The sequence below is a fragment of the Ictalurus furcatus genome, chromosome 23 (genome assembly GCF_023375685.1).
Source record: "Ictalurus furcatus strain D&B chromosome 23, Billie_1.0, whole genome shotgun sequence".
Classification (NCBI taxonomy): domain Eukaryota; kingdom Metazoa; phylum Chordata; class Actinopteri; order Siluriformes; family Ictaluridae; genus Ictalurus; species Ictalurus furcatus.
Window position 1 is genome coordinate 1094300 of NC_071277.1, and position 144179 is coordinate 1238478.

Consider the following 144179-nt stretch of genomic DNA (forward strand, 5'->3'; position numbering starts at 1 on the left):
TAAAAACAGCACCGTCTTTCAGATGAGACGTTAAACCGAGGTCCTGACTCTCTGTAGTCATTAAAAATCCCAGGACACTTATCGTAAAAGAGTAGGGGTATAACCCGGGTGTCCTGGCGAAATTTCCCCATTGGCCCTTCTCAGTCATGGCTCCTTAATAATCCCCATCTCTGAATTGGCTACATCACTCTCTCCTCTCCACTAATAATGATAATGAGTCTTTATTGATCACGTATACATTACAGCACAGTGAAATTCTTTTCTTCACATACCCCAGCATGTCAGGAATGACATGGCGATCTCCTCCACAGAGCGCAGAGTCAGCCAAGATACAGCACCCCTGGAGCAGAGAGGGTCAAGGGCCTTGCTTAAGGGCCCCAAAGTGGCAGCTTGGCAATGCTGGGGCTTGAACCCCCGACCTTCTGATCAGTAACTCATTTCTCCTTTTGTGCCATCTATTTCTGTCTTTTTCTAAATGTCCTACTTTCTTTACAGGGTCGGCATCTCCGCCATGCCAGGTGGACCATGGTGTAAGAAGGTGCTTTCCTTCCTTTACAACGGCTGTGATAATTTCACAAACCCCCAACAAGACACCATTAATGGTAAAACAGAGTTGTTTTATATTATTGGCATTAGTTAAAGAATATGAAAAATAAAGACAGCAAGCCAACACAACCCCACAAATTAAGACAAATAAAACTAGTCATTCGGTTATGACAAATGCCGCAGTATAAGTGGAGGACAGGCTAGTCTGCACAGTAAACACCGTCTGCACAGTAGTCTGCACATAGTCGTAAACCATAAACAAATGGCTTAGCTGATGGAAGATTTAGCGCACGGAAAGATCAAGGATGTTTAAAGGCCAGTATGATTTTATGTCATGAAAGCTGGCTTATAAATTGGTTCCATTTGTCACACCATCTTCATTTAATTCTGCGCAACACTTTCATTCCAGCACATTGGTCGAGACACTTAATAACGTAATAACAGTTTCCCTGTGTGATGTGTTTCGTGTCCATGATCACCTGGGCACAGTGCAGATCTTTGGTCTCCTCCATTTTTAATGTCAAAATATTTCCTTTTTTTTTTTCTTTTTTTTTTACCTCACTTAATTTACACCTAATTTACCCTTTCTGCAATTTGATTAAAATAAATCTTAACCTATTATACTGTTTGCTATTTTTATTGGCGTAGAAATAACTTCCACTTCCATTAACCTTTTCTTTCACCATATTGTAGTCATTTCATGTTCAAGCCCTTTTGCTTACATAAACATTTATGCAGAACTTTGCTAAAAGATTGATAAATGGGGTCCAATGAGTTCATTTGGCATCAGCAAAGAGGTCCAACTTTGTCTTGTCAGACACGCCACTTCTGGATACGGACGCCACTCTCCTGGGTATACACTGCCTCGACTGTGTGTCTGCTGCAGCAATGTGCCAACCCAACAAGTGAGTTTCTCTCACTCAGGCTAACCATGGGTGAATCCTCCTGAGATACTTTTGTGCAAAGTAGAGGGTGCCTTCTGACCTCGTGCTGCCTTGGTGATCGATGTATCTGAGCATAACAACTATGACTATGTTTACATGCACATCAAATTCCTTTTAAGGTCTATATCCGGGTTGCAGCCATATTCCGAATATGATGTTTATATGTGTACAGGCATCAGAATATTCATGTATTCATGTTGTTGTAAGTATGCCTGTGTTGCCATTCCTTAATACCTAGCCTACAGATAAGCACCCGCAATTCCTTGCGGACTGAGCATGCACATATATATCTACTTTCAGTGAATAAGGTGTTTACATGCAACAAATTTATAATACAATACAATACAATACAACTTTATTGTCAACCGAGGTTGAAATTTCTCTTTGACCATACCAGGAATATAAAAAATATATACAATACAGCACAACTGTTAAAACCAACAACATTACATGAAAAAAAAAAAAACATATGGAAATTATTGCCAGTATTAAAACAACCACAAGTGTTCTCCTTTTGCTTAGAGAAAGAAAAACAAATCATTTAACCTTATTATTCTTCTTCTTCTTCTTCTTCTTATTATTATTATTGCACAACAATTATTTTAATACCCTTTTAGTCAGTACTTTGTGCTACCTTCCTTTGCCAAGATAACAGCTCTGAGTCTTCTCCTATTATACCTGAGAAGGTTGGAGAATACATGGCAAGGAATCTTCCTCCATACAGAAACTCTCCAGATCCTTCAAATTTCGAGGTCCACACTGGTGGACTCTCCTCTTCAGTTCACCCCGCAGGTTTTCTATGGGGTTCAGGTCAGGGGACTGCAATGGCCATGGCAGGACCTTGATTTTGTGGTCAGTAAACTGTTATTGATATTAATCAGTAAAATTCTGATTAATATCAGAATATTGATGTGCATGTAAACTTAAATACTGTCCGACTAGACCAGTATGTGGTGTCTCAGAGTTGGTAAGAAGAATTTGAGGGCCAGAAAACCCATCCTCAGTTCCAGACAGTTGGTGCAATCTTTCTTGCAAAAAAAAAAAAGTATATAGGCTATAATTTATACAATAATTATTAGTCATTTTTTCTTTATTGATATTTATTAAAGTGCTAAGGTCAGTAGTATGAAAGTACTATAAATCCCAGAAGGTGGCCAACATAAGAATTAAGAGGAGGACCAAATAACTGGAAACTGGCAGATTCGAAAATATCACTAGCATAAAGGGTGCTGTAAGGCTTCGTCCACTAGATGGCGCCCAATTCCCGTTGAATTCATATAGTAGGTGACTGCTGTCCTACACGGCACTTTTAGATTTTCAGCATCCTCGCCTTTCGGAGGACTTGGTGAGATTAAAACAAACAAACAAACAAACAAAAAAAAACCCCACAGTAACATAAATCACTGCAGCTCTTTCAGGTATGATTAGCATGCTAATATTAGTCAGTCAGTTATATGATTAATTTAGGCCATTTAATTTACAAGCTCATCTAATGTGTCACACTTTGGTTCAGTCTGTAGATGAGGGGGCACTCAAACAGATCGGTGACCTTTGTAATGAAATTAATGAATACGCCTCATTAATCTTCGTTGTCCTGATGGGGAAAATATTTTGCAGGTGTGCACTTTTTAAACAAGCCACCTGGCTCATTTCAATGCCATTATTCATCTCAGGGTACAGTACACTGTCCAGCTCTCACTGGATAAATAAAAGCCCACTGAGGAGGTGATGCAGGAAATGCAGAAGCAGACCTTTTTAAAATCTCTCAACTTATTTTCAGAGCTGCCGGTGACTCATTATAATAATACTTAGGCTTAGACCACACTAACATAGGTCATTTTAAAAACATTGTTTTTGTTTTGTTCACACTAACATTTTCAGTCTATTTCCCCCAAAAGTGTCCTATTAAAAATGAAACATAAAAATGATAGGAAATGATCACACTGTCTTTGTGACCCATGACCACAATGTCGTTTCTGCCATTTTTGTTTGCTTTGACATCCTGAACGTTAAACATGTTTTCTTGCACATCCCAGCATTGCATATAATATATAATATATACTAAACAGACAAACATGGAAATTAAAATACCTAACGCAGCACACCGCATTGCAATAAGTTGTTTGTTTGTTTGTTTGTTTGTTTTTAACCGTGGAGATCACATAACAATTATGGGTCAACATTTCCCTTTTTCAGATTTATCCACATTGGAGAGCAGATTCAAACAGATCTGTTTTTGTTGGTCAGAAATGCAGTTTAAGTGTGTATGGAAATGCAAAACGGAGACGGAAAGACATGTCTGAACAGGAAAATACTTGTTTAGAAATTATTCAAGTAAAAAATGCACTTAATACTGGTAATGTATAGTTAATTTCATAAGACATCAGTAACGTCAGTAAAATATATATATATTTTTTATGTACTCAAGCTGTCATTAGTTATTATTTTGTAGCCCTGATACATTGTGCAACCCCAGTTAACATATCATGAGCTTAATTCACACAACTAACACGTAAATACTTCAGTTTTAATCAAACACACAGCCTGTCTGGCAGAAAGTGTAGTAAACTTTTCAGTGTGATGAACTATTGCTAGAATTAGAATTTTATGAAGTGTACACAGGCAAGCAGAGTGACACACACAGTGAAATGTATCAGTGCTGCTATACTAAATATCAGCACTCTGCTTGTCCAGTCAAAGTGGACCAGAGCTAAAGAAATACTGAACAAAACGATCACAGATCAATGCTCTCAGTGACTCACTGTTAAAAGTTTAATGGATTACTCCGTTAGGCCAGGATTCTCACACTCATCCAGGTCACCCCATACGCCCACAACAAATTTTTGAAACCACTGACAACCTTATTTTTTTCTTTCCTAAATTCAATTTATCGCACACAGTACGGTCATCCCATAAAAACATAAACAAGAAACCTAGAGGTAGTGAAGCAGTCCAATTTATATCAGCGTACATGGGTATGCCAAGCATTTAACAAACACCAGAAGGGCAAAGCTGCCAGTAACTCTCTACTTTTCACTCAAAAAAAGTACATTAGATGCAGAAGAGAGGTTAAAAAAAAAGACTTTTTCTTTCTTTTCTTTTCCATTTTTCATGTATGCTGTGAACAGAACTGTCTCCACATTGTTGGAAAATTAAAACTGTTTAACCTCACTGTAATTTCTGAGCACAGAATCTAAATTTCCTTGAGTTAAAATGAATGCGTTACATTAGGGCAGTGACTTAAAAAATACTTAAAATACCTGAGGTTTAACCATACTATATTTCATACAAATATATTAAAGCATTTTTAATTTCTCTTCATTTACCTCTACCTGTCATGTCAGGTTGACCCTGACATGTGACCACCGCAGCAGAGTTAGTGCCAGGTTGACTCTCTCCACCTTGCTGTGGAAAAAAAAGAGGAAAAAAGGTTTTTTTTTGTTTTTTTGTTTGTTTGGTTTTTTTCAACCTCACATATGGGAAGACATAATTTTCTAAACTGCCTAAATATCTGTTTGTAATACATCATGACAATTTCAATTTAGAAAAATCATACTATTGAACATATGACCTTTTATGACTCATAGCCTGAAAAAATTGTTTGTTGTTGTTGTTGTTTGGCCTAGCTGTGTTTATCATTTCAACATTTAAAATAATAAATCTGTCTGATATTTGTCTGCTAAGTTACTTAGTATTATAACTATATGATGGATAATGCTGTCCTTTAGCATATTTTAAGTGACAGTAATAATAGTGCTGAGGTTTGCTAGTAGTGAAACTGTAGTTAATGCTTGTTTAGCTAAGTTAGCGAACACAAAGCTACAGTATTTACAGATGAGACTGACCTGCACTTGAAGCCCTCAACTGGTCGGTAATTTTGTTACATTTTTGCAGCTTCTTTTTAGAGGGCTTTCTTTTTTGCATGCCCTTTCCCTCTCTGCTCCACCTGGCCGCTTCCTGTCCATCCTCGCTCTGTGCAGGGGTGAATCTGTTCCAAACCGCTCGCCAGAGCTGAGGAGAGTGGTAGAGTTGCAAGTCAAATCTAACAGATTCACGATTCGTTGTCGATTTATTATCAAAAGTCGGACAGGATCATTTTAGTACATAGGACACATAATAATATAAAATAATAAATACATTTTAAAAAATGTTTTTAAAAAAACAGCAGGGCAGCGGGCCAAATCAGTTGTCAGGCCAGCGGGAATCCTCCCGCTGCTAACGATGGCCAGTCTGGGTCTGGTATTACTTGATAGTAATGCTTAATGAAGAGTCAGTGAATTATTAATTAATTAATAGATCAATTATTAACAGCACAATAAATTACTAACATGTAATCCTTAATGTAAAGAGTTACTATTAACAGGGCACCTGAAGTATATTGATCTCAGTCATTTGTGTTGTTTAAGAATAATGTAGGTCTATTACATCTATCAAAATGAAAAAAAAAAAAAGTAATTCTAATATGCAGACTTGTTTTTTAGTTGATGCACAAAACTGATGGAACTTTCTCAGGAATGTCTGATAAAAAAAAACAACCCAAAAACATTATTTCTCTTATCAATATTGCATCTCCCCTTTCTTTCCACTACACCTTGGAGACAAACAAAAGAGGTCCCTGCTTTGTTTTAGGATAGGCTATTCTTCATCGCACGCTTCAAGGGAGCACACAGGAGACACAGACGACGGACAAATGCATTCTGGCTGAGCTGTAGTGCATTTGCACAAACCGGACAACAATAGCATGGAGGGTACTCAGGAGGGCTGAGGTGGAGATGCTAGAGGCTCTGAGGCTTTTGCTTCACTCCAGTGGCACACTCTCCCCCCATCACACACTGCCTCTCAGTGGGAAGAGCAAAAAAACAAGGAGCCAGGGCCAATCACCTGACACATTTCCATCCAATTTCCACTGCAGAATGTGTTCATTTTGGGCCGTAATGGCATGTCATTTTACCAGAGCCTTTGGTCAAGAATTAAACCTGGTATCAAAACAGATTTTCCGGGGAGCAATCTTCCATCAAGTATTGATTTTTTTACACTCACGGAGCCTGTACTCCCTAATTTAACCTGACAGCACACCGCACAATGGACTAGAGAGCACCTTGGCGACTAGCAGAAGGAACTCTCTCCCTCTCTGTCTCTCCATCCCTTTTTGCTATCCACCTTTTAAAAAATGTAAGGGTAAAGAGAAAGTTTGGAGGGAAGAGGAGCTTGGCTACTGAAATAGAGGTTGAAGTGTGTGTGTGTGTGTGTGTGTGTGTTTACAGATGGCACATCTTGTCCTCTGTTTTAGCTTACCCCTTATTAACTTTTCAAGTGCAACTCACGCAGGTTAGACTGAGAGGGGGCCAGAAAGAAAAGAAATAGAGAGTATGAAAAAAGAGAGACAATGCGAAAGAGAAGAATGTCTTTCAGGGCACATCAGCTATCATTATAGGCCTGTTGACACCTCTCCTTGTGATTCGTCTCTATACTTGCACACCCTTCTCGGTAGCCATTTTCTTTCACTTCTCGGAGTGTTTCAGCCTGGCCTGCAGGGGGTCCTGAAAAAGCCAGACCTCCGTATGTTTACAGCCTGCAGGATAAGTTTAATTGTAATAATTTAAAACTTGTTAAGCTGCATTTTGTATAAAACATCTACGTTCAGGTTATTAAAATGTTATTACTGGGTAAATGGGGTGCAAGGAAACGAACAAATGTTGCGTTTCAAAGTATGTTGTGGATGTGTGACACGAATCCAGTACAAAAATTGACCCAGCAGATCCAGATGCTCTATTTTTATGCAGGTGTAAGCATAATTTAAGCATGGGTGTAGATTTGGGGGGGTTGAAGAGTGAATGGGTATGCTTAGCAATATTTTAAATTAAATAATAATTAAAAAAAGACATTGAAAAAAATGTTGCTTTGTTATATCTGCAGTGTCGTTACATAATTATCCACTGCTTATCTATCTATCTATCTATCTATCTATCTATCTATTGTCCACATGCATTTAATTAAAACAAATTACACAGGGCATCATAACAGTCCGAGTGAATGTACACTATAACTGATTAAAATCATTTAGTGTGAACAACCTTGTTGTTGATGATAATAATGGGAACTATTCAAATAAAATGTAGCTAACATAACACGAGGCTGTTTTTCGCTAACTTGTTATATTGATAGTTTTGATAATAGCTAAATTGCAGTGAATTAGCTAGCTAGATATCGAGCTACAATATAAGTGGAGCTAGATTACACCATATTATCCTACCTCCAGAGGATTTTTTTACTGTCCCTGTCTGACCAGCAATGCAAAATAGTCTGCTGGGCAGCGGCCCTCTTCACATTCAAAGCTAGGTGTGCTCTCCCAGTCAAACAGTATTAATAGTTGGGCGTTACCGGTAACGGAGGGGGGATCTTAGTATTTTCCTTTATTATAACAAACTAACAATCGATTCGGAACACCGATAATGTTACAAAATAAATTACTTCTACATATGTTTCAGTTGATCATGGTACAAATATTGGGAGAGGTTGTAATTGCCCCCCCCCCCCCCCCCAAAAAAAAAAAAAACTAGTGGGTGCTAGTTTGATTGGGAGTAAGGCAATATTTCCCCTCTTCTCTTGATTAGGATTTTTTTGTGGGAATAAACTAATGTTCCTGCACTTGGACATGGATTAAGCAGCACAACATGGAGTGTGACATTTGAAATTTGTAGCTTCAGTGGGATTTGGGAATTTTGGTCCTATAATTTCACTACATCATTCTTTACTGCGACACCTTCTTTCACCTTCACATATTTTTCTGACTTGAAATGAAGCGCACAGTAGCTTAGTGTTTAGCATGTTTCCAGGGTTGGGGGTTCGAATCCCACCTCCTCCCAGTGTGTGTGGAATTTGCATGTTCTCTTTATGCTTCGGGGGTTTCCTCTGGGTACTGTACTCCGGTTCCCCAATCTAAAGACGTGTTGTACCCCATTCAGGGTGTCCCCCGCCTTGTTCCCCGAGTCCCCTGGGATAGGCTCCAGGCTCCCCTCGACCCTATGTAGGATAAGCGATGGTTTTGTCCTGTTTCTTGTCCTCTTACTCAGCAGTAACAGTCTAATGTTTTGGTTCAGGTTTATGACCAAAGTTCTTAATGTTTGGTTTCTGACAAGAAACATTTATATCAACTTTAAAACCTGACGAAAATTGCCTTAGATAGGAATTAGATACAAAAGTGTACATTAAGGCAGAAAACACATTGTGTTGTAAGTTATATCAGCCAGTTCATTATTTCTACCACTAAAATATTGATGTAAAATCTGCAAGAGTAAGTGAATCATGTTGTTAGGGAAATGCTAGTATCCTAAGCCAGGGAATGAGAGGAGCTAAGCTGGATCCTTACTCCAAGCTAAAGATGCTTGATTCACTTGGGATAAAAGCCAAATGAATAAATATAACTACATGAAATTTCTAAAAGTCTCTAAAGAACTAATTCTTTTAAGTTGTAACCTGTTTTGGCACCTTTTGAGATATGTGCAGCCCCTCTTGATGTCCTGCCCCCACACTATAGCTGTAAAAGCTCAATGGAGTGAAGAACAATGGCCTCTCTCGTCTCGGTCATCAATGTCAGACATTTTCACCTCTAATGATGGGGACGGGAGATGGACAGGGCCGGAGAGATGAGTGTATGCAGACACCTTGGACAGCCTATGAGCATCGATAATTGCCCCTCCGGAGGCAACAAGGTGTGTGCAAACACCACATCTAACGCTATATATTTGTGTCTGTGTCTGTGACAGAATGGGAATGTGTCTGAATTTGATGGCAAAAGAGAGAGAAAGAGGCAGAGTTGTAAGTGTGAAATTAGAGTGTTTATGTGAAGGTGTGTATTTGAGGGTGCACGTTTGAGCGATGCCGCGACAGTTCATTTTCCGAGAACATCAGCCCTGCTGCACGTCCACCGCGGCAGAGATAAGGCACGAGAGCAGCTCTGTTCAGATGGAAAAACAAAGAGTGCAATTTAAAACCGTCGGCATTTTGCACGCACGCACTTACACACACACACACACACACACACACACATATGTGTGTGTATATATATATATATATATATATATATATATATATATATATATATATATATATACACACACACACACACACACACACACACACACACACACAATCTCATTTTTCTTTGCTAGTGTCCTGACTGATATTGAAACATAATCCATTTGAGCTGCTGACATGTCCTGATGTTTCTCCTGGAGTCTTTTTTCTTCTCTTACTTTCAGATTTGAAAGTTGTGTTTTATTATGATGAGATAGAAAGAAAAATAAAGACTTTTGTGTGGAATCTGGTGTTTGATTATTATTTGTTTTACAGTTCAATATAGAGCGGTGCAGGAATGAGTCCTAAAACCTGGAAATAAATGAGCATTTTAGCACTTCCGGTTCCATCGTCCTGAAGTCAATGGGTTTTTTTGAATGGGTTTTTGGTTAAATGCCTGAAATAAAGTTTGTGGTTAACACAAGCTCAAGATATTTTTATGCTTTATCCTACTATATAAAATACATCATTAATACCCCACTTGTGATTTTTAAAGCTTTTACATGTCTTGAAAAAGGCAGTTACTAAGGAGTGGCTAAATGGAACTACAGAGGTTGTCGGGGACATTAAACATCATCAAGCCGAACAGGAAAACTCATCTACTACAGCCTCACTGTGTTCATACTTGCAAACTATTCCAACTCAAACTGTCCAACTTGTAGATTTATCTATAATACATGTTTAAACAAACAGACATTATTGTCTCCAAAAACAATGCAACATGGTCACATTCCCGAAAAAAGATGGAGGGCCAATTCAACCACAAAAAGAGTACAGTGGAACCTTAGGAACATGTTTTTCAATAAAGATTTAAAAGTTGGAAACTTAGTGGCGGTGATGTTGAAGTCATGCAACCATGGTGTAATTCGTTTGTAGTTTATAGCTAAAGTGTCATGTAATGGTGGGTTGAGACGTATGCAAGTGCAGATAAGAGCTTTATTAGACAAACCCAAATCGTGAAAAACAGGGGTGGTGAGAACAGGCAAAGGGTCAGGCGATCGGCAAATGGGCATGAAACAGGCAAGGCAAAGCACAAAACGAGAAACTGGAAGCGAGATCAAAACTAGACACGAGAACAAATCACCGGCTTGGTATATTTAATACACTCAATACTTTACGAAGTGCATAGACACACGAGGAGTTTAAATCACAAACGTCATCAAGGGTGAAAAACAAGACAGCTGAGAACAATGATGACACATAAGGAAAACAGCTAATGACAATACAGGGACAGAGACAGGACAGAAATCATAACAAACACATGTGTTAACAGTAAACAAGTCAATGTCACTGAAAAACCCAGAAGACGCGCTAGCGCTTCGAGCTTCGGAGCCTGCTACATGCTCCAGCACTAGTGCAAGGGGAAATAGTGGCAGAGACCACCCCTCCCCAAAGTGCGCTACTCCCGGAGCACCAGACAGAAATCGCTCCCTCCCCTGGTGGTCCTGGTCCTCTGGTCAAAATATTTTCACAGCCCCTCAGGTCCCGAGGCAGGCATATAGCACAGATAGCACAGATATATACCACATATACCACAGATAGCGGGCTCCTTGAGCCGAGGAACAGGCATTAGGCTGGAGCAGGTTCCTAGGCAGCACCCGGGCGGGATCGTTGGCTTCGGAAGAACAGGAAGGCAGAACAACGTCCTCAGCAGAACAGGAAGGCAGAACTTGGCTGGCCATGTCAGCAGCCTCTGGCATTTTCAGAACTTGGCTGGCTGTGTCAGCAGACTCAGGTGTGAGCAGAACTTAGTTGGCCGTGTCAGCAGACTCAGGTGTGAGCAGAACTTGGTTGGCTATCTCATCAACCTTGGACAGGAACATGGCTTGAGAGGCCATCTCGTCGACCTCAGATAGGAACTTGGCATGCTCTCTGAGGTTCAGGTGGGTGGCGGTCTCTTCCGCACCGCAAAGAGATGACGTGATATCCCCAGCCTGGCTTGAATATGTAGCGATGGTTACTGTGCAGCCAACAGGAGGAACGTAGGTCAAGGCAGAGCCCAATGGGGAAGTGACGTTGGCAGAGCCCAAGGGGGAAGCGACGTTCCCCATGAAGCTAGAGGGGGGAGTGACGCTCTCCGCGAGGTCTGAGGGGGGAGCGAAGTTCTCCATGAGGCCAGAGTCAGGAACGAAGTTCTCCACGAGGCTAGAGGGGGAGCGAGATTCTCCGTGAGGCCAGCGGGGGAGCGAGATTCTCTGTAAGGCCAGAGGGAGGAGCAATGCTCTCCATGAAGAATGGGGGGGGGGGCGATGTCCTCCATGGAGCAGGAAGGGGGAGCGATTTACGGCGCGAAGAAAAGAAAAGGTGCATAGATGCAGAGTGACGTCCTCAGCGGAGCAGGATGGCAGAGAAACTTCCTTAGCCGAGCAGGATGGCAGAGCGACGTCCTCACACAAGCAGGAAGGCGGAGCGACGTCCTCAGTGGAGTAGGAAGGTGGAGCGATACCCAAAGCGGAGCCTGACATAGTGACGTCAGGCGGAGCAGGGAAGAAAAGCGGAGCTCTTGGCCGCACCAGAAGGCAGAGCAACGTCTTCAGCTGAACAGGGATGCTGAGCAGCGTCCTCAGATGAGCAGTGAGGCTGAACAACGTTCTCCGTGGACTTGGCAGGCTGGATGAGATCCACAGTGGGGGAGGGAGGGTGGGGGATGGTTCCAGCCTGGTTGGAAGGTTCCTCCTTGCCCCCTGATAGCATACATCATGTCGAGCCATTCCTGGTTGGCTTGAATTATGAAGAACTTCCCCTCCTTCTCCCACCTTGGCTTTTCCCTTTTATAGGGCCTCTTGAAAATTCTGCTGCATCCAAGTTATGGAAAGTATTCCATCACGAAATGGAAGCACCTCAAGCCTGCGTGCTCCAGCACTAGCACGAGGGGAAATCATGACATAAAGTCTATATAACTTTAGCTTTTTAACTCTGGCGACTGTATTTAAGCTTCAAAATTCATAAAGTCTGTGTTCATTTGTGAAGATTATCTTGCTGAAAAAAACATGTAAGAATCATAAACTTTAGTTGGTCACAGATGTTGTTTTCTGCAGTAATCTAAAAGCCAATGGAAAAATCCTATTGGATTTTTGTTGAGGGAACCAGGGTGATGCTAACTTCTGGACTGGCCTACAAAAAATACGTCATCCATGCAGCACTCTATTAAGGAAAATATGCTGTTATGCCACATGATACAATTACAATGAGCTCACTGTGTATACACAATTGTCAGATCAACTCACATCACAGATTCCAGTTCCCAACATGCACCATAGCCTACAGACATCGTCGCCACGGACTCCACTCCCCATAACACACACATCAGGGGGCCGGACTGAGACATAATTTCAGGTCAGGAGTCTCACATTCATCCAGACCACCCCATACACCCACAACAAATTTTGAAACCAGTGACAACCCTAGAGGTAGTGAAGCAGTCCAAATTTATGAGGAGAATGGTAGCGTTGCAAGTCAAAACTAACAGGTTCATGATTTATTATCAATTTATTATCAATTTATTATCAAATACTGAAGTCGGAAAGGATCACTTGAGCACATAGGACACGCAGTAATACAAAATAGTAAACAAATAAACAAACAGCAGGGCAGTGGGCCACATCAGTTGTCAGGCCACCGTGAATTCTCCCGGTGCTACCGATGGCCAGTCCAGGCCTGCACATCAGTCACGGGACTTCTGATTGTGCACACCTGATCCCTTTCACACACACACACACACACACACACACACACACACACACACACACACACACACACCCTTTATATAGAGACTTTCTACCACCAGAACTCTGTGAAGTATGCGATCAGTTGCCTTTTGTCTCGGTTGTTACCAACCTTACATGGTGTCTGATCTTTGCTGGTTTTGACCCTTATATTGTTTTTGTATTTGCTTAAACTCTGATATCCTGTTTGTAGAACGTAGCCTGTGCCTGTTTTTGAGTACTGTTTTTTAATTTGCATTATTTGCCTGGACTTTTATTAAACTGCCTTACCAGCAGCTGTCTCCTCTTACATTATGTGACAACAATATAAAGAATACTGCGTCTCCTGTTTATTAGGTTAATGAATATAATAAGTAATTAACTCATAAATTGTCTGAGATTCGTGGAAATTTTGCTTTAAGGTTGATTTTCAATCTGTGAAAACTTTATCTTCATATTACTTTGTAAGACTCAAGAAATGATACCAAGCTTTACTGTAGTTAGGGTGTAATGGTGGTCTTGGCATTTGTACATTTACAATCATAAGAAAGGTAAAAAAAAAAAAATCCAACCACACCATGTTTCTTTTTTCAAATTGTTTAAATTTCTCACGAGACCTGATTTTTTCTTCTATCTAATGCCATAAATATTAATATAACATAAATTAACATAAATATTAGTGCACTGGTGTAAAAAGCTTCTCATATATGTGTAGCTTTCAAAATCATGAGGTTTGTATGTCATTTTGCTTATTCAAGAAATACTAGAATACAACACAGTCTGAACTGAAGCGGATCAATGTCTAACCGTCTCTCTTGTGCTTCTATCAGAGCCTCGAATAATCCCGGCCATGGATGTGTGATACAGTATAGGTTATGTCACGCACACAGCCACAATACGGCAGTGAATTACTGTATTACCTTGAACAGATGAATCCAAACTAATACATGCTGTTTGCCATTGTATCGACAATAACATTGAAACAGAGATGGAAAAGTTCCATTTGCTTTCCATCTTTGCTTCTAGGCCAAAACAGATTGACAGATGATAAACAATAGCAGAAGAAATAGCACAATTACAGAACTAAAAGAGAAATGGGTGTGAAAAAAGGGGGATGTGAAACAACTTCTACTGCCACACTTAAAAAGAACTCTAGGGGGAACGGAGAAAAAGGATGATGCGAACATCTTCGACATCGCTTCTCAGCCTAATGTTAATAATTTATGTTGTGTGTGCTTTTTTTATGATGATTATTTATTTATTTACTGCTCTTCCACTTGGCAGCTAGTCAGCTTTGAAAGGCTTTGTGGATGAAAAACTTTGGAGTTGAAGTTTTTAGAGGTTTTCAGCTGAGAATGAGCTTCCCTCTTTGTCTAAGGCATGTCTCATTACTGTTATCTGCTATGACGAAGCGCTGAAATATTGATGCAGATACCTTTCAGTTGACCTTAAGGTTGTCTGTAATAAATTGCTGTAGTAACCATGTATTGTCAGTTTGCTTTTAGATGTGAACTTCATAATGAAATCTGAGTTGTGTGTGTGAAAAGCAGTGGGGGGCCATGTATTTTTCAACTAGGCCTTTAGAGCTATCTCGTGCAATTAAACCACCTTCAAATAACCTCACCATGACACTAGGGCTATATGCTATTCAATAGCCGCTATTTTGATTTTAATTGCGTGAGGATACCATCAAACCATCAAGGATGTACAACTAATAGGCCATATGACAAGATGCTGCATCAAAAATAGACATCACATCAAATTAGTGTCATTACCAGAGAAAAAAGTCCAAACTCAGAACAACCAGTCACATTTACTCATACGACAACCAAACGAGCAAAAATGCTACAAAACGTCTGGGTTACGCACGTAACCCTGTTCCCTGAGAAGGGAACGAGACGTTGCGTTTAGCATAATACTATGGGAGCGCCCCTCGCGTGCGACCGGCATCTCAACCTTGTGTAAAATCAACCCAGATGTTCCCTTTCAAAAGGAACTCCATGTTGCATTTAGCATAACACTATGGGAACGAGAATACCCACTCCGTCATACCGAGGGTACAGCCTGTTCAAAAAGGCCCGAGGGTCACTGCAAGACACTCGAGCCCGGGGCAGAATGGATATCCAGGCTGTTATATCGAATGAATGTGTGTGGCCTAGACCAGGGGTTCTCAAACTTTTCCAGGGCAAGGCCCCCACAAATTTCATTAACATTTGACCGAGGCCCCCTTTTGCAAGATGTCTTTAAAACACATTAAAAATACAGACTTCTGAATATATCCCCCTTTTTTATCAATAATTACACCTTAAATCTTTACATTACATTACATTAGGAATTGATTGTGTGTGTGTGTGATTGTCTGAGAGTGAGAAAGAGAAAACATACTAGTGGGAGGGATGGGCACACCAAATTGTTGAGGCCCCCTGGGCACCTCCTGGTGGCGCCCACTTTGAAAACCACTGGCCTAGACCACCCTGCAACAGCACACACATCCTGTAAGGATACCCTGTTGGACGAAGCCTTCGAAGAGGTGACCCCCCTAGTGGAATGAGCCCTTCTGCCCAGTGAGAGTAGTGAGACCACGCGCCTCATAAGCGATAGAGATTGCTACCACTATCCAATTAGAGATGCTCTGCTTTGACACAGCATCACCTCTACTGTCGCCGCCAAGCAGACCAGCAGCTGCTCCGGCTTACGTCCACTGCTCCGGCCAGTGGCGTAAGTACAGAGAAGAACCCTTACTGGAAACAGCATGTGCATCCTCTCTTGTTCTGGCTGTTTTTTTGTGAGGAACAGAAGAGGGCAGAAAGCCTGCAACACCACAGGCTGGGCAGCAGATGTAGGCACTTTAGGAATATAATCTGGCCTAGTATACAGGAAGGCCTCGGCTAATCCAGGGGTAAAGGCAAGGCAGGAAGGGGCAACAGAGAGAGCTTGTAGATCTCCTACTCGCTTGAGAGATGTCAGGGCCAGCAGAAGAGCTACCTTTAGAGGCAGAAGCTTCTCAGAGGCTGACTCTAAGGGCTCAAATGGGGCACCTGACAGACCTTCCAGGACCACAGAAGGTCCCAGGAAGGTATGCGCGGCCTGCAGATGGGCCTCAGCCACCTGACACCACGCACTCCAGGACTGTAGCTATTGCGCAGTTCACTGGGTCTAGCTGGCGTTCCTCACACCACAAGACAAAAAGCCGCCACTTGAGCGCATACAATTTCCTCGTGCATGGTGTTCTAGGGTTCAACATGGTCTCTACAACCTCAGTTGTGAGACCAGAATCTATGAGCTGGTGCCCCTCAGGGGCCAGACCCTAAGTTTTCGTAGTTATGGCCGAGGTTGATAAATCAGCCCTCCGGATTGAGACAGTAGATCCACTCTAAGGGCTCAAATGGGGCACCTGACAGACCTTCCAGGACCACAGAAAGGTCCCAGCTGACCCAATAATAATAATAATAATAATAATAATTATTATTATTATTATTATTATTATTATTATCATCAGTGCATCTCTAATAATAATAATAAATAGCTAGTCACAGGTCTGTCTATCTTCTCTGATGTGTTTCAGTACTGTGGACACCTAACACAGCCGTGCGGCACCTACAACACTAAAACTTTACAGCGCGGCTCGTAAAGTTACATAATAAATCCATCATACTTACCAAAGCTGCTCATAATTTGAAGACAAAGTCTATCCACCTTTCCTTCTTTATAAAGAGTTCAATGACACGGTTGTACAGTACATCGGTGCATTTCAGTTCCATCAAAAGGTCATTCTCAATTGCCATTGAGGCCAATGTTGACAGTCGAGCCTGCATAGTCGTATTTATTGAATATGTTTTAATACGTTTTAGGGCTGAAAATGTCCGCTCGACAGAGAAAGTAGAAACTGGGGATGGTCACCGCAAAACATGCCAATGTTAAAGTTGACGCATGATCCCATATAGATCTTTCCATTGAAGGAAAGTGACAAGGTCAGCAGGGCTTTTAACTTCAAAATCAGTCATGGCATACATTACAGTCAGCTCAGTGTTAAGCTGGGGCAGGTTGAAGAGAAGTCTGTGGCTCTGCGTTAAGATGGAGAAGGCCACATCCGGGAATTTTCTCTGGTATGAGTGAAACTGCTGAGGGTCAAGGAGGGAGAGAAACATTATTTTCCTATGGTCTTTAAACTGGTTCCATATCTGGACAAGGATGTTGTCCAAAATATCGCTGTGGAGTTTCTGGTACCTCGCACGAATGTCCCCCTGTGATTGGCCTCTCCGTGTGCATGGCGCATATGTTTCACGCACAGCAGATTTGTAAATCTCACCAAATCGCCCCCTCACCCTCTCAATGGTGTCATAAAACTCATCCACTCTTGCCAGACAGAACTGTACATCAAGTGTTTTGCTCTGCAGTATTCCAAAAAGTAAAAAATGTGGAACGCAAAAAACAAAATTCAAAATCATCCAGATGTGCACTGTATCAATCAACACAGCGAACATAAATCCAGTCATACTCATCATGGTGTTCTAATATGTACTCAAATAGCTCCTTTAGGGCAAATCTCTTCTCAAAGACTGTGCTGACCAATCTAGAACCCTATTGCCACCTTGTTGGTGCCATATGAGGAAGACGACACTGGCAGATACCATCAAGCAGCTGCGTGCGCTTAGGGAATCTGGAAAAAAATGCAGCTAGGCCTTTGAAATATGCTAAAAAGATCCTGCATTCTCTATGCTTTAATGCCCCTTGAGTTAAATTGATGGGCATAGCAATGTATAAATAAAGTCATAGGAGTCCTCATCTTAACTTTAGCCTATACCCCATTATGTCCAGATGCCATGACGGCAGAGCCATCAAAGCACTGTGCCTCAACTTTATCCAGGCATTCGTATTCCTTCAGGAATCAGATAATGTGAGCAGCAATGTCATCAGCCCACTTGCCACTCGAAACAACGTCAAATCTGACAAACCTCTCCTTGACATCAGTGTCTGTCACATAACGGAGCACCAGTGAAGGCTGGGATGCAGTACTTACATCTGTAGTTTCATCCACCATATCTGCAACAAAAGTTGCTTTTTTGATCTCCCTTTTTATCTTCTCTCCCATCACTTCAGCTATAGCACTAATCAGGTTGTTTTTTATTTTGCTCGAAGTCACTCTAAACAGTTTGTCAGTGGAAAGGTGGTAATGCAAGTCTTTGTCGTGCTTGGCCAGAAAGGAAATAAGTTTGACATAGTTTCCCCTATTTGTGGACTCCTTGCTTTCATCGGGTCCCCTAAATGAAAGCTCCTGTTTACCCAGAAAGATGACACAATCAATCAATCTTTTCAGTATTTCCCTATTTTTCTTGACTTTATCGTTGTGGAGCACTGTTTTCCTCAGATTTGTTCATTGAGATCAGGTGTCTCTGAGTGTTTTCAAAAGCTCCATTGCTTGCAAGTGTCCTGCCATGTTTTGGAGTCTCGTTGCAGCCTTGGTTAGGTAATTCAGGTTTGCAAATCCAGTGTGGCTCCGAACACCATATCGGTCAGTTGCAAATAGCAAGCATTCCCAGCAATACAATTTGCAATGTTCCTTTGACACTGTAAGGCAGGTGTACCTTTCATAATTGGTCGATTGAAAGTACCACACAAATCCTTTGCCTGGCTGGGACAGGCCCGCTAGCTGAGGGGTTGATCAACCCTTCTGCACAATTTCCTGCTTTTCTTGAATGGTCCTTCTGGAAAAAGGCTTTGCCAGTAAATCTGCCACCAAATCAATTTCTTCTCCTCCTTCAGCCATAGTGAGTTAAAACAACAATAACAACAACAACAACAAAAACAACAGAGCTAAGTAAAAATCTAAACAAAAAAATCTAAAGCACTTGAAAATCTTAATGTCACATGAAAGAAAGTTTGTGAGCTAGTTGGTTATACGTCAGTTAACTGTTACGTGCTGATGTAGGAGGCTGTGGTGTGTCAAAAAATATGCCCAATATGCCAAACTCACAATCTGTCTGGTTAAACAATATGAATCAACAACATCATCTCCATTTGCTTCAACAACAGAGGGGATTCACTTGAAATTCTGAAGGCCTCAGGGTAGACTTTTCACCCAGAGACAGCACAGATATGCCGTGTCCTTTCTATGCCAGATGTAGTGCTGTGTGGTTTTTCCAAATAGTTCAATCTTAGTTTCATCAGTCCACAAAACATTTTGCCCATACCGCTGTGGAGTGTCACTGTGCTCTTTTGCAAACTTCAGGCGTGCAGCAGTGTTCTTTTCAGTAAGCAGTGGCTCCTTCGTGGTGTCCTGCCGTAGATACCCTGCTTGTTCAGTGTTTGACGTATTGTAGACTCATGAACAGAGATGTTCGCCAGTTCCAATGATGCCTTCAAATCTTCGGCTGTCATTGGGGGTTGTTTCTTTACCTCATTGATGAGTCTTCGTTGTGCTCTTGGTGTCATGTTGACTGGGCGCCCACTTCTTGGTAGAGTAGCAACAGTCCCAAAGTGTCTCCATTTGTAGAACGTTTGCCTAACTGTAGACTGGTGAATTTCTAAAGTCTTTGAAATCACTTTGTAACCCTTGCCAGCTTTATGTAAATCAACATTTCTTGATCGCAGATCCTCTGAAAGGCGAGGCACGGCTCACATAAGCGTGTGCTTCTTGTGCAGAGCAAACTCCAAAAGTTTGAGGGGTTTTTATCAGTCAAAGTAGCTGTAGTCCACACCTCCAAACTCATTTTCTTAACGAGACTCCAGGTGTGCTAAAACCTGACTCCAATTAGCTTTTTTTTGAGGTCATTAACTCAAGGGTTCACATACTTTTTCCACAAGCACTATGAGGTTTTTTTGGTTGTTCTCAATAAAGACATGAGGGATCAGATTTTTTTTGTTATTATTTTATACACAGTATATACACAGTTATACTATACGGTTATACAGTTAAAAGTTTAATTAAACAAACACATTTTATTAAACCCATATGCATATAATATATGTTCTATATATCCTTCACTATCCCTGCAGGTTTATGGAAGGTCTAAAAAAACACAGATGGGAGCAAAAATGTTAAAATGCCACATACACCACCACAGGATTGCAGCAATAATTAAGAAAAAAAAGTATCGCTAGGCACTAAACAAATAACAGTATCTTCAATCTTCTATCTGTCTGTTTAACGTCAGTGATTATAGACCTTGTTTATTTATATAAAATCCCTTGTTTCTGCTTTTTTCTGCTGGTCTATACACATACACCAAAATAGTAACCTAATCCTTAAACAAAACTGAAAGCTTCTGTCAACTAATTAATAATTACTGTATGCATCATAATGATGATATGCTTAAGAAATGATTAAAATTGTTATAGGCCTATACAGTAAACAGTATAAATACTGTCCAAGTCAAACACATTAATACTACAATATATTTATTTAGTATTGTCGGCTACTTTACGACCTTTCTAGTCTCATCTGCTTTCCAATGGTTGTAGACCTTGTCCAGATATATAAGACCCTCTGCTTGTGTAGACTGGATTCTCATTAGCTGATCCAAGTGGTTGGTCTCAAGATAGTTTCGTGATTTTGCCTTGATACGATTCATCAGAATGAAACCGCGTTCACAGTCTGCACTAGACGCTTGGAACGTACCACAAATGTCAATCAGCTGAACTCAGTGAACTCCTCACTTTTTAGTGTCCAGGTTACCATCTTAGCAAATGTCCGCAGTGCTCCCATCTTCCATTTTTCTTTAATAGTGAACTTGAAATCCTTGTACTGCTGACAGATACACCTTGTGGCAGACTTGTCTGTTTGTTTTAAAATACCTTGGAACGTCTCTGTTAGTCTGGTTACTTCACTTGCACCATGCTCAAAATCAAGTGTTAAATCCAGTGTTTCTAGGTTAAAGCAGACCATTCGTTAAGTTCACCTTCAGATAATCGAGCATCAAGATGGTCACAAACCTTAATTGCGCAGAGAGGGGCAAACAAGGTACTGAAATTCTTCACGAAACGATGGAAGAAGTTTGTGAAGCCTAAGAACCGCTGGACTGCCCAGACCGACGTTGGCTGAGGCCACTCCTTGACCACTTGGGTCTTTGCCGGATCCAGTCTCAGCTCCACACAAGACACAATAAAGCCCAAGAATGAGATGTTGGTAATGTGAAACTGACTTTTCAAGCTTTACGTATAGGTGGTTCTCTAGGAGGAGCTGGAGAATCCGGCAGACATGAACCACATGGTCCTTTAGTGAATTGCTAAAGATTAGAATGTCATCGAAATAGACAAATGCATAGTGGTTCAGGGTCTTGCGAAGGACCACATGAAGCACTGGAAGACCGCTGGTGCGTTCATCTGACCAAAAGGCATTACGAGATACTCGTAATCAACTGATGGTGTGATAGAAGCGCTTTTCTGTTCATCCCCTGCCCTCAAGATTTCGTTTTCGTTTGTTTGAGAGTCAAGATTTTGTTTGTGTGCCTAAGATTTATAAATAAACTCTTTAAATCATAGCTATGAAGACAATGAGATCTGGACTTCGGTAGTTTGGGGAGGTTATTTGTTACTATTTCTCATCATGTCCAGCTGTGAAATTCATTATGGAAAGTGTGGCATCCTGTTAACGTAGTAATGTAGTGGCAGAATTTAGTAGTCTACTGTGAGGAAAAGCTTGCATTCCAAGACAACCCAGTGGGCAGTGATGACTGGTTCTGTACTGACCTGAGAGCAGCTTAGGAGACACATCTGACATAGCTATGATATAAATGTGCGAGTATGTGCGAGAACATGATGTAATTGTAAGTGTTGATGGGGGAATTTTATTTAGACTACTTGTAACTGCAACAAGCCAAATCCGCTTGCTAGTTGATCAGGTTAGGTTACAAGCTCTACAGTCGACTATGCATAGGCATTTCAAATTTATATTGTTTTAATTGGTGTATTATTCAGTGCTACTCATTAACAGCACAACATGAACATGGTAACGTTTATTATTAACTCTTCATGACATTTGAGATTGTACTGATATCGTATCATCTAATGTTTAAACCGAGTCGGAGCTTATGGAAAAATGGAAGAATAACATAATGGAGATTTCAATCGAGCAATTGTACACATTCCGCATTGTGAAATATTAACTGTGAGACATTAATGTGGATCTCGGTATAGATTTGGTCCTGAGCATGAGTATCAACAAATCAGATGTTTCATGTCAAACAGTTGTTTATTATTAATTATGGTACAAATAAATGTAACAGATCTGAAGCTGTTCAGGAATACACAAAGTGCAGCTTTACTGACCAAACATATATTGCTTTATATATATGTACAGTTTTCATAAAATTTAAAGCAGGTTTATCAGCTTTGGTTTCGAGGTGTTCAGTGTCACAACTTTTCACTCTCTCTCACTCTCTCTCTCTCTCTCTCTCTCTCTCTCTCTCTTTCTCTCTCTATGTGTGTTTGTGTGTGTGTGTGTGTGTGTGTGTAATCAGTTCAAGACAATTGAGTTCGGTCACAAAGCTCTCCTTGCTCCCTATTATATAGGGCAATTCCAGTCACAGTCAATAAAGTTCATCAATGTAAATCACATGGGGGGCAAACAGACAAACAAACAAACAAAACCGTTACAATAATGTCTAAAATGTTCTATACACATGACCCTGGAAACCACAGCATGAAAGATAACTGGTAGACTCTCATTCTCTTTGAGTACCTACCATGACTAGTGAAATCTACTTACACACATTTACACAAAGCCACAAGTTGCTGTTCATTTCTCGTCCTTCTAAAAACTCACTACTCACGGCATACACGTACAGTCATGAGGTAATCTTGATGCTAGACTTTATGATTCTTCCATTCATTTTCCTCAAACATTTCAAATATTTAAAGATTGTCAGCAACATTTAGCCATTTCTCTGTACAGTGTGCATATTACAATTGAGCTTTGGTCCAGCATTGAAAAGATGAGCAAAGGCAGAACTCATTTCTTTGTCTCTTGGTTTAAGTTTTTTTTTTCTTTCCCCTTTTCTTTTCTTTTCTTTTCTTTTTTTTTTTTTTTTGGTTACAGCTTCTTTGTTAAACCTCTGTATGATATACCATGTCTGCAACCATGAATCCCAGGCTAGTCAGATGAAAATGAAAAAGGTTTGTGATTATAAGTCATAACTAGAGCAATATACATCTAATAAACCTAATAAACTGACAGCTCAATGTATTGCATTAAAAATATTTCCTTGAAACCAAACACAATACAACATTTACTGTAGTTCATGATGACAAATTAAGATGAAGTGAGAATTTTTTTTTTTTCTCAGAATTTTGCTGATTTGGAAAATGTTAAATCTCTCTCTGTCTCTCTCTCTCTTTTTTTTTCTTCTTTTGCTTGAATAAAACCTTGGCCATGCTTGGATCAAATCTGATTGCTGGAATTATTACATTTATTATTCCTCTAATAAATACCTTTCTAACTTTTCTGTAATAAAATTACTTCCAAAGCTTGCTAGCCAGAACAATATGTTCATTGCTTTATGGGTTAAAACAATATTGAAAGAGTAGTAAAGCAAAAACTTTAAATATTCATAAAAAAAAAATTAAAAAAAAGTTTTAACCTTTATAATTTATAGTGTGGCATCCTAGTTATATGTTTTGCACTTAATTATAATAAATGTCATCATTCTCATTTTAACACTTCCATGTTTTAATAGTAACTCCTTTTTTTCATGTAAACAAAGTCGTAAGCTAAAATTAAACATGTAAACCCACACAGTTTGGCAAATAATAGGGTTATAAAGTGAAACATTATTATTTGTATGTTATGGCCTGTGGCAGTCATTAGTCGCTTCAATCTGATTTCTCACCAGATTTTGAAGAAGGACAGAGACAGTTATAAGAAAACCAACTGCTTAATCCGAACCTGAACCATTCATAACTTCTCACATCAGTTGCCTCACTCAGTTTTTCTTTTCTTTTCTTTCTTTCTTTTCTTTTTTTTTTTTTTTTTACACATTTGTTTCCAAAAGCTTTTTGCCTAAAGCAACTTTCACTCCCTCTGCTTCTTGCAGATATTACAATCATGTAATTTAAATTTGTAATTTAACAAAATTATGATTTTATTAGTATAAATGAATATTTTAGTGTTCTTCAAGCAGAGAAATCTTTAATGACTGCTGAAGAAATAATATTCTGTCATGTAACAACAAAATGAAAGAAAGCACAAACTTAATGCAAGTATATGCAGGTAATGCAAGTATAGTACTTGTGGGTTGTAGTACTTTTTGTTCTGAAGCTCAATCAGTATTTGCAATAGTGTCATTTCAACAAATTGCAAATTCATAAGACTTTATATGAGACAACTCAGAAAAATACACATGCATGTTTAGGCTAGCTAGCTTAGCGCGTCATTTGTATAAAATCAAACAAATGACCCCACTATTTAGAATTCCTATAAATTTTGTGAGAGAACTGGTTGTTCATTTTGGTAACGTTGTGTTTTGATCACTTTTTTGTCTAACAAATACAGTGCAAAGTTACAACAAACCTACCAAATAATAAAGTTTAAAAAAAAAACATTCACGGAAATGATAAATCGTAGCAATGATCTCATTTAATTTACCACTCATTGGTTTTGTGCTGCAAATCATGCAGTCCTGAAGCCATTGTTGAGACAAAACATTGAAAAATGTCATCACAGCAAAAGAAGAAAAAAAAAAGTAATGTTTTTGCCCATGTATAGTCCTTGGGCTAGAGCCCATGTCCTTGGGCTGAAGAATGATGTTCTTTGGCTAGAAGGCTTTGGCAATACAATGACATACTGTAGTTTAAGTCACAGCTGCAACAATGTGGGTTCTGCCATATCGACCACCTTTGACATATAACCCATTCTTCCAGAGATTAAAAAAAAATCGTTTAAATGATAGTTTTACAAACAGGAGTGAGGTGACTAAAGAAAGGACCACAGGTATATGATGTGGTCATCTCTGGGACAAAATTTCCAAAGAGTTTGTGATTTCAATTTAAAGACAAAATTATCGTAATATTTACATATAAACCCAAGTGAGCAAGTGAGACAAAGATAATTTTACACCCTCCCACCACCCCACTGCCCCTACACATAGATCTTTTTTTCCTTTTTGGTCAGTACAAATGTAAAAATTTAGAACACATTTACAAAAAACAAACAAACAAACAAAAAAACCCTTCAGGAATCAGACACATCAGACTTTGGTTGTAGTAGTTTTATAGCTGTCCTTGATTTAGGTGTGATCTCTAGTGTAAATTCTCTGCTTTGTCCTGGATGAGGACTGCAAATTTGTAAGCATTTAGACTTTTTTTTTTTTTTTGCTTAAATCTCTTCACTTCAATGTCATTACAGCACTGCTATTAACATTTCTATCCTGGTTGGTGGTCCATCACAGTACAATGTTAGAAACGTCCAGGTTTTTAGCGTCCAGTCGAATGAATCATTGGTAAATGGGTCCAGTTTTTCTCACATAAGTCCATCTGATCTATGGATGTTCTTCCAAAGGGTCAGCCAGATGGTCCATAGGTGCGACAGCCCCAAGCTCTGGCTGTTTCAGCCTCTTTATTGTGTTTTTAAGCGCCTGCCTTTTATTGCAGAACCAGACACGCACCACCTCACGGTCGTAGTTCAGTTTCTCAGCAATCTCGGTCATTTCCTGGCCCGAAGGGTGTGTGTTCTTCTCGAAGTGGCTGTTAAGGATCTCCAGGGCCTGTGGCGTGAAAGAGGTCCGGCGCTTGCGCTTTTTCGATGGCTCACTGCCGATAAACTCGGTCAGGTTCTGCATGCCCGAGCGATGGCGGGCTTCTGCCTCAGCCATCCAGCGCTCCAGCACAGGCTTAATCTTCTGGGCGCTTTTTGGCGTGATGTCCAACTTCTCAAACCTGGCAGGATATAAAAGGCCAGGGTTCAGTTTGCCTGTCAGACTGCTAGCTATAGTGCTCTCTTGGGCTTCCTGTGGTAGGAAAAAGTGGCTTCTCAGGATGGTGTGTCTGGGGGAGAATTGAGAGAGAACAAGCTTACTTCGGCTGCCCCGACTGGGCGAACGGGGTTTGCTGCCTGACCCAGTTTCTCAAGAAGGGTCTCCTGGTCCAAGCTGCCAATGAGACAGAGAGTTTCTCTTATGTCACTTTCTAGTTGCATCAGCACTTGTATGCTGAGAAATCTACTTCCGCTAGGGCATGTGTTTGTAACACAGCCTTCTTTCTGTGCTAGTTCACTTTGTAACTCTCTGTGCTCAGTTTGCAGTGATGGACTGAGGAGACACTTCCACAGACTGAAAAAAAAAAAAAAATCAGATGCTCCAAAATTATTCAGCACCTAAGTGCTATATTTAAACAATTTAAGTGGGTTTAAACTCTGATGTTTAACTCAAATGCACAATGATTTAAACATAACACACTGAAGTATATTACCTCATTCAATATTCCCTCTTTTCCTAAGCAACAAAATGTGCATTTACAAGTAAAAACATTATTTATTCACATTTATGGCTTAAATTATTGACTATAGTGCACAACTATTTTAATATACACAAGTTCTCTTCATCTCCATCCATGCCAACTCTGGCATCCAGTAAATGTTTAATATTAATACATTTTCATCCCCCAGTTTTGCATATGCTTGCAGATACACTCGTTAGACTTTGGAAACTTGAATATTTTATTATTATTATTATTATTATTATTATTATTATTATTATTATTATTAGGCATGTGTGTATGCATGGTCCCCTGTGATGGGTTTATTCCACACAGTGTTCAAGTGGCTCCAAATCCACTGCAACCTTGACCAGGATTAAGCAGTTACTGAAGATGTTTGAATGATGATGATGATGATGATGATGATGATGATATTATTATAATTTAAAATTTCTGTGAATGTTATTGAACTTTTAAAAAAATATATTATACATATTTACGCCATAGTGCACTACTGTATGTTTATTTTAATGAAAGAACACCAGTCTATTTCACCCCAAACCAGCACTAACTATATATTATAAATTAGCAATATAATACGCAATAAAATTACTATATAAAAACATTTGTGGACTACAGATAAATCCCCTACACAGACGTGGGGATCTGCTCTGACAACAGGTGTGTGTAAATACTTAGGACATGTCACTGGGACTAAAGTCATCTTTTTATTTCAGCTTATTATTCTCAGATCTCAGGTTTTGGTAACACTGTTCATTGAGGTTCCCTTAATGAAATAAAGTAAGTTAACATATGTATAGTAACTGATATTTGTTTAAATGTTAACATAAATACGCCTGCATTGAGTAGTGTTTAATGAATTTACACAAATGAATTCATAGCACGTTCCTGAATGTTGTTGAACTCTGGTTACTACTAACATGTTCCTTAAGGTGTAGGTTCAGACTGTGGATTTAATTTTACTCTCTGATGGTGTGAGTATTGGTTAAAGCAGATTCTTATTTGCTTTATTATTTAACATTTTGTTACTTTGTTAATTGTACTTAACAAAGTGTGCTAAAGTTCATGGTTTGTCCATGTTAAGTGATGTGTCAATTAATGAACCTTAATGTAAAATATTACAAATATTTCTATTTATTTATCATGTTTATTAAGAAATTGAGCGGCGCACATAAGATCACACTGGGGGAAATAATTTTCTTCCACTTTAGTAAAATTTATAATGTCAACAGCAAGTAAAAATAACAAAACCTCTTTTAGAGACTGTTCACAGGCAGAGCCACTCTAATATAATCGTGTGTTTGAGTGTGTACAATAGTGTATGAGGGTGTTCACTAAGCAGCTTACACCTGTCAGACAGGCCGAGAAAAGCCTAGCAGAGGGAGAAGAGAGATGAGTCCCAGGCTCCTACAAGGATGTCTTTGACGGAATCTTAACTGGCAGTTGAGGAGAAGCCTGGAGCAGGGGCAAAGGCCTCTGCTCTCAGGACCCCAAATGCAGCAAGACACATTTTTTTTTCCCTTAACACAAGGATGAGTGACGGCCCTCTGTGAACACTGGACAGAGGAGTTAACAAAAGCCAGAGATTTGGCATAGTGGAGTCTTATTTATTCATTTATGAGCATATTAGCATTTTGTCTTTTGCGTGAATCTGTGGCCCTTTGTTGTTCTTATGATGAGAATAGTGTCATATTACAAGCCACACTATAATAGAACTGGAAATAAGCGGGGAAATGGCCCACTGGCCCGAAAAAGTCCAAACTACACACACATAAACCAAGAGATTATAATTTTTTTAATAAATATTTTTAAATGTAAAGTTTAATTGACCTTTTTATAACTATATAGCTATATACTGTATATTTATCTTTGTAAATAAGTGTATGAGTGCTAAAATACAAGATGCACATGAGAGACAGTCTTCCAATTCTCTTATGTATACACATCAGTGTTAAGCACTGTTTCTGCCTAATTTGTTTAGCAAATTATAACCAGAACCTAGTACATGAATCATTCATGTTAGCTGGTGTTTCAGTGTGGGTTAATGTTGTACATTCATGTGGCTTAAAAGTCTTAAAGCGATTCCCATCTTGAAATTATGCAGTGACCATTTTGGAAGTGTTCATGCGCATCGTTGCATCCTAAGTAGGATTTGTGTTGCAGATGGTTGTGAATCGTTGCATGTAAGAGAAAGAGAATTTGATTACAGAATATCGTATCCATGCTTCCTACCAATTGATACAAGTGAATTAGTAAATGTTATCCATATAGAAAGCTATGCCATGTTAATATTTGTATCCTTAGTGGAGTGTTAAATGGACACTAAGATTCATTTGAAGGTCTTCAATAGATTCACCAATCTCTGAGCTTTTCGATTCATTAGCTTTGATCATGACTGACCACATCCCTTATGTGACTGTTGGGGAAAGTAGTAAGAATGTTTTTCCCCAGCGTAAGCTCTGAGAGATCAGACAGCATGGAGACATCTGTCAAGCTGAGTTTGACTGAGCACAGAGTATAAGAGCCTCAAGAGCCTACACAGAAAAAACAACAACCACCTCATCCTTATCCTCCTTATCTTTGTTGATGTTAACCAAAGGAAAGCATGTGATGTCTGCTGTTAAACTCCACGACATAGATCAGTCTGTCATGTCCAATGCCATACAAATAAACGAGTAATTAAATAAATAAATAAAAGCTCCTGTCTCCTCTCTAAAGAACCTAGATGAAAGAACATGGAGTAAAAGCTTCACACTATCCATTTATTTGGCAACGTAATGGCTTTTAATGTATGTTTCCTAAATATCTGAATTATGTATTTGGGAAGTATAAATATTTCATGCAGAATTTCTGAGACTTTAAACATTAGTTTGAAGCTTTATAATTCCCCGCCAACTCGCCCCTCAGTTCTGTCACACTGTTTCAGGTTTTATTCGCGTTTGATGTTGATGGGATGAAATTTTAAAAATTGCATGACATCGCTGTGACACATAAACAGAAGCAGCTCATCATCATGCCCTAAGATTTCAGCAAAGATCATCTTAAAAAGAGAAAACTATTTAACAAAGTTAAAATGTGCCACAAAAAAATCTAATGTGTGAGAGCATCTGAGCCCAAAGATATGAATTTATCATGTGTAAGGTCTTTATATCAAGCCTTTAGATTTCAGATGTATATGTGATGGGCATTTGTTATTATGACCAGCCGTTTCCCACGGCAAAACACCGGCCCATAGGTAAGTCTATCCAAACTCATATGATTCATTTACGCCAACATGAGCCATAAGGTCTGATAAAGGAGTACAAATAATGGGAATAATGGATTTAAAAGGCTTCAGAGGTGATTTATATGGCTTTTTGCTGAATATTTTGTCAGTAGTTGTTATGGGACTAAGAACATTAATAGCCTAGTTCTGTCACGTTCTCTTTAGCTAAATCCATGAGGAACACATGTAGACCTTAGTAATTATTAACTGCTTTAAGTGCTTCTTGTAATACTGCTAAAACATTTTGCATACACTCAGTAACTTAACTCTCATATATACACAGGACAGAGCAAAGAAATCTTAGGATCTTACATCTATTTCAATATGAATACAGGCCTACACTCTTAATCGGAGCATGGAGTAGGTACGAATTCTTATTTTATGGACATTATGGAGAGTTTATTTATACTAGCACATATAGTATTTTCATATATATTGATTTTCCTGGGTATTTGATAACTGTCAGTATTTTAATTTCATTTTATTTATTCATTGTAATGTAATTAGATATACAGTATTCAGAATGATCGAGGAGGATAAAAATGTTCAATGTTTATTAATGTTCATTAATAATGTTAAATAGTCAAATCTCTCAGCAACCAATAAAATGAAGAATGTTTATAAAATCATCTTATTTATGACCAAAATTCACATCTTCCCCCACGAATGTACATTTTAATTTTCCAAAAATTAGTTATATCCATCCTTGGATATACCATCTCACATGCTAATGATAGGTTTACCAATGATGGACTTGGTAAGTGGCTTCCATCCATCCATCCATCCATCCATTTTCTGTACCACTTATCCTACACAGGGTCATGGGGGATCCTGGAGTCTATCCCAGGGGACTCATGGCACAGGGCGTGGGACACCCTGGATGGGGTGCCAGCCCATCACAGGGCACAATTGCACACACATTCACACACTTTGGACAATTTAGAGATGCCAATCAGCCTACAACACATGTCTTTGGACTGGGGGAGGAAACCTGGAGGAAACTTCTGAAGAGCATGCAAACTCCACTTGATAAGTGGCTTATGTTTCACAAAAACAGTAGTGTTTTAATCCATTTTTTCTGTAGGAATTTATCACTTGCCTTTTAAAAATGATTATTCTTCATTTTACCCCTCGTATCACTGCTATCAAAAGTAAGACAGCCCCAGTGACTACGTCAGTACACATGCTACTGTATTATATGTAGCCAGAGCATCATCGTAACCTATACATCAGATTTAGAGATAATAATGCTGCTCTGCTTTTTTTTAATGATTGCATTAGGCAGTGCAAATGAGTTGACGTAGAAGTTTTTACGTTAGGGTTGGATAGGGTAATTATCAGGGTTTGGGTGTTTTTGGTGTTGATATAATTGTACTGTAAAGTAACTTTCATGTGTCTCAACTTACACTGAGAGAGGAATACCCCCAAACTCCATATCTCAAATGCAAAACTATCAAACTAGTTTTGCAACCTGTAGTTTTGTGCAGCACATTGCCCTGCTTACCTGCAGATGGCGGATTGGCTGTAGGCAGGCCCCTCCGTGGCGCTGAGAGCTTGGCCCACCTGAGTTTGTGTCAGACCCAGAGACAGACGACGGATTTTAAATGCTTTGGCAAATTCTCGGATCTCCTCCAGGTTCACACCATCCACTTCACTTGGAGCAGTTTGAGGGTCTGAGAAGCATATAAAAACGAGCAATGATAAATATTAAAACATAGAACCTTGAAATTAGGTATTTTGTTTAATTATCCTATTCAGTGATAAAAAATAAATAAATAAAAATAATAAGCATTCTGAAATAATGCTGTCATGAGGGATTTAAAGGAGCACAGCTCAAACAATTTTATTTGACTCATGATACTGAAATTTGTAACTGTATACTGTACATATATCTATCTATCAGAAGGCAATGGATATACTCAGTGCTAAATTGAAAACTTTAGCATGCAGGCATCGAATATGTGAGCCTCTCATCTCGCAAATCTGCAAAACAGAGATTTGAAAAATCCCCTTGTTCGTTTAAAATTCCTCCCTTATCCTAAATTAACTGGACAATGCATTCAATTCCAGTGCTTTCAAGAATGCAAGTTAATATTTCCTGGATAAAAGAAATCGTTTACACTCTGTACGTAACAGTTTGCAAGTCAATGAAATATGTTTTGTGTTGTATGTCACTGTAGTCCTGCTTAGCATTCCACTTATGTAGAGGAAAAAGTTTGGCAGATTAAATTATTCATGTTGGTCATTATCAATGAATTATTAAAGAATCCTCCGGGCATATTGAAGGTAAAAACCTACTGAACCGACCCCTTGTCATTCCTCATAAGTAAATGTGATCTTCAAACATGGAGCAGTACTCGCCTCTGCTCTGGCCCTGTAATGTTTAATAGTGGAGATGAAGATGAAGATAAATGACTTATATTTAGCAAGACATACTGAGTTACAATCAAACACATTTAAAGGTAAACCCAGGCAGTTCCTTTAAGATATGACTGAATGGCTGTGCTTTAGCTTAAAAATAACAGACAGCACCAAGATGCAATTTCATGTTGTCTGTGCTGCTTCTCCATTCTTTGAGTGAGACAGATGCTGTGAAAGTAGAGCTATTAGGCTAAGAAAATAATAATAGTTTGACCTTCTGCCTGCTGCAATGCATGCCACCTATCAGCTTATTATTTTTAGTTAAGTTGTGTGATATATTAAGGTTTATTAAGGTTTATAAAGGTTTATTCAGGACAGGTGACTTGTATTCTATATAGTTCTGAGAAGTGCAGGTTTTTCTGAACTGATAACTCTGAATGTATACTCTTGGTTTGGTCCCTGGGTTTCACCTGTGACATAACCTGCATTTGTTGTTAAAAAGGATAAAGCAACATGAAGACCAGAGAGCTGTCTATGGGAGAAAATCAAACCATTTTGAAGCTGAGAAAAGAGGGAAAATTTATCAGAGCCATTGCACAAGCATTTGGCATAGTATGTAAAACAATTAGGAATGTCCTGAAAAGGAAAGGAAATCAGTGGTGTACCGAGTAACCAGACATGGAATAGATCAGCCAAGGAAAACAACACCAGCTGATGACAGATACATTGTGAGAGCTGTGAAGAAAAACACAGGGCAGGGGTTAAGGTATCACAGTCCACCGTTCGAAGAAGACTTCGAGAGCAGAAATATAGAGCCCATACCACAAGATGCAGACCACTCATCAGCAGTAAGAATTAGAAGCCAGATTGGAATTTGCAAATAAATACAGAGATGAGCCACAAAAGTTCTGGAACCAAGATTAACCTCTACCAAAGTGATGGAAAGGCCAAAATATGGGGAAAGTAAGGATCTGCTCATGATCCAAAATGTACAAGCTCATCGTTCGAGCATGATGTCGTGGCTTGGGCTTGCATGACTGCTTCTGGAATGGACTCACTAATCTTTATTGAATTCAGAAGATTACAGGAACATTTTGTCTGCTAATTTACAGAGAAATGCATCCAATCTATTTGGGAGGAACTTCATCATGCTGCAAGACAATGACCGAAATCACACTGCCAACACAACAAAGGACTTTATCAGGGGGAAAAAGTGGAAGGTTTTAGACCGGCCAAGTCTCGCAGATGCCTTTGAAACCAGACCTTTACCATATTAAGCATGCATTTTACCTCCTGAAGAGAAGACTGAAGGGATAAAACCCCCAAAACAGACAACTTAAACAGGCTGAGGTAAAATCCTGGAAAAGCATCACAAAAAAAGTATGCAACAGTTGATGCAACAGGTTATGTCAGTGGGTCGCCGGCTTGATGCAGTTATTATAAACAAGAGATAAGCAACCAAATATTAAATGTTATTTACTTTAGGATGATCTGTTCCAATACTTTTGCAGACCTAAAAACTGGGTGGTCTGTCACCAAAGGTGCGACGTTCAAAGCTGTTTAACACATCCAGATATAAAAAAATATCCAGAAATGAAATCTGAAATTCTGATTCATCGTCTCATTTTCATCTTTTGCTCTCAAAAATAATGTGACTTCGGTATAGTGAAAACAAAATAATTGGCCTTGCTGTTTCAGTACGAATATAAATGTTATAATACCATGAATCCAGATAAATATTGGAAATATTGACGTAGTGTTCTTATTCTTTAGAGAGAGCTGAAAATATAAAGCCTTCATTCATTCAGTCCGATCATAGCAAACATTCAGCTTTTTGTAGCTCTGGGTCACTGATTTTTCTTACTTTCAACCTATGTTCTCCAGATTTGTGCCAGACAAGGATGCTGTGACAAATACAGTGTGGCATAGAAAGCTGCACCATGGCAGCAAATTGATGAAATGAATAGAGAATGCCAGAGGTATTACATACATTTTGACACAGAAGAAGGGGAGAAAAGAAATATGAAACAGACCATTGGCTGTGTTTGCAACAAGTCGATCAATGGCAACTTCCCTTTTATTGAATTCAAAACTCCATCGCAGATGCCTTTGAAACAGGTTTAAGGCAATTGCCTGTGACAAATGAGAATTTATCTAAGTAAAGCAGTTTTTTAAAGAGACGCCGGGTCTGTGACAGGCAGCAGGGAGTGATTTATATGTGGTGGCTAAGCAACTCCGCACACAAGCCTCTGTTTATGACACATACACTTTTTAATGCACACGGTCACAAAGAAAAGTGCACAAAAACAATCCGAATACTGTTCGGCTCCAGACAAAGACAGGAATAAATATCAGTACAATGTTCGGCCATGTAGATGGCAGACCTTGATACACGGTTTCAGCGTTTCAGAGCTCTCTGAGTTCTTTGTATTCTGTTTTTTTTTTTTTTAAATTTGTATTCAGACTTTTATTGGTGTATTTGAGCACCACAACCTCTGTTTGCTTTACAATATTCAAAACATTATTTCTTTTTAAGCCTTCAAATGCATACATAGCTAGGCCTGTTATAATCACCATTTCACCCACCAGTAATTGTATCCAAGATTTCACACAAGATGTGTGTGTGTGTGTGTGTGTGTGTGTGTGTGTGTGTGTGTGCGTGTGTGAGCACACGCATGTACTGTATGTGAGAGGGTGAGCTGTTTGTACTCACTGCTAACCAGCTGCCCCACGCTGAGTGCTGAAGATGAGGATGAAGATGTCGAGGAGGATGAAGATGCTTGGCGGAGAGGACTCTGGCTGTGGGGCATTCGCAGCAGGCCTGGCTGAGACACGGGAGGAGGCGGCTGGGCCTGGGCAGCCTGGGACAGCTACGGAGACGCACACACATGCAAACAAACGCACATAGGAACTGTAAGTAGCAGAGACAGAGGCAATTGTATGAGATAGAGTGTACCAGTGTGCATGGTTAAGTTAAAGATGTAGATAAGAAAGACCAGAAATAGCTGAGATGCCAGTTTTATAGTTTGTCACTCTCATCTCTTATACACACAATGTAATAAATGTAGAATCATTACCATGCCTTTGCTCAAACATAAACAGGTGTGCACCGAAATTTAGGAAAAAAAATCATTCATCGGCCACTTTAATGACCCCTGGTCATTCATGCAATTGTCTAATCACCCAATCATGTGGCAGCAGTGCAGTGCATAAAATCACAGAGATACAGGTCAATTTTACATAGAAAATATATACACAATGTGGCCAAAAGTATGTGGACATCTGACCATCGAACATCCTAATCCAAAACTCAGGGTATTAAGATATAGCTGGTTCCCCCTTTGCTGTGAAAATAACATCTCTGGGAAAGCTTTCCACTAGATTTTGGAATGTGGCTGTGGGGGTTTCTACACATTCACCCACAAAAGCATTAATGAGATCAGGCACTTCTGCCAAGCAAGGAGGCCTGAGATACAGTCAGCTTTTTAATTCATCACAAAGGTGTTAGTGCGGTTGAGGTTAGGGCTCTGTGCAGACCACACGAAAGGATATATTTGGAGATCTCTCTTTTTGCACAGGTGAATTTTGTGAATTTTATACATGATTCATGTATTTTTGTCAGGCGTGCAGTTTAATTTTTCAGACTGATCTGAATGTGATGCCATGAATAGTTGTTGTTTTTTTCAACGTGAACACATGTTTACTTGAATGCACAAATGCAATTTCAAATCATTACACACACACACACACACACACACATACATATATATATATATATATATATATATATATATATATATATATATATATATATATATATATATATATATGTTCATAAGCTCTTGTGAAAAACTTAGGTGTCAGTCTCTATGGGGTGACTGCAGTATTGCTGTTGCAGCTCCTAGATAAAGATTTAAACTAGATGAGATGCTAGTTCTGGTTCAAACTTTTTTTAAACTCTGCTGTCATATACACATTAAAAATGCACAATGGGGAGGCTGGCGTATTCAGCATTCTGTGCTTAACTTGAATCACAGATGCTCCAGTTTAGTGAAAGAAGTAACCAGAATTCTACTGGTGCTGTACAGGTTGTCATTAGGAGCGGTGTGTCAAGAGCATAAAACTGATATATTCATGTTATATACACAGTTGATTTGCTTTTACAAGATCAAGACAATGCAGCTCTTGGAGAAGAAAACGTAGGTTGGCTTCTTTGTGCTAGTCCCTAGTGCTATTAATTATACTCTGCAGAGACAGTGTGTGTGTGTGTGTGTGTGTGTGTGTGTGTGTGCTGCTGTATGTTTGGATGTCAGAACAAGTGTTGCATATACTGTCAGAACTGTCGACAGCTGCTGGAGAATTATCCCGAATCTGCGGTGTTCGCACATAGCCAGTTGTGTTTGACAGCCATAAATTATCTGGGACACAGAAATGGTTGGCGTTTTAGTGTGCACACAAAACCATAAACATTATTACAAACACATTAGCGTGTTCGCACGAGTGATCAAACAGCCTATGAAAATGACACACAGCACCTCCCAGAGAAATGAGATTAACCTGGGTGCATTTTTCCACTGAGTGACTCTAAATCGTGGGGTGGGATATGGACAAGCACTATTTGTCTGTAGTATATATCAGTAGTGTAGTGCAGACAAATGCCTGTGTGTGTGTGTGTGTGTGTGTGTGTGTGTGTGATAGTGTTAGTGATAGTGTCACACACTATGAGTAAGTAAATATGTACAAGGCACAAAAACACTCAATTATTTTTCACATAATTTAATCCTTTTCTCTTGCACACACTCAAACACGCACACACAAATCCACACAGACTGGCACACAGACCTGCCTGTCTCTTACTACACAGACACACATAAACCCAAAAATGTCCTACTATTTATTATGAGCTAAGGAAAACTCTCTCTGTCTCTCTTTTTCTGTAATCTAGTGCTGTCAGGAGCGTAACTGAGGCAAAGCACCAACACAATAGCATCTTATTTTTATGTGCTATGAGCATTCTTAAGTCTTTTTTTTTTCTTTTATATCTGTGATGCAAGAGGAAGGCAGAAACTTTTTCTTCAGTTTTAACTGTACGTCATAAACTTTAAATGCACTTCATGCTTGTTTTTTTTTGTGTTTTTTTTTTTTTAAATATATATAATATAAAGAGTGGGAGTCCTTCAAATCGGCCTTCAAACTGGTTATAGGCTTCAGATGGAACAGTAAAGGCATCGGGAGAAATAAGAACACAAGACATGACTCACTTTCTCTATTAAACTGTGTGATTTTCTAATAGCACATACAGTATGTCTATATAATGTGTATTGGTATGTTTTAAGCACCTCAGTACAGAGCATTTCAAAATGCTGTGATTAGCTTAATTATCATGATCTTATTTCAATTAGAAGGGGATGCCTAGGGTGATTTTGTACACGCCTGATATGAAGGTATCATATCAAACTTATCTAAGATACCATCATTTCCTAATTGTGAAAAAAAAAAATGAAGAGAAAGATTAAAAAAAAAAAAAAAAGCATTACATGCATGTTCGCTGTACAAGACTCTGCCCAAGAGACAAGAATGTCCTTTCTTTAACTGACATTATTTAGCACATTAGTTAACATGAACAAGCCAGGAACTTCAGCATTAATACCCCAGTAGCATTAACAACGTAACTAACAATTGTATTAATTGTTGTTTTTTTTTTTTTTAAATAATAACCAAAAGAAGCCAAATAATTGACATGTGCATTAACCAATGTTCATCCCATCACTGAGTAAAATGAATGACCAATGAACCAACAACTTAAACAACATGATTGGAGTTGTTACTGTAACTAGCAAAATTCAGGACCAAGGCTGAATAGCAAGTTTATTTACATCTTGAGACCAGAGTTCTGTAATTTACCAACATTTAGGAACAATTTTTCTAATTTTTGCACTATACGATACTACAGTAAAGTGATGTGCTGTAGTGATATACTGTAGTAATGTACTGTAGTGATATTCTGTAGTGATGCTCTGTATATGTAATGTAACAATTTATTGTAGTGATGTACTGTAGAAATGTACTGGCAATATACTATAATGTAATATACTATAATATACAATAAATGTAGTGGTAATATAGTAATTTACGGTATTGATATACTGTAGTCATTTTATGTAGTGATGTACAATAGCAATGTACTGTAGTGATGTAGTGATGTAATGTAGTCATGTACTTTAGTAATGTACTCTAGTATTGTACTGTAGTAATGTATTGTGTACTTTAGTAACTTACTTTTGTGATGTACTGTAGTGACACACTAGTAATTTACTGTAGTGACAGTGTAGTGATGTACTGTAGAGAGGTAGTGTAGTGATGTACTGTAGTGAGGTAGTGTAGTGATGTACTGTAGTGAGGTAGTGTAGTGATGTACTGTAAAGAGGTAGCGTAGTGATGTACTGTAGTGAGGTAGTGTAGTGATGTACTGTAGAGAGGTAGTGTAGTGATGTACTGTAGTGAGGTAGTGTAGTGATGTACTGTAAAGAGGTAGCGTAGTGATGTACTGTAGTGAGGTAGCGTAGTGATGTACTGTAGAGAGGTAGTGTAGTGATGTACTGTAGAGAGGTAGTGTAGTGATGTACTGTAGAGAGGTAGTGTAGTGATGTACTTTAGTGAGGTAGTGTAGTGATGTACTGTAGAGAGGTAGTGTAGTGATGTACTGTAGAGAGGTAGTGTAGTGATGTACTGTAGTGAGGTAGTGTAGTGATGTACTGTAGTAAGGTAGTGTAGTGATGTACTTTAGTGAGGTATGTAGTGATGTACTGTAGTGAGGTAGTGTAGTGATGTACTGTAGTGAGGTAGTGTAGTGATGTACTTTAGTGAGGTATAGTGAGGTAGTGTAGTGATGTACTGTAGAGAGGTAGTGTAGTGATGTACTGTAGTGAGGTAGTGTAGTGATGTACTGTAGAGAGGTATGTAGTGATGTACTGTAGTGAGGTAGTGTAGTGATGTACTGTAGTGAGGTAGTGTAGTGATGTACTGTAGAGAGGTAGTGTAGTGATGTACTGTAGTGAGGTAGTGTAGTGATGTACTGTAGAGAGGTAGTGTAGTGATGTACTGTAGTGAGGTAGTGTAGTGATGTACTGTAGAGAGGTAGTGTAGTGATGTACTGTAGTGAGGTAGTGTAGTGATGTACTGTAGTGAGGTAGTGTAGTGATGTACTGTAGTGAGGTAGTGTAGTGATGTACTTTAGTGAGGTAGTGTAGTGATGTACTGTAGAGAGGTAGTGTAGTGATGTACTGTAGAGAGGTAGTGTAGTGATGTACTGTAGTGAGGTAGTGTAGTGATGTACTGTAGAGAGGTAGTGTAGTGATGTACTGTATAGAGGTAGTGTAGTGATGTACTGTATAGAGGTAGTGTAGTGATGTACTGTAGAGAGGTAGTGTAGTGATGTACTGTAGAGAGGTAGTGTAGTGATGTACTGTAGTGAGGTAGTGTAGTGATGTACTGTAGAGAGGTAGTGTAGTGATGTACTGTAGTGAGGTAGTGTAGTGATGTACTGTAGTGAGGTAGTGTAGTGATGTACTGTAGAGAGGTATGTAGTGATGTACTGTAGTGAGGTAGTGTAGTGATGTACTGTAGTGAGGTAGTGTAGTGATGTACTGTAGAGAGGTAGTGTAGTGATGTACTGTAGTGAGGTAGTGTAGTGATGTACTGTAGTGAGGTAGTGTAGTGATGTACTGTAGTGAGGTAGTGTAGTGATGTACTGTAGAGAGGTATGTAGTGATGTACTGTAGTGAGGTAGTGTAGTGATGTACTGTAGTGAGGTAGTGTAGTGATGTACTGTAGTGAGGTAGTGTAGTGATGTACTGTAGTGAGGTAGTGTAGTGATGTACTGCAGTGATGTATTGTTGTAACTGACTGTAGTAATGCAGAAATGTACTGTAGTGATATACCGTAGTGATGTACTGTTGTGAGGTAGTGTAGTGATGTACTGTTGTGACAAACTGTAGTACTTTACAGTAGTGATGTACAACTTTTGCTGCTGTGTGCAACAGTGTGTGATAGTGCAGTATAGTGTATGTGCAACATTGTGAAGTAAAGTAATAAAGTGTGTATGCATCAGCAGTGTGTATGCAGCAGTCTGTCTCTATGTGTGTGTGTGTGTGTGTGTGTGCAGCAGTGTGTAATAATGTAGTACAGTGTGTGTGACATTAGTGCTGACCTGCTGTCCAGTTTTGATTGGTGATAGTGTGATTCCCTGTGTGTTGATGACAGGCAGGATCTGGTTTCCAATCACTGTAGCGATGATCTGGCCTTGTGCATTGGTCAGAAGTTGCGGCGTGATCGGCTGGACCTGGAGAGATGAAGTTCCACCCCCTGTTTGGTTGGAAGGTCCTGCAGAGTTTGGCATCAGTGGGATTGTACCAATTATCTGTAAATATAGGGGTGGACAAAGAAAAAAATCATAGTTTACTCAGAGACATATTCATTCACATTAGGTCAAATTAAATATAGTAGTTGTGTCATTATTCCTGCAGAAACACAATACGATCTAACAGCAGTAAACATAAACAGTAAGATATGAAAGTCCACTATAAAGAACTGCTTTTATTGCATCAATTATTAAAACAAATATATTTTTTGTCAAATTATTTTGTGCCGGCCTTTATGAATTAATGTCAAGTTGTTTCTTTGCATATTGCATTAAGGACCACACCTAGGTTTTTATTTCTCAAATTAAAAAAAGAGATCTCAGTTTCAAATATAATTTGTGAGTAATAATAATTATCGACTGAGTAAAAAACAGTTTATTCTAGTTGAGGTCTGGAACGAGACTTTTTTACTTCAAAGGAAATTATAGAAGTCACCAAACAGCTGAAGAAGTTGCTGCAAGATTGGCCTTACACACACACACACACACACACACACACACAGATGACATTTATATGTCCTTGTATCAGAAACCTCAGATCATCAGGCTTGTTTTGCTTAGGACTGTCAGGTACGTCCCACATGATTATCCGTCAAAGTGGTTTGAGCATTGCTAAGGTCAAAGTGCTGTAGAAAATGTAGGCACATACACACAGCCTGTTTGCTGATTTCCACACACATAATACACACCTAGTAAAGGTCAGGATGTGAGTAGATTTGTGTTAACTGGTGCACACCACTGACTCATATCCATTATAAGACCAGATGAAATGTGTGTGTGTGTGTGTGTGTGTGTGTGTTTGTGTGTATGTGTGTTTGTGCATGCGTGCGTGCTTGTCTGTGTGAGTCTGCCACGGACAGCTTGTGTCTATTCAGTGACTCTGTAATTTAGAAAGTGGTTGAAATACAGTTGTGGCACTTAAGGCATCTCTCACTCCACCACCAATGCTACACCACACACACACATGCACACACACACACACACACACACACACACACACTTCTAATTCCGTGGATCTTGTACTTTAACCCCCAAAACACTCTATTGCCTGCTTGTTTTCTCTCCTTCATCCGGTGTTCATTTCTTCTAGTCCTTTTCCTTTCTTTATTCATTTCTCTATTTTCAAAACACCAAAAGCTGTGACATAATCTTTGTTCCATCTGAAAATTTTTGATTCACTTCACGTGCATGGACCGCAATGAGCCTGGGAGTCAAATAATATCATTACTTTCAAAGGCTTCAAAATTATGAATACCTTTATTGTCGGTGTACAAGTACAATGAGATTCAGTGTGCAGTGTCTCTCAAAAAATAAAAAAATATGGGTAACACTTTATATTTACATTTACACTGGACTCTGATAGATAGACCGATATCAGACTCTAACTGATAGTGCCGCAATGTGTCTCATGTGCTGCTCAGCACAGCATATATTCCAGCAATGTTGATTTCACTATCATCATTATTCTGTACTCCTTGACATTCCATTTGCACTACTGCATGCTGTACTGCTCACCTGCACGCTGGGTACCACTACTGCATACGTGTATATGGGTGCTGTGTATTTTGTATTTGTGAATACTGTACAGGTGTTTGTTGTGTATCTTGCAGTCTGTATACTTGTATTTTATACTGAACATCTGTGGAGAATGCACCCAAGATGTTCACCACCTGTACACTTATGGTTATGATGAAGTGACAGTAAAGTGATTTGATATTAAGGGTCACATACAATTGCAGAAACAGAATTATTAAGGAGAAGCAAAAACCACTTACAAATACAGTGGGGCAAATAAATATTGAACGCGTCAGAAAAAAAAATTCATTAAATATATTTCAAATGAGGCTATTAACATGAAATTTCTCAACTCAAGAAATCCGGAAATATAAAGAATACACAACATTAAAGTGCATAAATAAAGTTGTGTGTAATAAAGTGGAATGACACGGGAAAAAAGTATTGAACATGCTAAGAAAAAGCAGTTCTCCAAGGCAAGGTAAGGCAAATCTGTAAGTAATTATATCTTCTATCTGTGCAAATTAATATCAGCTGGGTTAGTAAATTGATGGTCTAAAAAAAGGCTTTTCATTACCAAGGTGTCACACAAGAAACATCTGATGATGGGTAAAAGCAAAGCGCTCTCCCAAGACCTTCACAACCGTATTGTTGTGAAACATATTGATGGAATTGGATACAGACGTATTTCAAAACTTCTGAATCCTCCAGTAAGCACCATTGGGGCCGTTATCCACAAGTGGAAGCAACATCACTCCGTCATCAACCGGCCACGCACAAGAGCTCCTCACAAGGTTTCTGACCAGGTAGTCTGGAGAATAGTCAGAAGAGTAGCCCAAGAGCCAAGGACCACTCAGAAAGAGCTCCAGAAACACTTGGAGGCAGCAGGTGCCATCGTCACAGAGAAAACAATAGGCAATGCACTCCACTGCTCACGCTCACCTGCAAGACTCCATTACTAAAGAAAAGGCATGTCGAAGCGCGTTTAAAGTTTGCTACAACTCATTCGGACAAGCCTATGAAATACTGGGAGAGTGTAGTCTGGTCAGACGAGAGCAAAATTTAATATTTTGTCTGTTATACTACACACCATGTTTGGAGAAGAAATGGCACTGCACATCACCCTAAAAACACTACACCAGCAGTGAAGTTTGGAGGTGAAGCATCATGGTGTGGGGCTGTTTTTCATCACATGGTACAGACTTCATATAATTGAAGGAACGCTGAATGGAGCCCTTTACTGGGAGATTCTTGAGAAGAATCTGCTGCCATCCACCAGGATGATGAAGATGAGACGTGGGTGGAGCTTCCAGCAGGACAACGATCCAAAGCATACAGCAAAGGAAACTCTCAATTGGTTTCAGAAAAAAGGAATCAAGCTGTTAGAATGGCCCAGTCAATCACCTGACTCGAATCCAATTGAACAAGATTTAAAGACAATATGTCTAGAAGAATGGGTCAAAATCACACCTGAATACTGCGGCCCATTAATTTCTTCATACAGGTAGAGTCTTGAAGCTGTCATTACAAACAAAGGCTTCTCCACTAAGCATTAAATACATTTCAGTTAGCGTGTTCAATACTTTTCCCCCGTGTCATTCCATTTTATTACACATAACATCATTTATGGACCTTAATGTTGTGAATTCTTTATATTTTCAGATTTCTTGAGTTAATTCTGATGTCTGGTGAAAATTTCATGTGAATATCCTCATTGGAAATATATTTACTGAAAAAAACGTTGACGCGTTCAATACTTATTTCCGCCACTGTATAAAGTAAGGACATGAGAAAACCAAATAACACACTAATAAGCTGACATTTCTGCCTAATAACTGCTGTTTACATTGTGCACAATTATTAGTTGTAAATAAATAGATCATATCTGACCCCTTACATTGAAGTGTTATTTGTTATTTCCCATTTTTCTGAAAGTTGCATGATTTTGTGCAATCAATCTACAGTTCAGAAGTTATGTTAAAACAAAAAAAGTGACAAAGCCCAGGGACTCTGGGTATGGACTCGAGTATTCAGGTCAGTTTAATAAATCTAGAAACATGAAAATGATTCATAGGAATTTTTACAATAATAAATAAAATTACATTCATTGTATGCTTATGGATATGGGTCTGTTTTTATATCTTGATGATCACATGTCCACACAATTATAAGAATACCTGAAAGTTTCCAAAATGTTGGGGACATTTGGCTGGTCCCTATGTGGAAAACTGACTTATAGGGAAATCATTTTATTTATTTATTCATTTATTTTTTTAAACTGCAGCTTTTATTGAAAAAAGTAAGAGCCAGAAAAGTAAGAGCCAAAATTAACTGAAGTTAATGCCTTGGATAGTGTGTGTGTGTGTGTGTGTGTGTGTGTGTGTGTGTGTGTGTGTGTTACTTAAACTAAATTAAATTAAATATTGTTACATTGCTCTACCCTGTTACTCCTGTACATAATTAAATTAATTCATATGTTGCCATTTTAATGGCATTCCTTACTTGTGATGTAAAGAGTGCAATATATTTGGTTGTGTGTGTGTGTGTGTGTGTGTGTGTGTGTGTGTGAGTCTGATTTTCTACCTAGAGTGTGCGCATAATGTCCGATAACTAATTTACCCTTGGACACCTTAAATCACACTGGCAATCCTGTAAACCACGTAGAAACTAAGAGCAATACTTCCTTCTGTGCTCTACTCATCCACTCATCCCCCCTCTGCTTCATCCCGCTCTCAGTGACATAATAGCGACAGAGTGGCATGCCAGTGATCTGTAATTCATCCTCTCCACGGCTCATTTGCCTGCGTTGCTTCACATTACTCGAAAGATAATTTATCTCTCTCTCCCTGTCCCTCTTTATCTTGTGCACTCCTGTGCTCCTGCTCTTTATCCCTTCCTCAGCACTCGCTCCTGCCACTTAGCATATTTCATTGTGCTGGGTGACGATGCTAGTGTCTCAGGAGCTGCTCTGCTCAATTATTCATCTTCATTGGGCTAAGTGGTTTTACTATTTGTATGAGCAGCGAGGCGATGACAGCGTGCTCGCACATGCACGGGACGGCACAGAGCCATTCACTCGTCTCTTGTCTTTCAACTACAGACCATTTTTCATGTTAAATATCATTCAATGCTACGTAGGATGGATTGAAATATGCAACAAAGAAGTATTTAACAAAGAACGCCCTTGGTTTCTCCCGTCAGTTATAAAACACTCAAAATCATTTATTTACGTAAGGAATAAAACATAATACGGCATGCTGTCATAGGAAATTAATCAACGACCGAGTGGTGCGATGCGGCCTGAAATAACCTGGAGTTACTGACACCAACCAAGTCTTTTATTCCTCTTATACTACACCAGATTACAAATGCTAACTATTTTATTTACAGCATAGTCATATATTTCCATACTTCTATATTTATTTTACATAATATATATTTTTGAATTGTTGAGAGCACCTGGTTTAAGAGATAAGAAGATAAAAGAACATTACATTCTTAGGGCAACAACCATGTTCTCTCTGCCTTTCAACTCTGCTTTCTTTATCCTTTATCTTTTTTTTTTTTTTTTAATGGAACATATCGCTCTCTCTCCTTCTCTCTGTTCTTCCCATGAGAAGTCACTGTTTTGCAACAAATGTCATCTCCTTCTTCCAGCCAGGCCAATCTGGAGTGTTCGCCATGGTCAGCAAGCCAATATCCCTGCCCATTTTCTCCCCTAGTGCCCCCTGTTCAGAGGAGAATAAGATTGCAACCCATACTGGAAGAGAAGCCCAAACTTCTAACATCCAATAATGCCAAACAACAAACAACCAAACAAAAAAAAAGCACATACTATTTGAACTCAATACTCCACTGAAGATAATATGCTTTATGACAGTTTTTATATCATAAATAGCAATAGTAACGGGACAAAACATATCTTTACAATGCGTATTTTAGTGCCTTTCATACACAGAGAATCAGCTAAGGAGTGTCTGACACACTTCCAGCTTTTTACAGAATACCAGAAAGTGGAAGACAGTCAAATTATCGACCATCTTTCTATTAACAAAGAGGATCTGGCAACGACAATTTGCTGACAAATGATAAGGTTCAGCGTCAACAAAGCAGGCTCAGCCGTAGCCAAACTCACAAACAATGAACAAAAGGCTAAAAGCCTGACACTTCCAGAACTGCTATTTACAGTGATAAAGAGAGAAAGGTAGCATCCATTGCCATTTACCTCCGAGGCTGAGCCACAAAATAACTCCCAGAGGCTTCCTTTATATTTAAGTGTAAACGGGAGCACACGAAGACAGAGACCTCTGAACTCCATCTATCTTTTTCCTCAGCATGCAGCTTGACTTGATGGATTTATAGCTCAGAGTGAGGACTTGTAGTTTTATTTTAAATTTGCTGAAACAATTCTGTATTCACTCTGCGTTCACTCTGTCTTTTAGGTGAAACATTCCTTGAATGCACACGCTGCTCTTTCAGCAAGAGAAAATACATAATATAAATACTCACTTGTGCTCACTGATGTTTCTAGCAGAGGCAATCATGTGATCTGTTTTAGCTTAGAGGACACTCTACTAGATTTAGACTGAGCTTAAGGCAATGTGGCTAAGATAGTTCTGGCACCAGGCATCTATTTAAACCCAAAAGCCACAAGGACAAACACACAGCCTGGCCTCAACGTCTCATCTGAAATTCAGTGCCTCCGACTGTATTATCTTCTTTTCTGTGTCATGTCTGAGGCATCATCTGGCCTAGTTCAGGGCATGTATTAGTATCTTTAATGTTAAAAGCAGAAAGAGGAGAAGGAGGGGGCTCCGGCTCAAAGACCTACAGTACAAGTGTTTTAGAGAGCCCAAACTAAATAATAGGCTGCTGTAATAAGGTCAGGAGCAGAGGCTGTAGCCCTAGGCTTTGACCATCTCCATGACCTGATTGTGTCAGGCGGCCATGACAGCATGAACGCACAGCAAAAAACGCACAGCGTGGTCCATCAAAGCCAGCGTAACGGCGATACATCCAGCCAAGGCCCTGCGGGTGCCTTCAGAAACCGAGCACATGCCAAGCTCATTAGGGATGTTCAGCATCAAGACGCTGACCATGTTCACACACTTGCCTGTACATGCTGAAAAGTGTCAATGCAAATACACACAAAATAAACATACCATATATCTGTAATCAGATATGCTGTTTAAGAATTTATTATGTGGCACCCATAAGCACATCAGAAAAACTGCAACAACAACAACAGCAACAACAACAACAACAACAACAATAATAATAATAATAATAATAATAATAATAATAATAGAGTTTAAATTAAAAGTGCTAGTTGTGGTATAAAAAGGGCATGTTGGCCACACACTCTTTCCCTTTAGTGTAAGGGTGGTGTGTACCTGTGATAAGATGATTCATTAGATAGGACTTAGCTCTGACAAGCGCCATCGTTCAAGCCTCTGGCAAGCGATAGAACTATTCTGCAGCCGGCCCATATAAATATGACAAGGTCAGCTGTTTAGCCCCCTGTCTACACACTGCACACCAATCAAACCATCACATTCAGGTTAAGAAACCACAAAACTGGGCCGCTGACCAATCATGATAATCACACTCACTTCAGCTTTCAAATCAGATCAGACTAATGTCTTCTTATCCAACTGGGATCAGACTGAAAAGGTTAATATGTGAATAAGGAGGCAGATGGGTATACAGTGCATCCGGAAAGTATTCACAGCGCTTCACTTTCTCCACATTTTCTTATGTTACAGCCTTATTCCAAAATGGATTCAATTCATTATTTTCCTCAAAATTATACAAACGACACCCCATAATGACAACGTGAAAGAAGTTTGTTTGAAATCTTTGCAAATTTATTTAAAAAAAAAAAAAGCGCATGTACATAAGTATTCACAGCCTTTGCTCAATACTTTCTTGAAGCACCTTTGGCACCAATTACAGCCTCAAGTCTTTTTGAGAATGATGCTACAAGCTTGGCACACCTATTTTTGGGCAGTTTCTCCCATTCTTCTTTGCAGGACCTCTCAAGCTCCATCAGGTTGGATGGGGAGCGTCGGTGCACAGCCATTTTCAGATCTCTCCAGAGATGTTCAATCGGGTTCAAGTCTGGACTCTGGCTGGGCCACTCAAGGACATTCACAGAGTTGTCCTGTAGACACTCCTTCGTTATCTTGGCTGTGTGCTTAGGGTCATTGTCCTGTTGGAAGATGAACCTTCGCCCCAGTCTGAGGTCCAGAGCGCTCTGGAGCAGGTTTTCATCAAGGTTGTCTCTGTACATTGCTGCAATCATCTTTCCCTCGATCCTGACTAGTCTCCCAGTTCCTGCCCCTGAAAAACATCCCCACAGCATGATGCTGCCACCACCATGCTTCACTGTAGGGATGGTATTGGCCAGGTGATGACTGGAGCCTGGTTTCCTCCAGACATGACACTTGCCATTCAGGCCAAAGAGTTCAAACTTTTTGTTTCTCATGGTCTGAGAGTCCTTCAGGTGCCTTTTGGCAAACTCCAGGCGGGCTGTCATGTGCCTTTTACTGAGGAGTGTCTTCCGTCTGGCCACTACATCATACAGGCCTGATTGATGGAGTTCTGCAGAGATGGTTGTTCTTCTGGAAGGTTCTCCTCTCTCCACAGAGACACGCTGGAGCTCTGTCAGAGTGACCATCGGGTTTTTGGTCACCTTCCTGACTAAGGCCCTTCTCCCCCGATCGCTCAGTTTGGCCGGGCGGCCAGCTGTAGGAAGAGTCCTGCTGGTTCCAGACTTCTTCCATTTACGGATGATGGAGGCCACTGTGCTCATTGGGACCTTCAATGCTGCAGAAATGTTTCTGTACCCTTCCCCAGATCTGTGCCTCGATACAACCCTGTCTCGGAGGTCTACAGACAATTCCTTGCACTTCATGGCTTGGTTTGTGCTCTGACATGCATTGTTAACTGTGGGACCTTATATAGACAGGTGTGTGCCTTTCCAAATCATGTCCAATCAACTGAATTTACCACAGGTGGACTCCAATCACGTTGTAGAAACATCTGAAGGATGATCAGTGGAAACAGGATGCACCTGAGCCCAATTTTGAATGTCATGGCAAAGGCTGTGAATACTTATGTACATGTGCTTTTTTTATTTTTTATTTTTAATAAATTTGCAAAGATTTCAAACAAACTTCTTTCACGTTGTCATTATGGGGAATTGTTTGTAGAATTTTGAGGAAAATAATGAATTTAATCCATTTTTTAATAAGACTGTAACATAACAAAATGTGGAAAAAGTGAAGCGCTGTGAATACTTTCCGGATGCACTGTGTGTTTAGAATAAATAGTTATTTTACTGTTTCCAATAACACTTATTTTCAGAGTATCTATACTGGACCTCAATGACACACATAAGCATCATACAAGTCTTATTTATTAAAAAACAAAAACAAACAAAAATAAAAAAGACTTATATCACAGCCTTAGAGCTGACAATATGTAGAGATATTATCCTTATCTTAAATGTAGAGATATTATCCTTATTCTTATCTTATCATATTAACGAAGCTTTGAGACTATAAAGAATCTACTTTATTTCAATTCATTTAGCTGACATGAGCTTCATAACATTAGAAATGCACACACAACACACACATTTTATAAAGACTTCAATAAATGTTGTAAATATGTACCGAATCAGTGCTTCATAAACTCTGACTGCAAATGAGCCAACAAATTCCAACTCATCCATATATAAAGTAGATAAAAATAAATACACTTCCTAAAAGGTAAGATGACAGGGTCATTAGTTCATAGAAAATGTCTCTTCATGAAGTTTCATGAAGTTCTCTTAGTGAAGATAAAATGCCCTTTTATATAAAGTGTTAACTTGTCTGTTACCTTGAAAAGTTAACATCACCATTCCTTCAGTTCCTGAGATCACTGACAGGAAAAACTGCACACACACAAATAGGTGCATCCTACAGTATAATCCATCCATCCATTTTCCATACCGCTTATCCTACACAGGGTCACGGGCAGCCTAGAGCTTATCCCAGGGGACTTTGTGCACAAGGCGGGGTACACCCTGGAAGGGGTGCCATCCCATCGCAGGGCACAATCGCACATACATTCACACACTATGGACAATTTGGACAGGGGGAGGAAACTGGAGTACTCTGAGGAAACCCCCGAAGCATGGGGAGAACATGCAAACTCAGGCCGGAGACAGGATTTGAACCCCCCAACCGCGGAGGTGCGAGTAACCACATTTTATATATATATATATATATATGTGTATGTGTGTGTGTGTGTATGTATATATATATATATATATATATATAATTACTGTGTGTGTGTGTTACTGACCTGTCCCTGTGCATTGGTGACCAGTTGGCCTGTAACGCCTTGCAGGTTCGGCAGAGCACCATTCCCAAACATTTGTGATCCAGCAATAGAACCCATGGTTGCTGCTGCTACTGCTGCCTGGCTGGCTAGTGGATTGAGCTAAACAAAGATAAGGAAATAAAGACACTGGATTACAAACTAATGAAGCCCTTTCTATGAGCAGTCCAATATTGTCATGGTTTCCCTGACTTCATGTCCAGTTTCATGTTCCAGATGAAACAGTGTGCTTAGGTATGTATAATAAATCTGGTTTGTCCTTACATCCAACTTCAAGTATACAAGCTGCACCTATATCTAGGTTCACTGGCTTAACTAACAGTAGACCAACACTGAATTTATTAGCTTTTATTTGCTTAATTAGAATTATTTAATATACACCGTAATGTTTTAACATATAGAGCTGATCACAGAAATTATACTGAAAAGAAGTATCCAAAAACAGAACTTGTTACTGGCTTTAACGAGTTAAAAATAAATGTTTTACAGCCTCCATTTCACAGCTTACAGTTTACAGGTGATCTTATGTGATCCACATCCTTCCTGGAAGCTATTTACTCCCTTGCTTCCCCTCCTTCCCTAAAAGGAGTGTCCTGTCTCTTTTCCTCTATTTCCCAGGCTCCCTTTTTCACACCCATGTCCCCCCCCCACACACACACACACCATTGTGCAGAGCTAATAAATCAAGCTAACCTTCTATCAAGTCGTGTGCATGGTTTGCTATTTGGAATCCTGAGAGGCAGACTGGAGCCTTTTATTAGGTTGCTTAAATAGATCAAGAGCTCACAGAGTCTGCGCACAGAGTGTCCAATTACTCTCCACAATGAGGGAGTAATAGAAACACTGCATGAAGTGGAGAATAGATAGAGAGGAGAGGCAGAGAGGGCTTTAATGACACAGTTGGAAGCTGAGATTCCACCGATTCTGATATCAGTTAATATCTTCTTTTAAAGCATGACTAAACCAGGACCAAACCTACACAAAACATAAGGAGGTGTTTAAATTTGAGTGAGGTAAACTTGAATGTTAGCTATCTTGTTTATCTTAAGCATGAATTATGGGAAGATTAATGCGGTAATTAGAACTACATCCGTGGCATCACTATCTCTAGAGCCTTGTAGTCATGATATATGCTGTGTTTGATATGTTTAAGACCATAGGTACAGGTGGAACACGGGTTAATGGTGGTTAGGGCTAGGATGAACTCACTATCAAGACATGTAGTTATGAGATATCTAAACAAATCATCTCCTCTCTCTCTCTCTCTCTCTCTCGCTCTCTCTCTCTTTTTTAAAAAAAACAAAAACAAGGGATGTTTTCATGATGATATATATAAACATGTCTATGTAATATACATTATATTCTTCAGTGGGTGTTTGCTAATCTGTGTTGGGGAATAGTTAGCTACTAGTTACTAGTTTAACTACATATTTTAGTAACATGGCAGTAGCTGAGGCAGGGAAGTATCAAAATAGCTATGTTAAGACAGACAAAGACAGACAGTGACCTCAGTTATTTAGCCTTTTTTAATATAACACTGAATTAAAAAGCTGTGCTGTAATATCGATAATAATCTTGTCATCATTGCTTGTTATTTTTACACTGGCCGATGCTATCAGGCTAAATATATACCAATACAAAATGTGCATTATTGTGTCTTCAGTCTCATCAACTGTCACCTGTCATAAGGTTATTTGATATTATGCTCTTATCAAATATGAATTAGTTTTAAATTTTATATACTATTAAAATACTTAAGATTACTTGGCAAAAAAAAACAACAACATTTTGTATACATAGCTCAACAAATGACATTTTAAGATCCCCACTCTAAATTATGCATTCCATAAATTGCATAGATTTTTATTTATTTATTTTTTTACAAAAGTGTAAAAAGTGTGATATTACAAGATATGGGGTGTCAAGTTTAACAAATATGTTAGATATCTGCCCCTCTCTCTCTCTCTCTCTCTCTCTCTCTCTCTCTCTCTCTCTCTCTCTCTCTCGTGGGAAGGAATCCACCTTTGTTAAACTGAGACCACTCAGCAGCCATTTGTCTTTTATTGTACCACACTAGCGATGTATTACCAGGCTTTCTGAAATCAAATGATGAGAAAATGCCACGGAGCGATCAATACTTTTTCATTGACAGTAAAGGTTAAGCACATTAAGAATGACATCGCATTTGTCTTATGAAATCATATTTCATGTTGGTGGCCTGAAATTGGATGAGATTGATACCATGTCCCTAGGACTGAAGGCTATATATTTATATATTTTTTAAAACTCCTAATCACAGAAATCATCTTTTCTTTGTCCAGTGTTCTTTTGTCCTTCGGCAAAAGTCAAGTGGCAGTTGATGATATCAGTGGCCTAAATGTTAAGAGCAATGATTTGCGTCCTTCAATACTTCACTATTTGGCAATTGTGACAACTAAATGCATTAAGAGGCTTGAGGAGGTTTGACTGCTGCAAGGCAGGTAGTGAAACACACAGAGGCGTGATTCTTAACAGATTTGAGTTATTGTGGAGTTGAGTTGCTACACTCTTAAAAATAAAGGTGCCAGTAATGGTTATCTAGAGTGATGCCACTGAAGAAATATTTTTGGTTTCTTCAAGAACGTTTTCTTTTTCTTTTCTTTTTTTTTGCCACAAGAAGCAGAAAAACAATTCTCCATCACAAAGATCTTTACACATAATGATAATTGTACTCTGCTGCACTAATACAAAAGGTTAAACATCTAACAATTAAAAAAGGGACTCAATAGATGGCATCACAATATATGTTTTTTTCTTTTTTCACTGTACCCTCACAGAAAGGCCACCCAAATTCCACATGATTCACAAGTAGTTTTAGTTATATTTCACAACTTTTTACATGTACTGCTTGTGGTTTTTATTTCAGATGTGATTTTTTATCATCCATCCATTTCCTGTACCGCTTATCGTACACATCGTTGCGGGGAGCCTGGAGACTATCCCACGTTTTTCACAAAACCTGTGGAGATATTGCCATTTCACGGCTAGCTGAGTGAGCTAGACTAGCTAGTCAGATCTTTTGATGTTTTACAGTGTGAAAGCTCTTTATTACAATTAAGATGTCACTTCTGTATTTGGTAGCATGTGCCTGTTGTGTTAAATATATCCAAGTGCTGCTACAGCTTGTAGGTAACACTCAGGAGAGTGTAGGGGCATCTTTGCTAGATAGCTAACTATGTAGCTACAAGCATGTATGAATTAGCATGAGCTAGCTAGCTACTGAACCTAGAACGGTATGGAATCCCCAACAGCATTCGGCTAATTTGGAAAGCCACAGTAACATTATCTTTTTTTCTTTCTTTTTAATCAAGGTGGTGTTCACGTCAGTATAGCTCGCATGGCTAATTAATAATTATACATTAATTAATATACAGTAATTGTTCAAAAATGCATTTCTCAGATATAGGACATTTTTGGATTAGTTCTGTCAATTGTAGTGACGATGTCAATGGCAGTGGTGACTCAACAATTAAGTATCTGGGTTATTCATCACAAGATCAGGGGTTCAAGCCCCATCACCACCAAGCTGCCACTGTTGGTCCCTTGAGCTAGGCCCTTAACCCTCTCTGCTCCAGGGGCGCTGAATCATTTCTGACTCTGTGCTCTGAACAGTGCTTCCTAACAAGCTGGGATATGCAAAGAAAAGAATTTCAGTGTGCTGTAATGTATATGTGACAAATAAAGGCTTATTATTATTATTATTATTGTTATTATTATTACTATTATAGACATGTAAATACGTAATTATAGGGTTTTGTTTTGTGATCTTACTTTACCAATTTTCTAGAGCACTACTTTTATTTTTACTCAATTATTACCATAGCAGCGGTACTTTTAACCAGCAGTAACATTTCTCTTTCACCACTGCATATTACTAATATAATCACAAGTGGAAAACATTTCACATTAAATGTATGTGGTTGCTGTAAGTTTAACTTAATATGCACTGATTAGAATGCATACAAAAATGTAATATCAGTAATATGGATTTCCTAGCAAGGTACTTCCATGTGATAAAATAAAATAAAATTTTTAAAAAAACAGGAACACACAAAATGGATAAGGTAAAAAAAAAATATTAACCAGGGAGAGATAACTAACCCTAACCCTAACCCAAGCTCACTTCTTGAACCATAAACACTGAGATAAGAAAATGACACTTGGATACTTTAGGGACAAATATTGAGATAATTAAAATCTGCTTTAATGGTCGCTCAAGATCTTGGTTATATGAGGCTTCTATCACATCTAGCTAGTCTCAGGGCAGAAAAAGCTAAAAACTTGCATAATATGTTACCATGAACAGAATGGTTGGGTTACTCTATGTCACTTTCACACATCTTACTTTATTATGCCATTGCTTTCAGCCTGATTAAGCCTTGTTTGTCTCGGTCTTATCTTGTTATCTTTCTCATCTTCCACTACATACCACACCAGCACTACTGAGCTAAAAGGATGCCATGTGCCCTGTGAATCATATAAAACCCAACAGCACATCTCTTTAAATAACCAAAATTCACAGCATGTGTGTATCATAAAACACATCCCATACACATCTCTAAGCCACAAAATCAATATCATCACAGCTCTACCACTGAGACTGATGTCAATTAATGGTATATCAATTTATTAGAATATATAATTATACACAAATTCAATTCAATTCAGTTTTATTTATATAGCATTTTTAACAACGGACATTGTCCCAAAGCAGCTTTACAGAAAGATATAAATTCAGGATATAGATTTTAAATGTATGAATTCATCCCTACTGAGCAAGCCAGAGGAAGCCAAGCCTAATGAGGAATTCATCCCTAATGAGCAAGCCAATAATCCCCCTATTATGTTCATTAATATCATTCAGACCCGGTGTGGATGCACTGGTGCTAATGTATGCTTCAGTAAAATCAGCAGCAGGAGGTGGAAGAGGAAGGGGAAACATGAGGAGAAGAGGATTGCAGAATTTGAGGCTAAACAGGTGATTTTCCAGGAGGCTGACTCGCTTCGAAGAGGTACAGCGAGGCAGGAAACGTTTAGGCGCCCCATGCATTCTTACTGAAGACATGGATGTGAGTCACTAAAAAGGCCTCCTGCTTGCAAACAAATCACAGAGAAATTGCAGGTAAAACACATTCCTTCCTTCTCTCCTCTCCAAAAAGAGATCAGAGATGATGAAACTAAAGAGTACAGATCTGAGGTTTTATGATCAAACCTCGCTACTTATAAATGAAACTTAATTTTAATGATCTTAATGGTGCAAGAAATACAGCAATTACAATGCAAAACAAAGTGTTTTGACCATATAAGCAGACCAAAGTTAAACAGAATTACTATCTATCTATTCAGTGTGGAAAAATCCCTCATCCTCAGACACACACACACACACACACACATAAGCACACATAAGCACACATAAGCACACACGCACACACATTTTCAGCCTTTGCCAAATCGGGTGAGTAAATTTTAAACTCTATTAAGTTCTGTGTGGCCTGCAACAGTCGTTTGACCGGCACGGTCAGATGGAGCAACAGCCCATGTAATCTCCAGAAGGAAGGAAAAATGGCTCTGTGTTAGCTCACAGAGACCTCTGAACACCTGAGTAAAGCGCTCCAAAAGCTAGAGTCCATTTTCTGCCTCTTCTATTCACACAGACTCTATCGCTTTCACTGTGAACACTATCCAATTCAGCTGGCCTTAAGGTGACTGCCGTTAATGATGTAGATGTTCAGGATCTCAGGGAAACCAGAGCTGTTTATAAGATAAAAAATAAAAAAGGCAATGCTAACTGCATTAGCCCTGTGACACAAGTGGGAGATCTGTTTCAGATAGCTTGGCGGTCTTCAAAGCCTGACGATTTAATTTATATATTCAGTAATACTTTATTTGGATAATATGCTTTAGACACATTACTCAATAGACTGTCATGAAGCAGCCTATGAACTCACTCTCTACACCACGTCAAATAAGCTTTAACTGTCTTTCAGCATGTCATAAAGTATATCACTGAACTGAATTTGAAATTGTGATAGGACAAAGGGATGAGCAGAGATGTGATATATGATCTACTAAACATCAACAACTACAAACTCTTCAAATATTGTATAGGTTGGTCGATGTGTGCCACATTACAGGCTGTTAACAGCCTATTGAAGGATTGTTGACAGTTTGTAAAGTACATACACTGGATTAAATGCAGTGTACTACTAAAAACGCGTAGGTACAATTTTATACATAGATAGAGAGTACTTTATTGACACACAGGCGCAACAGGAGGACTGAGACTTAACAGTTCACAAATGTATCCACTTTAGCCACAACTCCTATGAAATGAGTAATCAGGATGCATTATACATGCATTTCCAATGTGTTCTAGAAGACATAAACAGTTTTTTGTTTTTGTTTTTTTTTTTTAAATCTGTGCATGTGGAACATCTGCTGTTCAAGTCCCCATGTGAGTTGTCACTATAAGCAATAATATATTAGAAGGAGAGCATTCATATAAACCTTGCAGCCAGAAACACTGTCAGAAAATGAATCTACACTTTCTGACCAAATGGAATTGAGAATTTAACAGTGCTGTGGTATAATAGCTAAGAATGGTTGGCTTAAACCTGTATTTTAAAAAAAAACTCTCATAAGTATAGTTTGATCCATAAAACTTTAAAAAGCATTAGTACTATATATGTAATGTCAGTATACATAACAAATTAAATATTTATTAAATTGTGTAATATCTGTTTATACGAATATCACAGGCACTCGTGCTGTTAACACAGAATATATGCACAGCAAGTTATAATGCAGAGCCTGTATTACAGTTATTACAATACTACTGTCTATAAAGTCTTTATGAACAGATATTACCATGTTACCGTGTTATCTATACTGACTTTTGTAAACTCATATGTCTGTGATTTATAAAGTGTTTTGCCTGTAACCATAATGACTTAGGAGACAATTATAGAGGCTTTTGTTAAAGCATGATAAGGTATCATAGAGGGTATATAACACGTTATAAATGCATTTATAATGGATCATGAATCACAGGATCCCTAGTGCAAAGCTACGGATATAATAATAATAATAATAATAATAATAATAATAATAATAATAATAATAATATAACCCAAACAGAAAGAAGGTTGGTGTATTAAAAGAAAAAAAGTTGATTTTCAGTAAAAATCATGAGTGTGTGATCTAATATCTGCACAACCGTGTGTGTTTAGGGCAGAAGCTGTTTTGGGCAGGTCTTCTTTTTCCTCTTCAGAATAGTTCTATAAACATAGTAACACATATCAATGCACTGTTTTTGCCAACTTTTTAAAACAGCCACCATCCTGTCCCTATCTCACTTGTGTCCTTTCTCTCTGCTCTCCCTCTCTCCCTCTTTTTCTAATGACAGAGTGAACATGCTTGCTATCTCACTGCTCCTCTCTGCAGACTTCTTAGCACCTTGTGCAAAAACCTCACCCTCACTTTCCCTCTATTCTTCTCATTGTCCCCTTGGCATAGCCTTTCCCTTTATGTTGGTACATCAAAATGCCATTAAAACCTCTATTCCCCAGCCTTGACCACCAACAGGCTACTACTTCTTATGTTCAACTGCTCTGGTTGCATGTCAAGAAATAAGCAAAGTAAATCAGTTTTATAAAGAATAAAATATATATGCCCAGATTCTGGCAACAACAACTGAAAACTATGGGGAGGAAAAGGGGCTCTGGTTCAAAATTCTGCATCACAGAGTTTCTAAGTAAAAATAAATTGTGTGGCATTTCATAGAAGCTAGGCTGTAATTACACAACTATTGTTTAAACGAAAGCTTAAAATGACATTTTCTATGTGTGTTAGCTAGATAAATTGGCCACATTAACTTAGCTACTATTTGCCAAAACAGCAACTTGCAGTTAACAGTTACACCCATGTAACCATGTAATGATGCGTTCAAGTCATGTCAGAATGGTCGTATTTACGAGTTGTACGCCATCACAAAGTCGTAATTACGAGTGGTAAACTCAAGAAAATACAATAGCATTGTACAATTACGATATAATATGTAATGATAGTTCACAGTGGCTTCATAAATTGATTAAAAACATAAAAAAGCAAAACACACCTGATGCTAATTCTTTGTTCTTCATTTTCTAGAAATAGTGTTTAAAAAAACCTTGCTGTAGCTATTTATTTTTTTTTTTTGTAGTTAATTAAAAGACGGTACTCTGCCATCTTGCTCTGAACCAAGTGACTGGAACGCACCTGATGTCATAATTAAGACTTCCCAACTAGTAAATATGCTAGTATTACCTAGCATTAAGCTATTATTACCTTTCTAGCATATTAAGCTAGCATTACTTTTCCAACACACCAAACTAGCGTTTGATCATTTAAGGTGTAATTTGAAACATAATAATATAACGACAGTGTGACCACTATTTTCACCAACAAATCATCACCTAAGAATAATGAGAATATCAATGTAAGACTTAATAATGATTTCACCCAAATAAACTAACAGATGAGGATTAGGTGGAAGTTTGTTAATTGGTATACATTAAATAAGCTATGTTATTACACAAGCACATTTCAAATGACTTAAAATCACGCTTTCCATATTAGATCGGTAATTATAGTTCAGTTACAAACACTTTCATTTTGTAAGAGCAGTAGACTTCAGACCAACCTGGAGCTTCCACCCAGCCTGGGATTTTATATCATCAGTGCCTGGCACTGTATCTACATACAACTGACCATGTGCTGCTTGAAATAGCAAAAAGAGAGGCAAAAGGGGGCACGTTTAATGAGTCAGAATGCAAATGAAGACGAGAAAAGGCATGGAATAAACTGACAAATGCACCTATAAAATCATGATTGAGAGTCTGGCACTAAGCGTCAATCATGTGACTCATTATCTCTTATGATAATTAACTACAGTATGTGCCATTATAGAGAATGTTCTCTCTCTCTCTCTCTCTCTCTCTCTCTCTCTCTCTCAAATCACTGATAACTAATTTCATGCATAGATTTTAATCCATTAGTCTTTCATCCTATTTTCCCCCCACTGTGATGAACCCGGTATGGTTTTAAAAGGCATTGACTAATAAATTAACCGGATTACCCTTTATTCTGTTGAGAAATGGGAAATGTGGTAAATCATGTATGGTGCATCTATGACTACTGTCCCAGTGCAAAGTGTTTGTGAACACACAAGAAAGACTACATAAGGAAGAACTAAGGCATTTCTTTATGTGCTGATCTACCACTACTGCTTGGAAGTATTTGCTTTAACTTGTTACGTACTGTTCGGGACAAAATGGCCACTTTTAGACGTAGAGAAAATTGACATATATTCATAATAAAATATTTGCAACTTAATCTTTACTTTAAAAAAATTGGATTCCGTATATCACGCTGCATTACGCTTTGCAACATGTAGAAGTTCACGTACTCACCGTTGCATTTTATATGAATCTTTGGGATGGTACTCTTTATACCAAAGGAGAAAAACCCACATTACTATTTATTGTCAAGACATTGTTAGGCAAATTACATCTCTAGCCTTTTATCCTATCATATTAGCATTTACAGTATTAAATCTACTGCCCGCTTTCAGTTAAATGTTCCCAGAGCGCAGAGCTCGGTGAAACTGCGTTCTGTTTTTATGCTCCCTGGGCATGGAACGAGTTGCAGAATACTATTACCTTCAAAACACTTCCTTCTGCGAATACTTTTAAAGGTCTTTTACAAACTGCCCTGAAGGAAACATGTTGCTGTTTTACATAATGCTTGACTTGAGGTGAAATGTGTTATGGATATTACTGTTATGGCCTCTGTGTCTTTCTCTTTTGATATTTCTCCTTGTATTCCTTGTATTCTTCTTTTGTATTGTATATGTTTCAATGTGTGAAACGGTTTCTTCCATGCGGAACTATTTGTGCTGCCGTCTTGACCAGGACTACCTGGAAGAAGAGATCTTGTGTCTCAATGGGACTGTCCTGGCTAAATAAAGGATACATAAATAAAAATAAAATAAATAATGTCTGTGTTCAGGTCATTGTAACTTGAAATTAACAAAGTGAAATAAGCGCGTTGTTGAAAAGAATCCTGTTATTTGTAAATTTCAAAGAAATAGGTGGTTTTAGTCTCTGTCAAATTGACTCCATCTCTCTCTCTCTCTCTCTCTCTCTCTCTCTCTCTCTCTCTGTCTGTGTGCGTGCTGGTCTGATGAGACGTTCACTGCTAAATAGCGTTTTCTTAATAGCATTTGGACAGCAGTTTGCTAGCATTTACCTACACCATTTCTACAATGAATATCAATTGTATTCCACCTGAATAATAAAGCATGGAAAGAAGCCAAACCCAATACAAATATAGACAGACACAGGATAATCAATGGTAAAGTTATATTGCATGATTAAAAACATAAAAACTAGACATCTTAATCTAAGGAAGGGAATAAAATCCAGTGTATGTACATAAGACAACCTAAACAGTTCTAATTCATCACATCAAATTGTGCTGTGCGACATTTGCACAGAATGCCATCCCTTTTCACGTTGCTTATTGTCCTGGCATACAAATCCAGCATTTGAATGACTTTAATATTGGCCTAATCAATGGCTGGTGATCTTTTGATGGTCTCTATTCAGTCTGGAGAGGGTCAGCTGTGTCTAAGCTTCATAAACAGAATAATGGTAAATGATGACTGCACACTATCATGTCCCAAACTGAATGCCGCTAATGAAGAGAAATGGCTGAGCTTTTTCGGCAGCGGCTGCCAGCTGCCATTTGGAAAGGCAAACGTGCAAGATTAATGGTGACTGAGCATGCCTGTGTGGCAATGATGTGGTCAGGGGCTCAATCAATAACCCGCATGCACACACACACACACACCCACACACCCTTACACATGCGCACACAAAAATACACTTACCCTTCTTTCAAATATACACTCACTCAGGCATGTACACACAACTACAAGCACTTGCTCTGTATCATCTCTAAGTGGAGTGATGAATCTATGACATTTGAAGACAGCATTGATCAGTTTCTTCCATATGTTTCTCCAGGTGGTCTACAGGGGTTGGAACAAACTTAACAAGTGCTACACGTTATTGTCCATTTGTTTCTGGAATTGTTCTGTTACCCCTTTCAGCGTTATTTATTACTTTCATTACGACACTGCAAGAGTGTGTTGATTTGTTAGAGAAGGATGGGCATCTGACAAAACTCTTTAAAAAAAAAATTATGCAGAAAGACAAAATTTGGAACTGCCAACGGCTGTGGGAAGAGGAGAAAAGAGTGAGAGGATGAAGGAGTGCACTTGGTCATTGCCCTGCATTTCCACTTTTAATGGTCAACAATTCATTATTTGTCTTTATTTGTACAGCTAATAAAAAAACAGCTAATATTAGGGAAAAGTGTAGCCAACACAACCCTTATGGAAAAATCACATACATTTCAAGTTTTGGTTTTGGTTTTTAAAACCAAACAACGATGCATTTCACCCATCAACTGCACACGTGACTTCAAGGAAACATGTGACATGATATGAGAAAAATGTGTGCTCACATGTGAGAAGAATTACTCCTTTGAGAATAATGTGAAAAATGACCATGTGGACATAAGTGAATCGTGTAAGAATCATGACTCGTGAAATGTCAAAATGAAAACATATGCACTACTTGAGGAAAGTGAAGAAACATGAGCAGTGTCTAAATAAAACCTTGTATGCAAATTTCACATGATGTTAATGTGCCTTTTCTGGGAGAGTTTTCTCCAAAGTTTTCCTGATGTAAAAAGTAAGGGGGACAAAAAAAAATAAAAATAAATAAAAACCTGAAACTTTTTTCTCAGGCAAGATGTCATAAAAAAATTCACAGTCATTCCTTTTTCCACCAGCTCATCCTGATCCAGACACCTTCTGCAGCCTTCCTGCTTTTTTTCTGAAAAATAATCCCTAATTTCTAAGTAAATAAAAAAGGAGCTTTTCTCTGTAGCTTTCGGTGGCCAGCTTCTGCACGCTACCGCCGTGCCATGCTTTATAATTATTCATATGAAATGCGCCGCCGCCGATGTGCAATAGTCTTATTTTCTGCTTCAGTCACCAGTGCACATTTGTATTTTCAAACAGCGAGCCACTCGTTACGTAAGGCAATTTTCTGCCTTCTTAAGAAAGACTGTCTGCTGGCCTGCATTAATGAGAGATGGTGAGAGGGAGGGAGGGAGGGAGGGAGAGGGACAGGGAGGAAGGGAAGGAGGGAGAGAGACTGAGTCAGGATAGAAGAAAGGGAGCAGAGACATGTGCAGTGAAAAGGATAGGACAGGAAAAGATGAAAGAGCCACAGAAAATAGATACAGTAGACTACACTAGTCTAAACTTGCTACTAATAAGTGATCAAAGACTAATACAACATGGGTAGCGTACTGTGTAGTAGAGTAGAGTAAGCACCAAGTATTTATTAGACAAGTATGTAGTAATTACAAGTAAGCTTCTTTGCATACTTGGTAGTATTAGTGAAAATGACCAGGTTTGTACTGTGTACATGGTGCTACAGTGTGATAATTACACAAAATAGGTGGAAATTCCATACTTACAAGTATTTCTTTTTTTTTTTTTTTTTTTTTTTTTACTTCACAAGTTAACCAGTTACACATCCCTTAAAGCAAGACACTACAGATAAATAGGATATTCTTTAATAATACACAACATAATCAGTGTTTTCCAGTTGATTGCTGATATTCTTCCAAATTTTTTTGTATCTTGTGTTGGAACTTCAATGATGAATATTTAGTTATGCAAATGAGGTGCCAGCTAATGAAATATGTGTACATATGCATACTAATTCATTTAACAGACACACTCAGGAGAACTGATTTTGACAAGAGTTTTAAAAATACAATGTGATCGCATTGGTTTCCACTCTAGTGAATGAGGTTAATAAGGATTATAAAGGAAACACATAGCATGGTATGCATAAAATAATGACATGTAATTTGTTAAGCAAGCTTTTCAGGGCTATATAATGTGATTATGGGTGGAGCTTCATCACTGTTAGGTTTGGTGGTCACAAGTGGACAGGTTTGGACATTTGTATTTCTACAGTTTTAAGAGAAAACATTCCGTAGATCTGTCCCAAAAAAAATAAAATAATTCAGACATATAGACAGATAGATGTGATTACAATGTTTGTTTCCAGAAGTAACATGAAATTAACAAATAGTACAATTCTGCTTCAGTAGATTCATCTATATATGAACACAAATAGTTCAATAGATGTGTAATAATTTTGTAGCATTATATAATTATTTATTATTTACCTAGAGGTAAATGGTCACTGGTAATGTCATGTCTAAATAACTTTGCATCAAGCACTGCTTTATACTCTGGTCATTTTTCTCGTTAGTTTCAATGTACTTCCATTTCCATCGTAACAAGTAATTCGTGCCTTGATATTACATCTACAAGAATATAATAAATAGAAACAAATAGTATAGTAAATTATGGATATTTTATGTATATTAGTGCAGAATGATGTAATTAGTAGAATTTAGGAAGGATTTGTTGACGGATTAAGAATGGTTCTCAATACGAATCAAACACTTACACTGGCATCCGCAATGCCAACATTCATCTTTCTCTTCCACTTTACTCCCATCCAATGAGAGGACATATAATTTCACACACATTTAGCCTTTGTGTTCTACAGGACGCTACATGAGCGGATTATCACGTTGGGTTACTGGTGCGAAGAAACCACCTGGGATCTAGCAGCATGGCACCTTACTGTTATTCCACTCAACGGCTTTAGTCAGCGAGGGTGGCTAATTAAACAAAGTGGTTTTATAATGAACACCTAATTACTGTGTCGCTGCCATCGCCATCAAAATAAATAGATACATTAAACCTAATAAGATCATCAATGCAGGCTATTATGGGTGGATAAAATAATTAGCAATGAGCTCATCCCCTCTCACTCAGGGGCAGAAGAGGTGAAAAGTGGACTCTGGTCATAAGGGTTTTGACACAAACCGGCAAATTAAAGGCGGCCCTGAAGTGTGTGCGTGCGTGCGTGTGTGTGTGCGTGTGTGTGTGTGTGTGTGTGCATGAAGAATGTCTAAAGAACATAAAAGCAGTGGTTGAAGACAGAAGAGTTAGTGTGTGTGCGTGCGTGCGTGTGTGCGTGCGTGCGTGTGTGTGTGTGTGTGTGTGTGTGTGTGTGTTTGTATGTGTGTGTGCGTGCAGCTGACCTTGGCAGAGATGGGATTTTAAGAGTGTGCTGTAATGATGGCTGATTGCTGGGGAATGGTAGAGAATGGCGAGAAGGATGCAGAGGGAGGGAGAGATGAGAGGAGAGACCAGGGGAACAACAAGAGAGACAAGGAGGGGGAAGAAGAGGCCTGCGTAATTGCAGAGAGAGATAAATAGAGAGAGAGAGAGAGAGAGAGAGAGTGAAGGTGAGTTGTCGATGGACTGGGGCTGTGACAGTAAATTGGCACTGTTTGAATCCTGGCCAGTAGTAGTGTGTAATTAAGCCTCAGGGCTTGAGGGTTAGGCACAAACACAGAAGGAGATAAAGAGATAGAGGAAGAAAGATACACAGAGAGAAGTTAGACAGGACATCTTCCTCTACTGTATATCTTAATATTCTTCAGGGCTTGAAATTAGTGACAAATTTGTCTAATATGTAGGTAACCGTATGGAGCTGCTCAGGCATAAACAAAAAAGTCACAGTATACAGTGCTGTGAAAAAGTATTTGTTTTCTTCTGTTTTTGTGTATGTCTCATACTAAATAGTTTTAGGTCTTCAAACAAAATACAACATAAAACAAAGGCAACCTGAGTAAACACACAATACAGTTTTTATTTATATATATATATATATTTTTTTTTTATAAAAACTGTTATCCAACACCTATCACCAATTTGAAAAACTAATTGCCCCTTAAACTTAAAATCTGGCACCTTTAGCAGCAATAACTGCAATCAAACGCTTTGAACTGGAGATCAGTCTTTCACTTACTTCTAGAATTAGAATTTACTCCTATGCTTTGGATCAATGTCTTGCTAAATAATCCAGCTGCGCTTGAATCGAACGATTACGGACTGAAGACCGGACATTCTCCTTTTGGATTTTCTGGTAGAGAGCAGAATCCATGTTTTCTCCCAAATATTATTTCCCAGGCCCTGAATCAGCAAAGCATCCCCACACCATCACACTTCCACCACCATGCATGTTTGGTTTACACCAGATGTAATGGCAGCCCTGTCTTCCAAATAGTTCCACTTTCAACTCATCAATCCACAGAACATTCTCCCAAAAGGTTTGAGGATCATCAAGGTGTGATTTGGCAAAATTCAGATGAGTCTTAATGTTCTTCTGGGTTAGCAGTGGTCTTCACCTCTCCACACTTCCATGGATGCCATTTTTTCCCAGTGTCTTTCTGATAGTGGAGTCATGAACAGTGACCTTTATTGATGCAAGAGAGGCCTGTAGGTCCTTTGATGTGGTCCTTGGCTCTTTTGTGACCAACTGGATGAGTCATTGCTGTGCTCTTAGAGGAATTTTGGAAGGTCGGCCACTTCTGGGAAGGTTCACTACTGTGCTGAGTTTTTCCATTTGGAGATCACGGCTCTCACTGTGGTCCTTTGGAGTCCCAGAGCCTTTGAAATAGCTTTACAACCCTTCCCAGACTGATGTCTTTCAATCACCTTCTTCCTCATCATTTCTGGAATTTCTTTCACCTTTGGCATCGTGTGTTACTGGTTAAGACCTTTTAACCAACATCATGCTGTTGAAAAAGTTCTATTTAAGTGTTGATTTAAGTGAACAGGGCTTGCAGCAATCAGGCCTGGTTGAGTCTAGTCCAACTGAGCCGCATTATGAATAGAGTTTCCCGAAGTACTGACATTGCACAGCAACACAGAATTCTTTCAATATTAGCTAGTGAAGGACTTCTATTCATGATTATTGCTTATATTATCCACTATTAATGTTTTCTAAAAATCCATTAAACACTTTAAAAATGTGCAATGAATAAAATGCAAAAGAAGTTGGCAAAAAAGGGAATAATAATAAAAGGTGAATGTAATACAGGGTGTAATAAGGGACTGTGTTTGCCAGCACCACGTCGGTTGTGCCTTCTTCAGTGGATGTTCATGGACATCCACTTCTCGGTTGGTCTGCAACACTTCCAATCTTTTTGAATTTGTTCAGCCATGAGAATGATTTCAATACATTCTGCTGTTGTCCAAGGCATTCTTAAAGGCTATCTGAAAAAATATATATAATATTGGTACATTCTCAAGTGTATTTCTGTTTGTCCTATGCGCCATTCGTATGTCTATGTCTGTGGCGGCCTCGTCAGTCTCCATCCCATGGCAGATCATTGCTTTGTGTATTTAGAAGTGCTTTACCTGTGTTGATTTCGCCTGCGTATGACCTTCTGTACTAATATATATATATATATATATATATATATATATATATATATATATATATATATATATATATATATATATATATATATATATATATATTAGCTACAGGCTAACATATAGTGTCAAGACTATCCGTGTTATGATACTGTGTATATATATAACAGTATTTCATCCTCTGTATTCTGTATTTGCTGTATTCTTGTTCCAATGACACAATAAATGAATAATTATTCCAATGTATTGATTAATTTTTAGAAGATTCTGATGTATACCAGTGCATTTGGGGTGTCACTACTGAATAGCTAGTGATCTACAAAGTTAATCTCAAGCTCTGGCTGCACCCGAGGACAGAGAGGATTTGCCAGTAAACAGTCACATAAACATGTGACTGCACTGACCAACATTACTCTATACACAGTGTCTTTGTCAATCTATGATTTTCTACCGAGAGAGAAAGAGAGCGAGAGAAAGAGATAACACATGTACACATGTGGAGAGTCAAAACTACTTCTCAGCCACAGATTAGTGTGTGTGTGTGTGTGTGTTTGTGTGAAAGAGAGAGAGACAGAGACAGACAGAGAGAGGAGAGAGAGGAGAGAGAGAGAGAGAGAGAGAGAGAGAGAGCATACAAGCTGAGCTGGTTACAGTGGAATTGATCTTAATTAGATCTGAAAGACCTGCCACAGCAGAATGGTCACGGTGATTAGAATGAAAAACAGGAGAAATTACTGATCAAATTAATCATAATGTCGGCCTACAGCTGTAGGCCTGCTGTAATTTGCCACTTCACTGGCTTATATCGGCCACTCACTCACACACACACACACACACACACACACACACACACACAGACACAGACAGACACTCAGACATATACAAATCCCCGAGCTTCCTCAGCGTGGAGAAACCCTGCTGCTCCGATCAATCAACTACCGCAAATCCCAGTCACCATGCTAATCATCCCATTAACACACTTAAGCAAATTTGATAATCTCCTGTGTGTGTGTGTGTGTGTGTGTGTGTGTGTGTGTGTGTGTGTGTGTGTGTGGGTGCGTGGGCGTGTGTGTTACCACACAAGCAGTTCATACGCATATATGCACTCTTCCTACCTCACTGTGTTTGTCTCTGTGTCTCTCTTTCATTCTTTGTCTCTCTGTCTCACATCTCTCTGCCTTTCAGTTGGTACCAGATTAGGAGGTGTGCTGTGCTGATTGGGATTTTTTATTTTGTTTAAAGCACTCATCCAAACCCAGAAATCAGTGCTTGATCATCTACATCCAGAAGTACAGATGATGGAAAGATGTTTCACCAGCGAAAGGTTGATGACACATGATCTACTCAAAACATTCCTACAAATAACAACACAGAGATGAGAGAGAGAGAGAGAGAGAGAATGAAAGAAAGAAGGAAAGGCTACATTGGACTCACTCAATGTGGCATTACTGAAACACAACGCTGTCATTTCAGCCTCTCGTTTGTCCCTCAGGCCTTTTCTGATTACAAGAGCTCTGCTCAGCCCTCCTCCTGTCCAGTAAGACAGGACAGGAGGAGAGAACAAGAAATAAAAGTGTATTGTACCCATGTTACCAGGAGGGGTTATTATAGAGGTCTTGGAGACAAACTTTCCTTTAATTCTCTGGTTGTTTGGGGTGTCAGTATGTGGCTGTGCCTTGAAGTTAGCAGCCAGTCTTGGGTGAAACACAGTGCATCCCTTTACCTCAGACGCTGATGTAAATGCCACACACACACACACACACACACACACACACACACACGTGTGGTGATGGGAGTTCTACACAAGAGAGACGGCTTATGGTGTTTCCGTACTAGAGCAAGAAGCAGATGCATACACATGCTCACATCTTTCTTACATGCGTCGATGATTGAGGTGCCATTTAGCCCTAGTGACTCTTAAAAGTTATACTTTCTTTCTTTTATTTTTAATCAAGGTTTCATGTCAATTTTCAGTTAGCTTTTCAGTGAGTAACAGGATTGAAAATATCAGCAAAGAATTAGCAAACACAGAAAATGGAGTTCACTAGCATCCATACTAATGGCATGAGTTCATTAAGGACATTCAATTGATTTACCAAATTCTTACCTTTTGAAAAATAATTTACTTCCAATCTATAATTTGGGCAACATGATTGCATCAAGTTAAAATTTAATTTATCTGTCAAAATCAAAATATTATTGAAAATCAAGAAACAAAACCCTTTTTTTTTTTTTTTTTCCTTTTCATCTGTGTATGTGACTGGTGGAATATGCAAATTTTACAATTCATGGGGTAAATGTGCGCACGGTAAGAGGGTTGAGTGAATGTTATGAGACCCTAAAATCTCACATTTTTCCATAACCTATAATGGATGACTCATGGAAAAGGATGATTTAAGCATGAGCTGTTAAATGGATTCACACTTTAATGCAAAAATAGCATTTTTGAAGTATTTTAATGGTTGTGAGATTAATAAAAGTGAGGTTATAGTGAGCTGGGACATGCATTTTTCTAAGTTTTCTAAGTTTTTTTTTTTTTTTGTTAGTGGTTTAAGTTTGTGTCCTATACAAAGGTTGCCTTGAAGGACCCCCTAGCTATATCTAAACTGTCTTTTAGCTTTACTTCACATGCATATTTGCAAATGTAATATCAATGGGACACAAGTGGCACCCTAATCATGGACTTCTCTCACCCTTCTCTCACTATCACAGATACTGTGTTTGGGTGTTGATGAATGGGTAATGAAACACTGTTTACTTGAACACCTCCATATGCCAGGGGTGTCCAAAGTCCAGCCCAGGGCCAAATACAGCCTGCAGACAGATGTTAACTAGCCTGCATCTTCTCCATTAAAATGTCTGATAGGTGGCCCAGCGATCAACACACGGCAATTTTTCCTTTGACCAGACATTAACACAGACTGTGTTAACACAGTTAGCTAAAATGCAAGAGACTTTTATTCTCTGACTACAACTGGCAATTAATTTACAGAATGATATTTAGTCAATGCTACACGCAAAAAAAAAGTGAAAAGTTAACAGTGAGAAGGGGTGATTTCAAAAGAACTGGAAACCACTAAGCATTAAAGCATTGAAATTGGAAATTCTTGAAGGAGTCCTTAACTAAAGTGGATTTGCAACCAAGTATATATATATATATATATATATATATATATATATATATATATATATATATATATATATATATATATATGGGGGCCTAATCCTGCCCCCTTTGGAAGAGAGGAGATGAGAAGAGTCCAGCACCCCTGCTCTATGGATTAAACAAACATTAACATTAATCTAAACTAAGGAGCCACTCTAAAAGCCAAATCCTATAGGCTGGAGTGCAAAACTGATACTCTGCCACAGACGCTGCAAAGGGTGTTCTTCAAGGCTCTGTCCTTGGCCCTGATGTGATGTAGTCCTTGCTTATGACCTAGGGACACAGTAAACCTTTTACTTATTTATGGCACCACTACACTTAATCCCATTGAATGGGGCAATAAAGTAATGAGCCCTAATGTTCCTCTGACCTGGGGAAAGAGCCATGATGTCTCAGTTTAATCTATAATGACTTCTTTGACCAACGAATAATTTCATCATGGCATGATTGTGTCAAGGTTACTGTGTTTGTGGACAGTGCTTCAGTGTTTGTGGACTCAGACGATATCATAACTCCTGGCACAAACTAAAAGAAACTGGTCAAACATCAGATCATCAAATATGCTGGTGAAATGTTGGTCCCTGGTGTTACTGCCTGGTTCTCACAATTCCCTTCTTAATTCTGCTTTACCCTGTAAACACTTAAATTATGTATATATATAATGTATCTAAATCGTGCAAGCATGGGTTCAAAAATTGCATGCCAAATTAAATCAGATGTGCTTCAACTGCTGTTGAAAAAAAAAAAAACATTAACAATAACTGATTGACCCCGAGGAGCCTTTTTTTGATAAGCATTAGTTGTGGGCTCCAGGGACCATTAAGCTCAGGGGCCTGTAGGGTCCAGCTGGTATGTGTAAAGGCCTGACAGAGGGATAGAAGATGAAATAAATGGCCTAAGTTGACGGCAGTCATGAAGGGGGCCACAGCACGGAGCAGAAAAGGGCCGTGACGCTGATGAATGTGGGGAAGGACATGGAGGCGACCTCTGGCTGAAATGAAACCACTGGGATATAAAAGAGGGTTATTAAAGAAGGAGGGAAGAGCCAGAGGAGAAATGGATGGACAAATGAACAGGTGGATAAATGAAAAAGGAGGAGAATACACCCACAGTATACACACACACACACACACACACACATATATATATATATATATATATATATATATATATATATATATATATATATATATATATATATATATATGTATGTATGTATGTATGTATATTGTATATATATACATAATATATATATGTGTGTGTGTGTGTGTGTGTGTGTGTGTGTGTGTTAAGTATTCACATTTATGCTGTTCGTTTATTATTTAAACAAAAATCATCAAGCCTCTGCAGGCTACAAACAAATTAATATTAAAAACTACAAAAGATCACTATCTTAAATCCCAGCAGTTAAATGCAGCATCAGCTGTGTATACTTCACCCATATGAAACATGTCAATAAGTAATTATCATGTAATTGATTCAAATTAGGTTAGACCAAAACCATCATAACTCATAACTTAATATTCTGAAGCTCTTCGTCCTCAATAATGCTCTATTGCTGTCGCAAGCAAGATGGCAGGAATGAACTCTTAACAATAAACTTTCAATTTTCAATCTTTCAAAGGGACCAGCTTGGCAAACAAGTACCTCTTCCAGAAACAATATTTGTAATATCCAAGATTTCCCCAGACAGATTCAATCACTAAATTGAATTACTGCCCCATTCTCTAAGATTCATCCCAGACCCTATGTCACTCCTAACCTCCATTTTTGTAGGCATGTTGTGAATAATGTAGAAGAATGGGTCCTTTAAGTGGAGCGACATCATATTTAGGAGACATTATATAGATCTGTCTCAAAGGTCTCCATGCCAGGCAGAAATCCTGACTAGAGTTTATCCTTCAGTCATCATTCAGCATTTATGTCAACCACAAATGACTTCTTTGGAATAAGGAGCTATAACAAACTTGTAGGACATCAGGAGAAATAAAGGTCGTTGGTCAGTGTTTTTGGGGTGAAAACATTGCGCCGGGGTTTTATGTAGTGCGCGGGTTCAACGTCAACCGTGTATCAAGTTACTGTGTAAGCTGTATTATTTTAAGCTAAAGTGTATACCATGGTGTTTATCCTTAATTTCCTCGGGTTAAAATGCAGTTACATAACTCAAGTGTGTTCTTCCAGTGTACATTTGAATTGAGCTTACTATGAGCTTACCTGCAGTGGCAGAGGAGGTGTGACTGGTGAGGGTAGGCTGTGTGCTGGTGATTGGTTCTGCTTATGAGAAGGTGGAGATTGTGAAGGCTGAACTGAACCAAGACTGGACGAGGTACAGGAGGAGGCGGTGCCTGTCGAAGGACCAGTGGCTTGTAACTTGATTGGAGGAGTCAGTGGATGATGGGGTGGCAGCTGACTGAGAGACTGGAGGTGTGCTGACCCACAATGTTGCTCTCGTTCACGTTCCCGCTCTCTCTGCTGCTCACGCTCTCGCTCTCGCTCTCGCTGCTGCTCTCGCTCTCGCTGCTGCTCTCGCTCCCGGTGTTCCCGTTCTCGCTGCTGCTGTTGTTGCTGGTGGTGCTGTTGTATTTGTTGGAGATGCTGAAGATGCTGGAGTTGGGAGTTGAGAGATGAGGTAGCTGCAGAAGAAAGAATGGCTTTAAGAGCTACGCAGCATGAATAGAGCTACGCAGTTTCATGAATTCAACCAAAAGGCATTTGATAATATTTTACTTAAGGGCAGGGTTCATAAAAGTACATGACACCTACATGAGATGTTCATGAGAACTGCCATAGAGGTACATATACAAAGTTATTCAAACTCGTGCCAAACTTTATCAAGCTGATAAACGTAACCTAAATACGAAGTCAAGTGACTTGTATATATTAAGTGTGTTATGACATTTTGGAGTACATTTTATTACATTATGACTATGTAAATAACTGTACATCTGATATGTTATAGTGTGATAAAGGTGACGATGTGTGACGATGTTTTGGTTAGCATAGTTTCACAGTTGAGGTTAATCGGAAAATTTTATAATAACAAGTAAACACTTATAAGATGGCACGGTGCTACCTCGATACAGAGTTCCTGTCTGTCTGAAGCTTGCCATGTTCTCCCATTGTTCGTGGGTTATCTTCCGGGTTCTCCCATAATTATGTGTATTATAACTTGACATTGAAATCAACAAAAGCTGTCTTTATGCCTGCTGAATTAATCCTCCATAAATGTTTGTGTAGATTATGTGATGTAAATTAATGCTACCAAATGTTTGGCTTTTTAGTTTCTTTCTAAAATATTATAAACCCACAAGTGACTTTACGAAACTGCAAATATATTTGAGTTCCATTCTACCATATGAAAAATTATTGAGCAGTTGTCTTCTGGAAGCCTCTGTGAAAGTACAGTGCCATTCCGCAGGCTATTAAAGATGTCTCTTTTGATGTCGGTGCATTTCTTCAATTTCCTGATTTGAATGGCCCTTAGAGTTCCTTTAGTGTAATTTCACATTGCATCTCGTAGCTTATCCACTGCACTCCTCACTGTGGTTAAGGGTGCTTTCATTATCCTTCATAATATCGCAATTCTGGACTTGTTTAATGCTGTGACACCCAATATCATTCTTCTTCCATATATATATTTATTGTAAATGTAAACAAATACATCATATTTAGCAGCAAACATATGCACACCACTCTTGTGAAGTTGTGCCATTTTCCTGTTTTCTGTCACCTGCAGGGCAAAATCATATATTCTCACTACAGTATTGTCTCAGCATTACATTAATATTACAAACAATTCATCATAACACTTCATTCAACAAAGACAGGACAGATTTTATATGTAGGACAGAGGAGGTAGCAGAATATTCACATCAGAAATAATTCATTTTGATTTGTTGGAATGTTTAAACTTGGCAGTGTAACTAATAGTGTTTACTACGATAGATCGATGCATGATGCAAGAGTGATACACATATTAGCATCACACCGATTAATTTGTCAGCACCAGACACACCAGTGGCCATAATTAATTGATGTACTTCAATTATTAAAAACAGGATTTTTTCCTTGTAGATAACTGGGGGAAATACATTGGGGCTGGCATTGCTTTGATTAGTACGGCTATCTCTGCTTGAGAGTCAGGCAGGCATCCATTTGATCCTCTCCTCTACTCCAAGAAGCAAGAAAATCAGAGAAGAACAAAAAAAAGTGTCTCTCGACCAGTAAACAGGCCACTTTTATATTTCTTCTATCTGCTGACACGTTGACACCACTCTCACACCCTGCCATGAATTATATATGGCATCTGTGCCCGGAAAAAAAGCCAAGAGTCCAATTCATGCTTGAAATGTTGGGGTAAGTTGTCTTGCAGGCCTTGACAGAGCGTGTATGTGTATGTGGCACTCTCACAACTCAGAAGCACTCGGAACGGCACTACTGGTGGAAAAGGAGAGCAAAGAACAGAAGGCTGAAGGGGAGGAGGGAAAAAATGAATTTAAGAAGAAGGTGAAAAAAACAGATTTCTGTCAGAAAATTATCAGAATCTGAGGAACGATCAAAGGCAAAAGCAGGCCCTTCTCCCGCCTCCAGTGACGGGTCCAGAAAAAGAGATGGAACAACAAAAGGAATGTGAAGAGAAGAAAAACAAATAAAGAGAGGCAGACAGGGAAAGCGCTGAAGAAACCCCCATGTGGCCCTATTATATGGGCACCACTGCAGGTAACCGTAAGTCTTAACGGCAGTGCTTTATAAATGCTGTCATCTTGTTAAGGAGAGCTGCTGACCTTCCACTCTCCTTAAAAGACTAAAGCAAATTCATCGGGTCCGCTCTAACCGCAGAGAGAGTGAGGAAGCTAATTGTCAGAGCTGATCTTGCACTGCAGGCTCTAAAGACATCATCAGAAATATACAATGGTTTTGATCAAGACACTTTCTAATTAATTTACCATCTAAGCTGTCATAAAGGAGCCAAAAAATTCAAAAAGTAAAAAAAAAAAAATTCTTAGTTTAGATATTTATTTCTAATTGTAATTATTACATCTAGATTCCTTAATAATTACAAACATGAGTAAGAGTTCATTCTTCATCTCCTCTTTCATTTTTATTTCAATAGACCAGTAAATTCCCTTGGGTGCTTGTGTGCTGTGATTTTATTGATTAAGCAACGTGATGTGAACAGTAGTTAACACACAGAGCAAGTGGCAGTGCGACTGACTCAGTGACTCGCCGCTTCAAAGAATATCCATTTCCTTTTATTTCCTATAAGCATCAGAGTGTAATTACTTTACTTCTGGTATTATTTGAAATATTTATTCATCTTCAGTAATCACTGTATCCTGGTTTGAGGTGGAATGTATCTGGAGCCTAACCCAGGAACGCAGAAATACACCCTGGATGGTATGCCAGTCCATCACATGCACACACATTCACACCTAGGAGCAATTTATTCTATTTGAAATAATAATTATACATTATTATAATATTTGCTCATATGAAGTTTGTTGCTTGCTAACACTAGCTAAGTAGTTTGTTATGTAAGACGCTACTTACAGTTGAGGTCATACATTTAATCTGCTAAATGTTAATAATTTAAAACAATTTAAGATTTAAGAGGGATCATAAAATTTGCATCTTGCTTTGTATTTAAAAATTGCATCTTGCTTTGTATGTAGTACTGTCCTGATAAGCTTTTTAAAATAACAATACTTAATTCTTAATACTTAATACTGAGTCCCTTGTTTGTCCTGAGCAGTTAAACTGTCCATTGCTGTTCAGAAAAGTCCTCCAGGTCCTGCACATTCACTGGTTTTCCAGCATCTTCTGCATATTTGACCCCTTTCCAACAGCGGCTATATGAGATCCATCTTTTCACACTGAGGACAACCGAGGGACTCGTACACGACAAAAAGTGCAAGCATTCACCGATGCTCAAGAAGGCGACACGGTACGTTCAGAGCCTGGGGGGGGGGGGGGGGGGGTATAAACTTCTGAACAGGATGATTGTGTAAATTGTTATTATTCAGTTATTATTGTGTCGTGTGGACTATATGTAAACATCTGTTATGTGAAATAGCATATTCATGGCAGTACTAAATAAAAAAACAAAATTCAATTTTCATGAACCCTTATTATTATTATTATTATTATTATTATTATTATTTATTTTATTTTTTTTTATTGTTGTTGTTGTTGTTGTTGTTATGCAGATTCTGATAGATATATGTGAACTTATGACCTCAACTGTAAGTGGATGGCTAATGCATGTTTTCATTTCATTGCTTCTGCTTGAAGTTATGCACATGCACTTGTGTCTACAGTTTAGATTTATGGCTTGGTATAACATTAAATAAAACTGTAAAATCACAACAGCTATAACGAATCCCATTCTCCAACGGTAACCAGAGAGGCAGTGTGATGAAATGCAATGACAAAATTTGCAAGTGGACATGTGCCATAATTTCACTGGCATAAAACAAACCCTGAAATGTAAGTCATCCATTAAAACTACTGGCACCCTTTTAGAGAATAGGCTAAAATGATTGTGTAAGAGCACTAAGCACAATTTTTCCACTCAAAATACAATCTCAATTCCAAAAAAGGTGGGACACTGTGTAAAATGTAAATAAAAACAGAATGAAATGATTTTCAAACTCATGTGCTATTCACAATAGAACATAGAAAACATATCAAATGTTTAAACTGAGGAAATGTACCATTTTAATGGGGGGGGGGGGGATTAAGGTAATTTTGAATTTGATGGCCGCAACACATCTCAAAAATGTTGGGACGCAGGGCACCAAAAGGCTGGAAAAGTAAGTGTTATTAAAAAGAAACAGCTGGAGGAAACTCATTAGGTTAATTGGCAACAGGTCGGTAACATGACGGGATATAAAAAGAGTATCTTAGAGAGGCGGAGTCTTTCAGACGTAAAGATGGGCAGAGGTTCACCAATCTACAAAAAGGGCTCGGGTTAGGGTTAACTGTTGCCAATTAACCTCCAGCTGTTTCTTTTTACTAACACTTACTTTTCCAGCATTTTATTGCCCCTGTCCCAACTTTTTTGAGATGTGTTGCAGCCATCAAATTCAAAATTCCCTTTATTTTTTTCTTAAACTGGTACATTTACCCAGTTGACACATTTGATATGTTTTCTATGTTCTCTTTTGAATAACACGTGTGTTCATGAGATTTGCAAATCATTGCACTCTGTTTTTATGTACATTTTACACAGTGCCCCAACTTTCCAAAAGGAATTGGGGTTGTAAGAAGTTAGTTCAATAAACAGTTGTTCTATATTACAGCTCATCACTACATGTTTCCCCCCATCTTTCTCTCTGAGGACCTGACAAAAGAAATGCCATGACTTCTGGCAGCTTCTGTTCTTGTTGAACTCTTTCTAATCTAGCACTCATTTTTACCTCACTCTCACCCCAGAGCCATGAGAAAGGAAGCAAGAAGACAAAACCACCCGAACAGATCACAGGATTTCCTCTATTAAACACAAGCTTGTTTGGCTGACCTCTGTGACCCCTGTATAGCCTGTGTGTGTCTGTGTGGGTGAAAGTGTGTGTACTGTGTGCTGCTCATAGTCCATTCTGAAAGCTCCGTCTCTGAGCTGCCAATGAAAAAAAGACACTTGTCTTGTGTTTGAGTGTTGTCAGACTGTGTGTGTGTGTGTGTGTGTGTGTGTGTGTCATGTGTGGCTCATTGTCAGAAGTTTACACAGAGGTCACAGTGAGCAGGATGGACAGTGTGTGTGGCTATTTTTACTCAGAAGGAGAGGAGTAGCTACTTTTCCCATTACTCTGTAGCACCTGCGTGTCCTAACACCACAACATTTACACATCTGGGCCAGAATTTTAATGTGTGTGTGTGTGTGTGTGTGTGTGTGCGCGCATTACATCACATCTTACTCCTTACACTTAGGGTTCAGACAGTACTAAAAGGTCCAGAAGCAGCAATTTGGATAGGGATCAGACAGCACTAAATGATAGGCAGCCTAAGTGGTCCAGAGGGTTCAGGGGACTAGAGAAAGCAGCTTGTTGGGATCAGAGCTGGCTCTAGGAGATACATGACATATCACATATATCAGTATTGTCATCCCTAGAGGGGGATTTAGATGGGGTTTGGGAGTGTCTTGAGGGAGGATGAGGTGGAAAAGTAGGAGATGCGCAACAGTAGTAGATGTTTCATGTATAGCTAAAAGTAATAAAATTATGAAAATGATGAATCTCCTAAGGAGAGTACATTACAATGAGAGACAGTGTATAAAACCCACACTAGGCATGATGGGATACTATACTGAATTTCTCTGATATGCAGATGATGTGTGTTATCTTTGTTCATTTTTTTTTTTTAATGGAAATTCATTTGCTTTTTTTTTTTTTTTTTTAATCCATATGATCGAAGTAGAGGTAACTCGTTCACACCTCGGGGCAATTAACTTCACACACCAGCATGTTTGGGGGAGCGGAAGGAAACTGAAGAACCTGTATGAAACCCACATGGGCACAAGTAGCCCAGAACTGAACCTGTGATCCCAGTGAGGCAGCATGGCAGCAAAGTGTCCTATAATTTGAAACGTTTTACTACAAATGAAAGTTTCCCGACATGATGATCTGCTTTGCATGCTAATTGTGCTATGTATTCCAAACCATGCTTGTTAGGAGAAACCAATCCACAAAGCGCAATGTTAAAGAACAATGGGTTCTACTGAAAAAAAAAAAAAAAGCTTGTTAAATTTACTGAATTCAATTGTGTACATCGGTTCCACGTGATTGAATCGAGTTACATTAACATAATTTGCTTTTGTACATCCAACATGACTTGATCACGTATTTTAAAAGCCGTGAATAAAATCAAACTCCACACTCTCACCTGAGCAAAATTCTGCTATACACAATACAGCTGCGATATTCAAGCACACATGTTTTAGCCATGTTAATTTAAATAGTATAGTTAAAGTACCTGTCAGTGCCAACATCCCCACAAGATTTCATAATTTAATTAATGTGAATATGTGAATCGATCATGCTCACTTTACACAATTAAATTTTGTAATTAGAAACTTTTTATAAAGTGTATAGCATAAGCAATTAAATCACATTTTGTTGAGAAAGGCAATATTTTTATTTAAACCATACGTAATATTTTTTTAAAAAATCTAATCGACATCAGATTCCATTTTTTTCAGTGTAGTCTTGATCTTAAAGGAGTCATATCATGATTTTTAATGTTTTCCTTCTGTTTGGGAGTGTAATATATCTGTTTGTGCATGTATAAGCTCTGCAAAGTCACAAAACTCATATTTTCGCCCAAAGGGATTTATTCTATCTCATAGAGAACACTGCTCCAGACCTGCCCGAAACGCGTCGTTCGAGGTCCAGATTGACTTTCATTTAAATTATTTACCGTAATTTCTCTACGTCACAGCGCGCACTGTCAGCATAATCCCGCCCAAAGGCAGCTACTAAGAAAGAAGGCGAGGCTTCAGTGAAGTCGCGGAGACGCTGTGTGTTTCGGTGCGAAAGCAAAACCTCTTTGTTTGGCCTTCCAAAAACAGACAAAATTAGGAATCAGTGGTTACTGTTTATTTATAACGCTGTTCCTGAGCAGTACAACACAAATGTTTGCTTGTGCAAAGCGCATTTTACAGTGGACATCTTCCTGAACCTGGGCGAGTACACAAAGACTACTCGTAAAACGTGGGTGATTCCACTTTGCTCTGACAATCTTGCGCTTCTCAATCAGAACCTGTAAGTCAAATTTTTGTGACTGTTGAGTTTTGTATTGTGGCTCAGTTGTAGACCTCTGCTAACATGCTAGCTAAAGTTTGCTAAGTTGTCTCAGTATTTAAGTGTTTGTTTGTATGTTGGTGGTCTGACAGACACATTGATTGTAGCTGCTTTGTGATTGTATCTTGAAATGGTTTATATCAATCCAATCACAGGAATCTTAGCTTTCCAAAGATATATCGCATGGGTACCTATGTACACACATAAGCTGTGTACATAGTGTAGTTTTGCGGACCGCCGGCAGGGTGTCGGAATTTACGTCATATCTGAAAGGTGAGAGAGTTTCAAAATAAAGACTTACCACTGTGAAACGTTTTGCTCAAGTCGTGTTTGCAAAGTTGGTTCCGCTTGATCATCTGCATTTTCCGAACTGGTCTCGAACTGATACAGTAAAACTGAAGACATTTTGTTTGGGAACTTAGAATTGCTTAGGAAGCCTTGGAAGCTGAACCAAAGAGCGTTACATTTCCAGCACATCCTTGAAGTTTTTGGCCAATCACAATGCAATGGGTCAGCCGGCCAATCAGAGCACTCTGGGCTATTCGGAAGGAGGGGCTTTGGAGAAATCGGAGCATTTCAGGCAGCCTGGGAATAGAGGTACTGCAATAATGTACAGTATGTGACAAGTAATCCGTTTTTGAACATTAAAGCATGTTAACCTATTCTACTACACCCAATAAACAAAATAACGAATGTTTAAAAACGTTTAAAAATCATATGACTCCTTTAAACAGGAGTATGTGACTGTGGTATGTTTAAGGCCTATGAAATGATTCCTTGTGGGCGCTGAATTTCACCAGAATTAATCAAAATTTCCTCCAGCACTTTTGATGGTGTGGTTCCTTATCGTATCAGGACATAAGCCTTCAATGCAAACTTGTATGCAGAAGTTAAGAAGTCATGGCAATTTGATTGACACAAGAAAATCACATCGCTGTTGGCAGTGGTGTCGCTTTAAGAGTCCGTGGCTGATGATGTGTTGCTGCTGTTACTGAATTTCCATCTTCAGATAAGTTTCAAAGGTGTAGCCTATTTGAAGACATCGTATTTACTAATACAATAAACGATGTTCCATCTCCCTTGTTGAGATTTTTTTTAATAACTAGAAGGCTTCAGGCCGGAATTAAATGGTCTTACACCCCTGACACAGTCTGTAATTCAAATACTTCTTTAGCCCTCAGATTATTCTTCTCTTCTCTTAGAGGTCAACTCTTTACACTCTCTGATGCCCCTCTGCCTCAATACTCCATGCCCACCACTACTGAGGTCTCTCCCGTGCCCCTTCTTCATCCATTGAGTGTGTGGCAGCGGGTAAAGAGCCTCATGCAAAATTTATGCTCACCCGGCAGTTTCAGTGGGCGGAAAAATCAATAGAGGTAGGCACTGATGCGTCGGGGAGACAGAGTGCTGGTTGACAGACAATAAAAGCCTTAGGGGTGTGTGTGTGTGTGTGTGTGAGCGTGTGTGTGTGTGTGTGTGCGCGCATGTGGGGAGGGACAGGGGGCTGCATTTGCCGATCCAGAGATGGACCACAGCCTTCGTGTTCTGTCTCCCTTCTATCAGAGGGATTACTTCGCTAGGTTCAGAGCCTACCTGAAAGAGCTTTAAATGGAGCACACTGCTTTTCTGTCTAAAATATATGTTAAAAAAAAAAAAAAACCCTTTTTTGTTGCAAGGTTTTTATGTGTCTGTTGTTCTGCACCATTGGGGTAGATGAGCGCAAACTTACTCAGGCAGTCATGTCGAAATAAAAAGAAGGACTTATTGTTGTGTAAAGCAACTCTGGGTGTGAACAAGGGCTGAGTAAAAACAAACGATTTCAGAGGGATGAACACCAAACAATGGGTTTTTTGGGGGGGTTTATGCCTCTCACTCCATCTTCTCTTTAATTATTCCCTTTGCTCGTCTTTAAAATCTGTTCACACTTACCAAAAGAAAGGGGATAAGGATAGGAGAGCATGAAAGTTGAAAGGAAAAAAAAAAAGAGAAAAGAAAATGAGAGAGGCATCATGCCCACAAGTACGGCAGTGTTACTGATTATTGATGCACACACTGACATGTCACTGCCTGTGATGTTAAATGCTCTTTAAAACCAGTCCAGTGAAGGCAAAATCACAAGCGCAAAGACAAAGAAAATTGCTGATATAAAACACATATGATCAAGAAGTAGATCAGATACATATTCCACACACTGTATATCATCTGTCTTTCTATTATGTACCCAGCTGCTGGGTTGGGTTTTTTATTTATTTATTTTTTTGCAGTGCCCAAACAAAAAGTGAGGCAAATTGTACTTTAAAAAAAAAAAAGCCTCAGAATAAAAAAAGCAACGTGTACGTTGCTTTCTGTTTCTCTCCACGTAGCATTTAATAGAAGATCAGCTCTTCTGTGAAGTAGCAGCCCGATTTTTGTCGGTTTAGTGGTTTCTCTCTCTGCATGGCCTATAAGGCATATGAGCGATGTATGATGAATGAAGTGGCGCGCTGCTTATGCGCTTATCATGCTCGGTGAGCAGCAACAGGTTCAGCTGAGGTAAATGAAATTCCTCTCCAGGACAATATATCATCACGGCAAATGTATGTATGCACCCCAAACTTACACAAGCAACTCGAGCCAAACGCTGACATAGTGTGTGATGGGTAGGGGAAATGAAGGAAATAGAGGTAATGGGTATGCAGGGGGGTGCTTGGGGTGAGATGCAGCTAGAGCTGTGGTAACAAAGTGTATTTTCATATAAGCTGATGGTTTTTTTTTTTCACTACTTCTTTACTTTTCCACTATTCACTGGTGGGAGTAAATTGAATGTCTGAATGTTCAGTGGCTAATTTAACACAGAAAGCTTGTTAGGAGAAGATAAATCATGGCAAGTCGCAGAATAGAGACTATCCTAGTAGTGACACAGAGGTGTCTGTCTTATTGCTATGTTTTCTGTCAGGTTCATTAGTATAATTCAATTTAATTCAATTTAACTTTATTTGTATTGTGCTTTCAACAATAGAGAATGTTACAAAGCAGATCCCTCGCAAGTAAGCCAGAGGTGATTTTGTCTGCCTGAGATTACATGAAGAAGAAACCTCATATATAAATCATTACTCTTCCACAGTTGTGTACAATAAAGTCAAACAGAACTAACCGGATTAAAAGGAATACTCTATATGAGCATCATAATCTTTAAGGTCACAACAGGTACAAATGTATAATATTCAGGTCAGATCATGGGCATACATTGTTTTGGGGGAAATTCAATTCATATGGCATATCTGTCCAAATTCAAGCGCTCAGTTTATAACAATGTAAAACTCTATAGGAAAGATGAAAAATGCAGTCTATTAGAGTTACAGGAGAGATATGGGTAGAGGGAGAGCCAAATGTTAGCTGGAGCTACAGTGAGTATAAGGAAAAAGGAAAATTGTCAGGCGAGTGTAACCCAAACTCCCCAATGACAGGGGGGGTTTGGGGGAAACAGGAGGAAAGGAGGAAAGGGAAGGTGAGAAGTTGCATGTTTGAGGGCAAAAAACACACTTAAGCTATCTCTCCGTCTCTCCTTCGCTCTCGGCTTTCTTAGCAGTTTGGGGTTAGATGTAAGGCTTTGGCTGTAATAGATATCTGTGGTCTACTCATGTGCTACACGATCCAGCTGCTATGTGCCTTCACCAAGGACCCCCCAGGGGCCATTACACTCTCCAGTCCTTCCTCTGAGGCCTCGTTCAGCCCTCTTTAACACTTAACACAGGACCCCCCCACCACCACCACCACCGAACCCAAAGCCCTGCCGCCTTCCGTAGAAAGCAAGGCTATTAATTAAGGTAATTAGGCCCTGAACTAGCAATTAGAAACCGCAGACGGCTTTCAGCCACTGCTTTTCGCCTTCAAAAGAGGACTTGGTTTCATCACCATCTGCTGAGTTTCAACTCACCACAGGGTCTTGTGTTTCGGGGAGACGAGGAACATGTTATCTGAGATGCAGACCTTCACGTGACCCTAGGGTTCGATTTTTGGAACATCTCAGATTTTGAGTTTTCATCTCTTTTTTCCCTTCTCTGATATGAAATGACAAGTGAAAGCAGCATTGTATGTCAGAGAGCTCTTGTGACTGAATGTGGAAGTGATCCATTTCTGAGGAGTGATCCCGGTTAAAATATATTGCAGCACTTTAAGGTCTATCGATTTGTTATTATGGCTGAATGTATTTGAATGGAGAAGCCAGAGCTGCCTATATGTGTATTGAAAAACAGTTTGATTTGTATTGATAGGTTGATTCTTTAGATATTGATTAGATGTTGAGGTTATAATGACATGGCTGGATTTGTGTAGCATTTGTATTGATTCCTGGGTAAGTGGGCATTGATAAGCTGCTAGGTTACTATTGATTGCTGTTGACATTCAAGACATAGTGCACTATACCACTATAACACTAAAATGTTTTTTCCCCTTCTTTTCAAATATAAGTGTCCAAAAATGGAAACGTGTATTTTCTTACAACATGAGCTATAATACGGAGAAAAAAGCCATGCTCATACAGGACAGACCTTTTAAACTTCACATTTTCCAAGCGATTGAACTAAAAGGCAGGCTTAGCCCATCAGAAGCTCTTTTTCTGCACCTCACCCTATATTTTAGCAACTTTTCCATCCATCAAAGAGAACTTTCACGCTCTTCTAACACGAAATGGCATACCTTTACCTTCAAATTCTCACAAAAGGTACATATTTGTGTCAATAGGGGTGTTAGAAATCTCTACCTCTTTCTCTTAAAAGCTTCAACAAAAAGCTTGAAGCTTCAGTTCTCATAGAGTTCTCAGAGTACCAAGCAATATGTTATATTATATATACACACACACACACACACACACACACACACACACACACTCACATGCACATACAGAAACACACACAAAAGGAGTGACATATTGTCACTCCGGTGACAGAACACAATTGTCGTCGCAGTACGATAACCCCTTTTTCATTGCAGTTCACTCCCATGAAATTACCATTAGCATTACGACTCATGCAGAACTGAGATAAATGTAAAAACGTCACCCAATTCAACCAAAGGAGAATGCCAGCTCCCCCAGATTACCATCTCTCCTTCTCTCTTTCTCTTTCTCTATGCTGCCAAGTGTACTATTTCATTTACAACATATCGTTGGTTTTTCTCCTCTCACTGACCATGTAAATCACCAATCAATTTCCATTTCCAAGGCCTGATGATGGGTTGTCACTGAACGCTTATGAATCGTCACATGGCAGCCAAGCACAAGACCTTTAATAACGGAGAGGTGAACATCTCAGAGGAGAAAAAGAGTTGGGAGAGTACATGAAAGAAAAAAAAAACTGCACTCGAATAAGTCTGTGAGATTGTACGTAGCTGATGGTTTAAGCAACATAAATTCCTTATTTCATTCAATCAAATTAAAGGGTCAGGCTCTTTGTCTTTGTAGTGCTTTGTATCATATTTTTGGACGGTACTGTTAATAAGACTTTTAAGACCAAGATTAATTTTATTTTATGTGTAACTCTTCATCTGTCCTACCTTTCACTTCATCATTTGTCTCACTCCTCAGTAGGGGTGTAGTGCAGTGCCACTATCTGCATCTGCCTCATTATCTGTCGTGTATCTAGTGCTCCAAATATTTCGCCTCTATCTGTAGTTGGGCTTAACTACAGGAGATAGACACCATTTTTCATTAACACAATACATAAAAACAAATAAATTATAGTGCCAGTTTGGTTGCCCAGTAAGAGTCTCATTTAATGAAGAATGATGAACGCACACAATTAATGTACAAGTTATTGTTTTTTAAATATATTTTTTTTAAAAACCCAGCAGGGATAGGCTTATTTGTGCACAACAGGGTCTATGTGGGTTATATGGAGCAGTGGTTCTACTGGGAAGTGACATGAAGATGTTAAACTATATACAAAATGAGCACAGGAACAATGTGAATAGTGTGCCTCCTTCCTCCTCCGTATCTGTCGTTGTATCTGTTTAGAACACATTATATGTTCAATTCAAATAATGTACTCATATTTGGTTACATCCCAGCTACCTCAATACCTGCCAATATTAACTACCTTCTCATGCCCATTTTCCATCTGAACACATCCCTGACTCCATCCCTGACATATTTTTGTTGAGCAACAACAAAAAAATTCTCCTTCTACCTTGTGCCTTAGCTGTTTTTCTTCTGCATCAACATCATCATCCCCTGCCTGTGTTAAGTCTTTGTCCATCTCTGTGTGCACAACCTGACTCCGGCTCTCCCTCTCCTATTTAAATATCTGAGTGAGCACAGGCAGACAGCTAAAATTCAGGAGCCCGCACCATGCCAGAGAAAGTGCGCACGGAGCGATTTGTTTAATTTAATGCCAGTGTTGAGGAGCTTAAGTCATTTCAGGCCTTTCTGCACCACTTCCCCATCAGAGACAAACATCAAACGGTTGCAACCTTTTAAAAACCTTTATTGGGTCTCTCCAATTACTTGGAGACTGATGCTATTACCATAAAATATACAGAATATAGCAAACACGGGTGAGGATGATGAATGCAGAAAGAAGAAGGGAAGGAATGGCAGACCCTGTCAAGATTAACAGGAGTATCTATTTTAGACGGTGTGTTCCTGACCTGGGCTTTCCGCACTGCATGTTTGTGTCTCTGTGCTTTACCATACAAGCAGCAAGACAAAGAGGTCGGCTCAATTGAAACAGACAAAGCCATATCCGATTATCATTATTATTGTCTATTTCAATCTTCCCTCGTTCTCTCTTATGCTCGCTGTGGCTGTTTCTTCTTTACGGCATTTAGACAGAGTGACAGTGCCACCAGTCACATTTAAAACGAACAGCATGTGGCAGACCAGGCGGCTGCTGAGTCCGCTTCAAGACCACAAATGCCACAAATACGCCAAACAGTAACAGCAGGATTTTAGCAGACACTCGAAGGACTCTCATTGCCTGTAGCGTTTCAGCTTTAAGAGGAGTGCAGATGTAATCTTCTCTTGATCTGTAGCCTATTTTGTAATAAAAGGACTCCTACATAGCAAACATATATAGCATTCCTATATTTTAATTTTTGAGCATGAAATGGAAAATAAATGATATGGAAAATAAATTCATTCAATTTCCGTCACTTGTCCCTTGATGTCTAGTCTTTATGACATGGTGTGCTCTATACGTATGTGTGTGTGTGTGTGTGTGTGTGTGTGTGTGTGTGTGCATTTCCACCTCATAGCCTGTCTGTGTGTACATTACAATTTGTGTTATTTTTGTTTCTACCCCACTGTCATATGCAGTCACCTGGCAACGTACTTGCAAGCTGCTTATTCAAGTCAGACAATATTCAGGGGAAAAAATGCAAGAGAACAGGATGGAGAAGGAACCGGAGCGTTATCAGAGGTGTATGGGAGATGAAAAGCTTAATTTCTGCCGGGATTGCCTTGGAGAGCAAGCACAGCGCAGCCCTCCCTGTCTCCGACGCCACCTCTCACTCTCAATTATTTGGCTCCTGTCACAACAAATCAATCAAATTACTCCAGCAAGCCTGTGTGCAGGTGCTGCTAGCACATCGCCAGTCGCATTAGCTTTGAAATGTATGAGAGCGCTGGCAATTTTATCACTCTTATTTATTTAATGCGACTTGCTCCCCTGCGAGTCATCTTACAACTGCTGCAAAGTTAAATCATTAAAGGACATTACAGAAGGCTGACTGCGGGGAGCACTTTAAATTAAACACAGAGAAAGAAAGAGTAAGAGACAGAGGGAGAGAGGGAGAGACTGAGCGAGGTTTTGCATCAGTATTGTGCTGAAATGAAGTGAGAGCTGTACATGTGAATTCTGAGGTTGTTTCAACAGAATCAGCTTCAGTACAGTTTACGCATACTTTGACTCTGGCTTCCGCAGCTGACAAAAAGGGGATCGTGAGGAACTTTACTAAAATAAATACCTTTGCTTTTGTGCTATTTAAGAAAATTTTGAGAATCAAAACACATTTCATTCAGTTAGTAGATTTCACACACACACACACACACACACACCTGTGCAGAGCTCAGAAGCATAGACAAGAAACTGAACTTAATAAAGACACAGCGTGCTGAAATTTTGGCTTCAACTAACTTTGCATGAAACCTGGTTCTGTTAAGCAGACAATGTTGGGTCCTTGAGCAAAAACCTTGATCCTTAACCGTGTCCCGTCTGAACTGTAATATGCTTTGGATAAAACCATCAGCCAAATAAATTAATTGACTCTTTCATCTTCAGTAACTGCTTTAACCTGATCGTGGTGAATACGGAGCCGAAACCAGGAACACTGGATGCGAGATTGGAATGCACCCTATACGGGACATCAGTCCATCACATAAAGCCAAATAAATGTCAAAACAAAGGAGACTAACTGAGAATTTTGATTTTATAAGGACACACAGAAATAAGCAGGTAGAAGTTTAAATAAAGGTAAAATCTGAGTGCCTGGCCCAAATATATCAAACCACCCTTTTCTTCCTCACTGCCTTAGACAAACTCTAATTATCAACCTTGTTGTCGTCTGCTTAGTGTTAACTTTACAAATACTAGACGTTCGAGTTTCCTTTAAACTAAAATAAGGGTGTTTGAAATGTTGAGTTCCCTGATCTCTCTGTTTTCTGTTCCAGTTATGCATCTCCATCTAAAGCCATCCAGCTCTTTGACAGCAAACGACATTCCAGAGGGAGCAAGAAGCTGTTCTCTTATTGTAGTGATTAGAGCCAACATGGCTCCTCATTAGCCTACATGAGCTGAGAGACGCAGGCAATTACCCCCTCACCCCTGAGTGCCGTTTTATGTTTCCTATAAAGAGAACACACACACTCTAGCCCTCCCGTCAACCCCCGGTTCCCTCGCTGCACGGTACACTGCAAGCTCTGATGCATCTGTGACCAGGCAGCTTACAATATGAATATGAAAGAGTCCGACTCTACATTTGTTCTGCATTAACTCAGAGACATTCTGACAAGCGGGAGGCTGATGTTTCATTTGCTGCATGCGTCTGTAGGGAACAGACTGGTGCACTACATTAGTGTTTCCAAAAACACTTGAATGGGTCATGAAAAGAAAGTTATTTATGATCTAAGGCTGAATTCTGTCGGTCTCTTGAAATCAGGCTTGTTGAATGAGGGGAAAATCCACACAGATGCTATTTTCACAAGAACGTGAAGTTTGCTTTAATTGGTTGTGCTAGAACGCAGAAAATGTAAGACAAATTGAATAAAAGGAAATGTTTCGGGAAATATAATTAAATTTGACAGTCACAGAAATGAAAGCACAATATGAACGCTACAATATGTCACATCACCAATCTTCTATTTCTAAAATAACATTTCATTATGTCTCTGTCTGTCCTGCAAGAGTTTACTGTTTTACACTAAATCCTAAGATGAATTGATTTTGAATAGAATACCCACGTTGCTAGCTCATTAAGGGTCTCTAGTGAAATCCCAATAGCGTATAAATAATCTAGAGTTAATCAAATTATACACATGGACATTTGGGGACATATCAAGCAGCTCAATCTTTTACTTCATATCAACAAATCTGTTAAACAAAAGTTTACCTATATGACGAATCAGATTCTACCATCTCAGACATTCTGATTGTCCAGAACCTAGCTAGCTAGCAAACTGATGATACATCAAATGTAATTTTATAGTTTAATTGCCAAATATCTTAAACAAATTGGAAAAAGAATTCCAATCAAAATATCTGCGAAAATAAATAAATAGTTTCATTCAATTCACAAAAACATCACATTATACAATACGAACATGCTAGAATGAACAAGGAGGCCAACAGTGTAACAGTGAGTGGATCACAGTAACACCTAAACACTGCAGAAAAAGAAAGAAGCTACATGTGTTATCTGTTTAAAATACCAGGTTAACATTACCTAGCAGTGTATACCCTAACTTCCAGTTTAAACTTGGTTTCACTAAAATAAAGTTAGGCTTCACCATTAGATACATGGACAGAATGGACATAAGGAGATAGATACGTGCTACACGCTGTCATGTAAAGAGCCTTTCACCATACAGTGAGCTAAGCCTTTCTGAATGTTACCGCATAAATGACCTAAAAACTTGTTATATATCGGGTAGGCTTTCACACAGGAAGGAACACAAGGCCGAAACAGAACTCTGACTACACTCCTGTATTTCTCCATCTGAAGAACTTCTGCAAATAAAATTCATCTACTGAGAAGATCCTGCCCCCAGATTTATCCTTCCACACGCTGCATTTAACTGAAGCATTATTCTGGTTTAAAAAAAATAAAAAAATAAAAAAAACCTTTATGGTGATATATATAAACATAGTTATCCTGCATTAGCAGAAGACATGTTATCTGTAAAACTGCAAGCCAACAGTTCATGTGTATCCTCCTGTACTTTTCTGCAATAGTTAAGGAGAGGGACTATCATGTTATTCTTCATTTGTGACAAAGGAAACCCATGATTAGGCCAAAGGGCACTGAGGAACAGAAATCATGCTACAAGACATCATCACTAAATTAACAGATGTGAAAAGTGCCATTGCACACTGCATTGGATATGTGACAAGTCTGACGTTAAAACAGAAAAGGTTGGTATTTGGGATAAATCTGATCTGCAGAAAGCTTGTAGGGAAGAGCACTAGTTAAGTGATTCGGTGCAAGACCCAACTCAGACGGCAGAAAAATGAAGTGGACCATCTCAAAGTCTGAATCTCTCCAAGAACAATTGGAGGAGGAGAGAGGAAGAGTTGCCCAACCGGAACAAAAGCTTGAGGAAGCTACTAATAAGAGTAAAACTGTTGTCTTCACATGGTCTCAACCCTGTCTCTACCCATTCAGAGATCTCCTGGCAACAGAGGAGAAATTCTAAACAAAGGCCTCTAACTCAGCCACAGCGAGTGATCCTGAGGATGAGATTTCTGATGAGTCTGAGTGAGTCTGAGTGAGTCTGACATCATCAAGGAAAATGGACTCATGAAAAGTGTGCTCTGTCATGAATGGGGAGATCTACAAGAGTCTGTGGGTTATTATTGAGCACGGGTGAATCCAGTAGCCGTAGGATGGGGGCCATGTTTAAGAGCTGTCTAAGCCACATACCTGGCGGTTCAGCAAATAGTGCGTATCACAATGGACCAAGAAGTTCATGTTAAATGTCCAAATACCATCCAAACACGCCTGTCAATGGCACAGACTCATCCTGTGACAATATCAAGACTTATTCTCAAGCTAGACATGATTTACAAATGTATTCATAAATCAAGTATGTAGTATTCACCCTCATACCATCAGAGATGCAGGCTTTTGAACTGAGCGCTGATAAAAAGCCGGGTGGTCCCTCTCCTCTTTAGTCCTCTTTAGTTTAGAGGACACGGCGAGAAGACGGCAGCATTTCTGGATCGTGTTCACATATGGCTTCTTCTTTGAATGATAGAGCTTTAACCAGCATTTGTGGATGGCACGGAGAACTGTGTTCACAGACAATGAGTTCTGGAAGTGTTTCTGAGCCCATGCGGTGATTTCCATTACAGAATCATGCCTGTTTTTAATGCAGTGCCGCCCGAGGGCCCGAAGATCACAGGCATGCAATATTGATTTTCACCCTTGTCCCTTGCACAGAGATTTCTCCAGATTCTCAGAATCTTTTGATGATATGATGTACTGTAGGTGATGAGATATTCATCGTCTTCACAATTTTACATTGAGGAACATTATTCTGAAATTGTTCCACAAATTGTAGGCGCAGTTTTTTGCAGATGACTACCGTGAACCTCTGTCCATCTTTACTTCTGAAAGACTCCGCCTCTCTAAGATGCTCTTTTTATACCCAATCATGTTACTGACCTGTTGCCAATTAACCTCCAGCTGTTTCTTTTTAGTAACACTTACTTTTCCAGCCTTTCGTTGCCCCGTCCCAACTTTATTTGAGACGTGTTGTAGCCATCAAATTCAAAATTAACTTTTTTTTTCCTTAAAATAATACATTTCCTCAGTTTAAACATTTGATATGTTTTCTATGTTCTATTGTGAATAACATATGGGATTATGAGATTTGCAAATCATTGCATTTTGTTTTTATTTACATTTACACAGTGTAAAAATTTTTTGGAATTGGGGTTGTAAATAACCACTTTATTTTGACTTTTATAAATCATTATCTTTGAGATATTAGGTCCTTATTTCAGGTATTGTTTTTTTATTTCAAGATATTATGTTGTTACTTTAATTTACTAGCTTTTGTTATTTCAATATATGTTATTATTACAACTTATTTTGTTACTTCAAGTATGGTATCTCATTATGTCAAATTATCAACTCATTTCTAGTTAGTATCATTATTTCAATGCATTTGATATTCTATATAATGTAGAATTATATAATTATGCCAAAAACACTGACATTTTTTTCAAAAGGTTGTGAGCTTCTGCAATTCTGAAACAAACTGGTTTTCTTTACAGAAATTTGCTAATTTGTCCAAACAATGCAATGAGAAAACAAAAAAACTGTTTATTATTACCCTGTTCTCCTCTATAGCTTCAGTTTTTTGACTCCGTTGAATTTGTTGCTTTTAGGAAAAAATGGTGACGTCAAACTCACATAAAGAGTTCATGGTTATTTGATGCTGAAAGGTTAAAACTCAAAGTATTAGACCCCACTTTGCTTCCTATTGCAGAAGCTTCTAGAAAAGTTAAGCAGAGCTCAAGCCATATAATCGTGACTGAGGAACTCTGGGTACATTTAGGAATTCTTCTGCCTGCATGAGTGTTTATTAAAAGCTCAGATGCTGTGTTGCCTGTTGTTATTTATGCATGTTTGTGTCCATTAGAGACATCTTTTACTCCATCTGAGCGCCTCAGCTATCTGTCCATCCGTCCATCCGTCTGTCCGTCACCTCTCTTTTGGGCTTTTTTCTCCTGGGCATTATTTTAATCTGGAGCCTCTTGGAAAAAAAACAAAACAAAAAACGAAAAGATGGAGCTAAAAGATGTGCTACTTTACATGCACTCAAATGTATAACGTGGCATTTTTTTAGTTAGGTATTAGTAAAGGCATCTCATCCAAGATTTATGACTGATGGTTTCCCTCCTCCATCCAACGGTCTAATGGTATAAAAGAGACAATGTTTTAAACATTAAAATGAAAACCATTTACAACTATGTGATCAAAAGAGAACACATTAAAGTTTAAAAGAGGGGGGATGAAGGATGGAGAGATGGACAGAGAAGAAGAGAAGACAGGAGGTTGCTCCCGGATGCATCTACAAAAAGAAACCAAAAATGTTTAAAATGCTTTTTGTACTGAGATGCAAAATGCTGAGCTGTAATGAATATGAACGACTGCTTTATCTCAGCGCTTCACTTCTCCACCACTCTGCTGACACCACTGTGGTTTATACACTCTTTAAATGGTTCTAGCGCTGTAAAGGTTCTATATAGAACAACAGAGAGTTTCCTTTCACAAAAGGCTTCAAGTAAATCCGTCGAATTATCCGGAGAAGCCTTGAGGAACCAGATTAAATCCTGAATACCAACCAGACTAAACATTAAAACCCATTCGGACAGTGACTTTGAACTTTATAGGCCTACACTCCACGTTAAAAAGAATATATATCTAGAACCCACAGAATGTTCATCCATTTGTCCCTCTTGGGGATGCTTAATGTTTTCTGTAGAACATTAGAGAGATAATAAAACCCTGTCAGGAAACTGAAACCTCTAGCTCTCCCTTGAAGACCTTTTTGTCTTAGCATGTGCTTATCTTCAAATTGTTCTTTCCATCATCTCACATGGATAGGGTCTTTGCACTTCATTTATAAGCTTACAGTCCAAGGAAATAGATTCCGTCTAGAGTTCTTCAGTTTGTTCCTCAAGTTCTACGTGAAACCCAGCAACAGAGGGTTTTCCTTTTACAAAAGGTTCCAAGCAGCAGCCAGGAAGCTAATACAGTGAAACACAGTTGAGTATTAATTTGGACATTAAGGACCACTGCTGTATATTTGACATTACACTTATATTAATCGTAACTTGGGAAACAAAAATGTACCAGAACTTTTTTATGACAGTGTATGGTGAAATTCATTTTTGTACATATACATTGTAGATATGCATAGAGGGTATATGTCAGGACATAAAAACAGACATTTTCCAACGATGTTAATTTTAACAAGTGCATATAATACATAGTTGGATTGAAACTACAGGATAAACTACATGTGTACGGTATGCTCATGGGTATCATGCTATATGATTGTACCATTGTGGTTGGGTAATCTCTATAAAGATTCCAGTTGAGGTGTAGAATAAACTCTTACCTTGCAGGTTCTGTAGAGGGAGAGTCATGATGCCCCCAGCGGCTGCGGCAGCCACCAGTCCCTGGATATTGGCTGCTGTAGGTAGAGACAAGACCAGGCCCTGCTGTCCCCCCAGGTGACCACCTGCATTAAAGGGGATAAGGATTGGCTGGTTCAGACCAGGCGCACCTCCTGACATCACGCCGCTCATGGCTGAGGCCAACTGCTGGGCCACCAGGATAGACTGAAACAAAAATAACATTACAAATCAGTTAATAAATAAGCAGCACGCATCCATTTCTAACTTTTTATGAAGTCAGAAAATAAAGTTTGCAGTGTTGTGAAACAATGATCAGTGATAGCGATCAGCTGGTATTGCTTTCTGGCATTCTTCTTCTACATGCTTCTCAGGAGCAAATCATGTCTTTGAAACACATGGTGTTAGAGGGGCACATCACACAGAAGTGTATTTGTAAGTCACCCTCCAACTCTGTGTGGATATCAGAAATGAGCTCATGTGTTGTTCATTCATCTTCAGTAAGCACTTTATCTGAGTCAGGCTCACAATGGATCCAGACTACACCACATGAATGCTGTGTGAGGCATAAATACACAGAATACACCAGGGATGGGACGCCTGTTCATCGGAGGACACGATGCACACACGTTTACATACACATTGACTCCATGGGGCAAATTAGTGTAGCCTATGTGCAGGTTTTTGGGAGAAGGGTGAGCCCAGAGAAAATACACACACACAGAGAATAAGCAAGCTCAAGGTCAAACTTGAGCTGTGAGGAGGCGATGCTACCCAGTGCGCAACCGTGCTGCCGTATGTGTGTGTTGTGTTAGGTCTTTTACTTAGTTTCATCCAGCATTCAGGAACTTTGGTTTCAGCTCTGTAAGTCTCACTGCAGCCTATGACTGTCTGACTGTATGACTGACTCTCTCTCTCTCTCTCTCTCTCTCTCTCTCTCTCTCTCTCTCTGCTAAACATCACCCGCACAGCCTGTGACTGCTACAGAGACACCAGAGGGCAAACACACATCTGTATGATAAGCCACTATGCTGCATACAGAGGGAGACTGGAGTCACTGCTCTGGAGTGGCCAGAAGAAATAGAAGAAAATAGTTTAAAACATAATAATTAAAAAAAAAAAATCATCATCATCATCATTATCATCATTATTAGCATTTTTTTCTCTCTTTGCAGCCTCAGAATGGAACATTTGTTTTGTGAGGAGAGAGATTAAACACATGATTTAACATTTGATGGAATATTGTTAACGCGTGACACAGAAGATTCAGGATACAAGGAAGACATGCGTCAAGACTAGAATGAACTTCTCCTGGCTGTCTAAACAGCTGAGTCACTGTGTGTCTTCAAACAAAGACTGAAGAAGCACTTAAATGATCACTAATTTTAAGACTGATGATACTCTTAGTCCCTGACCTAGTGAACCCGTATCGGGATGTATTTATTAATAGAGACGTCAAAACACTTCTGTAAGTGTTCTGTAAGTCACTCTGGATAAGGGCATCTACTAAATGCCTTAAATGTAAATGTAATTTTTTTTTTAATAGAAAAAAAATGTGTTTTGTTGTGGTGTTAACTCATACTAAACGCTCTCTTACAGGGGTTTTAGTTTATAGCATTCTTCAACATGAGGATTTGTTTCTGATGGAGAAATTAAGCTTCTGAAGGTTAATCTGGATGAGGCTATCTGCCAAATACTGTGAATGTGAATGTTAAATTATTTTAAACAGTAGATCCTGCATTCAGAATTTCTGGAATTTTATTTTATGTACTCTGCCAGAGGTCATTTCCTTCTCAGAATCATTTTAGTTTAACATTCAAAAAAAATTCCGTTTGTCATTTCATTTAGAAACAGGCATCTTTGAACACTGGCTTAGACGGAGTGGGAAATTAATTAACCACTGAAAAAGACACCTACAAAGACATGTGTGACAGAATCAGTTGGTATGTGATTAATCTTGCTGTTTGAAGTGTGTGTCTCCTGGTGTGTGATGTACTGTCGGATCCTTCAGGCAAACAATCAAACATAGCTTATCAGCACTGCTTCTCTGTCTTAAAGTGAATGTCACTCTTTGGTTTGACACTGACTGAAGTCTAGGTTTCTAAACTCAGTTAGTCGCACACGGTAGTCATTCTATAATTAACCTTTACTATATATACAAAGACCAAGTAACTTTAATATGTCATTATAAATTGATTCTATTTACACCGTAAACTGCTTCCAATAACTCTACTGTCAGCACAACATTATCTTAGTTACAATTATGTTACACAATTTAAATATGATCCTAAACTAGCAAGCAAATGCATTAGTGACACTTATGAAAGAATTATATGAGCTAAAAGTCACTCTTAGTGTTTGACAAACGAGTCTCATTGTCACCTCTTCACTCCACTACTCAGTGTTCGCGCTTACGTCTGTGGTGTGATAATCACTGATTAATTCAGGGAGTTTTATCTGTTGACTAAAGTTCCAGTTATTTTCATTACCTCATTCGTACAATTTAAAACTTTTTCTTTCTTGCTACCATCTCTACAAGTGTATAAGAGCAATATGTGTAAGCGTATCATGAATTTGACTGCACTGATTACTTGTATATATTATATGTGAACATTTTGCAACAGCACATAGCTATTCAACAATTTGATCAAAGCAAGTGAGGATATCACACCTAGCTAGCAAATTTGCAAGGTTTTAAGCATAATCTTAGTTTAACTATGCTATCACTGCAATGATATATATATATATATATATATATATATATATATATATATGTATATATATATATATATATATATATATATATTTTACAAACAGTGAATATTAAATCACAGTGGACATCTGAGAGATGTGTGCGCTGGACTGGATACATCATCAAATAAAACATGGCTCTATTTTCTTGGAGAGGCCCAGCTTCTGTCTCAGTACGAACAGAGTGGAATAAGAATTATTCCAAGTTCCTCTGATTGACATAATTTAAACACTTCTGGTTTCAGTGAGGTGTGAATAAAAAAAACATGACCTAGACTGGGCCATTACAGTGGCCTTCATCAGCCTTCTGAAGTGGAGGCTGTAGTGACTGTAGTGAATATTGAACCCTATAGACAAGGACAGACTGCTATATCTCTCTGGCATCTTTGCATAAATAGATTCTTTAATAGCTGCCACCATCTTAATTGACAGAGACATTAGTCAAAGAAATGTCACTGTAAAGCACTCCATGCTGGCAATAACCAAAGTTAAGTGGGAAACCTCAACCTGAGAGGTCTTTAGAAATGTTTTACAAAACTTACAATAATTGAGGGAGTCCTACATTAATTTATCTCTCCTTCACTGGCTCACTTGATAAAATTTTCCATTTCCTGGCTTGTTTTTTCATCAGCCCCTTCTCTGTTCCACAAAGGCGGGAGATTGCATCTGAACCCTGGCTGAGAAATGAAATCTTATTAAAAAAAAATAAAAAATTTAAATCCTCAGTAACATTGAACTGTACATGAATAATCATGCACTAATACCTGAATTAATACTTACTTAAATATGAACTAATGAAGAGCTAACCTTAACTACGACATGAGTTTTATGAATTCATGCATAAATAATGAATATCTTAAGTACATGTTAGTACATGATTGTTAGTTAATGTATTAAATAACACGTAGGGGAAAACTAAATTAAACATGCTCCATAAGAAAGAACATGTAAGATAAGTAAACGTGCGTGATTTCAAATTGATTATTACGAAATGTAGAAAGAAGTGTAATTCATACATAACGATTTCAAGCCAGGAGACCCGAATGACATAAACGCAGTAAAGCTGTCAAATTTAACACAGTGTCATCTACGACTAAAACACCAGAAAATAATCTTACGGAACACTAGTTTCAAATGTTAATGTATAATAACGTCTGCTAAATGAATAAATGTTACTGTATTAATGTCACCCTTGTAACACATCAGGCAAGCTTGCAAGGGTTAGCTAGTTTAAACTTGCTGCATGATGCAGTATATTCTGTCCTTTCTAGAAATAATTTCCCAGAATACCAGATGCACTACATCTGTAAAACATATTTAAATTATTATAGTGTAGTATTATATATATATAGTTCTCTGGCCAATTTAAGTGAGTTTAATTTGATTACTCATAGGATTTTTCGGAGTAATTCTGGCTGTGCCAGCTCGCTGTACTGACAGAGTTATGTACACCCATAAATCAGAGTGCATTTGGTTTTGATGTTGGATATACTGTAAACCTTTTCACATGCCAGAAGTACAGTGAGCTACAACGTCAGCTGTCATGATGCTCCAAAGTAACTCAACCCAGAAAGTGTTAAAACACAGCGTTGCGTCTCTCCCAACTTGACATTCAAAATGAATAAAAGCAGTTGACACTATTTGGATTAAGCCTTTCTAAATGTTTATATAGGTTTACGTTGGCTGCCATGAAGAGTTTATGCAGATACTTTATTAATATATGTAACATGAGTAAAAATGTACATTTCTTCTGTACCTGAGATCATGTTCAGCTAAGCATGTTTATTCACGGGTGGGTTTTCCCTTATAAAAGCCCTCAACTGCAAAATCTAACAAAGTCAATTCTGCATCCTGTAGCTAACTCTAAAGTTGTTTTAATTATTCATCAAGGCATCTGAAGCACAATGTTCACGATGACGGCTGACAGTGTTTTAGACAATATATTTTCCAGCATACAAGATCTTTGTTTTGGTTTTTGGCCATTTTTCATGAACACGTCCTCTGTTAGGAGGAACTCAAGGACCCAGAGCTGCCTGGCAGGGGAAGCTGCTGAGAGATTACCCACAATCACACTGATGGCAGGCCTGTGTCAGTGCATTGAGGAGAGAGAGAGAGACAGACTCACGTAGGGCTAACTGCCCTCTTACGGATCCAGCTCAGTAATGGCAGAATGCACAACATCCGACGGAGAAGTGTGAATCCATCAAAACATATTGATTCCGAAACAGAGGAATTGGCTGTGGCGAGAGGCCAGGAGACCAGTGTGGCTGAAAGATGTTTGTTTTGGCACGATGACCTTGACAGGGCTCATATTTTAGAGCAAGACTCTAGTGTGTGGGATATAGCATTACTCGACCTTTATGCTTCTTCCCGTTTCCTGATGATTTCCCAACCGTACCAGTTTTCACTGGAGAAAGTGTTTAATTGAAAGTATGGCTACTGTGTGAAAATATTACTAAAAAATGTCCACGCTTTAAAGTATTTAAAAGAAAAAAAAAAAAGAAAAAAGAAAATAAAAGAAAATTATTTAAAAAATAATAATAATTACAAGACACTAAGCCAAACTATATTCCTCCATAAACTTCTCATATATATATTCAGTGATATCTGAATAACACGTTTATTGTATTAACTGTTGTTTTTAAAAGTAAGTCATGAAGTTCAGAAATTTTGTGTGTGTGTATATATGTGCATGTGTGTGTGTGTGTGTGTGTGTGTGTGTGTGTGTGTGTTCTTACCTGTGGTCCAACAGGGTAAGCTGGATGGGGCTGACACATGTGACCCTGCTCAGAGGGGCTACTGCTTGCATCTGACTGGACTGAACCACCTCTGCCACCTAACAGAGTGAATAGAGAGACACAGAGACAGACACAGAGAGAGAGAGAGAGAGCGAGGGAGAGAGAGAGAGTGAGAGAGAGAGAGAGAGAGAAGGCGAGAGAGAGAGAGAGAGAGAGAGAGAGCGAGAGAGAGAGAGAGAGAGAGAGAGAGAGAGCGAGAGAGAGAGAGAGAGAGAGAGAGCGAGGGAGAGAGAGAGAGTGAGAGAGAGAGAGAGAGAGAAGGCGAGAGAGAGAGAGAGAGAGAGAGAGAGAGCGAGAGAGAGAGAGAGAGAGAGAGAGAGAGAGCGAGAGAGAGAGAGAGAGAGAGAGAGAGCGAGAGAGAGAGAGAGAGAGAGAGAGAGAGAGAGAAGGCGAGAAGGCAAGTGACAGTTACTTCTCTACCCAAAAATCTACTTTACAAATTCCATTATGATCTCACACAAGACAACCATCAAAAAGTACAGAGCCCTATACTACCATTTGCTTCCCATTTCTGCTTTTCTTCTCTTGCAAGAAACACACACACACACACACACACACACACACACACACACACACTGGCAGTACTGCCCACAGCTCATTGTGTCCTTTTATTCCTCCCATTCCACTGCTCTCAGCAATTTACATGGCCAAGAATTCATGCATACATAAAAACTTTTTTTATTCTCAAATCTTCGATTCACATCAGTTATATGTTAGCACTTGCTTATTTAGTTTTAGTAAGTGTAATGTGTAATTCCATCCATTTGGTACAGAGCAGTCTCCAGTAAAGCAGCACTGCCTTTCATTAATTACAGCAAGCTTATTTTTCATGGGGCACTGGACAGTTTTAGACTATTGACTCAACACTAATGTCCACAGCTTTCAGAGTTTTTACTCTGAAGAGTCATAGAAAAAAATGCACCAGCAAGGACACAAACACACAGAAAAGCACATAGAAAGAAAGTGCCTGCGTTTTACTCGGGAGCTCTTGTGTGTGGAAACAGGAGGAGTGAGAATGTTATTTTAATTACAGCAATAAAAGCCTTTAGCTACAACTGTCCTTGTGCTGTATATAAGCACTTCAGTAAGTCCACTTGGGCGAGACTGAATAATTTCAGTATTTAAAGCACATGCTTCTGATGATTAACAAAGCACTACAGCAGTAAGAGGAGCACTTTAAATGAATCCTGCATCCTGCATGACACACGGACATGCCATACACGTGTCCTGCCTGATGTTAATGCTGTCACATCATATACCTGATGTCCAATAATATAAAAGTGTTATCTTAACATTATGGATAATGTTATACTGTTAGAGGTGTCGTAATGTTTGTTACGACAGCACACTGGATGTCATAATAATTTTACACTAATTGAGCTCTATTAAGCATATTGCTGAAGACAATCTTACTGAATGTCAGAACTGATGATATCTTGTCTCGCAACATGAAAATCGCTCCATATTGTTTTAGTAATTCAAATAGATTCATAATATTGAATGATAATTATGGTAAATAATTCAATTAAATTGAAATTTTTACATTTAACGAGAGACATTTTCATTTCAAGCAGCTTATCCATATCCATTTATGTTTAAATCCCTCACCAGCAAACCGGAAACGACAGTGACGAAGAAAAATTCGGTGAGACATGAGAAAGAAAGTAGAGGAACAAACTCTTATGTTACATCAAGGAAATCACTTTAAGAAAAGTTATTGTAAACATTATGATGTATTGTTCTGACAGTTATGACAAACACACACACACAGAGAGCGAGAGAGAGCGAGAGAGAGAGAGAGAGAGACCTGACACAGGGAAAAATATGACACCATGAATACTGACCAAGTCAATTTCATAAATATATATATAAATAATTTTCAAATTAGAATAAATGTGGTGCAGGAAACTGTGCATGACTGTTGATGTTTAACATACTTTGTACACTGCACTAGATATTTTCAAGAAAACCTACAGAGCCGTTAAGTACCCTGCACTTACTCCCTGAAATTGTCCCGAATATAACAGGTTGAAATTGTGTATTTTTTGGCACTGTTTTCCAAATCTTTTTTCTTTTTTTTCAAATGACACCTGAACGACTTTAAATATAAAGTGAACACTATTTTAAAGTACACTCACAATACAAACAAAAACAAAAGGGAAGCAGATGTGACTCAACTGGTCCAGGGATAACCATGGTAACAAGGACCACAATTAGGGATGGAGAAGGCTGCACATCTGCTTAAGGTCAAATTTTGTGTTCCATCCATCCATCCATCCATTTTATGTACCGCTTATCCTACACAGGGTCACGTGGAGCCTGAAGCCTATCCCAGTGGACTCGGGGCATTAGGAGGGGGACACACAGGACAGGGTGCCAACCCATTACAGTGCACAATCATACACACATTCACATACCCGTTCACACTACGGACAATTTGGAAATGTCAATCAGCCTACACAGCATGTTTCTGGACTGGTGGAGGAAACCGGAATACCTGGAGGAAACACCTGAAAAAAAAAAAATATATATATATATATATATATATATATATATATATATATATATGTGTGTGTGTGTGTGTGTGTGTGTGTGTGTGTGTGTGCATGGTGCCCTGCAAGGGACTGGCATCCCATTTGATGTGAATTCCCATCTTACATCAAATATTCCCCTGATAGGCCAGGATAAAGCAGTTACTGAAGCTAAATTAATGAATAACCAAAAAATTTACATTTTCTCATGATTCCTTACAATAACTGTTGCAATCTTATTATACCAGAACATAACAGAGAAAAGTGAGAAATAGGTTCACATTTACAATATATATATATATATATATATCAAAAGCAGATTCTGTCAAATTAACCACCAAAGAAGAGGCTAGCATGTCATCCCAGCTCATTATTACTAAATGTAGATCCTGGGCTTTCACCTGTACGCCACAAAATCAGTCTCCTGTGTAATTTATGAAGATGTTACACTGAAAGATTATGTCTGCACTGTGGTGCATTTAGTTCCATGTGAATAATATATATCCTATACACATCTGTAGTGTAGCTTGCAGTGCTGTCTTTTGTTAGATGAAATAGGAACTATTTGATCTTCTTGCGCATAATTGTGAAGTTAACCTGTTTTCAGTGCATGAACAAAAAAAAAACAAAAAAAAATCAATAATTAATACATGCACTTAGGCTTCTCCACAAGGGGTAAAGTATGAATTTGTGTCCCTGCAACAAAATTAAAAAGCTTGACAGAGGAAATGTCTGGGGATTTCAGCAACTGTTGCGTCCCATTATCAGATCCCACTCTTCTTTTAACCTGTTTATTAAAGAGAGCTGTCCTCTAAGAGGATTACCTTCAGAACACGGAGAATGCAATTATGTGTAGAGCGCTGATGGGGAGAAACTCTTAGTGTACTTTTACTGATTTCATAGGAAGCCACTTTTATACATGTGTTATTGATAGTATCCTGTAATTACCATTGAAAGTGTTCGTGGAGTACTTTTGAAGACATATGTGTTGGTGAATGTAGTTGAACGGAAATTGATGAATCCCTTCATATTTAAGCTTTTTATCAAAAATGTCATCTTTTTAAAGTGCTTTTCAGATGCAAATGTAGTACAAGCCAACACCTAGAGTTCTTTGTACAGGTTGGAAGTTTACACAAAAACCAGAGTCAGAATAAAAGATGCTTCCTACAGTCACTAAACTCAAGCTAGAAACTTGCCGAAGCTACTTGCTGAACGTTTGGTACCTTTTACCACTGATATGAGGGAAAAGGGGGGAAAAAATGGGACAAGCAAAAATTTCATGTAAAGAAATTACAAAATGCAATTTGCTTAACAGCATGTTAAGGTCCACTGTACATGAGTTGGATAAATGCATTTCTGAGCCTCAGTGTGACACAGGAAGCTAACAGTGAACCAAGTTGAAATCAAATGTGAAAAACTAAAAGGCGGCTTTCAAGTGGTGCAACACAAAAGCGTCTGTCAGGGGATCACGAGTACAAATCCTGATGATACCATAGCAATCTGTTGCCTGGGGTCTCTCTGGGTGGGAGGGATGACATTATCTCTGTCAGTCACAGTGACAGTGCTTTCCTCCAAGTATGTTCACCTGCCCAGTGATGCAGCAGATGGTGGCTGGATTCACATGCACTCTTGAAGATAGGTTCTTTAATGGTTCATTACAGTACCATGGGTTCTGCAAAGAACCTGAGTCTTGAGTTGAGCTATATGGTTCTTTGGAGATTAAAGAAGTTTGTTATGGTTCATTATAGGTTCTTCAGAGCAGTATGTTGGTTCTTCAAGGTATCGTCCCTTAACAGGTTAAAGTGAACCCTAAAAGGTTCTTTATGGGACTGGAAAAGGTTCTCCTGGCATTGCTCTTAAGAACCCTACTTTGGTTCCTTAAAGCTCTAAGTAAGGGTTTTTTAGAGAACTTATGATAACATGGTTCCTTGTGGCACTGCTGTGAAGAACCATTTCTGGGTTCTTTAAAGCACCAGTAAATAGATGGTTCTCGAAAGAACTTGAGAGTAAAAGGTTCTCTGTGCCACTTAAAAGGGTTCTCATATGGCATCAGGCTGAAAAACCCTTTTTGGTTCTAATTGGAACCTTTATTTTTAAGAATTTGGTTTAGAACCTCCCCCTGCCAGACTGGTAGGGGTCATGTGCTACAGGAGAGCTCAGTAGTGGGCAGGATTTGGCAAATAACCAAATTTGATAGATGTGAGGAAAAAAGAAACTAAACAGCCTTTTCAAGCTCATTATGAAAGCCCCTGTACTGAGCTTTATTTGCTTCTGCTTGTTTCAGTGCAGTCTGTTATGAGCTGTTTATGCACACGTGCACGGAAGTGGATGTTTAATTAAGACAATGAAAATGGACTTAATAAGAGGATAAATGCAATATTTGCGTTGGTATTTGATTGCCAAATTAATTGATAGATGGGCTTGATGCCCAGGATAACATGCAGATCCAACAATGGCAGCTTTGCACATCAGTGGACTTAAAACAGACAACAGCAAAAGGACCACCTTTAATTTAAACAGACACAAAAACACATTCTGTTGCATTGATCATCTAAGTGGTGACCAGTGAGTGCGGATGAATAGATCTGGTAGACCAAGTCTGAAAGTCAGCACATATTAATTTTATTTAATTTTTTTCTACAGAGTGTAGAGAGCTAGCTGTAACTGACACACTACACACACACACACACACACACACACACACACACACACACACACACACACCGACCCCCCACCAGACAACCACAAAACAATCATCCTAGCCACCACTGTTGCCATCACCATTTCGCATGCCACCTCCGTCCAACATTTCTGAATCAAATGGCCGTTATTGAAAGCTTTGTAAAGCGTCGCGTTGGCTTTTGGCCCCTGAGTGCATTTATGAATCAATTTTGCCCTCTATAAAAAAGGGAGTTTTAACACTGGCTATTTTAGTGGAAATCCATTATATCATAAGTTGGTTGGTAGGAGCGGAGGGGGCTGCTCAATCCGTCTATTCAAAATCAACAGGGCAAGGCGCAAAAAGCTCTGGGTAGATCTAGCTCTCCTGCTGGCACTTTGCTTTGTGCCACATCATCTATTTATCATCTCATTCCGCCCTCATTCGGCAAGTACATCGCACACAAACCCAAAATGAACTGGGCCATCTGCTTTTCAGCTGCTCGGACCAGGAAACTATATCACAGATGATTTAGATGAAACAACTCCAAGGCTATTGGTATCTTTCTGTTCACAAATACCTTTCATTTTCTCTTATCCTGTCTCTCCCATTAAGCAAAAGTCCATTAGCTCTCTGAAACACATTTGATGACAGCATATGATTCGGTTCACACAGTATTTTTTTATTACAACTTAATATCATAAAAGGTTGTGGTTTGGTTTGGTGGGATACAGTGAGTGTGCCTGATGATTGACAGGTCGCATTTATAAAAGCAAATCCAGTCAATAACCAGAACAGTGTTTAAATTGTACGGTCATTGATTCAGGCTAGTTAATGTAGCTGATAGCTCGAGAGGAACAGCACTTTAGCTTGGAGAAATAGAGGATAGGGGAATAGAAAGAAACAGAGAGAGCAGAGGAACGACCATAAGATTGATAGAGAGGGAGATTTAGAGAAAGGAATTTGAAACATAAAATAGCTCTGTCTACAGCTCAGTGTGAGCAAATAAGTACCGTCAGTGACTCAGGAGCATGGTGTTTCACTAACAGATCAATCTGCTTCATCTCCTCTGCTGGTTTTATATGAAATGCTCCATCATTAGTATTTAGTCTAAACAGCCAGTTGCAGGCTGGTGTTAGAGTCTCAACAACTTCAGAAATGTCTGGAAGCCAAAGTGTGGGTTTAAAATGTTTCATCAGAGTTTAGAGCCAATCAAGGACTTGTTGATCAAAGTTTAATTATCATAATTCATGTTCATTTTAAAATATCGTTGCAAATTAGAGAAAACAGATTTGATTTAACCTTTCTAAGATGTAATTATATTGTCTCCCATGATGAGTTCACCATTCTTCAATTTTTGAATGAAATGGAAAAAAAGTATCCCTAACTGAAATTTGAAATCTTAAGTTAAAATTGTACATTTGAAAGAAATAAAGGAACAAAATTGACTTTTGATCGAAGTTTACAGTAAAAATTCAAACCAGGACTAAGTGATGGCTGAAGACTAACAATTATTTTTAAAATTAACTGACAAACATTAATTAACCAATGTTAAATCTTAATTACGGGAAAATAAGACATTCATCTTCATTCACATAGGTTTCATCTTGGTCAGGACCACTGTGGACCCGGAGCCTATCCCAGGAATACTGGGCACAAGGCAGGAATACTCCTAGATAAGACGCTACATAAGATGCCATTATAATACTATTAAACCTATTTCACTCAAAAATGATCTCATGTTATTGGAACGATAGCTCTTTCAGCTCTTTTCATTTTGAGAAATAAGTCAATTTATTTCAAACGACACAGAAATTGTTTTATAATGATATAATATTCTTATAAGGGATATTCAGAACTTTTACCTATATTCAGATGTCAAGTTTTCACATGCTGATCTATCATTTATTTGCAGTGATCTTTACTGATTTAAGGAGAAAGAATGTAATAACAGATGTATAGAAGAGAAAGGCAGCCGAAGACGTGAATGCGGTGTTGATTTAGCTACCACACAGATGGACACATCTGTTCACAAAGCTTCCTCTACGCTCATCATCCTCAAGCAATGTCAACTTGAGGGTTGAAAGAGACAAATATGTGCCCAGATGACTCCTCATCCTTTTAGGCCCATCTGTGAAAGCAGAGTCTTCAAGGTCCATCCCTTGTCTATGGAATCTCTAACCCTTTTAGAGAAAGTCAGAGGAATGCTGGGGTCATTATGCTTTTCACTCGTGCTAACCCCACCTCAAATTATCTTAACCGTATTTGCGACAAATAGGATTCTGCCTCCTGACCACCATTCTGTCTGCGGAAGGGCACTTCTTATATCTCTTTTATTATCTCCATAACAGAAAACATGCTTTTTTGTGTCTTATTATCTGCTTAGCTGAAATACCATTTTCTTTTATTATTTAGCATTTATAAAAAATATTATCCTACTGCTATAACTACTTAAACATAATTATCACAAGAATTCAGTGGAATCAGCATTAACTGGATTTTCACTGACTGGCTTTAAAGCGAGGGTTAAAGCTTACGGAGGACGTCAAGACGGTTAATCTATGTCAAGTTCGAATTTAGCTAGCTAAAGCTACATTTTAGCCCACACACAGCTCCCTTCACGTACATAAATAAACAAGCAATAAAAACAGGTCATAGAAATGATTCATGATTTTACATTGTGTTGTTCTTGCAAAGGTGTACACACTCGTGGTTTCCTCCCTGAGTTAAAAATGCACGCTGTTCCAATCCTGTGCCTTAATACCTAAATTAATTTATATTAATCTTTCCTTTTAAATCAATCCTCTTCAGTCCTCTACTCCTACTTTAAGTCACACATAAGTCCAAGCCTTTGATCCCAGAAGAGAAAACTATTTGTTATATTAGACATATAATTTGTGTAATTATTCAAGAAGCATAACACAGAAATATCAACACTAGCAAAATACCTCATATTAAACAAAATTTCCCCACAGCAATATAATATTATTTATGATGATCTATCCCTGTACTGTTCTCCATACTATCTCCTTTTTCTTCACCTGTCTTGCTGCTGCTGTGACACCCTAATTTCTCCACCTGGGAATTAACTCATTATTAATGAGACATAATTTCCAGCTTAAAATAATGTGTTTTTATTTGTTTGTTTGTTTGTTTGTTTGTTGGTGTTTGTTTGTTTTTAGCAGAAGCAAGCTTAGTAAATTTAATACCTGCAATTTGGTTGTATTAATTTGTGCACCCAACCACTCTTCATCACTTTCTGACATTAAATCATTCAGGGAGCGTTAAATTATCTAAATAATCCATTTTCATTGACAGCATAATTAGTATCGATACTCCCTGTATACTTCCTTCATGCCATATTACATATTCATTACAGCAATTATGTAAAACAGATGTGTTCTTTTATTCATTTGAAAGACATAGTAGATCCTCTTAGTAAATTATCTTGTGATTTTATTTTTTAATTTTTTTTGGCTGATGTTATCAATCTTGCACGTGATTTTTACACACACTGACATTTAGTAAACCCTGGCCTCAATGTGAATGATAGACATAAAGAATAATACAAATAACAAAATAGCATTAAAACTGATCTTAATTGAATTGTAGCCTAATTCATCTACCTGCTCAGTCTCACTAATCATGTGACAGCTACTAGTCTAATATGTGCTTCTTACAAGACATCACATTTAATCACAAGCCACCATATTTAAGAAGAGCACTCACAGCCCTTATCTGTATATATCACCTCACAAATGGCCACAGCTGGATTGTGTCACTCTGATAGATGGCTGTCCTTCCCAGCAAAACCCTTAAAACGTGTGTCTGTTTCACAATGATAGGGCCGTAGTTTGGGCTCCGCACCACTCAAGAGCCCTGTAAACAACTTTTTTATTTTAAAAGAAGCCATTTTTTCTTATTTGCTCATTTTCCATATATGTACCATTGTATCATATGCTTGTTTTGTTTAGAATGACCACTGCGTGCAGGTATTTTTTTCTGAACGTAACTTCTGCTTTCCTCCCACAAAAACACATTATTCGCGACAAGATCTTTACAGAAATATGAAAACTCCAGAGCCAATAAATACATAGAAACAATATATTCTACATCATAAACTTTCACTCTTGTATCATCTCATTGCCTCTGTACTCTTTTCTCCATCCCTCCTCTATTTCCTCACCTGTGAAGTCACTGCTTCTGTCCTCCACCCCACCTTCTCTGTGAGCTCTTTCATGGAGGATCAATACAAATCATCATAAACACAGGCAGACGGAGGGCACTGTCGACGACCTGCTGCGAATTCTCTCTCTCTCAAAATCTCCCACGCAAGGTCATCTAGTGCCCTGTCTCAACACCTAGTGAAGGGTGCAAAAACAAGAAAAAGAAAAAAAAATCGCAGAAAGTGTGGGGCTTTGAAGCCACGGAAACTTCATTCTGCAAGAACAGAAGCACCCACAATTTTTCATTCCATGTCCTTAAGCATGAGGTTGGTGTGTGTGCATGGGGCAGGGGTGATAAAAATCTTTTCCAGATAACTAGTGTCTCCAGTTTTCTTTCTCTCTTACACACAAACACACACATAGACATCTACCTCTTCTATGTATGAACACAGGCACACTCTCCTGCCTCTCATCTCCTCAGTCTGTGGTTTCAAAGGAAGCGAATAAGGCAGAAGGACAGAAGGTTATGCATTAGTACTGGTCAGTGCTCAAAGAGAAACTGTCATAAATAATAAAGGCTTCAGGAAGACCATCCAGGCTCTTGTTAACGTCCGTACACCGAGCCCTGCGCTGCACTACATCAGAAAACCCTGAGATTTTGATTTCAACCGCATGCTTGATCTATATGATTAGGTGACTGCTTCAATTATAATGTGGAACAGATAGAGGAGCAGGAATATGATGAGCTGAGGGTGTTACTCCAAAGTGGTGGCAGCTTTTATTTTTTTTGCATGAATATGAAAACAATTTGTTTGTGATTTGCAGCTGATATGCTTCTCGTGTCCCTTACAGGTCAGTTTACTGTGAAGTAAGGAGAGCATGTTATTTATACGGCCATCTTATGATGAACAAATGGGTTTTTTAATATATTTATTTATTTCACAGACACTTTTAGCCAAGCCAGGAAGAATGCAATCCATGAATATAGCAGGTGAGAGTTAAAAGCCAGGGGTCATGGTGGCTCAGTGGTGATCACATTTGCCGCGCATCTCTGGGGTTGTGGGTTCAAAACCTGCCTCTGCCCAGTGTGTAGAGCTTGCATGTTCTCCCTGTACCTTGGGGGTTTCCTCCAGATACTTCAGTTTTCTTCCTCAGTCCAAAGACATGCACAATGTAATTATCAAATTGTCCGTAGTGTGTGTGTGTGTGTGTGTGTGCGATTGTGCCATGCAATGGGTCAGCCCCCTGGCTTGTGCCTCGAGTTCCCCGGGAAAGGCTTCAGACTCCTGTGTAGGATAAGCGGTATGAAAATGGATGGATAAGTTAAAAGCCTTGCTCAAGAACTCAAATGTGGTTCGTTGGCCCGCTCACCTTGCCATATGGAAGTTTAGGACAAAATCTTGGACGGTAAAATTGCACCGTGAATTCTGATTCCTCTTGACATATCATAATGGTACAGATGTGACATAGCGATTTATGCCAACTATGGTAAGTGAAAGAAAAAGATATCAGAAGATACATTAATCTCATTGCTTCAGGACATTTTGAAATTCAATTAAATAAGCTAGGTGACACAGTGGTGTACTAGGTAGTGTTGCATTGTCTATGTGGAGTTTTGTTTTTTGTATTTTTTTTGCGTGTTTTCCTAATTACAGTGTGAACTTCATCCTGGTTCTCTGGTTTCCAGTTGGTGTGAATGTACATGTGCATGGCGCTGTGAAATAGACTGCTGTCCCAGAATGTTCACGGGATAGGCTCCGGATCCGGGATAGATTATCTAGTGTAAATAAAATTCCGATTCAACACACAATAAAAATGCAAAACGAAGCAACTTAAACCTCACACTGTATTTAACCTGTTAAAATGGTGTTAATCTGATCTATATGGATGCATAATAATACGAGTTGTTGTTTGATCATCATGTCCAATGCTGCAGGTGTGCGTGCCTCTCGTTATATGAATATCATACCGATTAGTTTTCTCTGAGCCTAGACCATCCTCCAACACATTCTTATATTTATTAACATTGAAATTATTTAGAAACTGCTATAAAAGATCCAAGTCTTTAATACAATGTAGACCTACTGAAATACACTGACTTCTATAAATATCACATCTTCAGAATATTTTTTCTCTAGTTTTTGCTGTACGTCTTGTTCATTGTTGTCTTGTTTGCAGGATAAACTCACATTGCATTTTTCACTCTTTGCAATTTCTTAACTCTGTTCACCACTGGCCAAAAAAAAGGAATTTGGGGTGCCCTTGTTCAGCATTTAATTTCTTTGTGACATTACATGCCACCGTAGTGGTTAATGGCTCATATGAAAGAAGACACTCAGAGCTTTAAGAATTTTCAGTTTTTCTTAAGCATTTATTTTTTGCGTAGACTACCAGTTTTAAATGTGATCATTTTATTGTGGCAGGTGTATACTTTTTTTTTTTTGCTATCAAAAATGCTTTAGTCCGTTTAGTGCTGTCCGTTTTATCTCCGTTTCCCATCGCCCCGCTCACCAGCAGCTAAACGGAAAGTCAACATACTCTACACACAGAAACCTGACTAATCCTATAACAGACTTATGATGACAAAATAATTCATTTGTTCATACTGATTGAAAATGTCTGATGAGTTGATTTCCATTCTATCGTCCGAATAGAACGCCAGTGTACTATGAGAAAGGGTTAAATTGTGAAATAGGGGTACATTTGATATGATATATGCAAAATTTTTCACTCAACTACATCCGTTTGAAACCTTAACCAATCCAAAGCTTTTCCAGCAAGATCATCATTACAATCCACAAAAAATATAATAATAAAATGCTTTACATTCCAGCCTTTTGTACCCTTCTTCTGCATACAACTAATTTTTTTTTTTAATCCATTATAAAAACTTGACACACTCCTGCCCTCAGTTCAACTGCTGGAAGCCTTTTTTATTTATTTATTTATTTATTTATTTTTTTAAAGGGCTTCGTACAACTCCTAGATGGCCATCCCTCCCTCAACCCTGTTCTTGAACAGCGTCTTACCTGTAGCTACGGGCACTACAGATGCATTAGCGAGCAGATTACACATGCTTGGTAGGAACACATTAGTTAGATGGGAACGGGTGTCGGCTGTAAGCAGATGACTGAAGGCCATGTCTATAATGAGATCTAACTCCTTAGGAGAGGTACTTGGGGCCACTGGGCTCTATTTACACAGGCTAGTCTCATTGAAAAGACTTTGTGTGTGTGTGTGTGTGTGTGTGTGTGTGTGTGTGTGTGTGTGTGTCACTTTATTACTTAGGCCCAGCAAAGCACATCAAGGCTCTCGTTGCATTAGGACCAATCCCTCCTCCTCCCTATTCACGGATAAGCTGATTACACAAACATAATGTGCATGTTTTGTTCTGGGGGCTGCAAAGGGGGATTTTAAAAGCATAATGCCCGTGTGTATGTGTACTTCTATGCGTATGGAACAATCCAGGATAAGGAGGTAGTACTAATTTTGCTTGTGGCTAACCATTAAAACAAACAAATTGATGTCTCCGGGACACTTTTTGGATAATAAGTAGAGTAGAGATACATTTGAATGGCTCTGAAAATGCACTACAGTGTCAAAATACGTTTCTTCCACTAGACATAGCATGACAGTAGTCCCGTGCCGGGGTAAACATTTGAAATGTACAATTTTACGTATATTACTCTTCACATTAGAACAGTGAAGCATAAACCCTATCCATCTGTACATAAAGACATTTTCCTCTCAAAGTCCCCCTTAATTACACAAATCAATACACATTTTTTTAATCTATTCACCCTTTTTTACTCTCTCACTCTCTCTTTTTGCTGAAGGTGACCCCTGGGCTGAAACGTGTCCTCCATTTCAGCAGATTCAGTATAAGTGCTGGCCATTTGGCTTGGACGTTAAGTGTACAAAATGAGTGGTCTTGTCTTTCCGGGCCTCTCGCTCTGACAGGCTGATGATAGAAGCATCACATCTCGGGCCCCCAATAAAACGCATAGTGACAAGAGATGAGGCTTTGGTCGCTAAATATAATGCTGGATTGTGCTTTGGAGTGCCTTATTATCTTGTCTCAGGAGGCTGGAGAGAAGAAGGATCTCACAGAAAAAGAGTAGATGCCACACTGTACCCTCACACACAAGCACACACACACACACACACACACACACACACACACACTACTTTGGCCTTCTAACCACCGCTTTTTGTTTGACAATAAACAGCACAAGGTGTATGTGGCAGCTTGAGTACAAAGTAGGAGAAATGAGCTTTTTAAAAGAAGCATGTATGTGCCATGTAGAATCAAGGGAGAGGAGAGGTTTTTTTTTCTGGAGTCAGCAGCTTTGTTGTGGTTTGGCTGTTACTGATAATCCACACAAAGACTTCACATGGGCATAGCGCCAGCCTAACTTCACAATCACACTGTTGTAAATAAACCACTGGTTTTTGTTTGTTTGTTTGTTTGTTTTAATAAAAAAAAAAAAGCATTTTAATTAAGATCACTATTATTAGTTACTTCCAGAAATTGATTCTTTAAAGCAAAATAAATAAATAAATAAATAAATAAATAAATAAATAAATAAATAAATAAAATTGTTTTATTATTCATGAGAATATTTTTAAAGTATTTCATCTCTTTCTTTATGAAACTCAAATTCATTGGCCGGCAAAACAGTGAATAGAACAATTCCGCTAGAGTATCTCATATTCTCTCCGTGTTCAAGCTTGCATCCTGAAAAAAGTCAACGATGCAGGTGTCTTTCTAAGAACTTACTATATGTGACAATTTTCACAAAGAAAATTTTCCAAATATTAGAAAATTAATACTGTAAAAATGACAGTCTTCTCTAGCCACACTCTGGAGAACACATTATAATCTGTTCATAGTTTTGGGAAACAGCTGTAGCACCCAGTGTGCAGCATAGTCTTCTTCTGGCTTAATGTAAATGTAAAAGATGTTTAAACATTTAAAAGATATGTGTCTTTTTTACAACAATGTATGCAGTTTCAAACAAATAATATAACCAATCATCAGCATTGTTTACATGCCCCAGCCTACTGTAACTACACCTGAAATATAATCATTAAAATAGTTTTTATTTAAATCAGATTATATTTAATTATATAATATCATATTATACCATATCATATTCACCCCTATGAAATATTTGTTCAACAGGAATCTGATTAATCAAGGGATCATGGGAAGAAAATAATTACTCTTCTTCTTCTTCTTCTTCTTCTTCTTCTTTCTTTATTGTTGGTGGTAATGCAATATTGACTGATGAGGTCACTTTGAAACCACAACCCTGTCACCGAAATTATATATTGATAAGCATTGTCCCATTAGCATAGATTCTTTCTGGTGTATTTGCTAATTATATGGTTAATAAAACAAACAAACACAAAACCTCAACCCTGTTACACCTATAAAAACAAATAATAAAGAATGTTGTTTTTTTTTTTTTTAATGGTTACATGTTTTCATAGATTTAGTATTGCAAAATGAAAGAAAGAAAAAAACAGTCAGGCTAAAAGGTTAATTGTCAGTGCTATTGTGGAATCACCCAATGCACTGCAGGGCACCATACACACACACACACACACACACACACACACACACACACACACATCCACACACTTATTCACACCTAGGGGCAATTTTGATCCTACTGCCATGTTTTGTAGGAGCTGTGAGGCAGCAGTGCTACCCGCTGCATCATCACGCCACTCTGCTAGACACGTATTCACATTTCTATTGCAATTTTGTTCACATGAATCCTGGCACCTCTTCAAATGTCTCTACAAAACCCATATTACACCCTTCATACTAGAGGCAGCTGATTAAAACATATAAACCCAAGCAAATTTTGATAGCCAAATATTTATGATGAGAATAAATGGAATATTTCACTTCATCATCATTAGTATCTTGTTGCAGGGTGACCTAAGGCGTCACTGAGGCTGTTTTCATATCTGGAATATTAAAGTCAGTTGCTGCTCCCTGCAGTCTTGTTGTCACACTACGTAAACAATTTCACTAAATGTTTCAAAAGATTTTTGCTAGAGAATCTTGACATTCATACACTATATGGTCAAAAGTATATGGACGCCTGACCATCACAGCCATATGCGAGCCTTTGATCAAACTGTTGCCACCAAGGTGGACGCACGCAATTGAATGGCAGAGTGAACAACAGGATGTCTTTGTATGTATGATGTAGTATTTAGATTTCCCTTCACTGGAACTGAAGGACCCAAACCTGTTCCAGCATGACAATGCCCCTGCACACAAAATTTTTTGTGCAAGACATGGTTTGACCAGTTTGGTGTGGTAGAACTCGAGTGACCTGCACAGACCTCTGACCTCAACCCCACTGAACACTGGGATGAATTGGAACGCCGACTGTTCGCTAGGCTCTTTGCCTAACAATCAGTCCCTAATCTCACTAACGTGGGTGAATTGACAAATCCCCACAGCCACGCTCCAAAACTTAGTGGAAAGCTTTCCCAGAAGAGTGGAGGTTATTATAAGTGCAAAGAGGGATTAAAGCAAGCACATATGGGTGTGATAGTCAGGTGTCCACATACTTTTGGCCATATAGTGTATGTGATTAATAGAATGGATTGAAATCTCTATAGGTAACAAATTGTCCTGTAATGAACTTGTCATGCTGTCACTGAACCAAATGAAATTGCATAACAAAAAATATTACAAATTCATTATTGAAAAGATTGTAAAATGGTATGGTTCATCCTTATGTTCTACTCATATGAAATATACACATAAAGATGTATTCCATTTATTATTATTATTATTAGTAGTAGTATTATTATTATTATTATTATTATGTTTTATGCTTAGTACACAGAGTTTTTAAAAATGTATTTTGAAAAATAAGCTCATATCAGGAATTAAACTGTCTGCTGGGTTCAGAAAAAAGACATTTGTATTAATGAGCTTCAGATTCACTGTCAATATTCCATACTATATTCGATCTTCGATATATCTGATCTCAAATCAGAGCTCCATATTCCTCGTCTTTCACACCAGTGTTCCCGGGATAAGCTCTGGATCCACCGTGACCCTGACCAGATAAAGTGCTTACTGAATCTCATTAATTAATTAATATAAACATATAGAGAGAATGATGTTTACAAGTAGGGTGCACTAAATCTGACACAGTTTCAGTTACTTCTGAATGAGAACCAAACGCATAAACCCCCAGCAAGCAAAAACAGCCCTGACAGCACAGACACAATCAACTCAGCACTTTCCTTCCAGGCATTTTCCTTCCTTTTCTGCTCTTATCTAACTTGAGTGGATCACTTTAGGCAGCCAGGAACCCCTTTATCTGTAAAATAAACTCCACAGACCTCCTCAGTACAGACTTATTTAAGGAACATTATAAATATTAGGCTTATTATTTCAGCGCATGTATTACTATTTTGGCTAATTATTGGAGCCTTAGAGCTTTTTTTCTTGCTGAACCTTATATTTTTATTCAAATTGTTATTAGGTTCAAGTTGACATTATTTATAGATAAACCTGTTCTTGAGTTATTGAGCTTTGAATTAAAGCTATTTGATTCACGCCAAATAGGTTAATAATTCAAAATAATAAAAAACAAAACTAACTTTTTTTCTGATGATGATGGGTTGTAATTTCCATGTCTACAACAAAAATGAATAAAATCACAGACAGTAGTTTGAGAAGCCTTATACACCATGAGTTCAGTCACATCGTCCTGCACGACCTTTCAACAGAGACGCAGGCTGACTGCACATCTGCACACATTTAATAATTCCGTGAACTTCTGAAGTACATTATGGCACAATATATGCGATGTATATATATATATATATGTACATATTACCAGTTGAATAGTTTTATTTAATATAACACATTTACATGCTGATACTGTGGGGTCCAAAAGTCTGAGAGCACTAGTGGAAATGCTTCTGTTTTACATTCTTTTCTAATTTAATATACAACAATTCTCATTACAAATCATACTGTTGACAACAACTTTAGTGAAAAGTAGAATCGTTGAAATATTTACATGAATTTCAGAGTTTCTTAGTATTTGGCTCGTCCCCTTTTTGCTTTAACGACAGCGTGCACTCGAGCTGGCATGGACGCCACCAGTTTGTGCAAAACCTTATCATCCATTTTAGATCAAATAAACTGGAGTGTCATCTGATCACCTTCAGTAGAAGAGATTAGACATGAGAAAAATCTGACCTTTTGTGCAACGCAGTTAACATGGTCAATATCGCACATTTGCTTACATTTAAATAAGGACCTAGAAATAGTACAAATATTGAAAGGCAAATATTCAAGATATTGCACATTTACTTTCTTGGTTTGAAATATTTCAAAACTCTAAAAAAAAAAAAAAAAAAAAAAAAAAAATCTTCTTTTTATTTCCAATTTTAAATGAGGAAAAAAATCCCAGATTTTCAATGAGATCTCAGACTTCTGGACCCCACTGCCTGTGGGTATAAGGTTAAGAATATTACTAGAGGTTTATCATTAAATGTTTAGGTGTAAATGTATTAATCTTAAATACCTGTCTGTGTTTGTGTGTGTGTGCGTGCTTGCAGTCATGACAGCTAGAACAACTAAAAGACAGTTAGATGGTGAGATGAAAACACGAAGTTGGAAAATGACAAAAAAAACGGCCAACAAAAGCACAGTTTGATGCTTATTAAAGAAAATTGTAACTCTGGCTTTATGAAGTAGTTACCTCTCTTTCTCTCTCTCTCTCTCTCTCTCTCTCTCTCTCTCTCTCTCTCTCTCTCTCTCTCTCTCTCTTTTAGTGAATCTTGCCTTGGGATATCCTTAAAAATTCATCAGACTGACAATGGAATCCTCCAGACCAATCAGGGGCTGACAGTGCGGACCAAATGGGGATCTAAGAGATCCCCCACCCAACACACACACATACACACACATACACACACACACACACACACACACCACAAATCAGCAGAGGCCTGCCATGCTATCTCCTTAATGTCAAGCCACATCACAGTCGCAGTTTCATCCCAAACGACAAAGAAAAATAATTCACTGATAGAAGAAAATATCCTATCCACTGTCTTTGCAGATATCCAAAAGCTCTTTCTTCCTTAAAACACACACACACACACACACACACACACACACACACACACACACAAACAGACAAACAGACAGACCCGTGATATGTTGGTTGGCATTCATAAGGGGGGTTGCTGATGTCTGATGTATAATTTATCTCAAAACACCAACTCATGCTCTTTATACTTCTCTTTCAATATCTGATGTAATGCGGTGAATACCTGTCTCAGTCTAATGAAAGAGAATTTACCACATTCTGAAATGCTGTTAGCTGTGATGGATTCACCGACATCATTTAAACCAGGTATGCTATTCACATAACGAGGGTGCCACTAATATAACAGATTTCCTCCTTCTAAATGTTTACTAATCAGCTGAGAAGTGTACATTTAAATTGAGTTATTTGTCAGCTCTATTTGTCACTTTTATCCAAATTGAATAATAAGTGATGCAATGTAAAGTCCATGCAAGCTGGTAGAGGAGCTGATGATATAACTGGACAAATATCTCTTACATTTCCACTGACCAGGAAAAAGTGCAAGAGAGTTGAGGGAAGAACTAAAAACACACACACACACACAGAGAGAGAGAGAGAGTGAGAGAGAGAGAGAGAGAGAGAGAGAGAGAGAGAGAGAGAGGGAGGGAGGGAGCTACAGTTAAACATACACATTGGAACATTAGCAGCACACTAAAGCCCAGTATTTACTCTTAATTAACACATTATAAATAATGAAATGACATTTAACCCAGTAAGTTCTTGCCTTATTATTTAATTATTCATCTTATAGCATTTTATTTAGAAACCACTATGAATGATTCAGTAACTACAGTGAAAGTAAATAGAAAAGTTAGCCTAGTTATGAAAGGAATCTGTATCTGCCTTTAAAAAAAAGTGAGCCTCACAAAAAGCACACCAGCAATAAAGTCTATTTCAGTTGATTCAACTTTAAGTTTTAAGTTTAACTATGCCAAGTTCATTCATCTTCCAAAAGCGCTTCATCCTGATCCGGAGTCTATCCCAGAGCTCCGAGTACGAGGTGGGAATACACCCTGAATGAGACACCAGTTCAGTGCAGGGCACCATGCATGCACATATTCAAAAACACATTCACATTTTAGCTAATCCACCTGCTGCCATGTTTTTGGACTGTGGGAGGAAACCAGAGAACCTGGAGAAACCCACACGGATATGGGGAGAACATGCACAGAATCTCCACACAGACAGTAACCCTAGCTCAGGACTGAACCTGGGATGCTGGAGCTGTTAGACGGAAATGGTAGCCGCTGTGCAGAGTGGCAAGCTGGGATTGAACATTTCTGTTACAACACTGGGGCATATGTATATATAACAAAAGCGTGAAAGAAAGAACGAAAGAAAGAACGAAAGAAAGAAATTGCCTATGATGCGGTTGAGTTAAACACAGCATTAAAGCCAGAGAAGAAAGGATTTACCAAATGAAATACATCCTACGATCTATACAGCGTGTGCTGCTCAGACAGGACGTGAAAGTGAATGGAAAACCAGAATTTACAAAAAGTACATATTTTACATAATTCTATGTTGAAAGGTCTGTTTATTCAAAATTAACACTTTAAAATGGGTAAAATGGGTAAAATACACAACATACTGTATACTGATATCTAACGCAAACAGGAAAATGAATTTCTGCGACATTATTTTGTGAAGCTGCATATCATACTGTTAAATGTCCAAAAGTGTATTTTACTTCTTTAGGTTAGCTTTTATGTTACCTTCTGGGTGGAAACATCCCTTTCCATCATATATATATATATACACTTTATATCTATAGTTTATTTTACTGCTTACACTTTGAGACTGATAGCTTGTGTGTATAAATACATTTGTGTGTGTGTGTGTGTGTGTGTGTGTGTGTGTGTGTGTGTGTGTGTGTGTGTGTGAACACGGCATATGTGTGTTTTTGGGAGAGGAAAAAAAAAAAGTAGAAATACCAAAAACTATATGAATGACAATGAAAATATACCAAAAAGTCGAAGTGAACTTATTAAAATAAAGCAAAATGAGTTCACTACAGGTCAGAGAGATCAATTTTAAATATATATATATATGTATATGTTGTTTTTTTTTTTTTTTTTAAAAATAGATAAGATTGTCTCTGGTTTAATGCATTTGTTGACCTTAAAATATATCCAACTACACGCAGGCAATTTGATATCCAATTTCAGATAGTTACTATAAGTTAAATCTAGTAGATATAATACACAATATATATCAGTATTAAATTATACTCAGCATGCATGGTAATGTTATAGGATTTTTGTTTCATTTCCTTATGTTTGTTCTGTAATTTTAACCAGAGCTTGTCTTTGAATTTCAGCTATACATACTTAAAAATAAATAACAATAAAGAATCCCACCAAATTTAAAGGATTTAAAGAATTTCTCACTTTTATAATAATATTCAATTCCATGTTCCAAAAAAAAAAAAGAGCATAGAAAAGAATATAACCCTTGAAATTGTATTGTTATTCGGTTTACCCAATAGCACTTGATTTTTACGCACTAAATATCACAACAACAAAAAACAAACAGTATACAACAAGTTTAATTATATCAGCAATTACATTATAAAACGCAAGTAATAAAACGTTATTTTGCATATTAGAGGTAATTTGTCATAGGGATTCAGCTCAAGAAAGGAGATTGAGAGAATGGAAAAAGTAAATATCTGGCTCTCCACACAACAATCACATTTCTTTCCCCCTTAGGCATCCCACCTTTCTCTCATTTTTATCTCCAGTCTCAGCCAAGGAGATTGCAAATGTGAAGAAATGTCACCCAGTGTGACAGATGAGTGCGTCTGTGTCTCCTGTTGCCAGTTTGCCCCAGATTCTGTCATACTTTTTTTTGTGCATTCTGAACAAAAACGATGTCCTCACGTGCAGCAGGGCTGCATCCCGAAGCTGCCCCATCCACAGAAGAAAAAAGATTTTGGACAGTTCCATGATAAGGAAAGCACAACAAGACCATAATTTCTGGTGATCATCAACAGAACACAGACTCTCTCTGTCTCTCTACACACTCCAGTAGTTATTTAACTTCACAGTAACATGATATGCTGGCACACAACAGTTCACTGGCTGACTGTGTAATGCTTTACGCCTTCAAAACAGAACCACGGATGAAACAACTTCTCCTTAGTCATCCAAATGTGATGTACACTTCCTCTCGAAACTCTTTTCATGTACTTCATCCAACACGTCTATCCTAACGCTTCTGTCCTGACACACAATCCTGACAGCGGGCATTTTATCAGCGCTTGCTTAAACTCCTCCAGGCTAAACTTTCTAACTCATCTCTCAGTTGGATGCGTGTGCGCACACACACACACACACACACACACACACACACACAAATACACATAAACTATTCTCTTTAACCCCTCGGCTGTGCCATGTGCCACTAAAAGATGGACAGAGACAAAAGAGGTGAGGATGATGAAGATGATGTACTCACCATACAGCTTGTCTTCTCCATCCGGAGGCAGCAAGAGAGGTTCCTCATTAGTCTCACTGTCCGGGCTGGGAGCCCTCTCGTCCTCGCGCAGCTCTGCACCTTCCATCTCTCCTCGCAGGGAGAGCAGCGGCTTGCTCAGCTGCCCAGTGATCATTGGAGCCTGGAGCAGGAAGGAGAGATGGAAGGAGGAGGGGAGAATCACTGGTTAGCACTTGGGTTCTCTGGCTTGCGATCGCTCTCAAACGCACAAACACACACTCGCATGTGCTCTCTGCTGTTCCCCTTCTGCTGTTCTCTCCACCTTTTGCTCTCTCTCTCTCTCTCGCTCTCTCTCTCTCGCTCTCTCCACTGCTGATCACTCACTCACACAGTGCTCTCTCTTTCTCATATTCTCTCTCTCTGCTGGCTGAACTAGCTCTCATGAACTGGAGAGATTCAGAACGAGTCCATTTGTGCCCCACGTGCCTCAAAGGCCTTATTTACATACTTTATTCTCTAGTGTGTTACACTGCAATAAATCTTGTTATGCAACTAATGTTCAGTTGTTCAAAAGCATTAAATGAATCATTTGTTTATTTTGCTCCTTCTCAGTTACAGTTTAAAAAAAAAAAAAAGCTTACATTTGTAGCTTAAAACAATTCTATTTTTTTTTTTTAAAAATTGCGCCACTTCAGTGTAAGAGTTGGCACAACAGGCGCCATTGTGAATTTTAATGGCGCACTTCAGTCGAGTACCTACAGAAATTTACATATACTCTTAATTGCCCCAATTCGTATTTTCCACTCTTGCAATCAGCGTAACTCATTCCAAAGAGCACTTTTATGAGGCTACATAAAAAAAGTAGCATTCCATAATCATTTTATGCGTTCATTTGAATTACAAGTGCAAAACTCCCACAGCAGCGTGGGCAGCTGGTACTTCATGATAATTTGCAAATTAAAATAAATAAATAGCTTACCAAAATGGTGTCTCCAGAATCAAAGGAAAATTAGCTGAAGAACTACTAGTAAAGATATCCAAAGATTAGAGAGATCAGCGCTGGAAATTTCGAAGCAGTTGACTCTTCACGAAGGCCAAAAAAAGGATGTGACGGGAAAAGCATCGGCTGGTTCAAGTCTGGGGTCGCCTCTAGAGATTCACCAGAGATGTCACCTCTACTCTCTTTTCCTCTCTCCTCTCTCCATCTCTCTGTCTCTCGTTCTGCCCCTCCTTCCTTAGCTGTACCTCCTCCCTGCTTTCCTGATGGTGAAGCACATCATAAACAAATTCAGGCAGGAGGGGAAAAAAAGAAACCTCTCCTCTCCCTCCCGCTGCCTTATTTATGGAGAAGTTTCTGCCTAAGTGGCTCTGAAATAGGGACAGGTGATCAGTTCGAATCTATCCTGAAAGGAGAAGCAGGGGAAAAAAAAGGTGGGGGGTGTGTATGAGGGAGGTGGAGGACTGATGTGGCTACCCAGACCTCCACATCACCATATTTACCCCCCCTCAGGGTGATTCAATGATTGCGGGCCCTCAGGGGCCGCTGCAAATGTGCTCATCAGCCCAGGCATTGCAGACTTTGATGTGACACATGATAATCTATGAAAATGTTAATCAATAGGAATAGTTTAAGCTGTCGTTGGTGAAGCGGACCGGTCAATACTCATATACGCAGCAACAATGTTGCTTGTCATCGCTTTGCTGGAGTTCATTCTTTCTTTTTTTTGCCGAGCACTTAAGCACAAGAAACTCAACGATGCGTCAATATGCCCCCCACGCTGTCCCCTTGCCAGAGAGGTAAACACATTTTCCACCACTGCTGAACGATAGTGCCTCTCGCTCTGCATTCATTTAAAGCAGCATCCCCCTCCATCTACCCTTCCATCCATCCATCCTTCCATCGCTTCTTCTCTTTGAGTTGAATGGATAGGTCCAGTGGAGGGCAAAATTAATACCTAATTGAATAGTGCAGTCATCAAAATAATCAATACTTTTTTATTATTTATTCTTTACAGTCCGTTGACTGGTTGAGAGCTGAGAAGAGCTGAGGGAGCGAGGGAGCAACGGAGGGAGGGAGGGAGAGAGAGAGAGAGAGAGAGAGAGAGAGAGAGAGAGAGAGTTCAGTGTAATTTTCACCGCAGGCTGGACACACAATAAAACAAGGAAAATTATGGCAAGGCAGAGGGGAAAAATTCAGGACGGACGAGGACGGGGAATCTTTCTCTCCATAACTAGTTATTTTAGAAAAACAAGACATGAGTGCCTTAAAGAGCATCAGTTCTCTTAAATAATTGGGACAATAATTTGATCATGGGTGAGAAAATTGTTAAATTTCAACAAAAAAAAAAGATAAAGATAATTTGAGAAAAAGATTTAAAAAAAAAAAAAAAAGACTATAGCAATTTGGGCATAATAAATATCCTCTTATTAAAGAAGGTTAAATCTGTGACTCTGAAACACTCCGTGCACTTCTCCAACTCTGTAAACCCTTTTTTGGTTTTCAGTGGCAGTCTGAAATTTTAAGAATTTCTGATACATTTTTACACACAGTTTTGCTTATCACATGCTTTTTTCCCCCCTCAGGTGGCCTTTTAATGTCAATAAAACATCAAAGAGTATAAAAAATAAGGAACATCAAAGAATGTCCATATAAGGAAATAGTGGGACAACATAAACAATATTAATAATAATAATGCTAAATATAGATACATGAAATGAAAGGAATATAACCTTAAAGGCGCTCTCTCTCTCTCTCTCTCTCTCTCTCTCTCTCTCTCTCTCTCTCTCTCACACACACACACACACACACACACACACTCTCACTCTCTCTCCTCACAGAAATATGAAGAGGGTGGATAGTGTGAGAACATCATGTGTGTGTGTGTGTGTGTGTGTGTGTGTGTGTGTGTGCGCGCGCGCACGCACGTGAGTGACTCTTCTTTGGCCTCACAAGAGGAGAAACAGGGAAAAGCACTTGAATGTTGACCCCCCAGCCTCACACACACTCCCTGTTCCCTCCCTGCTCTGCGATTTGTCTCCGTCCCTCTCTCTCTTGTAACATATTCATGCTAATTGCTAATGGCCCTAGCTGTAGGGCTTCCGGTGTCCCTTGAGGACAGGGACAGAACTGATGATTTGGGCAGCAAGCAAGCAACCTGTTCACTCGTGCACTCGTTCTGAGATCAGCGTCTGCTGAACATCAGGCTTAATTTCCCTCATATCTTACTTTTGCTTGTTTTGCAGTACTACAGTGAGCTGGGATATCTGAACACACTGTTAATTCATGGTCAACAAATCGGAGTGCAAACATAAGCATGACGTTATAACAACGTATAACGTTGTTATAATAATTCAACAAACATTCTGTATTATATTATATTATATTATATCATTCATATGTGTAAGGTTTTTTAAAAAACTTTCTGCTGGATAACATAAGTTTTAATCAACACAGTAGATTTATTATTATTATTATTATTATTATTATTATTATTATTATTATTATACTTAGAGAACAATCATTTTGAAAAATGTAGTGCGTTACACCTCATTACACTTTTTTTAAAAAGCGTGTTCAGATTTGTGGTCCGAAATCCAAGTCAGAAGACATATTTTCAGTGAGAGGCTATTCCAATAGTGTGTTCTGTAGAATATTTCTGCCTCAGGCGTACTGGCTTATGAGGAAACCCCAGAGAAATTTCTTTTTCTCTGCAGGAGCAACAATCTGCTTATTTGACTCAACTTATATGCTATTTACATTTAAGCAGATATCTGACTGAGCACGAAAGCCAGAAATATCAATGTACACTAATAGCATATAACTGCACCCACAAAATAATTTAAGTCGTTCTAAGTTATTGCAATTTATTGTGGAAGACTGAAAAATCAATTCTCTTATCGAGTGTCTTTGTCGGTATAATCCACAGGCAATATTTTAAACTGGATCATTTCATTTAAAATTAAAAGTAAATGCAGTAAAGTTTTTTTTAGAGGGATGCCATAGAACACTATTTAAGCTCGGAGTAAATGAGTCTTTAACTGTTTTTCTGTTGTTGCTATAATACATGAACTGAAAAATCATCTCCCACCACAAAGATCATTCCACATAATGATGGATATATATTTTTTTTTTTTTTTTTTTTTGTTCTCTGTGGCATAAATAAATAGTCGCATAAATAAGATCCATGAACCTAAAGATGTTTAGAAAACCAGAAATGGTTCTTATAGGGCATCACTTTTAGAATCTTTTCTAGAACATGTATTATATATATAAGACAAAACTGGAGCAGCACATAAGCAACAGAGAAAATGATGATGTGGGCTTGGGTGAATGACTGAAAATGCTTCTTCTGCAGTGCAAAAGGTTTATGTCTGCCAAGGGGCTGCGTGCACACACGTTTGCATGCACACACACACACACACACACACACACACACACACTCATGTGCACATTCATGGAGAAAGTGAGTACATTTAATTATCTGTGATTCGAATATTTGTCATTTCTACAGCTTGTTTCATCTGCATTCTTAAAGACTATTGTAAACATAACAAACATTCATTTCATAAATAGAATTATCTGAATGCAATTTATTTGACATTATGCAACCTTGCTGTGAGTTAATTTATTGTATGCACTCATTAATGATCGTGTCAAACGCATTTAAGTACTGTATTTTATAGCACATTGCACAAATTTGACAAATTTACTTACTGAAATCATTTTTTTTGTAATAAAACACTACAGATTTATTCTTATTTTCATTTCTGTCAGTCATATTAGACCGTTTATATATATATATATATATATATATATATATATATATATATATATATATATATATATATATTACCAGACCATAGAAAAAGAAATCTACTAGATATAAAAACCTTTACCGTATATCAAAACATTTATCAAACCTCTAGCTGCCGCAGTCCGAAGCCATCCACGCCACACATACACACGGGATCAGAGAAAAGACATAGAGATCGTGTCGTGGCTGCTGACTATCAAAGCCAAGCTTTAGAAAAAGCTCTTTGAGGCCAAAGACACTATAAGACCCTACTGCTCGTCCTCAGATAAATATAAAAAGCCATTGATTGAGTGAGTTTGTGTGGCTGGTTTCTTTTTTTTTTTTTTTCCCTCCCAATTTATTTATTTATTTATTTTTTCATTCTTTCTTGGTACATCGATCTTTGAGCTGACCTTCTGGTGATTCTGAAGCTTATCTGACCCTGTATTATAGCCTGAACATGGAGAGACAGAGAAAAATAGATAGAGAGGAGTAAGAGTGTAAGGTAGAGGGACAGAAAAGGTGAAACAGGAGAGCACTATAAAAAAAAGGAAGGGGTGATAGAAAAATGAGGGAGTTAGGAAGTTATATTTCGACACTGAAAAGAGAGAAAATAAGGGAATTTAAAATGACATTAAATTTATAAACCACTATGTGAAGAAAAATTTTTACTACAAAGGGATGCACTTGCTCTGTCCCTTCCTCTTCCTCTTCCTCATCCTCATCCTCATGCTTCTTTGGTCAGTTGCCATCAGCAACAAGGTCTGTGTGTTGATTGGTGTGGCAGGGTTGTACCCAGGACCTGTCTGACACTGATGAATAGTTTTTAATACCTGCAACAACGCTGCATCATCCAGAATAAACACAAGCGCACACATACACGCACACGCACACACACACACACACACACACGCACACACACGCACAAGAACACACACACGCACACACAAAGACATGCGCGTGCGCACACACACACACACACATGCAAACACACACACACACACACACACACACGGGTTTGGCTTATTTACTGGCCATATCATAATGCACACCTTCCTAAAAAAAAACTTTATTTCTGAATTATTGATTCTGAATTAATTATATTAATAATTATCTGAATTATTAATAAATAATTCAGATAATTATTTATTATCTGAATTATTTCTGAACTATAGTGTATAAAGAACTCTGTATAAACTGTTGCACATTGTTGCAACAACAACAATAAATAAAAAAAACACCTCAGTAACCAAAAATAATCTTTTGGGTCTTTTACTTTTTGAAATGAAGGCATTTTTTTTCTCAAGATGTCCAAATCCATATGTTTTCTGTAATTATAGGGATATTTGGTCACATGCCCATGCACGTGCGCACACAAGCATACACACACACACACACACACACACACACAAAATTCAAAACTTGGTATAAAATCTGTTTGACGTAACATTGCGATACAAAGGGAACAGATATTTCAATTTATATGATGCTGTGTAAACATTAGACATTGACCGGAATACATAAGGATCTAGTATTATTATTATTATTATTATTATTATGGATGTAACAGTACATTGGCATCAGGGTATTTAATAAAGATTCTAGTATTTATCCATTATTTTGTTAAAATGCTGTGGATTAAGGTGCTCTTAAATTTGTGTTACCAAATTCAGGAATTCACTATAGTTTAATGTGGTTTTATTATGATTCACATCACCCAGTAAAGAGTAAGCTTATCAAACGATTATTAACTCCTACTCACATTTCCTTCAGAGTCTAGTCAGTTTCAATTACAGTATATATACTACAGGGAGATACATGTTATACTGACCATAGTAGTTGTAAAAAATAAAAGATGGTATAGTAACTAGCGCTGTAATTCTATATGGCATTTCATGTCATAAAAAATTACAACTTTTGGATGAATTTCTAATGTATGGCCATGCTAGATAGAAAAACAATTATACTGTGGGGAAAATAAAAAATGCAATACATAGAAAGGCAATAAATTAATTCTTTAAAAAAAATAATAAATAAATAAATAAATAAATAAAAGCAATACCCTGCTGGTTGTTATTCACTGAAGGAGATCAATCAAGTAAGAACAACGTAGGCTTTTCCTTTTCAGTGTGGCACGTTGTCTGCATTCCCAAATGATGCTCTTTCCCCCAGTGTAACTGCTTTTTTATCTTCTCCATAGATGCCAAAAACCTATGCTGTACATCTGTACTTTGAAATTTTGATACCATGTTACTATGCGAAATACAGTTGCACATGACTGCACTGCTGAATATAAAGGATAACAATTTAACAATTGAGAGAATGAACTAAACAACAGATTTGTTCATTATACCATCTGAGGCACAGTGGTTAACATGTAGGAATGATATCCAGCTCCCAAATTTCGGTTTTGTAGTACTATTGAGTGTGAGCAAATATTTAAACAAAAGTAAAACAATATTACAAATTGTATTTGTATCATTTTTAGTGCGATAATAATACTTATCACTGCTCTTATCATGCTTTAAAAATAGTGTTCAAGGTTGAGAAATAAGCCAGTGGCCATGAACCCGTGCTAGGCTGAAATGAACAAAGCTAGTACAAAAGTATATTTTTAAAAAAGTATATACAGAGATACAGGAGATGTAGTATATTTTTCTGGGGACTCCCACAAACCAGGTAAACAATTCTTGTAATCATCTACTCTACCAAACCACTAACTTAGGAAATGTGATTCAGTGACTGCCTTGAATTTACCACTTGACTGAATTTTACATACCACGCTCATTAACTGTGTAATACATACTAATTGCCACTGAGTACAACAGGCCAGTCACAGTGCATGACAGCATCTTAATGACCAGGGACAGCAAAGCAAGTGAATCAAGACATAGTCTCTACCTTGTAGGAGTTAATTGCATTGTTCAAGCCTGATTCCCACATTACATGAGAATTACGAGACACCTTCGTTTTTTTCTTTACAGGGCAAATTAGCATTCTGACCTTGCAGCCACAGCCCTTTTGTGAGATTTATGATTTGGTCCAGTGAATAGTAAATTAAAGCTTTCAGCCTAGGTGGAACGTACAGCGAGTGAGTTAGTACCGTAGTTAAAACTATAAAAACTATAGTTAAATACATTTGCGTTTGGAAGTTTACATACACTCATCGTGAACATGAATGTCATGGCAATAATTTCTTTGAACTGTTCTGTTTCTGGGGCAGAATGATTGTACAATATACATCTTAAATAATAAACAAAAACAAGAATTTGGTTCGCAAGTTTTAATTTAGTTTGGGATTTCTGTAGTCAACACAAGGTCAAAAATATACATACAGCACACCTAATATTTAGTCGAATGTCCCTTAGCAAGTTTCACCTCGAGCAGACGCTTTTGGTAGCCATCAAACAGCTTCTGGCAGAATTCTGGTTGGATATTTGACCACTCTTCTTGGCAGAATTGGTAAAGTTCAATGACATTTGTTGGTTTCCTGGCCCTGACTCGACTTTTAAGCACAGTCCACAAATTTTCGATAGGGTTGAGATCAGGACTTTGCAAAGACCATTCCAAAGGCTTAATGTTAGCCTGCTTTATACATCCCACAACCAGCTTTGATGTGTGTTTGGGAACACCCAAATTGAGTCCAAGTTTCAACCGTCTGTCTGATGGTTTGAGATTATGCTGAATTATGCAACCACCACTATGCTTAACAGTTGGTTCTTTACTCCTCCAAACATACCTCTGGTCATTGTGGCCAAACAACTCAATCTTTGTCTCATCTGACCATAAAACAGTCCTCCAGAAGGCTTTTTCTTTGTTCATATGGTCAGGTGCAAACTTTACACGGGCTTGAAGGTGTCGAATTTGGAGCAGGAGCTTCTTTCTTGGACGGCAGCCTTTCAGTCCATGGCGATGTAAAACTCGCTTGACTGTAGACAGTGACACTGATGTTCCAGCAGCTTCCAGTTCATGGCCGGCCTGTGCCTTGGTGGTTCCTGGGTTTTTCCTGACCATCCGAACCAATTTCCTCTCAGCTGAGAGTGACAGTTTGGGTCTTCTTCCAGACCTTGGCAAAGTGGCTACACTTCCCAATAGCTTGTACTTACGTACAATTGTTTGAACTGATGATCTTGGAATCTGCAATTGTTTAGAAATGGCTCCAAGAGACCTTCCTGACTCGTGTAAATCCACCATCCTCTTTTTCAGATCTGCACTGTGCTCCTTGCTCTTTCCCATAGTACTGTGTGTTGGTCAATACAATGAGTGCTGTCAAACAAACCCTTTTTATGTTGCTACAGAGAAGCTGCCAGCTGTAGTCAATCATGATCACTAACAGGAAATTAAGAGGCCTTTCAGCACCACTGAATTAATAATCTAAGTGGTTGTATGTATATTTTTGACCCTGTATGTATAATTTTGGTCCTGTGTTGATTACAGAAAACCCCAAATTAAAAAAATTAAAACTTGTGAACCAAATTCTTGTTTTTTTATTAAAGATGTACAGTGGGGGAAATAAGTATTGGACACATCAACATTTTTTTCAGTAAATATATTTCCAAGGAGGCTATTCAAATGAAATATTCACCAGACATCAGTATTAGCTCAAGAAATCTAGAAATATAAAGAATTCACAACATTAAGGTCCATAAATGATGTTATGTGTAATAAAGAGGAATGACACGGGAAAAAAGTATTGAACACGCTAACTGAAATGTATTTAATACTTAGTGGAGAAGACTTTGTTTGTAATGACAGCTTCAAGACGCTTCCTGTATGAAGAAATTAACGGGCCGCAGTATTCAGGTGTGATTTTGGCCCATTCTTCTAAACATATTGTCTTTAAATCCTGTTCAATTGGATTCGAGTCAGGTGATTGACTGGGCCATTCTAACAGCTTGATTTTTTTTCTCTGAAACCAATTGAGAGTTTCCTTTGCTGCATGCTTTGGATCGTTGTCCTGCTGGAAGGACCACCCACGTCTCATCTTCATCATCCTGGTGGATGGCAGCAGATTCTTCTCAAGAATCTCCCAGTAAAGGGCTCCATTCATCGTTCCTTCAATTATATGAAGTCTGTACCATGTGATGAAAAACAGCCCCACACCATGATGCTTCACCTCCAAACTTCACTGTTGGTGTAGTGTTTTTAGGGTGATGTGCAGTGCCATTTCTTCTCCAAACATGGCGTGTAGTATGACAGACAAAAAGTTCAATTTTGCTCTCGTCTGACCAGACTACACTCCCCCAGTATTTCATAGGCTTGTCCGAATGAGTTGTAGCAAATTTTAAACGAGCTTCGACATGCAATTTTCTTTAGTAATGGAGTCTTGCAGGGTGAGTGTGAGTGGAGTGCATTGCCTATTGTTTTCTCTGTGACGATGGTACCTGCTGCCTCCAAGTGTTTCTGGAGCTCTTTCCGAGTGGTCCTTGGCTCTTGGGCTATTCTCCTGACTATTCTTCTGACTCCCTGGTCAGAAATCTTGCTCCTGTGCGTGGTCGGTTGATGACGGAGTGATGTTGCTTCCACTTCCGTATAATGGCCCCAGTGGTGCTTACTGGAGGATTCAGAAGTTTTGAAATACATCTGTCTTTGTATACTGTAACTTTAAGATTTCTCTTCATTGGGATTTGGGCCTAGCCCAAACCTGTTCCAGCATGACAATGCTGCTGTGTACAAAAAGAGGTCCATGAAGATATGGATTGCCAAGGTCGGTATGGAAGAACTCTAGTGTCCTGCACAGAGCCCTGACTTCAACCCCACTGAACACCTTTGGGATGAACTGGAACATCAATGCCCAACCTCAATAATGGTCCTGTGGCTGAATGGGCAGAAATTCCCACATCCACATTCCAAAATTTAGTGAAGAACCTTCCCCAAATAGTGCAGGCTGTTATATGAGCAAAGAGGTAACCAACTTTGGAATGGGAACACATATGGGTATGATTTTCAGGTGTCCACATACATTTGATCACATTTACTATTGTTTACTAATATATTTGCAAAGATTTAATTCATAAATTATTAATTATTTCCATCCCCCCCAACCCCACCCCACACACCAATCCAATGGACATGAGGGCTCCCTGAATTGTTTGATGAGTGTTTCACAGTCGCCTCAGGTAAAAAGATATGGGAGATTTTGGAGTGATATCTTAGAGAGCCTTCATCCCTCAAGTGTTTCGTGAGTCTTCATCCCTCCAGTGCAGTTCCTGAAATTTGTAGAATTTATGCCACAGTGCACTAAAGCTGTTCCTGTGTTCCATCATCCTAACCCATTTTATGTTGTTCTTCCCTTTATCATCCAGTGTATTAAATACTGACATTTGGTAATTATTGGTGATTATTTGTTGGTATGAAACAACTGAAATAAGTATCAATACAAAGAATTAAGCTCAGTACAGATATTAGAGACCATTTGAAAATGTTTTTCCAGGATTAGGTTGAAATTTGTTGCCAATATCATAGGGCTTATTCTAACTGCTTATGTTAACATATGGTTTCGATAATAAAAAGCAACTAAGTAAAATTTTGCATTGATATTTGCTGAATAAAAAAAGGTTCTTGATTGTAGCCTTTTGGACCCTCTTGTAAATAACTCCATTGTTATTATTGTAAATGGAAAATTAATTACCAGGATTAAAGGTGGTGAAGTTTGTGTACCTGAGACCTAAGATTCAAGCAGATTGGGCATGGTGTCTCAAGCAGGTGGAACTGGATCTGCTCCTAAGCTATGTGTGCTGATTGTTTTCGCCAGGCTCAGCGGGAAAGAGGGAGGATGATGAGGGTGAGTGAAATAGCTGGTGCTCCCTGCTGCCCCCCCTGCCAACACCAGGCTGCCCCAGCATGCCATTATCGATCCGTCCAAGGAAGTAGACATGGAAAGGGGAGGGCATTGCAAATTGTGTTGAAAAAGAGAGAAAAAGAAAGAAGGAAAAAAGAAAGAGAGACTTGGAGAGGAGAGGTAGTTAGCAGAGGGCAAGCTGAGGCAAAGAGAGATGAAACAGGTTTATGCTTCTCCATTTCTCCTCATGCTCACCTCAAGTTCCCACAGTATTGCTAGTGAAGGGCAGCAGAGGGCAAGTTCCAATAACACACAGCCCATGATGCGAGACACACCAAAGATAAAGAACATTTTAGAAAACACCAAAACAGTGAATTTCACTTTTACCATTTGGTCAACTTTATTAGCAACTTTCTTTACTATAATTGTTAGCACCTAACTGAAAGGTGAAAATTATTGTATAAAACAAACATTACACACAGGGATTTAAAGTTTCCAATGACATCCTATCCTCTAAAAACGTACTCATGAGAACCATTTGAAAATATTATAAACCTCTGTGGCAACAATATAGACACCCCAAAGGCTAATATAATTAAAAAAAATAAATTCAAACAAATTAAGGGATGTCATGGTGATGCATTTTGCATGTTCTCCCATGGGTTTTCTCCGGTTTCTCCCATTTCCTCCCATCTCCTGGCTGTACTAAACTGCCCCAAGGTGTGAATGTGCATGTGTGTGCATATGCTGTCCTGCAATAGACTAGTATTCAATGAACAAATTAGTAACTCAGTCTCTATTATTCAGTCTCTATTAATCTATTATTGCCTGTGTGAGGTTGCACACATGTAAAAAATCTATTTGGGGGGAAAAGCAAAAGAGCTTTCAATACAAATGGATTTGTATTGGATTAAATGGATTATAAAAAATACATAAGCATAAGTTTTAGAATACCATTAAGTATGAACAAGGCTTTAATAAAATACATTTGAAAGTCTGCAATAGTCAAAAATGTGACAGGAAGAGGGCACATGACCCCAAACATATACAGTAAACAAATCAATATGGAAATGGCTACTGGGCACAAAATCAATGTTTTGCCATTGACATCTTGGTCCATAGACTCAAACCCTACTAAAAACCTGTGATCTGAATTGTAGAGAGAAATCCACAGACCTAAGAATATAAAGGAGCTTGAAATTTCCTGCATGAAAAATGTTGTCCAAGACATCCCTTTACAAATGACTCCATAGGTTCATACTCAATTATATCATTGCATATTATTACATAATAATATATATTATATATTACTATCATTCATAGATTTATTTTAAGAACTATGTCATAATACTTACTGCACTTTGATGAGTTTAAATAACTGAACTGAAACTGTTCCAACTAAGGGAAACATTATTATAAGATTATATTCATTTGTTTAATTACTTATTGTTCACCCAGACACTTTATCCATTCTACATTTCACTCCATAAAAATGAACCACAAGGCCATTGCTTCATTTTAAATAAAATATACAACAAAACAATAATTGTTCATTTCTATCATATGCTGAATTGTAACATGGCTAAATTAAATATACAAATAAATGAGTTACTTGTTAGCTACCTGTGGAGAACTAAATGCACCTATGAACAGTAAATACACTTAACATGATGAAGAACACTTTATAAAAGAAAGGCTCGATTTTTTATGAATGTATAAGTATGTCAGTAAAGACAAACAAATAATCCGCAAAATAATTCCACACATAGAGTAGACATTATCTACTCTGTAATCCCACTTTCCCTCATCCCAATCTCTGCAATATAACTTACAACAGAAATGGTTATGTACATCACTGTCTCCACTTACACGTTGCCTTATTTTACAATCATTAAATTCTTGAAATTCATTAAATGTACTAGGATTTAATTCCAGTCATTTGCTATAAAGCAAGAGCTTTGTGGCTACAGAATCTTTTTAAACTAGCCCAGTTTGGCATAAAAACTACTCTGTCATTGACTGCCCTGTCTGCTGCTCCTCTTCCACTGAAAATGTCCACAGAGCGCAAACATGGGTTCGTGTGGTTCGTGTTTTTGACCAATAGGTGCAATAATATTCTGATTCAAATTTATTTGTCACACACACAACCATACACGGTATGATATTTATTCAAATGCTGTTTACAACTGTCTGTGGTATAAAATTTAATTTACATAGATCCAAAATTTACTTGTACAGTTAGAAAAAGGAAAAGTATTTCAAAAGAATTTAAAAGAAAAGTATAAATATATAATGTAGGATATAAAGATGATGGCAGCAACAGTCTGGCTATAAAATGCAGATATGTGCAGTTATTTGTGCAATATAATATAATAGTTGTCTTGAAAATGCCCACATATACAGTATGATGAATATTTATAAATGCACGATAGAAATACAGGATAAAGTGGCTACTGAAGATGAATGAATAGAAGATGTATTAAGGAATGTAGGTGGTGTGGGTGTTGTGAAAGCAAGTCCAAGCCGTAGTCCTTGGTGTTGTTCTTGTTAAGGGCCTAAATTGCATGTGGGAAGACGATCCTCCTCATTCTCTCTGTGTTGGCCTTCAGGGAGCGGGAGCGCTTCCCTTAAAAGAGGCAATTAGTATATTTTATGGAATTTTAAAAATGTATGCAGCTGTGAATAAGGACATTATGAAGATTGATATTTTGGGCCAGCTGATATAAACAGGGGGGCTCTATCTGCCTCTATGGATGCACCATCATTGGATACAACAGTCCCACACAGTCAGAGACAGATTACTAACCAGGATTACTGTTCATGTGTCTATGGGCCCTCAGCAAGCATAGATTTGAAAGGAATGATTAGGCCATTATGCTCTCACACACGCACCACGCTATACAGAGCATTAGCCAAAAGAAACGCTTTGCCATTCCAATAGTTTCGGAGGGGACTGTAAAATGACACATAATCCAGTAAATTTGTTCTTTTTTTTTTTTTTTTTTTTTAAAAAAAGCAACAATTTACAATTTATTCAGGATACAATTGACTAAAGATTAGCAGTTTTGCTCAAGGAGCCAAGCATAACCATTTGGCAGTGTGAAATTTGAACATGAAAGAGTTGATCTACAACTCAAAGCCGATAACTGAGCCACCACAACAAGCACAACTAGCTTTCCTTGATTCAACCACTTCTACCACTGCATTAACTCACACTAACTGATTGGATTGAATCAGTGCAAGCTAATTGTACTAGTTGTGGTGGCTCACTGGTTTAGGCTTTGAGTTAAAGAGCAAAAGGATGCATGTTCAAATCCCACTGCTACAATTGGCTCCTTGAGTAAAGTCCTTAACCTTCAACTCTGTTGTATCCAGCATCAATTGTAAGTCACTTTAAAAAAAAAAAAAAAATCAGAAAAATGAGTAAATGAACTGGGTTATGTGTTATTTTATACTACCTAATCCTAATATATCACAGTACTTTACTATAAATATGTCAAATTTACAGTAAATATTTTACAGCGTAACTGTTTTTAACTGGAGCTAGATAAGGGGACAGAAAACATGGATAACCATAAAGAACTGACCACAATAAGTGTGTCAATGAAAAGAAAATGTAGAAGGAAAGAGAAGCCAGAGAACATTCATTTTCCCTAATGGGACTGCTTACAAATGAACTCTGAAAGAAAACAGGCCGAAGAAGAATTAACATTACTGTCACTCCTGGCCATTGAGTCAGTGGATGAGTTAGTGAGGTGAAAAGATTGAAGGCAGTAGCCTAAGGTAAGACTGCTCTCTGCATCATCACGGCACCTTAAATACTCATAAGGAATGTGTAATGTAGTAATGTACAGTGTGTGTTTTATTTCGCATGCCATGGGTTGTGGAGTGGGCTCCATGCATTGGTCCATATGTAACCAATGGGTGTGGAGTGTTGCCCTGCTTAAGCTCCTGTTCATGGGCCCATGATTATTTTAATCCATCTCTGCATACAGTTAGCTGGTACTGATAGCTGTAGTACTGAACATACTACATAAACACTTATATGTCACCTTTGACGTAATCCTTACATACATCCTCCACAGTTAACTTCTAAAAGATTTATGCAATGCTTATATCATGTAATGGATATAGAGATGGATGCAACTGCAGTTAAAGCTTTATTAGAAGAGAGGCAGGCAGACAAATCCAATACAAAAGGCAAAAACATAGTCAAAAACCATGGACCAAGAACAATGAACAAGGCTTGGTAATCGCACTGGTGGCAAAACACAGAAACAACACTTCGCCCCAAACAAAGACAACTGAGGGCTTTAAATAATTAATGTAATCAAAGCTGGTAAACACAAAACAGCTGAGACATTAGGAAATAACCAATAACACAACAGGGGCGGAGACAGGACAGAGATCAAAACAAAACACACGTGTCAAAAATGAACAAAGGCAATGTCGATGAAAACACGGAAGCTTGCGCAGTTCAAGCGCGCTGAATGCTTCAGAAATCCATGACAGCTTATGAATGTGTTATGAAGGCCCAGTGTAGGTAATCTTTTCCAAAGTGTTCTAAAGGTAATGTAGGGTACGGACATAAAATATAAATAAATAAAGATGCAGAAAAGTTGTTTTATGATCATTATGGCACCATCAATCTTTAAATAAACTTCCCAGATGCAGCAATGGCACAAAAATACAGACCCTTAAAGATAAAACATCTGAGTATTACTGTGGATAGAATGCCAGGGTTAGCTATAAAAATTTTAAAAGAAACTTGTTTTTATTGGAATACTTTTAATGGTTTTTGAATCATATACAAAAATCCTCTCTATCCCACTTTCCTCAGTTCAGCACACTGAGGGTCAAAATATCCCTTAACAACAGCAGGGAGAAATTAATAAATCATGCACCAAAGTGATAGCAGAGTGACAAAAGCTGCTTGATGTAAGCAAGAGAAGCTGCAGGGGGGTTAATGCAGCAGTGTTTGTGTGTTTGTGCATACACTGTGCGTGTGTGTGTGTGTGTGTGTGTGTGTGTGTCAGTCAGAGCGGGCATTGCAATGATATCTGCGCCAAATAGAGCTTAAAGGTCAGCTCCTGAGGAAGATGACTGAAGAAGTGCCCTTGCTCTCTCGCGGTAGAAACACTATTCCTCAGGAGAGAAAAGACCTTCAATATATGAAGTGATGGTTTGAGCATCTGGCTGTAGGGCAGATATAATGCACAGCACACCGAAACATTTTTCTTGTTTTAACTCTGCACATTGGATTTGAAATGAAACAATGACTATTACAATAAAGTACCAAATTTAATGAAGGAATATATAGTACATTATATAGTACATTATATAGTACATTATATAGAATATATAGTATATTGGGAGAAATCATTGAGAAATTATAGCTAGTTTTCCCATTTAAGAGCATTAATTGAATGTTTGAATATGGCTCAGTTGGTTCTGGGCCAATGTCTCACTGAAACATTAGAGCTATACTGTTAGGGGAGGAAAGGGTTCTTTGTATGGTTACTGGTTCTTGGAACGTTTTCTAAAAGGGAAGCCATTAGAGGTCCCCTATAGGGGAAACTGCAGAACTGCAGAACCCAAAAGAGTGTTAGATGGGATCATCTTTCTTAAGAGTATATATATTTATTTACCATGTGTATATTATTAATTTATTAATAATTAATGCTTGATTTTGGGATAGTCTGGTTGTAGTGTATTTTTAAAACTCATTTAAAATAAATAATTAGACCTGTGTTGTGTGTTTGAGGTTACCAAGAAACATTGCCTGTTTCTTGTGGCACAAAAAAAAAGTATTTGTACAGAATTGTATTTCTGACAGTGTACTTACAGATTGCAAAGAACCTGCAAGCCGAGTATTAAATATTTTAAATAAAACTTATGTTAATTGTTCCTATGTTACATTAGGTGTCTCTAATACCTGTATAGCTACATAAACTTTACATGATGTAAATACTGATGTTGTATGCACGGTTACAAATGGATTTCATTTGAACATCTTATACACGTACATACACATTGTTTAAAGCTTGACATCTGTTTACTGTGATACACAAGCACTATATCTAGCTAAATGTTAGGTTAAGTCTTTTTGGAAAACCATAGTTATATACATATTCAATTGCAAATATTATACAAATATAATTAAAATCACACTGTCAAACATGCGTATAATCACCTGAGAGTGAATGTCCTGTTCCAACTGTCAATACTCACTTGTGAATTTACACACTGTGTGAGTTAAAACATGTGTACTTACATACGGACATCTGAGGTACTTACACTATATAGTTTGTATAACAACAGAGGTATTAGAGGCATTTCATATAAAGTGGGACCTGTTAATTCGTCCAATTACACAGGTCCTCGGTAACAGGAAGATATGTAAAAGGTTGCATTTCCCCCGATGTGCATCTTTAATTACCTAATGACCAATGCTCACTATAATATGGCTACTCAACCCTTAAGTACATATTAAATACTTGTGGCTTTAGCTGTAAATACAAGCCTGTGATTTGTTAAAATTCAATATCAAGTTGAATAAATTTACTGTGTAAATAATGCAGACCTTACTGGCCTTGAACAAACATAACAATATCAGCCTCATTTCAGATTTTATGAAATAGAACAAAGAGAAAACTGAAACAAACATTGACAGTAATCATAAGAATGTCATACACTGAATATTTCAGTTTATCCAAACACAATCAAAAGCAATATTAAAGCGCAGCATACAGGATAATAATCTGTTTAAAGTCAAAAGGGGGCCAAATTCTTCATAAACCAAGAGAAATATCCCAGGTGTAAAAACCATATAGTGAAAAGAAGAGAAAAGTGATTGAATAATTCATCAACAGCCTAAAGGTAGACTGACCAAAGCCAATGGTGTGGTAATCAGGGGAACGCTATTCTTCTCCTCATCAATTATTAGTAGTTTGTGGATAATGGATTGATGAAGTGACCCCTACTTCTGCACCTGAGGGCCTTTCAACTATTTACCATGCTCCTTGTTGACGGAATTTACACAGACGAAACATATAGCTATAACAGATGACTGGACATTAACACATTTTACCGCAAAGGCAATTCTGGTGTAGTTCATAAAATAACAGACAAGACTGATAGTGTACACTCTACAAGGCTCAGGTCTGTTCTATGAGATAAGCCTGAGAGTCCCATCTTCCATTTCCCCTATGAGTCTGTCTTGTTTGCCAGCTGCTCAAGATCTAGTCACATTCCCATCTTTAGCCGAGGTTACAAGCCTGCGATGTATTATTGCTCTGTGTTCACTTGTTATGACTCTATATCTGTAAAATAAATAAATAAATAAATAAATAAATAAGAATAAGAATATTTGGAAACCTTGCCCTTGTTCAGTCACAACACATCAACATAATCACATTGGATGTATTGACAGCCTGTCACAAATGAGCCTTTCCCTTGGCCATCTATTCGAGCAGTTTGTTACGAATCAAAATGTAAAAATGTCGGAATAAATCTAATCACATGTCCAAGTGTATAAGAAGGTTTTTATAAGGAGATAAAAATGACTGTTTTTCCTCAGGCCTTTCAGGATTATACAGACTGGAGACTGAACGTTTGGACAGTGTCATGGAGTCTGATGTACATTTACCTGAGGTTGAATCAACTTTTGAATTCTAACTTCCTTCCAAATGCTAAAAGAATGGGATCAGCTATGCATAGCTATATTCTGTCACTATCTTGGCCTATCTAATAAACTTATTACGTAATAAACTGAGTAATAAGCACATTTTGTGGTATAATTTAACATGACAATAATTATTCCTGGGATAGGGTCTGGGATCCACTGTGACCCTGGCCAGGGTGCAGCATTTACTATAGATAAATCATTAACTGAACGACTATCACTGCCAGATGTACTACTAAATTCTCTCGTGTATAACATCATACATCAATACAGTAAAAGTAGTATTCATTGTATTGATAAATGGTATGCTACATTTTCATATTTCTACTGGTACATATTGTATTTTGCTACATTTTAATCATAACTGAATATATGTATAAATACAGTCATGTGAAAAAATAAGCATACCCCTTTGAATTCTTTATATATATATATATATATATATATATATATATATATATATATATATATATATATATATATAATTTTTTTTTTTTTACATATTTGGACAAGCAAACATTTGATCCTCTATGAAACAGTGCCTATTAATGAAGTTGATACACTCTATCAAATGACATAAAATTTATATTTTGTAGTAATTTTCACAATTTAAATGAATAAAAAACACAGATCGGTCACATGGAAAAAGTAAGTACACCCTTACATTTATCACACCTTCAAATATATAAAATTAGAATCAGGTTTCAAAGATTGGGTGCCAGTGATCAGAACCTGCTTAGGGAGTGCAGGTGGAACCTGTCTTATTTATACCGCTCTCATATCTAGTGTCTGGTGTTCCCTTTGTTATTGAGGTGTGTGGTGTCATCATGCCAAGATCTAAAGATCTGAATCCCAGAAAATTCAGCCAAAGAGCAGGCGGTCTGATGCAAAAAAAAAAAAAAAAAAAGGTCTCCAAGAACCTTTCTTGTATCTAAGATACCTTTCAAGTATCTTTCTCATTTGTAAGTCGCTTTGGATAAAAGCGTCTGCTAAGTGAATAAATGTAATGTAATGTAGTGTAATGTAAAAGAACCCCAAACTTTCATCACAGGATCTGCTATTAAGTCTTGCAACTGTTCATGTCAAAGTGCATTCTTCTACAATCAGAAAGAGGTGTTTGTCCAGCACATCCCACAGACTGACATCTGGGGAATTTGGAGACCTTGAACTCTTCGTCATGTTCTTCAAACCATTCCTGGACAATTTTTGCAGTGTGGCCGGGTGCATTATTCTGCTGAAAGAAGCCACTGCCATTAGGGAATACCATTGTCATGAAGGGGTGTTCTTGATCTGCAACAATGTTTAGGTATATGGTATATCTCAAAGTAACATCCATATGGATGCCAGAACCCAAGGTTTCCCAGCAGAACCAGATGACCCTGTTACCAGTTCACTGGTTGTCCTTCCTTGTACCACTTTTGGTAGGTACTAACTACTGCATACTAGGAACACCCCACAAGACCTGCCATTTTGAAGATGCTCTGACACAGTCAACTAACCATCACAATTTGGTCCTTACACTTTCCCATTTTTCTGCTCCCAACATGTCAACTTTGAGAACTGACTGTTCACTTGCTGCCTAATATATCCCCCATTGTAATGAGATAATCAATGGTATTGTCACTTCACCTGTCAGTGGTTTGAAAGTCATTGCTGATCAGTGTATAGCCATTATATACATGGAATATCGATGTTCAAAATGGGACAGAATATAATAAGGCACAACAGTGTGCAAAATGTTACTGTGCAGCATTGGACTGAACAAAATTCTTAAAGTTTGATGCTTATCCCCCAAGGAGTAGTGCATTAAAATCAATGTGCCTTCTCAGGTGGATAAGTTATGTGTGGAGTTATACAGTCAGATGGCTGCAGGAAGAAAAGGACCTGCAAAAGCATTCCTTTCTGCACCAAGGCAGGAGTAACCTCAAACTCATTGTGCTCCTGTAAGCAGTGATTGTTGGACAGATGGGTGGGAGTGATTGTTCATCATAACAGTAAGCTTGGACAGTATCCTCCTTTCCACCACCATCTCCACTGTGTCCAGTGTGGAACCCATGATAGATCCAGCTTACTTAATGTATTTTTTGAGCCTGTTGGTGTCCAGTGATGCCACTGCCCCAGCACACAGCAGCATAGAAGGTAACACTTGACACAACAGACTCATAGAATGTTCATAAAAGCTGATCATGCCCTCCAAAGGACCTCAGACTCTGTAGAAAATAGACTTGCCTTTGTTCTTTTTTTGTACAAGCTGTTCACGTTCATGTCCCACCCCAGCTTGTCACTCAGGTCTGTATAACCTCAACGTTCTAACCCTCAGTGGTGAGTGGAGCTGGAGTAGACTTCTTCTTATGGAAATCTTCTTTGTCTTGTTGTTTTTAAGCTGAAGATGGTTGCACTGACACCACATGACAAAGCTGTTAATCAAGCTCCTGTACTCCTCCTCATTTCCTTCCCTAATACACCTCAAAACAGTGGTATCATCTGAGAACTTTTCAATATGACAGTTTTCAGGGTCATACCTGAAATCAGAGGTATAAAAGGTGAATAGGAAGGAAGCAAGAACCGTCCCTGTGGATCAGCCATACTGCTTACAGTCTTAGATGTACCATGCAGAAGTCAGCCTTTCAAAGATGGGCAGCTCTACCATTATCCCCTCTTGGTAGAATAAACATGGTAAAAATGAACATTCTTCCAACATTCCTCTACCTTTTTCAATCCATCCCTTTGTTTTTACCCAAATCTTTCTTCAAGAATATAGACCAATTAATCTCCTCTTTTATATGGGCAGGAAAAACTCCCAGCGTTTCCAAATTTTCACTTCAAAAGAGTCGACTAAGTGGGGGCTAATTTCATGTATTGGGCGGCTAATATTCAGAAACTGGTGCTCTGGGTGCAGGCCCCCTCTCTTCCATGGTGCCACTTAGAAGCAAAGTCTTGTATTTCAACCTCCGTCCCTGCTATGGTGTTCTCCTCCCTTCCTATAGCCCTTTCACAACACACGGATGAT

At 38.5% G+C, this 144179-nt stretch overlaps 1 protein-coding gene across 1 annotated transcript; it reads right to left on the minus strand.

Annotated features, from left to right (window-relative positions):
* Positions 1–25743: 25743 nt before the first annotated feature.
* pou6f2 (POU class 6 homeobox 2) lies at positions 25744–100774 on the minus strand. The gene is made up of 8 exons (XM_053610918.1): positions 99909–100774; positions 94404–94626; positions 72501–72919; positions 50614–50751; positions 40534–40743; positions 35038–35194; positions 31468–31636; positions 25744–26248 (listed from the first exon to the last, which is right to left on the minus strand). The coding sequence occupies exons 1-8, from the start codon at positions 99945–99947 to the stop codon at positions 25744–25746; spliced, it is 1860 nt and encodes a 619-aa protein (XP_053466893.1). The 5' UTR covers positions 99948–100774.
* Between the last annotated feature and the right edge of the window lie 43405 nt (positions 100775–144179).

What these genes read in the sequence shown, in the direction of transcription:
- pou6f2 (XM_053610918.1), bottom strand. Translation starts at nt 99,947, where the DNA reads ATGTGTCAGCCCCATCCAGCTTACCCTGTTGGACCACAG. An exon ending in CAATCAAAACTGGACAGCAG is followed by an intron (nt 35,195 to 40,533) that starts GTCAGCACTAAT and finishes GCGTCTCCGTAG; the next exon opens with CTGTCCCAGGCTGCCCAGGC. An exon ending in CGTGGGGCAGCTGGTTAGCA is followed by an intron (nt 31,637 to 35,037) that starts GTGAGTACAAAC and finishes TATGCTTCTCAG; the next exon opens with ACCCTCAAACTGCTCCAAGT.